At 47.9% G+C, this 134,275-nt stretch overlaps 6 protein-coding genes across 11 annotated transcripts in view; 3 read left to right on the top strand and 3 right to left on the bottom strand.

The window, feature by feature from the left end:
• The first annotated feature begins 12 nt into the window (after window positions 1-12).
• Window positions 13-10,308, top strand: CSDC2 (cold shock domain containing C2). Of its 2 annotated transcripts, none has more exons than XM_021687727.1 (4): window positions 13-168; window positions 7,862-8,160; window positions 9,283-9,405; window positions 9,998-10,308. In XM_021687727.1, the coding sequence occupies exons 2-4, from the start codon at window positions 7,985-7,987 to the stop codon at window positions 10,158-10,160; spliced, it is 462 nt and encodes a 153-aa protein (XP_021543402.1). In that variant the 5' UTR covers window positions 13-168; window positions 7,862-7,984; the 3' UTR covers window positions 10,161-10,308. The 2 variants fall into 2 exon arrangements, with proteins under 2 accessions (XP_021543402.1, XP_021543401.1); XM_021687726.1 differs by lacking the exon at window positions 13-168 and adding an exon at window positions 541-604.
• A 1,968-nt stretch (window positions 10,309-12,276) lies between these two features.
• PMM1 (phosphomannomutase 1) lies at window positions 12,277-21,786 on the bottom strand. Its single transcript, XM_021687447.1, has 9 exons — window positions 21,622-21,786; window positions 18,959-19,076; window positions 17,783-17,859; window positions 17,567-17,658; window positions 17,221-17,320; window positions 14,112-14,187; window positions 13,188-13,303; window positions 12,725-12,809; window positions 12,277-12,416 (listed from the first exon to the last, which is right to left on the bottom strand). The coding sequence occupies exons 1-9, from the start codon at window positions 21,706-21,708 to the stop codon at window positions 12,367-12,369; spliced, it is 801 nt and encodes a 266-aa protein (XP_021543122.1). The 5' UTR covers window positions 21,709-21,786; the 3' UTR covers window positions 12,277-12,366.
• Window positions 21,787-30,610: 8,824 nt separating this feature from the next.
• On the bottom strand, window positions 30,611-48,713 carry DESI1 (desumoylating isopeptidase 1). The gene is made up of 6 exons (XM_021687452.1): window positions 48,401-48,713; window positions 39,448-39,469; window positions 38,231-38,300; window positions 35,803-35,912; window positions 35,010-35,132; window positions 30,611-33,337 (listed from the first exon to the last, which is right to left on the bottom strand). Exons 1-6 carry the CDS (start codon window positions 48,486-48,488, stop codon window positions 33,244-33,246), a joined length of 507 nt encoding a protein of 168 aa, XP_021543127.1. The 5' UTR covers window positions 48,489-48,713; the 3' UTR covers window positions 30,611-33,243.
• Window positions 48,714-48,980: 267 nt separating this feature from the next.
• Window positions 48,981-72,763, top strand: XRCC6 (X-ray repair cross complementing 6). 4 transcript variants are annotated; one of them, XM_044915316.1, is made up of 13 exons: window positions 48,981-48,996; window positions 49,618-49,701; window positions 52,124-52,236; window positions 56,786-56,801; window positions 57,065-57,319; window positions 58,358-58,541; window positions 60,997-61,183; window positions 63,137-63,305; window positions 64,019-64,180; window positions 65,646-65,775; window positions 66,217-66,317; window positions 69,894-70,007; window positions 72,366-72,763. In XM_044915316.1, the coding sequence occupies exons 2-13, from the start codon at window positions 49,626-49,628 to the stop codon at window positions 72,557-72,559; spliced, it is 1,701 nt and encodes a 566-aa protein (XP_044771251.1). In that variant the 5' UTR covers window positions 48,981-48,996; window positions 49,618-49,625; the 3' UTR covers window positions 72,560-72,763. The 4 variants fall into 4 exon arrangements, with proteins under 4 accessions (XP_044771251.1, XP_021543125.1, XP_021543123.1 ...); XM_021687450.2 differs by having other exon boundaries at window positions 56,663-56,801; window positions 66,220-66,317; XM_021687448.2 differs by having other exon boundaries at window positions 56,663-56,801.
• Window positions 72,764-77,901: 5,138 nt separating this feature from the next.
• On the bottom strand, window positions 77,902-85,832 carry SNU13 (small nuclear ribonucleoprotein 13). 2 transcript variants are annotated; one of them, XM_021687729.2, is made up of 3 exons: window positions 85,746-85,832; window positions 79,958-80,078; window positions 77,902-79,150 (listed from the first exon to the last, which is right to left on the bottom strand). In XM_021687729.2, the coding sequence occupies exons 1-3, from the start codon at window positions 85,746-85,748 to the stop codon at window positions 78,888-78,890; spliced, it is 387 nt and encodes a 128-aa protein (XP_021543404.1). In that variant the 5' UTR covers window positions 85,749-85,832; the 3' UTR covers window positions 77,902-78,887. The 2 variants fall into 2 exon arrangements, with proteins under 2 accessions (XP_021543404.1, XP_021543405.1); XM_021687730.2 differs by lacking the exon at window positions 85,746-85,832 and adding an exon at window positions 81,728-81,815.
• A 14,598-nt stretch (window positions 85,833-100,430) lies between these two features.
• MEI1 (meiotic double-stranded break formation protein 1) overlaps window positions 100,431-134,275 on the top strand; it is a 73,460-nt gene continuing 39,615 nt past the window's right edge. Inside the window, exons 1-18 of the mRNA XM_021687732.1 lie at window positions 100,431-100,601; window positions 103,345-103,468; window positions 104,275-104,325; window positions 106,332-106,405; window positions 107,723-107,828; window positions 108,796-108,999; window positions 110,629-110,759; window positions 115,537-115,651; window positions 116,687-116,803; window positions 117,949-118,048; window positions 118,171-118,305; window positions 122,904-123,018; window positions 123,896-123,987; window positions 124,811-124,952; window positions 126,837-126,948; window positions 129,049-129,109; window positions 130,528-130,625; window positions 133,609-133,777. Of these exons, the coding sequence (XP_021543407.1) occupies window positions 100,431-100,601; window positions 103,345-103,468; window positions 104,275-104,325; window positions 106,332-106,405; window positions 107,723-107,828; window positions 108,796-108,999; window positions 110,629-110,759; window positions 115,537-115,651; window positions 116,687-116,803; window positions 117,949-118,048; window positions 118,171-118,305; window positions 122,904-123,018; window positions 123,896-123,987; window positions 124,811-124,952; window positions 126,837-126,948; window positions 129,049-129,109; window positions 130,528-130,625; window positions 133,609-133,777 (2,117 nt within the window). The remainder of the gene's footprint in view (window positions 100,602-103,344; window positions 103,469-104,274; window positions 104,326-106,331; window positions 106,406-107,722; window positions 107,829-108,795; window positions 109,000-110,628; window positions 110,760-115,536; window positions 115,652-116,686; window positions 116,804-117,948; window positions 118,049-118,170; window positions 118,306-122,903; window positions 123,019-123,895; window positions 123,988-124,810; window positions 124,953-126,836; window positions 126,949-129,048; window positions 129,110-130,527; window positions 130,626-133,608; window positions 133,778-134,275) is intronic.

Here is a 134,275-nt window from a genome sequence, read left to right as displayed (position 1 = left end):
CACACACACACACACACACACACACACACACACACACACACACACACGAGTCATACCCACAACACATCCTTCAGACCATCCCCTGCTGGCCAGCTCCGAGCAGGATAGAGGCGGAGTGCTGAAGGCGGCCGCAGGAGCCAGTGCCTGGACCTCGGCAGCCAGGGAGAGGTAAGGGTCAGGACGGGGCGGCGAGGGCACAGCAGCTGGGCAGGGGCAAAGCAGGGAGGTAGGACGCCGCGGGGCTGGGAAGGTGGGTCCCTCCCCTGGGGCTGGCCCAGCCCCGTTCAGTTTACAGAGGGGGGTGTAGGAGGGAATGTGGATGAGCCCACCCTGTCCTCCCTCCTCCCCTCCCTCCCTCCCTCCGTCCCTCCTCCTGGCCCCCAAGGGAAGCTGAGGCCGTGTGGCTCCCTGTGAGAGCGTGTGTGTATGTGTGTGTGTGTGTGTGTGTGTGTGTCTGGGACTTGTGTCTGGCTCAAGAGGCAGAGAATAGCAGACACCTGCCAAGCCCCAGCCTCCTGTCTGGGAACCAGGGGAAGAGAAATGACTGGGGAATGAATAATCGTGCTCCTACCAGATGCCAAAAGGAGAATGCAGCAGGGAGCATGTGGGTCTGTCCCCCTGGAATTTGGGGCTGGGGCTGGGGCTGGGGAGGGACCATCTAGGGCAGGCAGATAGTTGGACCTGGAGCAGCTGTCTTGTCCTGACTCTATTTCGTCCCCAACGCGATGGGGATAATTGTGTTAATTGGCTTGGAGTGGTGGCTCCATGTAATTATCTTCACCTCAGAGCCACCCCTACCCAGAGCTCTTGCCTCTCCTGAGGCCACTCCTCTCCCCTGCTTGCTGGTCTCGCTCTGACCTCCCCCCTTGCCAGGGTGCAGCCCCGGGGACAGGGGCGGGCTAGGCTGCTGGCCCCCAGCTGCAGGATGCAGGGATGCAGGGACTCGGGGCAGCCTGGGCTAGCCCCAAGTCCTTGAGGGGCCTTCCCCGGGCACAAGGAGTCCAGGCAGAGATAAGGGGTGATGCTGGCCCCCGAAAGGGAGACAGCAGGTTCCTGCCAAGCTGCCAGCCTGCAGCCTCTTCCCAGGGAGAGGGGAGGGACTCTGAGTGAGAACAATAATAAATACAGAGTGTGAACTGCTGCATCCGCTGGGGCTGGGGGAGGGGAGGAGGAAGTGCGCCCGGGTGGAGGGTGGGCAACCTCTCTGAGGGTCTGGCACCGTGCCCACCTGGATGTGCTCCAGAAGAGGCCTCTCGATGGGGAGGGGCAGTCTCCGGCCCCCTGGAGGATGGGGAGCCAGTTTTTGTCCCCAAAACTGACTCCATTCCAGAGGCCTCTGGGCCCTCCAAATTCTGGATATTTCCTTCACCCAGACTCCCTCCGCCTACCCTCACCATTTCCTTGAAGTCCTTTCTAACATCGATTTCCCATATCTGTCCCTCCCCCTGGGTCTGTCTGCCCTCCACTCCAAGAAAAAGGTCTAAGCAGGAACTGGCCGCACAGGGGCCTGGAAAAGGCCGAGGGACAGTATGGGCCACAGAGTCCCCTCTCAGGCCTGGCAATGTTCACAGATGCCCGCTGGCCATGGAGGGGCTCTCGAGGGAGGAATAGGGGGTCCTACACAGCTAGCCTGTGGGGAGGGGACACTCATAGGCTGGTTGTTCTGGAAGCAGGTCCCCAAGATTGGCACCAGCAGAGGGCGCTCCGGGCTTGGCTGAGCTGCTCACGTCTACTGGTCACAACCAGCACAGCCAAGTCCGGGGGCTTGGGGCAGTTGGGACCCGTGTCCACGCAGAGCAGCAAGGTAGGGAGCAGAAAGTAGTGGGGGGCTTCTCCCCTGCTCCAAAGCCGGTGGAATGATGGTCACTGGGGTGGCGGCTGGCACGCTGGAAAGCTCTGGGCTTTGGGGTCACACTGATTTGAGTTCAGCTACTCTAAGTGTGACTTTGACCAATCCTTTCCTCTCTCTGGGGGGACTCAGAGTGGGAAGTGACTTGCTCAGGGTCACACAGCCTGGCAGAGATGGGATGTGAGCCTGGCCCTTGAGGAGCCCATCCTGGCACCTTCACCCTCACTGATGCCAAGGAAGCCCAAAGGCCTTGTCACATGCCCCAGGGCAGTAGGAGCATGTGACAAGGAGAGTGAAAAGGTCTCCATGAAGCTCAAATATTGGCTGGGGCAGCCCCTCACCCCCATACACACGCACGTGCACACACACGCGCACGCTGCCGGAGGGGGAAGAACCAGGTTTAATTAGGTCACCTCCAGCTGCTGGAGCAGCTCTTGCACTGATGTATTTTAAGGACTGTCTAGGTGGCTGGGGGAGGAGAGGCACTGGGGAAGTGCCAGCTTCTGGCTGGTGGTCCTGAGGCTGTTTCCTCAGGCTCCCAGGGCCACCCACCGTAGATAAGACCCCAATGTTCAGAAAGCCCTCCCAGCACCATCCTGTGCCCCATGGCCTTCCCCTTTTTAAGTCACCATATCCTCTCCTCCCCCCGCTGTGCCTCCACACTGGGGGTTCGGGGCTGGGACATTTTTATTGGGGGAGTTGTTTTTAGGCTTGCCAGAGTTGGCAAGTGATTCACCCAAGGTCATAGTCTGAGTCAGCACAAAGCCAGAAATAGAACCCCAAGCCCTGACTCCCCAGTTCTTCCACGCCCCTGTTCTTCCTTCTCCAGGGGAGGGCAGGAGATATCAGGGAGCTTTCCTCCCGCCTCCCAGAGGCCTTTCTGTAACCTACCGCCCCCCACAACATCTCCGGTGCAGAAAGCACCGCTCCTGACCAGCTGTGTGAACCCAGGAAGCCTCTTTCCCTCTCTGGGCCTCAGTTTACTCTTCTGAAGAATGGGGATAATAACGATCATTGTCACGTAGGGGTGTTGTGGGGACCGCCTAAGGAAATGGGGCCAGGGACTTGGCAGAACACTGGCACGTGGCTAACAATCAATACACGATAGCTGTGTCTCTTGTCACTCTATGCTATGCTGTGCTCTGGTCAGTCTGGTCCTCCCACTGGAGGGTGGGGCTGTCTCCTCTCGGGCCTGTTGTCCCAATGCCTGGCATTCAGCTTCCTTTCAGTTACGTGTGTGCTTTTGACAACCTCAGAGGACAGTCGGACTGACCTTCAGTAGGCGTCTGGACCAGTGATGGTTCGAGGAGTGAGGCCCAAAGAGGGTTGAGGGCTTGCCCCAGATCACACAGCACTGGGGGCGTTGAGCCAGCTTGCTTTCCCTACTCTGCCCCGAACAAGACGGATTCGCATGGTCAAGAGAGGACTCTGACAGCCATTTCCTGCCCCATTCTTTTTGGGGTACCTGAGAATTGGAGGAGGCCCAGCACCAGGATGATGGTCACCTGCTGACAGGGCTGAGTCACGCTGTATCCCGGCCTCACCTCAGGTTACCTCTGAACAGTCCTGATGTTCTGGTTTTACCTCCCCTGGTCCTTCAGTCCGCAGAATTGCCAGGGTTTGGCCCTCACACAGGGAAATGAAGACAAACTTGGCCGGGAGGGTCAGAGCCAGACGGCGTGGGCAGGGAGATGCGCCCTCACAGGTGGACTGTCCATACAGCGGCTCCTCAGCGCCTCCCACACGCGGGACAGGTGCTATTAGCCCTATCTGACACATAAGGAAACTGAGGCTCAGAAAGGGAGGGTCACTGTCGAGTCAGGGTTCCAGCCCAAGCCAGAAATGGTCCCGGCCTGTCCTTGAACCCCCGGCGGCCAGCTCTGAAGGGCATCGTTCTGGGCAACAGGTGCTCCCTGACAGTCGGACCGAGTCCCTTGGAGGCTGGGCTTTACTCTGAATCGAAACAAACGTCCTACACACTCATCTGTTTCTCTGCTTTTGGAGGAGTTTATTTTCCCCTTTAGTCTCTCAGGGAAAGTTCTTTTGGTAAAAACTCCAGCCGTGTTTTGGCTGAACCAGGAGCAGAATTTATCCTCACGAGAAGAGCACCCACCATTTGCCTTCAGATGGATCTGGGCTCTTGTCACTCACCTGCTGTGTGACCTTGGGTGAGTCACTTCACCTCCCTGAGCCTCAGTTTCCTTATCTGTAAAATAGAAACCAGGGGAATTCCAAACTTTCAGGGCAACTGGGAGATTTCAAAATGGAGAGTAACCTCTGTAAAGACTTTTGCGCCGGGTACAGCATTCAGACAATAAAAGCCCATCTTTACTTGTCCCTTTCTGCAGCAACACTCTGGGAAGAGGGCCTGAACCAGAGGCTTGCCCTGCATCCCCTTGTTCTCTTCTCCCAGGGTTCTGGCAGGGCCCAGAGAGGGGAAGACTGTCCAAGTTCGCACAGCAAGTCAGTGGCAATGCAGGGCCTGAACCCAGGGCTCCAGAGTCAGATTATCTTGGTTCTTGAGTCCTGGATCAGACATTAATTGCTGTGTGGCCTTGAGTGAATGACTTAGTCTCTCTGAGCCTCAGTGTCCTCATCTGCAAAATGTAGGCATAACAGCAGCTGCTGAAGCGGGGGCTGCAGGAATTAAAAAGGGAGGGGGCTGGGCAGGGACCTAGTGGGTGGGCAAGTCCTTGGGGAAAGAGGAAAGAGGAGACTGGGGGTGGGCTTGGCTCGGGCCAGCTGGGGCTCTCCTTCCGCCCACTCCCTCTTCCCCCTCAGCCCAATTTAGCAGCCCGGTCCGGGAGGGCCAACCCCTCACCCAGCACCTGCTGTTCTTCCAGCATTCTGTCCCATTTCATCCTCCCAGGAGCTCTGGGGGACGCGCTCTTGCACTCCCCATTTTCCAGAAGAGGAGGGAGGTGGGGGAGATCCCAGAGCAGCGCTCTCTGCCCTGCGGAGGCTGCCTTGTCTGCGCCCCCAGCCCTAACTCCTGCTCTAAGGCTAACTGTGGGCTTCTCGAAGGAAGCTGGCGGGGTGGGTGGGGGTGAAGGAGCCCAGAGCAGCCAGTCCTGCGGGGCTGGAGGGCATGAAGGCCCATCACTGCCCTTATTCCATCCTCCTCCCTTCTGCTGCCTGGTCCGTTATGGGGAACTTATTTTGGGGAGGGGAAGGAAGGGGGCTGCTGCCCTCAACTCTAACCCTGGGTAATCAATCAATGCATCTGTCCGCCTTCCCCGCAAGAGGCCTTGGGTCGGGAGGCCAGGAGGCGAGGAGGCCGGGAGGCCAGAGCAGGGCCCGGCACAGCTGCGTCTCCCTGGTAACGGCTGTGGGCTGCCTCTGCCCCTCCTCCCCACGACCGCCCAGCACTGGCTGTCACCGCCAAGCACAATACCAGCTCTGGGAAAACTGTGCAGTGGGCAGGCCAGGACCGAAGGAAGCAGAGCCTCTGTCCACCTGCCACCCCTGCCCAGGTGGGGTGGGGACGCCCAGACACGCGCCGAGGGGCCTGACGTCTCTTGCTTTCCTGGCCCTGACATCTTGGGTAGCTTTGCTGCCTGTTTTCCTTTTTGATAACAGCTTTATGGCGATATAGCTCACACACCATATGATTCAACTGTTTAAGGTGGACGAGTCGGGGGTTTTCAGAATACTCACAGAATTGTGCGACAAGGCCACGGTCAACTTCAGGACCTTTTCATCACCCCGGAAAGAAACTCTGCACCCATTAGAATTTACTCCCCATCATCCCTTCCCCCCCCAACTCCTGGCAACCACGGATGTCCTTTTCGTCTCTGTGGACTTGTCCCTTCTGGACATTTCACGGGAATAGCATCACGCAGTGTGCTCTTTTGTGACTGGCTGGCTTCTTCCACTCGGCGTAATGGTCTCCAGGCTCATCTGTGCAGTGGCGATGTCAGGGCTCAGGACTGCATTCCTCTTTATGGCTGAGTCATATTCCACTCTGTGGCTAGACCGCGGTTTGTTGGTCCACTCCTCTGTTGATGGACATCTGGGTTGTTTCCACTTTGGGCCTATTGTGAATTACGCTGCTGTGAACGTTCAAGTCCAAGTTCTTGTGTGATCGCGTTTTCCTCTCTCTAAAAATGGGAATAAAAAGGCCAAACCGGCCTTGACTCCTGGAGCAGGCTCAGAAAGAAAACCTCACGTCAGCTTGCGGGGGCTGTGAGGAGCTGTGAAGGGCCATGAGAGGCCATTCTCACTCCCCGGCAGCTCTCCTGGATGGAGAGGGATGTTGAGGCACAGGATGCTGGGGAGGAGGAAGGCTGCCTCTCCGCCCCCAGGGATGGCAGAGCTGGCTCATCAGCCTGACCCAGAAAAATCCCACTTGCTGTGTGACCTTGAATGGCGGCCAGGAGACCTGCCCCACTGTTGGATGGTGTGACTCCGAGGCTCTCCCAGCCCTTGCCACACTGTGTTTCGGGGCAAGTCTGCCCTGAAAATTCTAGGCTGGGACTGGGGCACAAGATGGAGGCCAGAAATAGGGTTGAGGCTCAGGGATTTACCTCTGGCACTAGGGTCTTTGGATGAGGGGTTGAGGTGGTGAAACACGGGGGTGAGGAGGTGGAGAACCCTGTCATCCTCACTCCTACGTGACTGTGGATTATGAGAGCTTCTTTATCTCCCCAGGCTTAGCCAAGCCTCACCGTAGCCTGTGAGGGATCGAGGCAGGGTTTATCAGCTCCGTTATACAGATGAGGAGACCAAGGCCCGTGGAACTACTCCCCAAGGTTGGCAGCTAGTACAGGGCGGAGCTGGAGTGCTCCTGGTCCAGGTGTCCTGCCTGGCCCTACTGTGGGCCCAGGCTCCGTCCACAGCCTGGCTTAGTACTCTGAGCTGTCCTCCGCAGGGTTCCACGGCAGTGTCTCTTAGGGCCCGAGACTTCCCAACCCTTGTGGGGAGAGGACTATGTTCTCTTCCTCAGTAGAGGAAAACACAGGATGAATTTTTTCAAGGTCATCCAGGCACTGAGCAGGTGATGAGGGAATTTCTATCCATGAGCATAGATGATAGCAATTCATTGGGTATCTCTGAGTTGCCAGAAGCTATCACACACTCCATCAGTGACTCCTCAGCCACCTGGCATGGTAAGTATCCCCAACCCCATTTCAGAGCAGAGGAAAATAGGGCTAAGGCAAACTCACCAACGTTCCCAAGGGCTTACCACGCCCTGGCACGGAGAGGGTCATTGAATCCCGACAGCAACCTCTCCGTGAAGTGAGAACCAGCACTATCCCCATTTTACAGAGCAGGAAACTGAGTCAAAGGTTAAGAGCGTTGACCAAGGCTGCACAGCCAGTTAGGTGCAGGAGGCAGGATTGAAACCCAGGTCACCTGGGTCCAGAGGCTGCACTCCCACCCGCCATGTTGGAACTGTTGAAGTCCCCAAGGTACAGCGACAAAGCTGAGATTCGAGCCCAGGTGTGTGGTTGTGAAGCTGCTCACACTTGTGCCAAACTGTGTTCCAGACTGTCACTGGCCACTTGCCCCATCCCACCTCCCCGGCCCCTGGAGTTAGAGAATTGAGCTTCAAGCTGGAAGGACTTTGAAGTTAGTTTTAGCTTGGTCTGGTTCTAGTGAGAGCCCTCTTCCTATTTGGTAGACCACCCCCATTTCGCTGTGTCCCCAGATGGCAGAGAGGAAGCAAGCTCTCTGGGTCTCTTCTTCCGAGGGCACTAATCCCGCCATGGCCGCCCCCCCACCTCACCTACACCTAACGACTCCCCAGAGGCCCCATCTCCAAATACCACCACCTTGGGGGGTTAAGACTTCCAGATATGAATTTTGGGGGGAACAGTTCAGTCCAGAGCAAGGATATAGGACTGTTCTGTCTTTCTGGGGAGGACCCCGAGTCGGGGGGGGGGCCGTGAGCGGCCTGAAGTCACTCTGCGAGGACTGGCGAGCAGGCCCAGCCCTCCAGACTTGGGCCTGGTGTCCAGAAGCCGCTCAACCTGGCCCACACCCAACTGTGCCTCTTTCTTCCCATTCCAGACGGAGCCTGTGGCTGGCGCGGCTGCCGAGCAGGGCCAGGCCGGGCCCTGCCCGCAAGGACGCCCGAGCTCTTCGCCGGCCCCTGTGCCCGAGAGCCCACCGGGCTCTCTTGCTGGACCCGCCATGACTTCAGAGCCCACGTCGCCCCCAGTAGTTCCCCCGCTCCACTCCCCCAAGTCTCCCGTCTGGCCCACCTTCCCCTTCCACCGGGAGGGCAGCAGGGTGTGGGAGCGAGGCGGCGTCTCGTCCCGGGACCTGCCCAGTCCTCTGCCCACCAAACGGACCAGGACGTATTCAGCGTGAGTACCTGCCCCTCGCCCAGGCTCCAGCCCTGTCCCTGTCCTTGTCTAACCCCTGTTGTCCTCACTCAAGGACAGAGGAGCTGTGTATGGACCTTCCAGTAACTTCTGGGTTCATTCATTCATTCTTCACTCCACTAAGATTTATTGAGCACCTGACCGGGGGACCCAGTGATGAATAAGACAGTCGCCACCCATAAACTGCCTATAATCCAGGAGGAATTTGTCCACCATTCACCTCCACCCAGGGTTGGGGGAGAGGTCACAGCATCAGGCGTCAGGGAGGATGAGGTCCTAGTGGGTGTGGAAGATGTGGTAGATGAAGAAGGACGCTGGGTGTTCCAGGTACATGCGTCAGCCTGGACCAAAACGGAAGCAAAGGACTGACCTCTGGTGAGGGGTGGGCGGGCTAGACAGAGACCAGGCTTGGGCCTCTGGTGTAGGTCACTGGCTGGGGTCACATGGGGGGGACGACTTGGAGAAATCACAAGGGAGACTGACTTGCCTTGGCCAAAGGAGAGATTTTTGTTCTTGTTTTAAGTAAGCCCTATGCCCAACATGGGGCTTGAACTCACAACCCCAAGATCAAGAGTCGCACGCTCCACCGACTGAGCCAGCCCAGTGTCCCTAAAGGAGAGGTTTTGGATGGCAAGCACTAATTGTCCCCTGTGTCCAACCCAAGGCCAGGCACAGAGCAGATGCTTAATAAATGATGAATGAGTGGATAAGAGACACATAAGTGAATAGGATACTGTGACCTCGAGAGGTAGTGAGCTCCCCATTTTGAGAGATATTCGAGTTTAGGCTGAGCATTCTTCCCTCAGGAATCTTACAACAGGAGCCCATGTAAACCTGAATCGTCTCAGGAGGAAAGGGTCCTGTGCACAGAGAGGGGCACTGGCTGGGAGTTAGGAGGCCCGCTTGCTGTGCACCCTCGGGGAGCCAGTTCCCCTCTCTGGGCCTCAGTCTCCTTATTGTCCAGTGGGACCACAAGAGAGCATTACTGTGTGCAGTTTCAGCGCTGGGACAGGCTCTGCAGGCAGGCAGGGCCCAGGGGGGCTGTGGGAGTCCAGGGAGGGGAGGCCCCAGGTCACTGCTCTTATCCCCCTACTCTAACCTCAGGACAGCCCGTGCCTCGGCTGGCCCCGTGTTCAAGGGCGTCTGTAAGCAGTTCTCACGCTCACAGGGCCATGGCTTCATCACCCCTGAGAATGGATCCGAGGACATCTTTGTGCACGTGTCTGAGTGAGTCCCTCCCGACTCCCTATTCCTGGCTGGGCCCCTGCTGCGGGGTCCCTGCAGGGCCTCAAGAAATGCCTCTCCAGGCCTCTCCCCTGGCTGGCTGAAGTCTGGGTCCCTGGCATCTTTCTCCTCCTGTCGCAGGGGCTGCGGGTGCGTGGTGGGGGGGCATGAGGAGGAGAAGGGCTGGAGCCAGGTGGGGAGGGGACACCCAGGCCGTGGAAGCCCCGGGAACCACTGGCTGAGCCCTGGGATCCTGAATCACGGGAACTGAGAGGACTGGGCCAGCCCCTGGGTCTTTTGGCCTGGAGGGTAGGCAGACATGGGAGAGATGATCTAGGCCTGGCCCCCAACCCTGATGCCAGGCAAGACCTGAGGGGGGGTGGGCACTGAGCTTCTCTAGGCCTCCGGACCTCCCTTGCCTTTCATGGCTCAATCCCCAAACAGCACAGCCAGGGAGGGACCTTTTCGGGTTCCCGTTTTACAGATTCGAGCTGAAGCTCTGAGAAGGGAGGGGAGGCAGGCCTCAGGCCAGCCCGCAGTGGGTGTCTGGGAGTGGGGCCTGCTGCTGGGCTGACGCCCCTCTCCCGCCCACCAGCATCGAGGGGGAGTACGTGCCCGTGGAAGGCGACGAGGTGACCTACAAGATGTGCCCCATCCCACCCAAGAACCAGAAGTTCCAGGCTGTGGAGGTGGTGCTCACCCAGTTGGCCCCACATACTCCCCACGAGACGTGGTCCGGCCAGGTCGTGGGCTCCTAGGCTGGGGGGCTCACGTGTCAGCTGCTGGGCGGGTGGGGAGCCACACAGGGTGGATGGGCAGTGGCGGGCTCTAGGCCCCGCTGCACTGGCTGGCCGGGGCCCCTGGGCGGCCTCAGCGTGCACGTCTGTCTGTCTGTGCTTGTGGCCGTGAGCACGTGCCTCCATCCACCCCGCGTGACCCGTGACTGTTGTGTGAGCTGGACCAAAGGTGAGGCCCCCAGGCCTGCCTTCTGGTTGTCCGCTCTCTCCTTCCCCTCCCTGCCACATCCGCACAGGACCCTCCCGCCCTCCTGTCCACTGAGCCCCTGAGGGCCTGCGTCGGGCCTGGGACTGGGAGGCAGGGGGCACCAGTGGGCCCCTCCCCGTGCAAGCGGGTTCCCCTTGCCTCTGCCCCAGGCCCAGCCCAGGGCCAGATTCTGCTTGTGCTACTTACACCTCCCACCCTGGGCTGGGGTCTCCCACGGTGGCCTGGACCCCTTCCCACAGAAGCCTGGCCAGCGAGAGCTCTGGGGGAGCCTCCCAGCCTCTGGCAGGGGAAGAGGGCAACCCTCGGAGTAGGACAGACCCTTCCTCACTGCCACGGGCCCAGCTTCCCTTCCTTCCATCTGCTCTCTCCTCTCAGCATTCCCGAGAGGCAGGCAAGAAGGAACTGAGGGCAGAAGGTGGTTTTGGGGTCTCGGTCCCTCCTCCTCCTGGGCCTGGCAATGGCTCTGTGAGCTCAAGGCTGTGTCCCCTCCCCTGGGCTGCGCTGAGCCACGCTGCCACCACTCTCCGAGACGCAGATCTGTGGAGGGGTGGGGGCACATCTCCCCCCGCTTGGATGGGGCCATCCCCTTCACCCTGACCCACAAAGTCCGCTGACGCTCTGCCCATGCCCAGATAAGGCTGCCGAGGACCTGGCGAGGCAGACGCACGTCCCCTCAGGCAGGGCCAGGCCTGGGCACCCACAGGATGGCCCTCAGCCCGAGACCACGAGCCCTGTAGCCCCTTGCTGGACCCCCTCCCCAAAGCACTACTGCTGGCCCCCACTAGGCCAGTGGCTGAGGTGTGTGGTCCCTATCTCATGCGTTGAGTCCCTTAAGGTGTGTGTGTGTGTGTGTGTGTGTGTGTGTGTTTGTGTGCATTCACTCTCAGGTGGGGGGCTGGTCTGGCCTGGGAGGCCAGAAAGGAGAGGCTTTGCCTCAGTGCCCCCATCACCACCATACCCCTTCCTAGAAAACACATTTGATGCGACAAGAAATGGGGATCGAGGGAAAGCCTGCCAGGGACAGTGAGCCTTGTGAGATGGGGTCTGTGAGTAAAACAGGGGCTCAAATGCCCAGGATGAGGGTTATCTGTTTAGAAGGATCCCCAGTACTGCAAGTACCCCGAGGCCTGAGGAGTAGAGATCAGCTGGGGTACGTGCACCCCACCCCCAGGCTCTACCAGGCTGGGAGGGGGTCAGAGCTGCTGAGAAACAGAATGGCCCAGCCTGACACCCCAGTCTGAGCTGGAGCTGCCCCGACAAGGCCTGAGGACTTGCCCCAGAGGAACAAGGACTCCCTGGCTTCCTTGGTGGAAGGTTTATTGGTGCAGGTTAACTCCTGGGAGTCCCCCAAGACTCCCTCCTGTGAGCAGACCCCCCACCCCCCGTTTTTAGGCACTAGCCAGTAGACAGGATGTGGCATCAGCCCCAGGGCTGTCTGGGAGGCAGAGGGGCGGCAGTGCCCCTCCAAACCCATAGCCCCGCAGTGTCGAGTCAGAAATCCTCCCAAGACCCCCAGCCGCCTGGACTCCCCCTGCCCCCGCCCCGACCACCACCACCAACCCTCCATCCTTCCTAACACTGGCAATAAACCCTCAACTGTGACTCAGCCTGGCCCAGAGCCGCCTCTGTCTGTCTGGGTCCTGGGGGAGGCGCTTGGGGAGGGTACCCCCAACTTAACCCTTGTTTAGGGCTTCAGTGGCCCACTCTCCTCAAGTGGATCAAAGACGTCCTGTGTGACCAGGCAGGGGGTGAGGGGAGTCCCCGCCCACTCTGCCTCTAGGCTCCCTCACCTGCAAAGTGGTGGCTGTAATGTCATCTGTGATTGGGGCCAATTATCCAGTCAGAGCGGACACCATTCCTCGTTCCAGGAACTTTAATGTTTGTGAGAGAAAGTTCTGGCAAATACGCACCTTCCCTGGTGCTCTGCGCCCTGCCTGGGACAGGCAAGCAGAGCGGGCTCTATCTCGTACCAAGACTAGCACAGTCCTCCTCCCGGCGTAGACGGAAATCTGTTCTGTTTACAAGTACAAGCAGCAGCTGTAGCCAGGGCTGTCGGGGTGGAGGGCGGAGCCGGCCCCCCAGGAGCTGACCGGCTGGGGACGGTTGTCCACGCGGACCCTGGCCCCATCAAGGTGGGCCTTGCAGCAGGTAATAGGAGGTAGGCATCCTGAGCCGGAGGAGGAGGGGCCCTGGCATCCCACCCAACACCAGGGCCAGGGGCTCTCTTTAGGCCTGGGTGGAGCTCTCTAGAAGTCCCTAGGAGCGGGTGTGGGCCCTGGTCACGCCTCATGGGCTGTCTCTGGGAAAAAAATCTCACGGCATCGCTGTACTGTATCCTGCGGAGAGATCACGCTGTGGCCGACGGTCCGGGGGTCAGCGTAGATCTCGAAGTCATTCCCACCCTGCACACAAGGAAGGGCAGGAAGATGCACATACATGTGGTGCCTGGAGGAGGTTCCCTGGGCTAAGGCCCAGCACGTGCCCTGCCATGGGGCCCCCTCCCCACATTGGCCCCTGCAAAGCTGCCTCTCCTCCTGCCCCCTCAGAGCTACCCAGACCCCCACCTTCTCAGCCTTCACCAGGTCTGCCCTGACTTGCTGTGTGACATGGGACAAGCGTCCAGCCAGTTCTCAGCCCTAGCCTTCCAATCTGTGTAATGGGGCTGAGGAAGACTGGCTGGTCTCTGGGAGTCTCCCCGGGGACAGTTCTGTCGCCCTGTGTCCTGGCCTTGACCTGGGGGTGATATGGGGTGGAAAACACCTGGGCTGAGCCACACTCACGGGGCTGGTCTCGTTCCCAAAGAAGTGAATGGTGTCGAAGCTGTCCTGGTCCAGGCTGTCCAGGCAGTAACGCTTGTCCCAGCCCTCAGGGAAGACGTCAAAGCTGATCATGCCGCCTGCAGGGGGTGGCAGACAAGGCGAGCACAGGGGTGGCCCATGGGATGAACTTGGGCAAGATCCTGCATTTATTCATTCATTCAACGACCTTGAGTGCCTACGCAGAGCCAGGCACAGGGCATGGGAGCCTCAGGCTCCTCACTGAGAGCTATGGTCCCGGGGGGGGGGGGCGGGCAGAACAGGCAGTGGGCAAGCCAGGCCACCTCAGAGCCGTGGGGCGGAGGGAGGGAAGCTGCCCCAGCCAGCACCACCGGGGAGACCTCTCTGGGAGGGGACACTGAGCCAAGGCCCGAGCCAGAGCAGCAACTGCGGGAAGCAAGCATAGTCCCCAAGGCGGAGAAGGGCACAGAGTGTCCCAGCACCAGAGAAGGCAGGGCAGGGGCAAGGCCATGCAGGCCCTGGGGTCCGGCAGGGTCTGCTTTTCAGGGAGCATCCCTCTAGACACTAGGCGGTGGGAGGACGGCTGCGTTGCAGTCAGCCAGAGCCTGAGAAGAGGCTGCTGGTGGCAGAGGTGTGAGCCGTGGTCAGATTCCAGAAGGATTCTGGATGCAGGGCCCTGGGACTTGCTTGCTAGGAGACTGCCCTGGGGAAGGGGGTGAGGGAGAAACATCGAGGGCGATGCTTTGGTTTTTTGACCTGAACTACTGGGTGGGTGGCAGGGCATGGACTGGGTCTGGGTGGGGAGGACTACCGAGCAGGAAGGCTTTCTAAAGGCGCTGGGGAGGGCCGTGGCCTGGGCAGTGAGGCCCGGGGCTGGCTTCTGGGCCAGGCTCTCAGACCCTCCACGGGATGGGTGGATGCACGTACCTCGAGAGAACCTCAGCCCTTTGCCGGCAAACTCTGTTTTCAGGGCTTCCACAAACTTCTCCCGGATCTTCTCCTTCTGCAGGAGGGGAGGGAGCAGACTGAGGCTCAGAGGGCTGCCCTGTGCCAGGCCCTGTGCTGGGCACACAGCTGGTGGGAGCTCAGAGTCTTCCAGGTGGAGATCGTGACCCCCCATTTTACAGATGAGGAAACCAAGGCTCAGGGAATGGCTGTGTCCTGTTCAAGGTCATCCAGCCTCAGTGGCAGGATCCTGCCAATGGGGGTGTGGGTGAGGTATCTGAAGGAGGCCTTGGAGTGGAGGCATGAGGAGAAGTTGAGGGGATGGGCTCTCCCCAGCTCAACAAAGCAAACCAGACACCAGAAACGAGCATGAGGAGCCAAGAGCACGTGGAGACCTGTTACTACGTGGCAATGCGTGCTCGGAGGGAGGTCAGCAGGATGCCAGGCACAGCCAGCACCAACCACATGGTGCAGGGGGCTGGGGGCCTCAGCAGTGCCAGGAATCCCCTGCTGCACCCCAGCCCTCGGGCAGGATCTTCTAAGTCCGCAGCATATCTAGAGACTCGGACTAAGGAGACATTCACTTATTAGGCCAAGGACCCCCGGCCTGGCCCTGCTGGGGCCACAGGCAGAACAGCCATGCAGGGCCTAGAGGGGCAGCATCTTGGCTCCTGTGCGGAGGGCCAGCACCACGGGGATGGAAGGTTCGCGCAGTGCAGGCTCGCTGTGCCCAAAGCAGCAGTGAGAGCCTGGCGGGACAGTCAGCTCACAGACGGTCTGGAAAGGAGCTTGGACACATCCTAGGGGACCAAGAGCCACTGAGGATTTTGAAGCATGGGACTAGAGTGCCTAGGACTGCATTTTAGTCAGTCCACGTTGGGTAGGACTGGAACGGAGAGAGGCAGGCAGTGGCCAATGGTTTGGGGCCTGAAGTGGGCCAGGGAGGACATGAGCTATCAGGCCAGATATGACCCAATCTGAGAGATAAAGGCAGGCCTCCTGGGTTCCAGGCCTGGCTGTGTGACCATGGGCGAGTCACCTGACTTCTCTGAGCCTATTTCCTGGGCGAGAAGATGGAGAGGTAATGAATGAACCCTACCTCCCTCCTTCTCCTAGAAAAGCAGAGGTGGGAGGTGGGCCCCCAGGGAGGCCAGAGTCCCCACCAGAGGCTACTTTGTGGGCCCAGGGTTAGAGTTAAGGGTGCCCCAGGCTCAGAATAAATGTTCCCACACGGCCCAGGATGGCTGTACCTCCTGTCTCTGGAGAACCAGGCTGACCACTGGACAGCCCCATGTGTCAAGTCCAGCCTTAGCAAGCACCAGCACTGTGACCTTGAGCTAGTCAGTCTATGGCCTCAATGTCCTCTTCTAAGGAAGGGGACTACTGGCCCTTGGGATCTGAAGGACTAAAGCGGAATAAAATATTTATGTGGGATCCTGGCTGGTGTAGGTCACACAGATCAGGAAGCTTGTGCCCTCCCCTCATACCAGAAGGGGGCGAACAAGAGCCAGAAAGACAAGAGAAGACCCTGGGAGCTGCGGGGTCAGCGTGTGCCAGACTTACATCTTGCGCAGTCACACAGCCCACGAGATGGGAACTATGCTCACCCCCACTTTACAGACGTGCAAACGGAGGCACACAATAGTAAAGCCACTTTTCCAGGCTGCTCGGCAAGCAGGAGATGGAGCTGGGATTGGAAACTGGGTGGCCTAAGTAGGGGCCACCTCTCAGTATGTGTGTGGGAGGGGTTCTCTGCCAATGGTCAGTCTCCACCACCCCAAAAGAAAAGCCTCCATGCCCGTGGGCAGAGCCTACCCTAAGCCTTGGGACATGGAGTGGGAATGGGAGTGGGGGTTGGTGAGCATCCCTCAGAGTCCCACCCACTCAGGGAAACATCACCAATTCCCTATGTGACCTTGGCAAGTCATTTCCCCTCTCTGAGCCTCAGTTTCCTCATTCATGAAATGGGGATGACACCACCACCTATTTCATTCGTTCAGAAAGTATTTCTCGAGCACTTGCTGTGTGTTGGGCACGTGCCACGCACAGGGGATCCAGCAGTGAACAGCCACAGAAATCCTGGCCCTTAAGGAGCTTACAGCTTCAGTGCGGGAGACAGACAGTAACCAAGATTTGAAAAGTAGGTGACAAGAGTGTATTAGAGGGTGGTGATGGCTGCCTGGGGAGAAACAGGACAGGAGAGGAGCAGGAGGGGCAGGGGTGTCATGTTCAACGGAATGAGAAAGGGACACCTGAGCAGAGCTGGAGGGGAAGGGGGAGAGGATGAGTGGAGTCCGGGGTGGAAGGCATAGCCCTGAAGCTATCTTTATCTCCATCTGCTATCTCTAGAATCAGCAAGGAGGATGTGGTTGGAGCAGAGACAGCAAGGGGGAGAGAAGGCCAGAGACAGGCCAGTGGCAAGAGGCTTGGATGGATGGACTTACTCCATCCCTGAAAAAGCAGGGTGGGCGGTGGGGATGACAAGCAAAATGCAAGTCAAGGTTTAGTAGGGGCAGCATACCCAAAGGCAAGAGAAATGCTGGTATGTTCTAAGAACAGATGCACAGAGAGAAGGCTGAAGGGGTGGGTCTGAGCTGGGCAGACCCCTCAGGGCTCAGGGCACCAGCGGAGGGGCTGGGGCATTGCCCAGCTGGCAAGGGGAGCGATGGAAGGACTGTAAGCAGGGAGTGGAGGGGGCCGACATGCTTGAAAAGGTTCTCAGTGGCCCCGCTGGAGAACAGACTGGCAGGGGTTTTGGGGGGAGAGCACACAGGCGAACAGATCTGAGGCCACTCTGGAGGCTGAATCAAGTGTCCACTGCTGGACCCTACATGGGCGGGAAGGTCGAAATGATGCCCTTGGCTTAGGTAAGTGGTGGCTGCTGATGCTGGTCACCAAGGGAAGGGAACCAGCCATGGAGGGAAGATACGGGAGTGCCTAGACCATGGCACATGGTGGGTGACCCAGAGGGTATTCGTTGACTCAGAACCATTCCCCCCCGCCCCCATCCATCTCGCTGATGAGAAAGCAAAGGCCCAGAGGGGCTGAGGGACCAAGGTCCTAGAGCCTAAGGTTGCACAGATGGTGGCACCTTGTCCAGCTCGGAGAACTCGATTCGCTCCTCCAGGGTACAGCTCCGGCCGATGGGCGAGATGTTCAGCATGCCGTTCCGGAATTCGATGAAGGTTCCGCTGGTGGTAACGGGGGTAGGAGAGAGGGCAGGGAGCCAGAGAGAAGAACGGCCCTGAATTCAAATCCAGCCCCGTCTGGGACCACTGCCTCTCTGGACTTCACACGGGACAAGAATCCACACACTGAGAGGTCGGGGCCCCAGCCCCTGCCGGTTGCGCCCAGGAGACCCGCCCCTGTCCTCCCTCAGGCTTGCGATGGTGGTGGGGGGGCGGGGAGCCTGGATGCAAGGCTGGGAGGGCTCTCACCGCTTCTTGGGCAGTCTGAGCAGGGCCATGTAGCGGAGGCAGAAGTTGATCAAGTCCTGCAGTAGCTCCTCCCCCAGGTGGTTCTGGATGGTCTGGGCAAGGAACATGGGGCTCTGAGGGCGGGGGCACAGGGCCCTCCCCCAGCCCAGGGCAGAGGGACCACAGGCTGTGCCACTGTGGAAAAGTGTTGCAGGCTGAGGCCCTGGGGGCACTGACCTGCTTGGAGAGCAGCCGTCCATGCTTATACTGCACGGTCCCATTCTCGGCAAACACATAATCAAACTTCTCGATGACTTCAGGGGCCCATAGAAGCCAGGAAAAAAGAAAGAGTGTGAGACCAAGCACCCAGAGCCAAGTAGAGGGATAAAGCCCACACTCCTGGGTTTGGCATTCAAAGCCCATTTGTTCCATCCTAAACCTGCTTTTCTAGGCTCTTCACCTTCAGCTTTTTTTCCAAACAAGCCAGCAAGCCAGTCACACCTCTGGGCCTTTGCTTACATAGGTCCTTCTGCCTGGACCGCCCTCCCCTCACTTCCCCTCCCCCCTCCAAGATCCAGCTCCCTCCTCTGGAAGCCTCCCAGGACTCCCCAGCAGGGGAACATTTCTACTTGTTCCCACAGCCCCAGGGTCCAGGGGCTTCCGCTTTGTTTTATAGCTTCCCTCACTGTTCTTCAAGGGTGGCTGCATGGGGGAGTTTTCAGATCTGGCTGCCACAGTAAGTGGCTGGAGGGGGCATGAGGAGGAGGCTCAGGGAGCACAGCCAGGAGGGAACCTGGACAATGGAAGGGCGGTGGAGATGCCGACGTGGACCCAGAGGGAGATATTTCTAGACTTGCTGATGGAATGCACAAGGGGGTGAGGAAAAGGGAAAAGTCTGGTAAAGTTTCTGGTTTGCAAACTGGTGGGATCTGCCTCAACTGTGCTGAAACAGGGCACTCAGCTGAGAACAGATGCTCTGGGGCCCAAACAACTTCCCGGGTGACTTCAGAATCCTTCTCTGTTCAATGTGGTAACTGTGCCCACCCTAAAGCGTGGTTGTGAGGATGCACGAAAAGAAGTCAACACATGGTCATTTTCAATAATGGTAACCATTACTGACTGCGCGCATTTTAAAGAGAGCACCTGAGACTCAGCAGAGAGAGCTGAGAATGTCAACTTCTCCAGGGCAAGATTCTGCCTGCTTTGTTCCCTGCCCTTCCTCCAAAGCTGACACGGTGCCTGGCACATGGCCGGCGCTCACTATGAATCAGTGAGGGAGCGATCTGGCTGTTCCCTCTGCCTCCTCTGCCCCACAGACGCGGGGCTGGGTCTTTGAAGGCACATGGGTCCAGGGACCTCCCCAACTCCCCCCACCCCCATCCAGACTGTGGAACTGGCTCTGGGTGCTCCTACCTTCATCCCCCTCTCCCAGCTGCTCAGCAATCTTAGAGTAGTCGGAGCCACCGACCACACCGATCTGCACCCTACTCCGCAGCTTCTGCAGGAAGGCAGCCACCTCAGGATCAATTTTCTGCAGGGGGTGGGGGTGGGGAAAGCACAAGATTTCTGGCTGTCAGCATCTCTGGGACCTCACTCAACCCACACTCAGCGCTCAGAATCCAGGAAGTCATGTTCCATCTGAATCTGAGGTAGCTCAAGGTTTAGAACCCAGACCTCAAAATGAGATGTAATGGATTCAAACTCTGGCTCAAGTCCCTCAGTTGCAGGCTGATCCTGGGCAATTGACTTTGCTTTCTTTGCCTTAGTGATTGTCCCATTTATAAAATGGGGATCAAAGTAGCAACCAGTTGGAGGTGGTCAGTGCTAAGATTAAATGAGATAGGGGGACCAGAGTGCTTGGAAACGAACAAGCAATTAACTGGTGACTAATCACATGAAGATTCCCCAAGGAAATGAAAACTAATGAGTTACACTCCACGTTTTCAGGCCTTCAGCTATTTAAAGCTGACAATTCCTATAGGGAATGACCATGTCAAATTCTGCCAGTGAGAGTGTAAATTGGTGCAGCCACTTTGTAGGGTAATTTGGCAAGAAAACTTAAAATGCATGCACTCCGTCACCCAGAATTTCTACTTCCCTTGCCTGGGTGTATGTGGAGGTTCACTGAGGTATGGTTTATCACAGTGAACACCTGCAAACAACTCCTAGGCTTGTCACCCGGAGAATGGTAAATACGTGCTCTGAAATACTACACTGTGGTCACCCAGAGTAAGGCAGGCCTGTGCTTCCAACAGGGGAGAGCCCCTAAGACATGCTGTTAACTGTCAAAAGCAAGTTGCTCAGCACAGAGTCTGCTTGAGACTCTCTCTCCCTCTCACTGCCCCTCCAAAATAAATAAATCTTAAAAAAAAAAAAAAAAAGCAAGTTGCAGTATGATACTACTCATTAAAAAAAACAAAACAAAACAGGAGCACCTGGGTGGCTCAGTGGGTTAAAGCAGCTGCCTTTGGCTCAGGTCATGATCCCGGGGTCCTGGGATAGAACCCTGCTTCTCCCTCTTTCTCTCAAATAAATAAATAAAACCTTCAAAAAAAAAAAAAAGAAAAGAAAAGAAAAGCCTCACAAAAACCGCATAGTATTTGTTCTGAGCAAACAGATCTAGAGGAAGGTCTGGAGGGAAGTCACATGACAGGCAACCACCTGTCATGTGGGGTTGGACCTGGGATCCTGATGTAGTCAGAAGGCACTTTAGCATCTCTGTTTTCATTCTTCACAAGAGAATGTGTTCATGAATATGTGTATAATTAAAAATTAACTTTTATTTATTTATTTGTTTTAGTAATCTCTGTACCACGTGGGGCTAGAACTTAGGAACCCCAGATCGAGTCACATGCTCTTCCGACTGAGTCCGCCAGGGGCCCCCGAAATTAACCTTTAAAAGCACTAAGGATAGGGCTTGGCACTAAAATTGGCGGACAGCAATAACACTTGTACGGGCTGTTGGGTCAGTGGAGCAAAGGGTCAGAGGGAGGGGTTGGGGCTGTGCCTTAGACCTTGCCACCCTCCCTCCACTGTCATCTTTCTCCCATCCCTGGGGACCCTGGGAGCTGCTGGAGGCAGAGGAGCTTGATTCCTCCTTGTGCTCCCAGAGCCTACTTAATCCAGGGCCCTCAGATAGGGAAGGGGGGGTGCATTCAGGACCTAAGAGGGGAGGCTAAGACCTATCTTCCCATCAGCCTCTGCTCTGCAACCCAGCCCTATGGCTCCCTGCTCTAGGGGATCCCAGTTGTTCCTTATGGCCCGACTGGAGGGTGGAATACCCTCAAGGCTGGCAAGAAAGAGGCCTGCTTATTTATGTACCCAGCTGGTGAGGATCGGTCTAGGGGCTCATCTAGGGTGAGATCCAAAGCTAGAAAAACGAGTGTGGAGCAGAATTTGGAGGATCAACATGGTGACAAGTCTTTAGAAGAGTTGTACTCCCACCCTCCCTGGGCCACAATACCTTCACAGTGACCAGACTAGGCCCGGAGACTCTCACTTCCAGGTGGGCAGGGCCCAAAACTCATCCAAAAAGGTACAGAAGCCCTACCTCCGTCCATAACTGAGGGTGGGAGGTAAAGTGATTGAGGAGCTTGAGAAATTAGACCTAGGCCCAGGCCTGTAAAGTTCGGGTGGTATGGCTCCAAGACTCCCGGACTCTCACTAGATGGCGACTCTGGTGCCAGGGCGCGCGCCGAGCCCTGTCTAGAACCCTGGGCTCAGATGCCAGCTTCGGGCTACAGGTGCGTCCTAGGGGCGGGAGCCCGGGCTGGGGAGGCGGGGGCGTCCGGGGACCAGGCTTCGGCGAGAAGAAGCCTCAGTGGGGGTAGGGAAGCTAGGTCCCCGCTCGCAGCCTCCTCCCCCTCCAGAATCCCACCCGCCCCGACGCTCCGGGGCAGAAGGTGGGCGCAGACGCTCGGGGGCTGCGACACGGGGGACCGGGGCCCCATCACTCCCAGCGGGCGGCCCTGGGTGGGGTACCGCTGCATCCCACACTCGGTCCTGGGTCACCACTTTCGGCCTCTGAGCGTCCGCGTGACACTCCCGACGGGAGCTGCTGAACGTCGGGGCCTTACCTGGCGAGCCGGCGTGAGGGTCCCGTCCACATCAAACAGGCAGAGGACGCGCTCCTTCCTGCGGGCGCCCTCAGCGGAGACCGCCATACCTGCAGCTCCGCGCGCACCGCCGAGGCCAGGGATGCGGCCGCCGGAGCCGCTTCGGAAAGAGGCTTGACCGGGCGGGGCCTGGGGGGGGGCGGAGCCAGTCGGCCCGCCGACGGGTGCCAAACCAAGAAGGGGCGTGGTCAGGGCGTGATCTCGGCGGGAGAAGAACTGCCTGGACGGGTCAGGGGCGGGGCCTGAGCTGACTCAGGAAGGCTGATTCTGATTGCACCAGGAGGGGAGGGGGCGTGGCATAGGGCGCAGCAGAGCGCGGCGGGTTGGTCAGACTGTTCCAAACCGGACGCGGGCGGGGCCTGGGCCTGGGCCAGGCGGGAAGTGAGGGATAGAACCCGGAAGAGAGGAGCGGGGCCAGAGTCGCTCCTCGGCGGGAAGATTCTGATTGCATCTGGTCGAGAAGGGGCTGGACGGGGGCGGAGCCTCAAACCCCGCAGTGCAGTGCAGGGCGGGGCGGGGCGGGGGCGGGACTCAAAGAACCGGAGCTGTCCCCGACTCGCCCTGCCTGCCATCTATGACTCACCCGCTCGTTGCTAATGTCTTTGCCCTACAAATCTTAAGCTTTATAAGTAATCACCTGATGTCCTTTGCTCAGGCTCTAGACTTTGCCAGATGGCCTTCGCCGACCCTTACTCCTCCTGCTGTCATTCTGCCCACACCATGAGGCCCAGGTCATGGTCCACCTCCTTCAAGAAACCTTCCCGGGGGCGCCTGGGTGGCTCAGTTGGTTAAGCGACTGCCTTCGGCTCAGGTCATGATCCTGGAGTCTTGGGATGGAGTCCCACATGGGGGGGGGGGGGTCCCTGCTCAGCGGGGAGTCTGCCTCTCCCTCTGACACTCCCCCCTCTCGTGCTCTCTCTCTTTCATTCTCTCTCTCAAATAAATAAATAAAATCTTAAAAAAAAAAAAAGAAACCTTCCCGGATCCTTCTGTTCACAACTATTTAACCATCACATTGACTTTACGGACAGTTTTAGATTTTCTTCCCAGCTCCACCACTATGTGACTTTGCACAAGTCACTTCACTTCTCTGAAGCTTTGTGTCTCCATCTGTAAAATGGGAAGAACACCACCTACTTTGTACGGTTGCTGTGCACCTGCAAAGAAATAATAAATGAAAAAGCCCACATGGTACCTGGCACACAGCAGACCTCCTCCAAAGGAGAATTTATACAGATGTGTTTGATATTATTACTGGTTAAACAGCTATTGGCACATCAGAAGTCTTAAAAATGGGCAGACCTTTGAGCCAGCGATTTAACTTGTAGAAAATAAGGGAAAAAATTGGGGATTGGTTAAATTAATTATGATCCATTTATGAGATGAAGTGCCATGAAGCCGTAGAATCTGTGTTGTAGAATATTTAACATGGAGGGAGCATTGTAATGGAAAGTAGCAGGCTGTCTCCAGGTGGTGGTATTATGGTGAATTTTAACGTTTTTCTCCCCTTGGAAATGCATCGACTGCAGCTTCCTCTTCTCCAAGACTCTCTTTTTTGGTTTCCTTCCATACTGCCAGAGCCAAGCCCACCCCTGCTTCCCTCTGTGCTCCCAGGGGGAGCATTCAGCTTGAGAGTATGCCTGGGTGGGCATTTTTGCTGCACCCACCATTCTTGCCCTGATGCCTGTGATCAGCTCTGGCAGTTTTGGTCATGCAAAGACACACATCCACACACCCATGAGTGGCACTTCAGTGCACCATGCTTTTGATAGTTGGGCTTTGTTTGTTTATTTTTGTCTCGGTAGCTGCAGAGGCCTGGGAAGATCATGGGACGCAGAGTAAGGAAAACTGTAGTTTGGTCCCTGCTAACTGTAAGGACTTGAACAGGTCACCTTTCCTGACCTGTTTCTCCATCTATATAATGGGGATGTAATTCCCACCTGATATGACTATGAACAGTGAGATAGTAGTGATGAAGGAGCAGAAGGCAAGCTGAAGACAAAGCACAAGCTGACATCCCGGGACCCCCGCCCCCTTCCTGGGTGGGATATGTGTGACATTCCTCCAGGAAACTTCCAACTATCTTCATGTTAGTGCTTTACTAGAGGGAAAAACCACCTTAGCTTGATAATGTCAAGGCCTCCAGTATCCTGAACGTCCTCTTCAGCAGATGAAAGTCCTTTTGGACACCTCCCTTTTTCCTTAACCCCAACTCCCAAGTATATAATCAGCCACCCCTCACAACCCTAGTGCAGCAGCTCTTTCTGCCCATGGGTCCTGTCCCTGCGCTTTAATAAAATCACCTTTTTATAAAATCACTTTTTTGCATCAAAGACATCTCAAGAATTCTTTCTTGGCTGTTGGCTCCTGACCTCACCAACATTCCAAAACTACATCAGTAGTAACCGTTATTTATTGACCCCTGACTGTGTGCTAGCCCCCACACTGGGCACTTGACCGCATATCTTCATTCATTCTCAGGGCAATTCTAGAAGGTACTATTGTTGTTGCAAGATTTATTTTCCTTCTGTGCCCGCAGTCCTTGGTCAATGTCGCTTTGAAGGATGAAGAGGTAGACCAGACGAAGAGTAGTGGGCAGCAAAGCAAAGTTTATTGAGCGATAGTATAAAGTTTATTGAGTGATAGTACAAAGCTCCTGAAGAGGTAGGAGACCCAAGAGGGTTGTCACCGGAGTTTCTAAGTCTAGGGGTTTTTATGGGCTTGTTGGCGGGCTGTTTTAATCTGATTAATCCTCTCTGTGGGGTGCCTGGGTGGCTCATTCGGGTTCGGCGTCTGCCTTTGGCTCAGGTCATGATCCCGGGGTCCTGGGATCGAGTCCCGCATCAGGCTCCCTGCTCAGCGGGGAGCCTGCTTCTCCCCCTGCCCCTCCCCCTGCTCGTGCTTTCTCTCTCTCTCTCAAATAAATAAATAAAATCTTTTTAAAAATAAAAAGCCAGCTAAATTATATCCAACAGCATAGTTAAAAAAAAAAAAATCCTCTATGTGCCTGTCACCCAATCAGGTTTTTGTCATCTATCTATCATGTGGAAAAGGGTGGAGGGCTTCTTCCAGGTTGGGTGTAGAATCCTTTTAAGGGTGGTTTCCTCTTATGGTAGGGGAGTTTGGGGGGCCATGGGGAGGTAAAGTGAGTTATCCGCCACAGGCAAAAAACTTAGAGTACCAAAATAAATCTAAAAATAAATGGCATTTTAATTTAATTTTTTTTAAAGATTTATTTATTTATTTTGAGAGAGCGAGAATGAGAGAGAGTACATGAGAGGGGGAAGAGTCAGAGGGAGAAGCAGGCTCCTCGCTGAGCAGGGAGCCCGATGCGGGACTCGATCCCGGGACTCCAGGATCATGACCTGAGCCGAAGGCAGTTGCTCAACCAACCGAGCCACCCAGGCGCCCCTAATTTTTTTCTTTTTAACTTAATATTTAAAAAAAAAATCAAACTTAATGCAAAAGAATCCATGATGAGCAGAATATCAGAAAAAATTTAAAAGACAGGATCAATAGGGGCAGCGCCTGGGTGGCGTAGTCGGTTGAGCGTCTGACTCTTGGTTTCAGCTCAGGTGGTGATCTTGGATCCATGAGATCCAGCCCTGAGTTGGGCACCATGCTGAGCTCAGAGTCTGCCTGAGATTCTCTCTCCCTCTCCCTCCCACTTGTGCTTTCTCTCTCAAACAAATACACAAATCCTAAAAAAAAGGATCAATAATTGTGCCCTGCTGAGGAGCCATATTCAAGCTGGGCAAAAGAAAAAATCTGCCCTTTTTTTCCAGGCCCTGTGCCAGAGTCTGATTTATTCATTAAACAAATGCATTGTGCTACACACTGTTCTGGGTTCTGGGAAAACCATAGAGAACAAAACAAGGGCCCTGCCTTCAAAAAGCTTTTGTTTTCTGTTAGATGCAGACAGCCAACAGAATCATCTCTGTGGGAAGGAAAACCCAGCTCGTTCTCCTGCTCCTCCTGCTCCATCCAGATCTGGTCCCTGGGACTCTGGGCACTGGCAGGACCTGAAACCCCTCCCAGGGCTCAAGAGTGTAGAGCCGGCGGGTGGGGCTGGAATTGTGTAGATTCGCCTCTCATATCTCACAGCCAATATCTGTTCCATTGCCGAAGAATTCCTACGAATTGATTAAATGCAGATACCCAGGTCCCACCCCTGCTGCTAGGATCCAGAAGCTGTAGGATGGGGTTCACAGGGCAGGACAGGTTTTTGTCTCCTGTGGATTGGGTCCACAACAATAGCACACCTGGGCCTTAGACCTGGGGGGAACTAATTTCCTTACAAATACCTTTCACAGTCTCTTCCTGAATTCTCACCTCAACCAGAGGGAGTAGCCCTTGTGGCCACCAATGTGTCCCTTTAAGAGAGAGGCTCATCCCTGGCAACTGGTGCTCAGATGGGGCCCTGGAGCTGCCCTAGGGAGAGGGAGGAATAGGACTGGGGGAACTGGGACTAGAAAGACTGGCCAGAGGGCATTTCCAGAGCACCAGAGGAAGCCAGGCCTGAAGACAGGGGGCCTGAGACCCTAGCCTGGAAGGCTCCTGCTCAGAAAGGCTCTGGCCCTATGGGGCCAGGCATTTGCCTGAGGTTTGGAGGTTAGTGTGGCTTCCATATTTGGTTTGGACACTGTGGCTCCTACCCTGGGTGTTTCATTTACTTTTGCCAAGAACCCTTGGAGGTGAGTACCCTTCTATCAATTTCTAGAGGTCGGTACTGACACCAGAGAGGTGAAGTTGGCTTCCCAGGATCACAGTGTGGTCAGGATTCACATTCAGTTCTGTTCTTCCAAAGCTCATGCTTTTCCCTGCCCCCTTGGTGGAAGGCTAACTGTCAGCATGTGCTGAGCGAATATAGGGGCTTTGGACCCTCTTTTTCCCCACCTGGAGTGTGACTTTCTGAGGGTGGCAGTCCCAGCCTGAGGGGCAGTCTTGATGTAGTGTGTGGACAGTCAGACTGACAGCTCCTGGGCTGCCCCTCCTCCCCAGCTGGGTGATCATGGGCAGGCCCCTCCCAATGTCTGAGCCTGTTCCTTGTCTATAAATGGGGCCACCAGTGCCAGTTTCTCCCGGGCTGTCAGGAAGATGAGGGTGCAGGAAGGGAGACGTGCTAAAAGAGGCTTTGCAAAGAACAGTCAGGGCTGGTCGCTGGTTCTAATTCCCTCTGGGTTCAGCGGCAAGTGGGAGGTTGGGGGAGATTGTGGATGTTGGCTTTTTTTCTCCCTCTTTCAAAATGTCTGCAGGGCTTATGTTGTTTTCACAATAAACAAGTGCATGGATTTAAACAAGTGGAAGGGTGCATGCTCAGAGGTGTTTGTGGAGGGGGTGGAGGGCTGTTGCTGGGTTGTCAAGGCCCCCTTGGGGCCAAAGCCAGTGGGGACAGGGATGACACTGCCCCACCTGGAGGTGGGGGCAGGGGCGGCAGCCCTCCCTCCCCCTACACCTGGGGTTAGTGATCTCTGTGGATCAGAGCCAAGCCCCAGGACTGAGAACTTGGGCGATTCACTCCTCATCTCTGGAGCCAGAGGTCGGGAGAGGAGTCCCCGTGAGGAGGGGTGGTAGAGACCATCTGATCCATAGACTTCATTCTACAGATGCAGAAGCTGAGGCCCAGAGAGAGGGGGGCCTTGATCAGGGTTATTTGAGTCAGAGCCTTGATCCAGGTAGGTCTGTATCTAAGTCCAGGTTTTTTATGATCCGATCTCCCCTTCAGTGTTGGCCCCACAGGAGATGCTGGCTCTGTGCCAGGTCCTGTGCTGGACGCTGGGCACACAGGTGATCAGAGCCAGGTCCTACCCCTGGAGGGTGCCTCAGCTAGTAGGAGTGTGCCAGGAAGCACCCACAGGAGGAGGGGTCCACTCTGGGGTGGGGAGAAGCCAGGAAGGTTTTGTAGAGGAAATGCTGGAGCTAGGCCTTTAGCTCTGGGTAAGCAGTTGCTCTGAGGATAGGTGGGGAGAGGAGATCCAGGTCCTGCAACAGTAACTGAAGCTGGAGGTGGAAACGGCTTGCAGTGACAGGGGCCTGCGCTTGCAGCAGGATGTGGGGGTTGGAGAGGTCCAGGGACAAGTTTAAGAAGGGCCTTGATAGGGGCACCTGGGCGGCTCAGTTGGCTAAACATCAACTTTTGATTTTGGCTCAGGTCATGGTCTTAGGGTTGTGAGATCCAGTCCTGCCTGGCTCTCTGAGCTGGGTGTGGAGCCTGCTTGAGATTCTCTCCCTCTCCACAGCGCCACCTGGTGCCCATCTCTCTCCCTGCAGCACGACCTTGGCGGTGGGGGTGGGGTGGGGGGGTGGAGTCTGGAGCAGAGATCTCTGCAGGGGACTCTGGGCTCCCAGGCAACCCTTGAGACCAGGACCAGTCCCACAACCGCTGCCCCCTTCCGAAGCAGCCAGGCTCCGTGGTCAAGGGCTCACATTCAGAGATGTGCCAGGCCCCTCCTGGGTTCTCTGCTGCCCTCTCAGGCCAGAGCACCTCTGAGCTTGAGGAGACATGGGTCTCATGGTCCAACCTGCCAGCCTGGGCAGGTATCCTCCTACACCATCATCCCATACCAGAGCAGGTCCAGCCTCCACACACACAACTGTGATAAGCGGCCCACTCTTACCTAATGGTTCCCTCAAGCTTTGGGGAACTTTGCTGGAATGTTCTCTCCTTAGAGCTTCCTCTATCCAATGCCACCAGGCACCATCACTCCCTCCTTGATGGTTCTCCTTCCACCTTCCTGGGTCTTACAGATCTTCACTACATGCTGAGAGAACAAAGGCAAGTACCACACAGCATGTCTTCAAATCCCCAGAAATGTCTGCAGAGATGTTCACGAAATTCAGTATCTCTTAGGATGATGGAATTTCAGAATTTCATCTTTGTACTTTCATTGGTTGCTTACATTTTCTAAATATAGATTATCTTCTAACCAAAAAAAAAAAAAATCACTTTGGGCAAAACAAATTAAGAAATTTAAGCACACCCCAAATCAAAGCTGGAGTAGCTCCGTCAAAGCTCACGGACGCAGGGCGAGGCTGACAGTGGTTCTGCAGTCACCGCAGCTCTGGCCTTTCCTATTTCCCGGGAGCTGACCATCCCTCCCCGCACTCTGAACACCCAGGGAACAGGGAGCTTCTTCACAGCTCCGGGCACTTAGCAGATGCACAACACACCTCACCTCTTACCTGACTTCTGCACTACCCTCCTCCCTGGTTTTCTGCTGCTCTTCTTACGCCACCCCATCCCCCATCTGTTCTCAACATAGCAAATCGCTTGTGTCATTCTTTGACCTACAAGGCCCTGCACCGTCTGACCCACTGCCTCTCTGGCCTCCACGCCTTTTACCACCCCCTTGGCTCTCGTGCTCCAGCCACTCTGGTCTCCGTTCAGTCCTTCCAGTGTTGTTTTCACTTGCTGCTCCCTCTGCCTGGAATGTTCTTCTCTCACTTCCATCCTTCGTCAGATAGGCCTCAGATTAAACATCACCTTGTCACACGACTTGCCCAGCCTCCTCACACATATCCCCCACTCACATACTCTGCTGCCGCCTGGTTTTATTTCCTCCCCAGCACTATGCCACCTGAGATTACCAAACTTCTCTCCCCTTTTGTCTCCCAAACTCCCCAGAATAGAACCCCTGCCAGGCAGGGGCCTTGGGCCTGCTCAGCACTGCACCCCTAGCGCAGAGCCCAGTACTGCTTTATGTATAATAGACCCCCGGGGAAACCTTTGTGGGGATAAATGAACTCACCCGATTGACTTGCCGTGAGTCACAAAGTCTAAAGGTAAAACCATTTGCCATTTCCCCCACCAGTAGGCGGTACACATCTGCAGCATCTTGTAAACCATCTTCAGCAGAGAGGAACGGCTGCCTCTGCGCGGAGCTGGTTCACCGGAGTCCCCACAGTCAGTGGCTGTGGAATGCATTCTGCCCTCAGCCCGACATTCATTGAGTATTTCATCTGTGCCAGGCACTGAGCAGAGCACTTGGCATTTACTCTCTTGAAAAGCACCCTGTAGATACCATTTACCCCATTTTACAGATAAGGAGACTAACAGACTGGCCCCCAAGTGGCAAAGTTAGGACTTAAGGCCAGGCTGTGTCCATGTCCTGCCTCTGAACATGCCAGCTTTGGGGGAAAAAAACAATGTCAGCCAAAGCCACGTACCCTCTGTGTCCTCTGGAGGGACAGAACAGTCTTCTCTAGCTAGCACGCTGAAGACACACAGCGCCTCAACAGCGAGGTCTCATGGGTCTGGTGGTGAGAACACATGACCTAGATTCAAGGGCTCAGCCATGTGCCCCCTGGATAACTTCGTTTCTCTGCACCTGTCTCCCCATCTGTAATATGAGACCCTATCTACATCTCAAGTCCGTTGTGTGTGAAAGCACCCAGCAGAGGCTCAGCCTGTGGAAGGTGCTCACGCAAAGAGGGCCAACGGAACCTACAGACACCTGCAGCCACACTGCTGTGTCTGGTAGTACCAGGCGATGCTCAGAGAGCTAGCCCACCCATCCCCACGCTTGTTCAATGAGGTCACGGTAACAAGGTGGGGAGAGATCCATGGGGCCATAGACCCAGCCGATAGCCAAACTGAAACCAGAAGTGAACACGTTTTGGTGAGGTCAGATGTCCTCTGACGGCCAGCGTCCTCTGGAGGAAGATCTCGGAAGTTGGTGCCAGTAGATGAGGCTTTGAGTCTTACTCTACCACCAGTTGCAAGGTGACATGGGGCAAGTAATATTCTCTCTGGGCCTTTTCCCCATTTTTGTAAACCAGTGGTGAAAGTCACACATTATTCCCTGCTATCGTCACTTCTTTTTTTTTTTTTTTTAAAGATTTTATTTATTTATTTGACAGAGACACAGCGAGAGAGGGAACACAAGCAGGGGGAGTGGGAGGGGGGGAAGCAGGCTTCCCGCCGAGCAGGGAGCCCGATGCGGGGCTCGATCCCAGGACCGTGGGATCATGACCTGAGCCGAAGGCAGACGCTTAATGACTGAGCGACCCAGGCGCCCCGCTATCGTCACTTCTTATCCATAAGGCTTACAACTAAGCAAAGGCAGAATATCTAGACTCAGCAAAGTTAAGCTCAGACGGAGACAGAAGCCTGGCTATGTTGGACGCAAACCCAGCCCTTCAAGCACTACACAAATGCAGCAGGCAGAAATGAGTTTATTGCGTTAGAAAAAACACCAAAGAACACCAGCAAACACCTCCGTACTAGACAGTTTGACTTCAAGGGCACAAAGGAATCTCAAAGGTACAGCTTTGTTTTGGAGAGGGGGTGATGGTCTCATCCCTCCTCCTTCCCTGTCCCTTTAAGCCAATGGACCTCCATGGAGGTGTCCACAGTATGGTACGATTACACACATGGCTCATTTCCCACTCTGCTCACCTCGCACACCTGTGTGGAGCTAGCTGGTCACAATGAGCAGGCTCCTGGGGTTCTGCTCTTGACCGAGAAATGTCAGGATGGGGTTGGGGGTCGTAGCCTGAGCCCAAGCTTCCCAAATGAGTGACGGTGGGCCTGGGATGGGGAGAAAGAGTGTGCCTTCCTGGAGAGCTCTGACGAGACAGCTGGGCGATCCCTCCATCTCCCCCCACAATCCCTAGGGCACAGGCATTGGCACAGATGGCTGCTGGCATGAAGGGGGGCTTTCGATGAACCCAGTGACTCAGTCTCTCAGGGTAGCCACTTTGGCTAACTTCTCCTGGGTCTGGAGAGACTGCTATTAGGAGTGAAGCCAGCTGAGCCTGGATATGGGGGAGAAGGCGGGGAGGAGCCTGTGATGCCCAGTGCCTTCTGGATAGAGCTGAGAGTTCTGGGAGGAGAGGTCTGGTGCAGGAGCCTGGAAGAGAGGGCTAGGCGAGGCAAGCGGAAAAGGAGAGAAACTGGGTGGAAGGCGGGGCAAAGGCCTCCTCCAATGAGCTGCCCTCCTGGGAGAAATCCAGCCTGAAACCTATTCTCCATGAGCCCAATTCCGCCAGTAGGTCCACCGCATTAAATAACAGTCTCTGCTGGTTTCTGCTCTCCAAAATGTCCTTTGACATCACAGCTGGTCACTGTGGAGGTGCCCCTGGTCAGGTCACAGGCCAACACTAAGGCAGAAAACCGTCTTTTTCATCTAGCTGAGACCGCGATGGTGCCAACTGCTGTGACGAATGGCAGACAGGAGATGAGGCCAGAGGTGAGCAGCAGCTTTTTGGAAAGCAAAGGCACCTGCTACGGGCCAGACCCCGGAAAGAGAATGTAATTCAAGTCTGAGAAGTGGCAGGAGCTGTGGCAGGAGGGGCCTACAGATGCCAGGGCTGGGACTCAGGGACCCGGCAGTTCTAAGTCCCTTCACCACACTCACTCCCCAAAAACTAACTTAAGGGAGGCATGTGACGAAAAGGAATCTGAGAGCCTCTCCAGAGAAGAAAGGTCTGGATTGTTCCTTCCTATAAGCTCCAGCAGCAGCTCATTAGGAAAATGCCCAGGCAGGCTCTCAACAATGCATCCTTAAAGTCAGAACGACAACGGAAATAACGTGTGCCTTCAAAACACATTGAGGATAATGTAAAAAAATCTATATTGGAAACAACTCCAAATTTTCTTGCCACCTTGATTCTGCATTATTATTATTTCTACATCAGGGATATTTTCCCAGAGCAGGGAATCCCTTCCCCTTGGTCCCTAGCTGAATATTGCATACTGGTTTGGGGGGTGGGGGGGTACAGTGACTGATAAAAACCTACATTATTACTTGCAGACAAAAGGCCTGGGTCTCTGCCGCTCCAGCCCAAACCTTCATCAACTATGACAGGTCAGGAGGAAGGTCAGGCTGCTGAGGAAGAGCAGCCCACAGGCAGCAAGGCAGGTTCTCCAAAATTGATGTCAGAGGATTGGCAATCAGTAGGTGGAAGGAAGAATGGCTTTATCCTGTACTCTCTGGCCTGACACTTGCTGTCACTCTCCCTTGATCCTGAGGCTTCTGGTTGCTCCAGGCCTGGCCCCATGGCCTTGCTTGGGGTAGGGAGGGAAGGTGAGAGGTTGCGGCTACAGAATTCACTTAGGTTGGATTAGTCCTCCTGAAGCTGGTCCCAGGTGCACCAAGTCCTTTGGTTCATTTAAAAACCAGGGAGTAACTGCTTCCGGAATGTTGCAACTGCTGTTCCACGGATGTTGTAAAACTCACCCGGGTCCTACAGGTGGTGACAACCTGGGTAGAGCACGGGCGTTCTCTGGAAAGAGGTGCTAGGTCGGGGCTCCCCCAAACTGTGCCTCTTGCCTTCTGCTTAAACAAACCCCCTCCCTTTCTCCAGTGTGGAGGACGCTCAGGAAGCAGCGTCAAAAGTGAACTCACAGACAAGACAGCCTTAATAAATTAGTATAATACTATTAGAAGGGATGGCATTTTGTTCTGTTTCTTAGCAGCATTGTCCTACATGCAGCCTGATGATCTCCTTCCCTGGGAAATTTAAAAAGCCGTCCCCTGGTTGTTAGATCTGATGTAAAATTATAAAATAGAAATCTGGTAGGGTTTGTTTTGTTTAAAAAGGAAAAGCCCCTGTGAGGCAGGGCAGTCCCATGCAGTCCTGTTAGCTCTGGCCGTTGGGTCGGCCCACGGGGCTCCCTCCAGGAGGCTGGATCTGGACGGGGTCCAGGAAGGGCCGCAGGGCCTGTCCGAAGGGCCTGTGGAGAAAAGAGACCCAGGGCTGGGGTGGGCTGGGTGCAGACCATCACAACTGTGCCCAACACAGCCTCATTCAGTTCTCTCACATACCCCGCACATGACATTCCTCGAAGGGCTCTCGAGATAGCCTGCTCTGCCCTTCTACCCCTGGGGTCCCCTCCTCGGTAGGTGCTGCCATCTGCTAGATCCTGGTTAGCCGTGGCTTGAACAGGTTAGCGACACACAGGGAACTAGAGCTTTCTGACCTTTCTGTGCCTGAATCTTTAACTCTCACGGTACAAGAAGATAAAATAAGGTTTGAATGAGGAAGCTGAGGCAAAAGAATAAGGGTATGGAAATGAGATCTTCTAGGGAGTACAGGGAATATTCAGGAAAAATGACAAATGCAGGTTGCCAGAAGGCGTTAATGCCCCTTTCTAAAGGGCTCCCCGTTCACGCTCAGGATAGCTTGGCTGGAAAAAAACACGGCAAAAACTGGAGTCTTAGAGATTTTCCAAAATTCCTAGAACCTTAAATCAGGGGGCCCACAACACATCTCAGTTACTGGCCTTCTTTTTCTTTGGGGGATATTGCCATTTTTGAAAATCACATCCAGGTTTGAAGGGAATGAAGCATTCTCGAGCATAAACAGATGAAACCCTAATCCAGGCAAGTCCTAAAACTCCACCCATCAAATAACAGCAGCAAGAATGTTCCAGCTACTTCTACTTGCTTAGGGCCCCATAACCTAGATCCTTTAGTGAGGCTGTGGGGCTCAACACAGCCACTGAGGAATAGGCAGGGAGGGCCAGGGCCAGGAGATGGGGCTCTCCTCACCAGCTGGACACAGCTGTCCCATTTCCTCTGCAAGTTTTTCCTGAGGGTTTCTTACCCAGGTGTGAAAAACAGCTCATCTTACCGAGCCTGCTAAACCTGTCAGGATCTCTGGCGGACAGGGCCCCAGTTCAGGAGAAACTGAGTCAGAGTCAGCAGATGGACGTGGTCCTGGAGTGGGTAGAGGCTGCCTGAACATGATCAACAGCCACGGAGGGGAAAGGTAAAATGGGTTTGGGTGTGTGTGTCCTTTTAGGGGACATTGCCTGGATGATGGCCCACAAAGCTGGGACTACACCAGGGTGGGCGGGGCTACAGCGTGTACCTAAAGAAAACATTTACAGAGGGCTGACTTTGCCCTACAAGATATGAGGGCCAGTAGGATGTTGTCTTTGAGAGCATCAAAGAGCTCATGGTGCAGGGGAAGCAAGACCAACAAATGACATTTACAGAATAAGCCACACTATTAATTCTCTGATCTATCCACTGCTTGTCCATCTAAAAGTCCATTTTATGCAAGCACTTCTGGGAGCGGCCTTCTTCATGAGCAACGTGAAAGACAGATGCCAGGATTCTGTACAAATGCTGGAGCCAGATTCAAGTGGGTTTCTAAGTTCTGTGGTTGCACTCAGGCCAGGGTGGAGCGGGTCCAACTCCAAGGAGGGTGAAGGTCACACAGGTGGGCACCCGTGACTGGAGGGAATGGTGGCCCTCCCCATTGGCAGGTGCCATCACGACAGGGGCCACCTAGGATGGGAGGATTCTGCTGAGAGCAGGGAGGGCGGACGTGGGCCAGATGAGCCGCACTGACTGTGAATGGGGGTTTCAGGAGCAGGGCCAGAGATCGAGGCCACTTACGTGGATAGAATTTCAGAGGGAAGGTCAGTGATGTAAGAAGGGATCTTCCTTCCGGTCAGGAACTGTGCCACTTCGTTGGTAAAGGTGTTACAGTTGTTTTCAAAGACGTTGTAGGCCTCTCTCCTGTGCATTGTGGGAAAGGTTTGGAAAAGGGATCAGAGGGGCAGCAAGCACATTTGAGGGGATAACTCAAACCAAGTAATGGCATGGTGAGCACAGCTGAGTACGAGGACTAGGATTCTCCTTCTCTCTTATGCTCCAAAGGACTGCTGGATTTGCCACCTTGGACCATAAAACACCGATTTTTAAGGGAAGGATGAAATAAAAATATATGGCTCCTCTACAGTTTCAGGAGAATCTTTATATTCACAAAAGCAGAACTCGAGGGTTAGACTGAACACTTACTGCAAATGACTAAAGCTTCTTGAAGAGAAAACCTGCTCAAGGTCCCATGTCATCCCGACCCCTCCACAAGCCCCGTTTTTGATTTTTCAGGACGAGATACTTGCCCAGTGTGGGTTGAGAGCAGCAGCTGCTGATTTCAATCAGGAGGAATAAATAGCCCTTCCTTCCCTCAGCGTTTCAGCAGAAGGTTCGCTGGGACAGAGTATCTGCCTTGGAGCAATGCTGAGCTCTCTGTGGCACAACTGCTTTCTCTTCAAATTTATTCAGCAAATACTGGGCCAGACCTTGTGCTGAGTGCTCTAGGGGATGTGAGCTGGTGGCTGCCTCTGGGGCCGATGGTCTAGTGGGGGAACAGACACGACTAACCACCACCCATGTCTCCACTCACCGGAACAGAGACTCCCCCAGGGAGGACAGGTACTCCTGAAAGAGTTCTTCTGTGACTTCTGTGCTCCCCACATCAACCACAGAGTCTGGGGGCCCAAGCAATGTCCCTCCCTAAAAGAGCCAACCCAGAGAAAGTCATTAAGTCACCATCTCCACTGAATTTTTTTCATGTGGCCTCCCATGGAAGACCACCAAAGCTCTGTTCCAACAACATTTACCTTTCAGAGCACCCAGGGCAGATCAAGAGTGTTATTTCCTATTTGGATCAAGGCTGCAATGGCTTAGAGCTTCCTGTCAACTCTCCATTGCCACATGCTGGCAACGTGGCTAGGAAGCTGGGCTGCTGGTTTCTGGCAGGGCCCTGGGAAGCCGAGTCTCTGGCCGGTCAGATCCCTGATGCTGTCTACTCATCCGGTTGATTAAAAAAAAAAAAAAGAAAGAAACCCAGAACCTGAAGTCTCCCCTTGTCCCCAACATGCCTGATCCCAAGGGCACAGTAGGATAACCAGAAATGGCTAGCACTTGACAGGCCATCTTTCTATGCCTACATTTAAGTGTATGCAGCCAGTTTTTTCTTGTGACACACTTGATATCCCTTATAAGACTGGGAAAATGTGAAGGACCTCTGAGAAGTCTGGCGGGCTGGCAAATACTTCCACAACTCAGTTCTATTTTGATCTATGAGGCTAATCTAACAATGATGATAGGGTTCCCCAGGCAAGGGAGTTAATGGCCTATGGAAGGCCTACAGAAAACCCTCTGCCGTGGGTTAACAGACTGCCATAGCAGACCAAAGGAGAGACTGAGCCAAGGGGGAACCAGCCAAGGGTGAAGCAACAGATCACTGGGGAAGACAGAGCTGGGAATGGACTGGGGGCGTAAGGGAGCGCACTCCTGAGCAGAGCTTCCAGAAAAGACCATTCATTCATGCAATAGCTATTAAGCACCTACTGTGTGCCTGACATTGTTTGAGGCACTGGGGAAAGCATGGTGAGCAGGATAATTATGGTAGTCCAAGAAGAATGGTCTCAGAATTACAAGAGACTGAAAGGTCACTAGTTGAGCCCCTATTATTCACTCATATAACAAACATGCATTGAGAACTTACTAGGTGCTGGGCCTTATGCTAGGCACTGGGGGTACAATGTGGAAAAAACAGATGAGATTCTTGCCCTCATGGAGCTTATAGTCTAGCGGGGAAGGCAGACAAGAAAATCCCATAAACCAATGTACAATTATGAGCTGCGATAAGGGTCTTGCTGGAAAAGTACAGAATGCCGTCAGTACGTATGACAGGGGACCTTTCCAGGCTGAGGGGTTTGGGAAGACTTGCCTGAGAAACTGACACTGAGCTCAAATCTGAAGGATGGAGAGGCAGAACCAGGTGAAGGATCAGGGAGGTGGACTGAAGTGAGAGGGAAGGTTCCAATGTCCTCGGAATGTTCTAGGAATGAGAAGCGGGTGGGGGTGGAGAAAGGCACTACCTGAAAAGAGGTCATTCAGAGAGGGAGACCGAGACTAGATCAGATAGGGCCTGGAGGTCAGGCTGAGCTTGCTGGGTTTTATTCCAAGGGCAGTGGGGAGAGTTCTGACTGAAGCAGGGGAATGCCATGATCAGATTTTCATTTTGAAAAGATCACTTCACTTCCTGTGTGGAGTCCTGACTGAGGAGCAGACGTATTGTGGCAGTCCAGGCTAGTTGTGAGGGTGGCATGGAGGAAGGTGAGAGCTCTGGAAATATGGGAAGAGACGAAGAGAGAGAGACTGACTTAAGATACATTTACAAGGTAGGACTGACTGGGCTTCATGAAGGATTTGTTAGAGGAGGTGGGGAACAGTGAGCAGAAGAAATCAAGAACGACTTTCCGTTTATGAGTATCAAAATGAATGGTTGCTTGGTCTTTGCTTGAACACCTCCTATGAAATTCTTAGATAGCTCAGAGAGAAATTTCTTGGAAAGGTGCATGGCCTTCAGAGACAGAGAGTCCTGACTTTTAGCACCAGTGCCACTTACTGGCCCTATAACTTGGGGCAACTCACTTTACCTCTCAGAGCCCTAATCCTTCAGCTGAACATTGATTGGCTGAGTTCATGCTATGAGGTAGGCACTGAGCTGGTGACGGGAACAGGGAGGGAGACACAGTCTCAGCTCACAAGGAGCTTACACACAGCTCCCTGCAGAGACTCAGGAACAGCTCATCTACCATATCATGCTCGGTGTGACCCAGAGGGACCCACACATGCCGAGGGAGTAGAGAGGCCAGGGAAGGGTGCTCTTGAGCTGAGTCTTAAAGTAGTTACGAGGAACTACACCACAGGCTGACATCCACTGGGCTAGAAGCCAGGTATACAGAGTGGTAGCAAAGTTCCTGGTCTACGGGAACCCCACGAACCTGAGTCTGGGGAAGGGTGTGGGGGAAGCCACTCACTGGGGGACAGCTGGAGATACCGCCACTGCCGAAGTAGAACTCATCCTTGTGCACAACTATGGAGGTGTGCCTGCAATGCAGAGAAGAAATAGGATAAGCCAGAAAACTTAAAACTGGTCTGAGAAAAAGCAAATACCACACTGCGAGGAGAGTAATTTCTGCCCAAGGATAGGACTTACAAGGTCAACAGCCTTATGAAACTAACCAAAGGCACAAATAGCATAGATCAGAGTTTCTCAACTTTGGCACTAGTAACATTTGGGGCTGGAGAACTCTTTGCCGGGGGGCTGTCCTGTGCATTCTAGGAGGTTTAGCAGCATCCTGGCTTCTATCCACAAGATGCCAGTGGCACCCCCCCCCCCAATTGTGACAATCAAATCCGTCTCCAGACACTATGGAATGTCCTTGGGGGCAGAACTGTCCTCCTTGAGAACTACCGCTATAGATCATGTTAGCAGAGGGGAGGCCCTAGATTCACCCTGATACTGACAAACCGTTAGTGAAATAAAGGTCTGCAGACCAAGGTGCGTTCCCAGGCTTTTAAAACTAACAGGAGCAGTTAACCTGGACCACGCTGAGGGCAAGACTAGATGTGGATCTATTTCAGGGGAAGGTGCTCATATTACTTGGTTTGAATCAAACAAAGCAAAGGATCATTCTGGTCATCCCAAATGTCAGCAGGCTCTAGTAGTCCAGATGGAATATTGACCTATGGTTTCCTCATTAATGGAACTGAGAGCTCAGCTACCATCTTGTCTGACAGGGATGGATCCAGTACAGAGAGACCAAGGTAGACAGACATGGGGGGCCCTTGAGACTTCTGTAGTTAGAAAGCTTGGTCAGGGGTGGGCATGACATCATTCTGCCTGTCTTTAAGGCCGGGTGTCTCAACCTCAGCACCACTGCCATTTTTTGGCTGGATAATTCTTTGTTGTGAAGGACTGTCCTGTGCGTGGTAGGATGTGTATAGCAGTATCTCTGGCCTCCACCCACCCATCAGAAATGTCTCTAGACACTGCCAAATGTCCCTGGGGTGGGTGGGTGGTCGGAGCACAAAATCACCCCTGGTTGAGAACCACCACTGCTTTAGGAACTGGAAATTTTATGATACAGAGTACTGGGTTTAGAGCCGGAAGCCACGGACCAGGACCTGAAATGCACAGGTACTGCTTTGTTTCATAAACTAGCCAATCAATGTAGAGTCCCACCCAACTTACCAGATGCCTTCCAGTTGTTTCCCTGTGGAGAAAAGAAGAGATTTAGCCACTTGGGATCACACTAAATGGCCTCCCAGCCTGAGCAAATTCAGAACATCACTCAAACCCAGAGTAACCCGGGGTTGCCTGTGTGGTACAATCGGTCAGGTGTCCGACTCTTGGTTTCAGCTCAGGTCATGATCTCAGGGTCGTGGGACTGAGCTCCGTGCTGAGCGCAGGGTCTGCTTAAGACTCTCTCTCCCTTGAGGCAAAAAAAAAAAAAAAAAGACTCCCCCCCCCTCCCCCTCTGCCCACCGCCCCCCCCCCGAAATAATCTTAAAAAAAAAGAAAAGAAAAGAAAAACCCGGAGTAACCCATTATAAACCTCCTGGGGGACTCTCTAGGAACGCAGTTCTCCTCCAATAAGGTCCTTAGGTCCTGATACAGGTATGTTGTGTTAAGTAGGTTAAAAAGTGATTAGCATCCTTCATCAGAATGCAAGACAAAAAACACTGGTATAGATGTACCCCAATTTTGTGTCTGCTTTTCTTTCCCCTTCAGGGTCAATTCAACTTTGCCTTTTTCTTTGTCTCATATATAGAGACAACAGAACAATGGTATAAAAAAAGCTATTATCCAGGGTGCCTGGGTGGCTCAGTCGTTAAGCGGCTGCCTTCGGCTCAGGTCATGATCCCAGGGTCCTGGGATCGAGCCCCGCATCGGGCTCCCTGCTCGGTGGGAGGCCTGCTTCTCCCTCTCCCTCTGTCTGCTGCTCTGCCTACTTGTGCTCTCTCTCTCTGTGTTAAACAAATAAATAAAAAAAAATCTTAAAAAAAAAAAGAAAAAGCTATTATCCACTTCTTCATTGAGCATATGTGAGGTGAAATCCTTCAGGAAATGACTGGGCAAAACTTGACAAATTCCATCCATCTGAATAGTCAATGCAAATGTATTCTGTATCTCCATATGGCAGAAATGATGTTAGGTATGGAAATGAAAATATGAACAGATCACTGTCCTGCCTTTAAGGAGCCCAAAGTCAAATGGAAAGAGAGACACACACACAACTAAGTAAAAAATACAATGTTGATAGGCTCTAATTATAGAGTGGTATAATTACAGAGTGGTAAAAATGAGATGCTATATATAGGGGAACCTGGGTGGCTCAGTCGTTAAGCGTCTGCCTTCGGCTCAGGTCATGATCCCAGGGTCCTGGGATCGAGCCCCGCATCGGGCTCCCTGCTCTGCGGGAGGCCTGCTTCTCCCTCTCCCTTTCCCCCTGCTTGTGTTCCCTCTCTCTCTGTGTCTCTCTCTGTCAAATAAATAAAATCTTAAAAAAAAAAAAATGAGATGCTATATATAATAAAGATAAGGAACTACCTTTATAAGCTGCAATTCAACTGGGGAATGAGTAGGGGCAGGAATGGACATTTCTGCGGGGGTGAATAATATGTACAAATGCACAGTTGCGATAAAGACAGGTTAAAGAAAAGAGTGCAGTGACGGTGATAGGAGGGAAAGTGGCCAGCAGGGGCGCCAGCAAAATGGGGTAAGCCCAGACAGAAGGCTGCCCTGCACCACGCTGCATTCATGGTTGTTAGGCAGTGGAGTGCCTTGATCAGATCCATGTTTTTAAAAAGACACCTATGGGGGCGCCTGGGTGGCTCAGCCAGTTAAGCATCTGCCTTCAGCTCAGGTCATGATCTCAGGGTCCTGGGATCAAGCCCCGCATTGGGTTCCCTGCTCAGCGGGAAGCCTGCTTCTCCCTCTCCCTGCCGCTCCCCCTGCTTGTACTCTCTATTAAAAAAAATAAAAATAAATAAAAAATAAAAGACACCTATGTCTTTTAAGAGAACTGTAGGGGCGCCTGGGTGGCTCATTGGTTAAGCGTCCAACTCTTGATTTCGGCTCAGGAACATGATCTCAGGGTCATGAGATTGAGCCCTGCATTGGCTCCGTGCTCAGCGGAGAGTCTCCTTAAGATTCTCTCTTTCCCTCTACCCTTCCTCCCCTCTTAAAAAAATAAAATAAAATAAGGCATCACAGTGTGTAGTACCCAGAAGTTTGATAGAGACTACATTAGGTATAATGGCCTTGGGGAAAAGGGTAAAGACCTCCAAAAGATAAATTTTACCTCAGGATTGGTGGTAAGATCTACAAAGAGATTTCAGTATGTAAGGAATTAATATGAAATACTATGTCTATTTGACATATAAACATTTCATTTCCTGTTAGTGTTGCCAGGTTAATGAAATAACAAGGAAAATAAAATGTAGCAGAGTTCTGTCTCTCTTCCAGTTAGGAGACCAGTGTGCTTTTCACTAAAAGACCTGCTACTTTGGCCCACAAGGCCCAAATGGACAGTGATTCTGGACTGGGGTTTCTGAGGTAGTCCCCTAAAGACTGTGGGGCAGGCTCTGCCCTTGTCCAAACTGAGCTGAAATCTCACAGAGGTGGATGAGAAACAGACTGGATGCTGAAGGGCAGTGGTAACCCATTTAGGACAAGCATCTTCAAATGTGGATTGAGCAGACTTACATCCTTTCTTAATTTGAACTGCTTCACAGTTATCCTTATTCTCACAACATCCTTATGTGGTAGAGCAGGGCAAATATTTATTAACATCATTTTACAAATAGGTAAATAAAGATGCATGGTTTGCCAGGCATAAAAGCAAGAAGGAAAAACACGGTATGACAACATACTTGTTGGAGCAACTCAGGTAGAAATACTGCTCAGCAGCCTGTTCTTGGGAGGAAAAGAACAGGGCTATGGTCTCCTCCATTGGGTGACAGGCATTGGAAAGTGGAACTAAATTGATTTTTAAATTTTTTGGCCACACTGGGGTGGGAGTAGGTGAGTAGGAGGTGGTGATTTGAGATTGAATTAGGTCACAAGACCATTTTGGAACATGAATTAGGCTCAGTGGATATTAGCACACTACAGAAGCAGATTATTTTCCCACTAGGATTTCCTCAGCAGGTCAAAGAGTGGGTGGGTCAGATGCCTGCGTGTCTCCAAGCTTGTTGGCACATCCAGTGCATTGATTTCGAGGCCTATGAAGTATGTGCAAGAAAACAAATGGGAGACATGGATATCAGTCCTGTTTTCATCAAGAGTAACAAAGAATGCAGAGTGAGGTCTGCATTAGTCAGCATTCCACTGATTGTAAAGTTAAGTTAGTATATAAAAGCCAAGGAGAAAATACTCCATCCACCTCCTTATCAGTTAAAATGGATGGAGAGCACATAGACATACATGCTGGTTGTAGGACATGCTCAAGATCAGCACCTGGAATACTGCTGGTGTTCTACAAAGGTCTATTTGGTGATGGGCAGCACGGGCTCTGTGCGAGCAGCATTAGGTCACCGGTACAAATCAAGTGCAGCTCCAGCTACCTCCCAAATTTCTCTAATGATAGTGTTTTTATTTATTTTATTTTAATTCCAGGATAGTTAACATACAGTGTTATTGATAGTATATTTATTTATTTTTAAGATTTTATTTTATTTTATTTTATTTTTTTTTTAAAGATTTTATCTATGTATTTGACAGAGAGAGAGACACAGCGAGAGAGGGAACACAAGCAGGGGGAGTGGGAGAGGGAGAAGCAGACCTCCCGCGGAGCAGGGAGCCCGATGCGGGGCTCGATCCCAGGACCTGGAATCATGACCTGAGCCGAAGGCAGACGCTTAACGACTGAGCCACCCAGGCGCCCCAAGATTTTATTTTTAAGGAATCTCTACACCGAATGTGGGGCTTGAGCTCACAACCCTGAGATCAAGAGTCATATGCTCCACCTACCGAGCCAGCCAAACACCCCTTGACAGTGGTTTTAATTGGCATTGTTTTTTTTTTAATTAAAAATTTTTTAGGTTTATTTTTAGTAATCTCTGCACCCAATGTGGGGCTCAAACTCACAACCCCGAGATCGAACCACATGCTCCTCTGACTGAGCCAGCCAGGCGCCCCTAACTGGCAATGTTTTAATCTGCTGGTTGGCTCAGAATCTGCCAGGTTACCAGCAATGTGAAGGGGTTAATGTTAACTTACAAAATCAGCTTGCTCTTCTCTGGCCACTGGATAAATATTGAATGTAGGTGGGAAAAAGGTAAAAGGAAACATTTGCATAACATAAGTGGGCCTCTGTGCCAATATTGTAAAGAAAAAAAAAAAGCCTATTGGCAGGAGGACTTTCCCTTCCTCTAGGTAAAGAAAAGTTATCACAAAATCAAATGCAGTACATTGTTAAAAACTGAGAGGGTATTTTGATCTTCAAAAAAAGTAGGTTTAAAACTACTTGATATTCTAATGCTAGGATTTGTTGGAGCCAGTACAGGATTCTTTCCTCATATAAAATAACTGACGTATGAGTTCTTTTCCTCAGTACTGAGAGGGTTCCCTTTTCTTTCTTTTTTTTTTTTTTAGAGATTTTATTTATTTTTCAACAGAGAGAGAGACAGCGAGAGAGGGAACACAAGCAGGGGGAGTGGGAGAGGGAGAAGGAGGCTTCCCATTGAGCCGGGAGCCCGATGTGGGGCTCGATCCCAGGACCCTGGGATCATGACCTGAGCCGAAGGCAGACGCTTAACGACTGAGCCACCCAGGCGCCCGAGGGTTCCCTTTTCATCACTGCTTGTTTTCATTAGTCAGGCCTTGTAGCAATGCTTTGAGGTAGGTCTGCAACATTCCACCATTCAGCCAGGCTATATTTACTGAACACCAATCACTGTGCTAGACTCTGGATAAATCTAGAGTTCTTGTCCCTAGTGGAGCTTCCAGTCCAGTTCTGGGTGTGTGTGCACACTGATGAGAAAAATAAGCAATTACAGGGGTGCCTGGGTGGATCAGTTGGTTAAGTGTCTTTTTTTTTTTTAAGATTTTACTTATTTATTCGACAGAGAGAGAGCGAGAGCGCACACACAACCACAAACAGGGGGAGTGGCAGGCAGAGGGAGAGGGACAAGCAGGCTCCCTGCTGAGCAGGGAGCCCAATGGGGCTCGATCCCAGGACCCTGGGATCATGACCTGAGCCGAAGGCAGATGCTTAACCAACTGAGTCACCCAGGTGCCTCAGTGTCTGACTCGATTTCAGCTCACTTCATGATCTCAGGGTCATGAGACTGAACTCCACATTGGGCTTTGCGCGGAGCATGGAGCCTGCCTAAGATTCTCTTTCTCCTTCTCTTCCTCTGCCATCCTGCCCTGCTTGTGGGTGCTCGCTCTCTAATAAAGAAAACAAGCAATTATAAAATAGAATGATGAATGCTATGTACAGGATGTTATGAGCATACACTAGGGACACATGAACAAGATTTGTGGGGTGGGGGTCAGGGAAGGCTTCCTGGAGGAAGAGACATGTTAGTTGAGACCCTGAGGATGAGCAGAAGTTAGCCAGGCCAAGCGAAAGTATTCCGGGCAGATGGCATAGCCTTTGAAAAGCCAAGAGGTGAAAAAGCTGAACAGGTTCAGTCCTATTAGTGTATCTAGCCCCTTTCCACCGGGGTTCTGCCAGAGCATTAAGCCCTCATGCCCTAAGGTATCTATTGGCAGAACTGAGAAAATAGTCATTCAGATCATTTCCCCTAGAGCTTAACTCTTGTGGAATCCAGCGGAGAAAGGCTCCTGCTGATTGTGTTGAGCATGTGTAGACAGGTGAGGGTGGAGAGAAAAGCAGAAGGATCACAAAGGGCCTTGTAAGCTGCATTAGTTTTCATTTTGCCATAATGAAATTGCATGATTACTAAATTAATTCATTAGATGGATAAAAAGTAGTTCACACAATGAGCAATAAAAATCTAAATAGATGGCATTGAAATCTAATAGATGGCATTAAAAATCTAATAGATGGGCATTAAAACTTTAAAACCCCTTCAGATTCAAATAAATTCTATGTAATCTTCAAGCTTGAGTTCAAGTCTCAATTGTTCCTATAATCGATACTTATTGTGGGGCACCTGGCTGGCTCAGTCAGTACAGCATGCGACTCTTTTTTATGTATATGTGCTGCCGAAGCGAGCACCAGCATGCGACTCTTAATCTCGGGGTCGTGAGTTCAAGCGCCACATTGGGCGTAGAACTTACTTTAAAAAAAAATTATTGAGCACCAGCTCTCACTGGCCACTGGGGACATACAGAGAAATGAGACAGAGTCTCTGCCCTCCAGCAGCTCAAGGTTCTCACTGAAGTCTTTCTGACACATGCAGCCCACCATGGCTTTTCCCTTCTGTCAAGACCTAAAATAATTGCTTCACCACTTGCTCATTCTGGCATCTAGTTATAATCTCTTTTATGCTGTTCTCTAATGTCGCATGTGCACGTATGTTATTTTTAGTGAAATAAACCCCTGGAGGACAGAGTTCATGGTTTTCTTTTTTTTTTTAAGATTTTTTATTTATTCATTTGAGAGAGAGAGAGAGAGGGAGAGAGTGCACATGGACAAGTGAGAGCACGAGCAGGGGGGAAGGTCAGAGGGAGGGAGAAGCAGACTCCCCGTTGAGCAGGGAGCCCTACGACAGGGCTCCATCCCAGGACCCCAGGATTATGACCTGAGCTAAAGGCAGATGCTTAACCGACTGAGTTCATGTTTTTTATTTCATTACTATTTGTATTACAGAATTAAGCAAGGAACTGAGTATAAAGTAAAATCTCAAATATTCATTAGACTGCATTCTTCCCAGAAATAAATATCTATGTTCTATATCCTTATGTCTTTAAACCCAAGAACAATTTTGAGATAGGCTTGTGAAAAAAATAAAAAATAAATGTAACCCTGGGATACGTGCATGCACACAAAACTTTAGATTAGAAAACAATCAACAAGGGGTGCCTGGGTGGCTCCTTCGGCTCAGGTTATGATCCCAGGGTCCTGGGATCGAGCCCCGCATCAGGCTCCCTGCTCAGTGGGAAGACTGCTTCTCCCTCCCCCACTGCCCCCTGCTTGTGTTCCCTCTCTCGCTGTGTCTCTCTGTGTCAAATAAATAAATAAAATCTTAAAAAAAAAAGAAAAATGTGGCCATGATTTAAAAAATAAATAAATAAATAAAGTTAGGCTTCTCTTGTCACTTTTGATCTCAACACCCTGTTTGCTTCTTGCACAGTCTAACACTTATCACAATTAGTATTTGAAATAATTATTTTCTTTGCTTATATTTAATATTTTCCCCAGTTAGCAGCTCCATGATGGCAATGAACATCTTTGTTCAATATACTGTCCTCATTTAAGCTTAACACATGGACTAACACATAGGAGGCACCCAAAAAACAATCTGTTGAATGAATCATGAAGCAGTGATCCTTAAGGACACTTACAGCTATGATCAAACTAACCAAATAATGGCTCCATTCCAAGAAGTTTAGTTAGAACTTGACTGATGTAATCTGTTAGTGATTAGCACGTTCCCCTGTGACTTTGTAAGTTTTGCTTTCAGCTTTACCTTACTCATTTTAACAACTGGTGATCTAGGCCCAAACTTCTAGCCAACAGTGGACTGGCTACATAACAATTACCTGAAGAGCTTATTAAAAATACAGATTTTTGGATCAAAACTCCAGAAGATTCTTATTTAGTACCTGTGTAATGAGGCTCTAGAATCCATATATTTAAAACTTTGTTTATTTTGAATAGATAATATATGTGTGTAGTACACAATTCAAAAGGTACAGAAAGTTTATAGCGAAGTCTCCCTTCTATTCCTGTCCTCTGGCATCAAGTTCCCCTTTCCATAAGTTACCACTGTTTCAATTCCTTATGTATTCTTCCAGATAATTATTTGCCTACACGAGCATGTATAAATCCTTTGCTTTAAACACACCTGAATATTTAAAGAACTGTTCCAACTTTGTTTTCTCTATCTCCATTGAAAAAGACTTGTTCAAAGTGAAGTTATCTGTATTTTTAACAAGCATCCCAGGTGATTCTGATGTGAAGCCAAATATGAGTAACCATTCACTGGCCCAGGGTTAAAGTGCAACTCATTATGATATATCAGAAACTCAAGGACATTGAAAAGATGCCTTCCAAAGTAGCCTTGCTTACTTGACTTCAGCCCTCTTGTCTTACCAAGATGAACTAAAACACTCTCTAATGCGTCCATAAAAGCCAGGAAAAACTAGCCATTCAAATGGATGTTGCCAAAGCTGTTCAATTTTTCAATTCCTGGAATCCTTTCCTGCCCAATATCAACTGAAACCACAAACTCGACAATTTCTATGTTACATGAGACATTTTGGTATTTGGGTTATAATGAGGTTTGATGTACAGCGAACTAGGGCTGATTTTCTCTCCTGGTAGGTTAAGTAGTTTAATGGAGCACAACGGAAATACTTCCTTTACTAATCCTTACTGACACAACAGTATCCAGCCCTCTCCCAGAATTGCTTTCTAACCATCTGGGCAAAAGCAATTAACTTAGAAACTGTTGACAAGACCGCATTGTCAGGGCAGAACTTGAATTCTCGAGTTCGGGCTCCAGTAGACCTGACTTTACCTCTACCTGGGAGCAATGGCTGGGAACCCGTGCGGCTCTAGCTTCCTATTTCCATCTACCCCAGAGACTGCAGTTTCCTTTTGGCACGGAGGGAAGGCTAAGGGCCACCTGGGGATCTCTGCAGAGTCCCTTTCACCACGAGGGGCATCGCGCGGCAGGCATCCTCACCTCCCCTACACTGCGCCGAGGAAGAGGTGTAAAGGGCTCCCCAAGTGAGGCAGGGGAGCCGCCGGGCTGCAGCGCCCGCTCACCCTACGGCTCGGAGGGGGCAGGGGGAGGGCGTGACTCCTCCATCCCTTCCTCCTGGATTCAAACGTGAAGTCGGGAAAGTGGGGCTCCAGGCGCCCGAACCTCAGACCTTTCTCTTCTACGCTCGCGCTTTCCTCCATCCTCTGGGCCCCGCGTCTCCCCCTGAGCGGTGGTCCAGGCCTCCCTACCTCTGCCGGCCGGCCCGGCACCCTCTCGCCCGCCCCCAGCCCCCTCACCCAGCATGATGGGGCTGAGCCGCCGGGCCAGGCCCTTGGACAGGTCGTACACGTAGAGCTTCACCGGATAGAGATTCGGCGGCTCCATCGGGACCCGTGGCGGCGGCGGCCACGAAGTCCCTCAGGCACCCGGCAGCGGCTTGGACCTTCCCGTACCCGACGGGGGTGGGGAACGGAGGGAGCGGGGGGACCGAGCCCAGGCCCGGCCTGAGGGGCGGGGGAAAGGCGGCCCTGCGCTGCACGCGGCCCCGCACCCGCCACCGGCAACGACTACTGTGAGGTGACAGAGCCGGGACGGGCAGGGTCCGCGCGGAAGAGGGGGCGGGGGCGAGGACGCACTCTTGCGCATGTGCCTACCGTCCCGGCGGGCGGCGAGGGGCGGGGTTTCGCGGTAGGGGGCGGGGCTTTCGCGGACTGGGTCGGCTTAGTTCGGGACAGTTGCGGAAAGCGGGGGTGGAAGTGGGCGTGTCAACTTGAGGAGGAATGTGCGCACTATGCGTGATGACGTAAGGACGTTGATTGGGAGCGAGAATTGGAGCCCGTGCGTGCGCGGCGCCCCGCCTTCTGTCCAAATTGATCTCTTCCTTGTGCCTAAGGTAGGGAGGTTGGGGCTGTTCGCTGTGTCCCTTGCTTTCCGGCCGGGGCTGGCCTCGACCTGCTTCGTTCACTTAGTCTTGCGCGTCCCTCTAGCCTCCCCGCGGGGCAGAGTCAGCACGAAGTGTGCAGACCCGCGGGGTGCAGAGTTTCTGGTCCCCGTCCCCTCCGTGGGAGGTGGCACCTGGCCTTGAGGCCCGCCTGCAGTGAGACCCCTCGCTGGGCGTGGCTGGCGAGGAGTTGGGGGAGATTTGGGGGCGGGATGAGGTCCGCTAGAGGATTGAGTACTCTGGAGCAGGAATCCCGTAGGTTCAGATGGTGCCGGAGGCCAGACGGGACCTCCAGGTTGGGCTGCCCCAGCACCCGAGTCAGAGGGCCACCACCAGCCCTGAAGCGGCCCTAAGGGATAGACGAGGTGAGGCTGCTGCTGGAATGATGCCCATGACCATATACTAATGCATCTCAATTACTGAGAGCTCTGGAGGCAGCAGGATCCAGCATCCACATTCCTCATCAGTAACCTCGAGACTTTAGGGCGGATCTCAAAGGAGCCTAAGAGTCGGTATTTTTTAGGTTTAAATTTGCTTCTTCCTGATCATAACTTTCTTTCACCTGGTGAGCAGTAAACAATATGTCAGGTTGGGAGTCTTATTACAAAAACGAGGGCGATGAAGAAGAAGAACAAGAAGAGGGCCTTGAAGCAGGTGGTAAGTGTCTTTAATGTGTGCACTATTCTCTGTGTAAGAAAGACTTTCCCGACTGTCTCTGCTGTGTAATGGCCTACCCTTCTCTCCCTAGAGAATCTCAAATGCTTTTCTCCCTTTGAACTTTGCAGAGCTACCCAAGGCTCTTTTATTCAGGTCCTACTCTAGTCTGGGACATTCCTAGTCTTAAACTTTCACTGTTACTGGTAGCTTGACATCTGTTGAGCTCCAGTAAATGACCCTGAACATTGGTATCCTTTGTCACCTTAGGTGGCTCAGGTAAGACCCTTCCTCACCCAGGAGGGTTGTTTTACTCATTGTAGGACCTCAGTAAAAAATGCCTTCACCCTACAGAAACTGTAGCAACCAAAGCGAAAACATGAGGAGCACAGTTACAAGACTCATTCTATCACCATGGAGGCGGGGGCAGGGACGCACTCTCAATGTTTGGAGTGTTATGTTCAGGCAAGGTAGTAACACAATAAAGGAAGAGAAATAAGGGGTACATGTAATCTACATACTGGTGAATGTAAGTCCTGGGTAAGAAAATTTTAAAGTGTTTTTACTAAAAGTGAGAAACAGGAAATATATAACATAAAAAAAGAGAAAATTTACTGTGATCTATATAATCTACCATCCTAACGCTACCTGCCAGCATTTTGCATATTTCCTTCATCGAAGGAAATTTCCTTCATCTTTCATTCTGATATTTCTTAACTATGTATGTCTGTTTTTCTTTGTATCTGATTTTTTATAGTTAATCATAGTGAATATATATTTTTTCATTTTAATTTGCACCAGTCTTCTTCCGAAAAGAATTTTAAACATATATACATAATTTTGTGTTCTGCCTTTTTTCCTTAATGTGTTATAGATATATTTTCCCATGTAACTACATATATGTTGTCTTTATAACTCATTTTAAAGGTACCGTAATTTATTCAGTCTGCCTCCCATTGGACATTTTAGTTATTTTCAATTTCTTACTTTAATGAACAACATTGTGGAAAATTTTGTATAAGGAGTTTCCCATATCTTATGTTCTTTAGATTGCTAAAGAATTCACTGAATTCACTGGGATGCTAAAGAATTCACTGGGTCAAGGGGCACCTGGGTGGCTCAGTCGTTAAGCGTCTGCCTTCGGCTCAGGTCATGATCCCAGAGTCCTGGGATCGAGCCCCGCATCGGGCTCCCTGCTTGGCGGGAAGCCCCCTTCTCCCTCTGCCTGCCATTTCCCCTGCTTGTGCTCTTTCTCTCTGTCAAATAAATAAATAAAATATTTAAAAAAAATTCACTGGGTCAAGATAGAATTTTTTATTAGGACTCTTGACCCATAATTGACATATTGTTTTACAGATGGGTAATTACATTTATTGTATTAGAAAGCAGCAGTGTGAAAAAAGGAGACAACCAGACATTTTATGTGTTTCTTTTTTATTTTTTTTAAGATTTTATTTATTTGACAGAGAGAGACACAGCAAGAGAGGGAACACAAGCAGGGGGAGTGGGAGAGGGAGAAGCAGGCTTCCAGCTTCCAGGAGCCCGATGTGGGGCTCGATCCCAGGACCCTGGGATCATGACCTGAGCCGAAGGCAGACGCTTAACGACTGAGCCACCCAGGTGCCCCTGTGTGTTTCTTTTTTAAAGATTTTATTTATTTATTTGAGAGAGAATGGGAGAGAGAGAGAGAGAGAGCGTGTGCGCATGTGCATGGTGGGGGGGAGGGCAGAGGGGGAGGGACACAGGGCTTGATCCTAGGACCCTGAGATCATGACCTGAGCTGAAGGCAGATGCAACTGAGCCACCCAGGAGCCCCCATTTTATGTGTTTTTATAAAAAACTCAGCATTGCCTATGATGAGGAAAAAAGAACACCTGAATCTGATGAAGCCTCTCTAGGTCCTCAGTAGGAAAGACAGAGGATTGTGTCAATTTACACCAAAAGAATGCAGTCAGCAAAATCCAGAAGGTGGAAAACTACATAACACAACATTCTGGTTCTTCAACAAATAAGTTATAAGACACAAAGACAGAGGGGGTATCTATAGATTAAGAGGCTTCAAAAACTAATTATTTTTTCTAAGTAGGCTCCATGCCCAACGTGGAGCCCAACTTGGGGCTTGAACTCATGACCCTGAGATCAAGACCTGAGCTGAGATCAAGAGTTAGATGCTTAACTAACTGAGCCACCCAGGCGTCCCCAAAAACATTTTTTTAAGTCAAAACTAGTGTTTAGTAATGTTCACTTGAATGATAAAACTATAAAAGAAATAAGGAAATGATTATTAAAAGTCAGGATAGTGGTTACCCTTGGGAGGAGGGTGGGCATTGTAATGGGCTTTTTTCTGTTTGTTTTATATGAATAATAAGCATGATAAATATGAACAGAAGGGCAAACATTTTCTTCTATTTTTTTCCTCCCATAGGAGAATATACATATTCGGGAAGAGATAGTTTGATTTTTTTGGTTGATGGTTCTAGGGCCATGTTTGAATCTCAGGGTGAAGTTGAACTGACTCCTTTTGACATGAGCATCCAGGTAAGACTACCTTCTATTTAATTAAAAAAAAGAAGGAGAAAAAGAAAAAAGTATTAACACCACTCTAAAAATTATGGACTCTTTGAAAAATTTGTTTGTGAATGATCAATGTTGGTTGGCCTCCCAGGATTGCTGCCTATATTCTGAGCTGAAAAAAAGGTAGCAGTGCTGGAGAACAGGCCCATTTTATTCTGTGTTTGAACTTCAGACCCTAGGAATACATTGCTCCCACTTTCTGCGTTAGCCCGGATGGTACAGAAGGGCTTCTCCTTCCATAGAGATGTGCGTGTGAAGGAAGAAAGGAAGTTCCAGTAGTTATGGTGTCAAAATGAGTCCTCTTGTAATTGGTATTTAGAAGTTGAGTATTACCCGTGGTTGAAAAAAGGTTACAACAAAAAGCCTCATTTAAAAATGGGCATAGAATTTGAATGTACATTTCTCTAGAGATCTACAGATGGCCAAGAAGCCCACAAAAGGATGTACAACATCTGTAGTCATTGGAGAAAAGCAAATCAAAACCACAGTGAGGTATCACAACCCACTAGCATGGCTATATTTTAGAGGGGAAAAAAAAAAAAGGATACTAAGAAGCATTGGCAAGGATGCGGAGAAATTGGAAACCTACATTGCTGGTGGGAATGTGAGATGGATTGGCTACTGTGGAAAACAGAGTGGCAGTTCCTCAAAGAGTTAAACATAGAATGCCCATATGACCCAGCAATCCCTCTCCCAGCTAAATACTCAATAGAGTAAAAAACAGGGACTCAAGACCTGATTCTGTCACTTACAAACTATATGATGTCAGAAGAGTTGTTGAACCTTTTGGTATCTATTTCCTCATCTGTATAATGGAGAGAATAATAGTACCTGCCATATCAAGGAGTAAATATTTTGTTTTGTTCCGTTTTTTTTTAAAGATTTATTTATTTAAGGGGTGCCTGGTGGCTCAGTTGTTAAGCGTCTGCCTTCGGCTCAGGTCATGATCTCAGGGTCCTGGGATTGAGCCCCGCGTTGGGCTCCCTGCTCCGCGGGAAGCCTGCTTCTCCCTCTCCCATTCCCCCTGGTTGTGTTCCCTCTCTCACTGTGTCTCTCTCTGTCAAATAAATAAAATCTTAAAAAAAAAAAAAGGATTTATTTAAGAGAGAGAGTGTGAACAGGGGGAGGGGCAGGGAGGGGTAGAGAATCTCAAGCAGACTCCCCGCTGAGCGAGGAGCCCAATGTGGGGTTTGATTTCACGACTCTGCGATCACGACCTGAGCCAAAACCAAGAGTCTGACGCTCAACCAACTGTGCCACCCAGGCGCCCCAATATTTTGTTTTTTGAATTGAGGTATAGTTTACATAACATGAGATGAACCATTTCAAGGTAACAATTCAAAGGTTTTAGTCACTCATAATGTTGTGTACACCACCTCTATCTCATTCCTGAACATTTTGAATGGATAAACAAAAGGTATATACATGCAGTGGAATATTTCTCAGCCATAAAAAGGAATGACGTATTGATACCACAAGGTGAATGAACCTTGAAAACATTATGTTAAGTGAAAGAAGCCAGACAAAAGGTCACATGTTTTTTGGTTACATTTAAATGAAATAAAGAATACATAATCCATGGAGAATGTAAGTTAGTGGTTACCAGGAGTGGGGATGGGGACAGAAGAATGGGGGGAGCAGCTGCTTAATGGTAAGAGTGGTGTCTGCTTTGGGGGTGATGAAATTGTTTCAGAACTAGATAGTGGTGGTGGTTGCCCAGCATTGTGAATGTATTAAATACCACTGAATTACTCATTTTAAAATGGTTAATTTGGGGGGCGCCTGGGTGGCTCAGTCGTTAAGCGTCTGCCTTCGGCTCAGGTCTTGATCCCAGGGTCCTGGGATCGAGCCCCGCATCAGGCTCCCTGCTCCACGGGGAAGCCTGCTTCTCCCTCTCCCACTCCCCCTACTTGTGTTCCCTCTCTCGCTGTGTCTCTCTCTGTCAAATAAATAAATAAAATCTTTAAAAATAATAATAAATAAAATAAAATGGTTAATTTGGGGGCTCCAGGCTGGCTGTCAGTAGAGCATGAGACCCTTGATTTTGGGGTTGTGAATTCACGTCTTAACACTGGGTATGGAGCCTATTTAAAAATAAAATAAAAATGGTTAATTTTGTTATGTGAAGTCCACCTCCAGAAGATTACCATTTCTTTATAGAGAGGAATTATAAATTATGAAGACTTATCATATATATTATGTTTTATATTTTTAGTTTGGAACCAAACAGAAGCTTCTGATGTTCTGATTTGTATATAAATAGTTCTTGTGGTTGGCAAATCAGAATATCTTGCATCTAGAAAAAGAATTAGTGAGAATAGGCCTTAACTTTATTTTATTTATTTATTTATTTTTAAAGTTTTATTTATTTATTTGACAGAGAGAGAGACAGTGAGAGAGGGAACACAAGCAGGGGGAGTGGGAGAGGGAGAAGCAGGCTTTCCGCCGAGCAGGGAGCCTGATGCGGGGCTCGATCCCAGGACCCTGGGATCATGACCTGAGCCGAAGGCAGATACTTAACGACTGAGCCACCCAGGCGCCCCAGTCCTTAACTTTAAAGCAGTGGTTTTCAGAATCATCTGTAGGACTTGTTAGCACAGATGCAGAGCCTTACCCCAGAATCAGAATTTCTGGTTCTATAGGTCTAGAGCTGGGACCAAGAATTTGCATTTCCAGCAAGTTCCCAGGTGATGCTGCTGTTGCTAGTTTGGAGATCACTTTTTGAGGATCACTGCTTTAACCTTTTTCGGATTGTGACCCTCTTTGAGCATGTGAGAGCAGGAACACAGATGTTCCTGCTCTCACTCTCTCTCTCTGTCAAAAAAAAAAGAAGGATGTGGCGAAAGCTATGTACCCTATCTCCAAAAAGATACACTCACACTTCTACGTGTAATTTCAGAGGGTTCTTAGAACCCTCAATGCCTAAAGAACCCAGAAGAAAATGTAGTATTATGTAGCAACTAAGTGAGACATTCACAGATGAGTATAATGTATTTGATAAGCAATGAAAAAACATTTTCTCAAAAAAAAATTTTTTTTTTTTTGTATTTTTAATTCTTAGAACCTAAAAGAAGCCCTCACCAAATTTTTGTAAATGTTTAGAGACTACTCAAAGTAGATTAAAAGTTGGGATGAGGGGCGCCTGGGTGGCTCAGTCGCTGAGAGCCTGCCTTCAGCCCGGGGCATCATATCGAGCCTCGCATTGGGCTCCCTGCTCAGCGGGAAACCTGCTTCTCCCTCTCCCACTCCCCCTGCTTGTGTTCCTGCTCTCATTACCTCTCTCTCTGTCAAAAAAAGAGAAAGTTGTGGGAATGAAAAGTACAGCAGAAGGAATATAGTCAGTGGTATGGTAATAGCTTTATATGGTGACAGATGGGAGCTACACATGTGGCAAGCACAGCATAATGCATAGACTTGTGAGATCGCTGTGTTGTACACCGGCCACTAAGGTAACGTTGTGTTATAACTATACTTCAATAAAGGAAAAGGGTAGATTAAAATACTTGTAGAAATAACTACTTGCCATGCGGATTATTGTCGATGAGTAGACATACATGAAGTTCTGCATTTAAGGAGAGAATTACTGTTGAGGGAGGCTGGGTAGAGTCTCAGACCCGACATGGGGACAGGGTGGGAGGTGTCAACCATGGTTGCATTATTTCTCAGCTTTGTAGATTCAGAAACTGGATGTTGTCAGTGCCCTCCAGAATTAAGTAGGTCACAGGACTGAGCAGCTCTTATGAGACACTGATTTACCAGATGCTAACATTAGTTTAAATGGGTAGACAGGACTTTCCTGGAATACTGGCATCATTAATTGTGTAATTAAGCAAATTTTATTCTAAAAGATGCTGTTAGGAAAAAAAAAGATGCTGTTAGCAGTTATGGACTTATTGTTGGGTCACATCTACTTATTGTTAGCTAAAACCTTTCACATACATAATTATTTTACATATGTACGTTCTGTTTCTTGGTCTCAAGCTGCTTGAGGGAAGATCAAGTGGCCTCTACAAACTCAGTCAATTAAGTAAATGACATCAGTGGGATTCAATCCAGGTTTTCTGATTCCCATACTGGGCTGTTTTTCCCTCTTATAGCAGAATTTCCTCCCTGACTAATATGTGTTTTTAATTCTCTGTTTTCTTATCGTAGGAGCTACTTACACTTCTGTTATATACTTAACACACTCTGCCTTTTGTTATAGCATAATATATATGCCTGTCCCTCTCGCTGATTCATGACTTTCCTGAAGGTAGGGGTCATGCCTTAATCTAATGCCGTGTACAGATTCAGCAAATATATTAAGCACCTACTATGTGCCAGGCACTTATGGAGTTTAAATTTAATGGCAAGTTAAATATTAATTGCATTTTTGTTTTGATTTTGTCAGTGTATCCAGAGTGTGTATACCAATAAGATCATAAGCAGTGATCAAGATCTCTTGGCAGTGGTGTTCTATGGTACTGAGAAGGATAAAAATTCAGTGAATTTCAAAAATATTTACGTCTTACAGGAGTTGGATAATCCAGGTCAGTAGAGGTGTAAGATCAGCTTTTCCCTTACATTGGAAGGTCACTACCCTGAACAAAGAAGGATGTGGAGAAGGAAGTAGATGACATCTTGACTAAGAGTATGCTTTCCTGCACAGGAGGGTTCTTCCTGGGATGTGGACTTTATGGGTTGAATACTTTTGGGGTGAGAACGGGACCTCGGCTCTTCTGTTAGCCTGATAAATGCAGCACTGACTCTGTTCTGATTTTTCTGCCTGTTTGACTTCCCTGTCTCTGATCAGGTGCTAAACGAGTGCTTGAGCTTGACCAGTTTAAAGGGGAGCAGGGGAAAAAACATTTCCAAGACCTAATTGGCCATGGATCTGACTACTCACTAAGTGAAGTGCTATGGGTCTGTGCCAACCTGTTTAGCGATGTCCAGGTCAAGATGAGCCATAAGAGGATCATGCTGTTCACCAATGAAGATGACCCCCATGGCAATGACAGTGCCAAAGCCAGCCGGGCCAGGACCAAAGCTGGGGATCTCCGTGACACAGGTTGGCATTTTCCCTGTTCTTTTTTTTTTTTTTTTTTTAAAGATTTTTTTTTTTATTTGAGAGAGAGAGAATGAGAGACAGAGAGCATGAGAGGGAGGAGGGTCAGAGGGAGAAGCAGACTCCCCGCTGAGCAGGGAGCCCGATGCGGGACCCGATCCCCGGACTCCAGGATCATGACCTGAGCCGAAGGCAGTCGCTTAACCAACTGAGCCACCCAGGCGCCCTCCCTGTTCTTTTAAATTGGCACTTAATCTTACTGCTTCTTTATAGCGGATGTCAAACATTTGTTTTTCTCCACTGAGTGTGAAATGAAAGAATAAAATGAAGCCAGGGGGAGATACCTGTGTAATATTCCTACTGAAAATGATGAGGCCATTCACTTTCTCTCTTTTTTTTTTTTTTAAAGATTTTATTTATTTATTTGAGAGAGAGAGAATGAGAGACAGAGAACATGAGAGGGAGGAGGGTCAGAGGGAGAAGCAGCCTCCCCGCCGAGCAGGGAGCCCGATGTGGGACTCGATCCCAGGACTCCAGGATCGTGACCTGAGCCGAAGGCAGTCGTTTAACCAACTGAGCCACCCAGGCGCCCCTCTCTCTTTTTTAAGAAGATTTATTTATTTTAGAGAGAGGAGCGTGCGCATGAGCAGGGGGAGGGGCAGAGAGAAGGAGAGAGAGACGCACACTCCCTGCTGAGTGTGGAGCCTGCCTCGGGGCTCAGTCTCACGACCCTGAGATCATGACCCGAGCTGAAATCAAGAGTCGAACGTTTAACCAAAGGCCATTCGCTTTCTGAAGGGCTCTACCCTGCGTGGTGGCTGGCTTAGTCAGTAGAGCATTCAACTTTTGATCCTGGGGTTGGGAGTTTGAGCCCCACATTGGGTGCAGAGCCTATTGAATAAGTTGTCCTTATAGCAGCTCATTCCCTTAGCCATTCTATACATCCCGAAAATGTTAATAATCCATCTATTTCTTTGCATATTTGGGCTTAACTGAAAAAAATTCTCGCTTGCCGAAAATCGTTTGTTTTCCTTGCCCCAGGTATCTTCCTGGACTTGATGCACCTGAGGAAACGTGGGGGCTTTGACATATCCTTGTTTTACCGAGATATCATCAGCACAGCCGAGGATGAGGACCTAGGGGTTCACTTTGAGGAATCCAGCAAACTGGAAGACCTGTTGAGGAAGGTTCGTGCCAAGGAGACCAGGAAGCGCATGCTCTGCAGGTGTGCTCTGAACCTGGGTCAGCCTCCCACAAGTGCCCTACCTGATCGTAAGCACCGGGCTGCTTTGAGAGAGCTTCCCTGGCCACTTACCCTCAGTGCCTCACTGTGTGCCTCACTGAAAACTTGCTTTATTTCAGCCTAGCATATTTGCATATCTGCTTCTCTTCCTCTGGCAAGAGCTGGTAGGCTAGCTCTCCAGAATAACACGGGTCTCCACTTCATTGGGGTAAACAGCTGGGGCCTACTGCTGTCCTCAGATGCAGTCACTAGTATGTCATCTGCTTGCTCCTCCGTAAATTGTGGGTAACAGTAATACTGGTATGGAGCAAAAACTTAGTGGGTGCTAGTTATTGTCACTGGTGTTGAGTTACTCTGATTTCTTATAAACTTGAGACCAACAGGAACTACCTTCTTATAGGTAGTTTCTCTTATAGAGCTTTGCCCTTAGAGTCCCAAGGGCTCTCCCGTTTTGCTTTCTAAAGGTCACATCAGGCTTTCATTTTATTTTTTTAAATTTATTTTTATTTATTTATTTATTTAAAGATTTTATTTAACAGAGAGAGACACAGCGAGAGAGGGGACACAAGCAGAGGGAGTGGGAGAGGGAGAAGCAGGCTTCCCGCTGAGCAGGGAGCCTGATGCGGGGCTCGATCCCAGGACCCTGGGACCATGACCTGAGCTGAAGGCAGACGCTTAACACCTGAGTCACCCAGGCGCCCCTATTTTTATTTATTTTTTCAAAGATTTTATTTATTGGGGTGCCTGGGTGGCTCAGTTGGTTTAAGCATCTGTCTCCAGCTCAGGTCATGATCCCGGGGTCCTGGGATCGAGCCCCACGTCCGGCTCCCTGCTCGGCAGAGAGCCCAACACGGGACTGGATCCCAGGACCCCGGGACCATGACCCGAGCTGAAGGCAGACGCTTAACCAACTGAGCCACCTAGGCGTCCCAGGCTTTCATTTTAGACTAGGTTCCTCAACATAGGGAAATATGACCATTGGTAGTTTTTGAGCAGTTTTCAAGAGATTACTGACAATTCTACTAGAAAGCCCATGAAATGATTTTAGGGAAACCACACACCAGCCCATTGCTACAGCTGTAGTTTGGCTGTTGGCTCTCCTTTCCCCCTTAGGAATGATTTCTTTTTCTTCACACAAACACCCTGGCATCTCTCCTCCTTCCTGAAATAATGGAGTATTGTTACTACAGTTTGGAAATGTAGCACACATTTTGGTGGGGATGGCAGAGAGGGTAAAATAGTGGTTAAATGTAGGTCCTGGAGTCAGGTTAGCTTGGATTGTAGTCCTGGTCCTTCTGCTGGGCAACCTGGGGCAAGTCATGTAACTTCTCTGGACCTCAGTAAAATGGGGGTAAAAATGGTCCCTCCTCACAGGACGGCTGTATTGAGATAACCCAGGCATAGCGCATGGCGCATGGTAATTATTTACAAATGTTAGCTGCTAGTGTTATTCTGTGGAAGAGTTGTTACAGGATACTTGAGAGGAATAATAAATTGGAACTGTTTGAGAACTAATAATGCGTTAGCTTAAAAAATGATTAATGTTCCCACTATAATCAAATAATGGAATTATTTTATTGCATGGTTATTGTATGCCAGGCACTGTCCTAAGTTCTTTGTTAACATACTAATTTATATCTTTTTTAAGATTTTATTTATTTATTTGAGAGAGATGGAGCGAGAGAGAGAGAGAGAGTACCAGCAGGGGGAACAGCATGTAGAGGGAGAGGGAGAAGCAGGTTCCCCGCTAAGCAGGGGGAGCCCGACGTGGGGCTCGATCCCAGGACACTGAGATCATGAACTGAGCCGAAGGCAGACGCTTAATGACTGAGCCACCCAGGCGCCCTTTTTTTTTTTAAAGAGAGAAAGAGAACATGTGTGCACATGGCGGGGGAGGGACAGAGGAAGAGGGAGAGAGAATCTTTTTTTTTTTTCCCCCCCGATTTATTTGTTTTAGAGAGAGAGCGTGGCGGGGGCGGGGCAGAGGGAGAGGGAGAGAGAATCTTTTTGTTTGTTCTAGAGAGAGAGCATCGGGGTGGGGGGAGAGAGGGAGAGAAGCAGACTGCCCGCTGAGTGCAGAACCCAGTGTGGGGCTTGATCTCACATCCCCCAACCCTGAGATCGATGACCTGAGCTGAAATCAAAAGTTGGACGCTTAACCGACTGAGCTACCCAGGCACCCCAAAACAATCATTATTATTTTTATTACAGTACACTCTTCATCATTATTTTAAGTAGTTAACAGTATATTCTGAAACGAATTTTTGTGGTATAGACCCTGAGATAGTATTATAGCAAACTCTATTATTAAAACTGTTATATTTATATTCGAGAAATTTGGATTATGGAGAGAATAAAATAAGGCTTGGGTACCACAAAAGAATTTTAGCTAGGAAAGCATAATCTTTCCATGGTTTTTTGTTTTTCTCTCCCCCAGGTTGAAGCTTAAGCTCAGCAAAGATATAGCACTCACTGTCAGCATGTATAATATGGTCCAGAAGGCTGTCAAACCTCCTCCTGTGAGGCTTTATCGGGAAACCAATGAACCAGTGAAATCCAAGACCCGGACGTTTAATGTAAATACGGGCAGTTTGCTTCTGCCTAGCGACACCAAGAGGTCTCAGGTAGGCCTGCCTTCTTACTGAATTTTGTCCCATTGAAGAGTTAACAGGGAGGGAGACCTTGATTTAGCCTAACCAGTTAAATACCTTTCTGTGTGCATCTTTGTAGCTAAGCTGTTAAAACACAAAGCCATTCCTCTTTGGAACTCTGGCATCTAGATGTTTTGTTTTAAAGATTTTATTTATTTATTTGAGAGACAGAGAGAGAGACAGCAGGAGCAGGGGGAGGGGCAGAGGGAGAGGGAGAAGCAGACTCCCCGCTGAGCAGGGAGCCCAACAAAGGGCTTGATTCCAGGACCCTGGGATCATGACCTGAGCCAAAGGCAGATCCTTAACCGACTGAGCCACCCAAGCACCCCGATCATTTTTTTTTTTTTTTTAAAGATTTTATTTTTAAGTAATCTCTACAGGCAATGTAGAGCTTGAATTTACAACCCCGAGATTAAGAGTTGCATGCTTCTCCAGCTGAGCCAGCCAGGTGCCCCAGCATCTAGATTGTTGATACTTTGACAGCTAGAAAGTTGGAACCAGTGTTTGAAAAAAATGTCAGTGGAAACTTTAGCCCTTGATCACTCTTTGCATTCTGCTCTAACAGTCGAATTCCTTGCTTGGGTACAGTAGCAGAAAATGCTTTATAGTTTGTTTGTTTGTTTTTTAAAGATTTTATTTATTTATTTGACAGAGAGAGATACAGCGAGAGAGGGAACACAAGCAGGGGGAGTGGGAGAGGGAGAAGCAGGCTTCCCGCGGAGCCCGATGCGGGGCTCGATCCCATGACGCTGGGATCATGACCTGAGCCGAAGGCAGACATTTAACGACTGAGCCACTAAGGTGCCCTGAAAATGCTTTATAGTTAACTAGGGAGATGGGCTAGGGAAAGTGTGTTAGGTGTGAAGTGCACTTTATTTTAGGGAGAGTTTTTTTTTTTCCCGAACCAAATTTTTTCCTGTGCTTTGAAATGATACACATGTACCTTTCTTAATCTGAAGGACAGACTAAGAATGAAGAACATTATCTTTCTTTATTCTCTCACCTTTGTTCAATCTGTGGAAGGATTGGATATCTAAAATTAAAATCAAATGAGTCATCCTTTTAATTAATGCAAAATGTGGGAGAGAATCTGAGATTTTTTTGCGTAAGTTCAGGACCTAGAAGGATCAACTAAGTGACTAAAATTAAATATTATTTTGATTCAACCCATGAGATATTTTTTGGAGCACAAATCTCAAGCCAGAGTGTTTTGCCCTACTTTCTGAAGGAGAAGACAAGAAATTTCCTCTTCCATTTTGGAAGTAACTAGTTATCCATGTTGGTTTATTCATAGGTGGTAGCTCTTCTGGTCATGGAGTTTCTTTCTTGATCCAGTATGCCTTCGAAAAAACTTGAGGGCTCTGTTTTGTTGATTAAACTCAAATTGGACTCTTGCTAAGTTCTGTTACCAGTCGTATATCTATGACCACAGTGCAAAATTAAAGTTTGAAAGTAATACTTAATATGCGTGTTTTCTCAGACCTACCACAGTACCTGACATGTGTCCTCTTGATAAATAGGCATGTTTTGAGCTTCCTTTGTGGGTCAGGGATGATGCTGAGGGTTCGAATAAATGCCTGAAGAGAATGGCCTTCAGCACCAGAGAGCTGGTGGTTTAAAGCCCAATTCAATTATGTAACCTGGAGCAAGTTACCAACCATCAAGACTCAGTTCACTCATCTGTAAAACAGTTTTTAACATCTATCGCCTAGGCTGGACACAGAAGATAAATTGGATGACGAATATAAGGTGCCTGGCAAGCACTCAGTAAATGTTCATTCCCCACGGTAGGAGGAAGATGCCCTTGGTGAGCCATCTTCCTGTTCCTTAGAAGAAAGCTGATTTTAACTTGCTAGTGTCGTGTGGCAATCACTTTGCATCTCCACGTAGCCTGTGTACATGGCCCTCGTGTTCCCCTTCCTTTAGAACTATGGGAGTCGTCAGATTGTACTAGAGAAAGAGGAAACAGAAGAGCTGAAACGCTTTGATGAACCAGGTTTGATTCTCATCGGTTTCAAGCCCTTGATATTGCTGAAGAAGCACCATTACCTGAGGCCCTCCCTGTTCGTGTACCCCGAAGAGTCCCTGGTGAATGGTATGTGGTGTAGACTGAGGGTAAATGAATGAGTAACAGAAGGTAGTTCTGCTTGGAACCTGGATAGGATGTACGTATTAAGGGGGTATTTTGAAAGTTTTTCATGCTCAGATAAGTTTTGGAAATTCGGGACTAAACAAAATTAGAGATTTCTTTAGGACCTATAATACACTGATACGCATTGTAAACATCCAGGAGGGGATATGGAATTAGAATTTTTAAAACTTGCTTCCTCTGGAAGTCTTTCTTTGAGGCATCAGATAGAGAATTAAAAAGAAAAGAAAAACCCAGTTTGTTCCCTAGTGTTGGCAATTAAAGATGCTATGAACTAGGTCATTGTGTTTGTCCAGACCTATATTCCTCTGTGCTATAGCTAATGAATCCCTGGATTTGACCTGGTTGGCTTTTATGAGTAACTGGGGCTTATATCATTAGTCTAAAGATAGTAAAAGTGAACTAATATTAATAATTCACACTCTGAAATGGAGTGTTTGAGGCATCTGATCTCTCATCGCTTTCCTTTCTCTTCCTTTCTGCACCTCTGCTGTCCCCACTTTCCCTTCAGCTCTGGGCTCATCACACTTTACCTAATGAAGTATCATAAGCCCTTTTAAGAAAATGGAAGAGAAATCGTAAGCTTATAACATGGGCTAAGAGGGAAACGAGGAGGAGATATCTTTAGGATGCAGACTCCTGGGATGTTTGTTTTCTAGGGAGCTCAACCCTGTTCAGTGCTCTCCTCACCAAGTGTCTGGAAAAGGAGGTCATGGCAGTGTGCAGATACACCCCTCGTCGGAACATCCCTCCTTATTTTGTGGCCTTGTTGCCACAGGAAGAGGAGCTAGATGAGCAGAAAATTCAGGTGACTCCCCCAGGTATGTGGAAGAGATCTTTTCAGTGCTTCTGAACCTTGTTCAGACTTTGGAATCCCTCATAGGATCCCAACTGAGGCCTGCTGAACCAGAGTCTCCAGGAATGGGGTCTGGAAAAGGTGCATTTTTAGGGTTTCACAGGTGGATTTGATGCAGAGCCAGGTAAAGCTGCCAAATATGGTTGTGCAGTGCACAGCATGTGCAACTGTACCAGGCAGCTCTGCAGCCATGATTGAGCGTTGGCTGCTTAGGGACTGTTTGCAGGTTACTGACAAAGTTTATGGCTCAACTGCTGGCAGCTTTACTAAAAGCCATTGTTAGCACCTTTGCAATGTTTAACATTTGGTTTATCCTCTGTATACACCAAGGCAGTGAGATGTAGCAGAAAGACCATGGGTTTTGAAGTCAGACTTGACTTATTCTTATGTGTGGGAAAGTTTACTTTCTTTTGTTTCAGGCCCACCTCTGCCACTTATTACCTGGCCGACTTGGGCAAATAATTTAACCTGTCTACTTATATTCCTTATCTGTAAAGATGAGAATTCTGGAACACCTTACTCTTCAGGTTGTATAAGTGACTAGTACAAAGTAGCCAAGAGATGGTAGGTAGTCTTCTTTCTTCCTTAGCCATGCTAATAAAAATGAACTATAAAGTAACTCTTTGAAAATGTTATATTTGTAACTCTGGTGATCAGAAGGCTGAGGAATAGCTTTGTATGTCACTTAGTAAGCTCTTGTCTCTCAGCTCCAAATTCCTCCTATTACGCTCTGTGCTGCTGAGGCTGACACTCTCCAAACCCAGTTTCCTCCTTTGCCAGCCGACTGTCTGTAGGCTGTGTCAGTAGTGGGTGCTCGAGGGAGACCGTAGGGCAGAGGAGAGCAAAGGGACTTGCTCCTTCCACTTACTCAGCGCTGTTGGCTTTGCGAGCAAGGGCCCTTCACCTGGCAGCAGCCTTTGGTTCCAGTCTAGGTTTTTGACTCTCTTAGAACCTGGAACAAGAGCAGCCGGATAACCCTTCCTCTTTCCTTTGAGCGTGGGGTGGGGATGGGGGAACCGAGGGGAGAGGCTGAAGCTCGGAGGCCCCCATGGAGCTGGGACTCAGCCCTCCAGGGAGGGGCCGCTGCCCAGCTGGCTCTGGGTGAGTCAAGAAAGCTAGAGGCTGGAACCAAGTGTTCCAGGCAGGTGAAGGGCCCTGACAGAGAGCGATGGCTGGGGCAAGGCCGGCAGGGACGGGACGGCCCGGGAAGGAGTACTCCTGCCTCCCTCTCTGTTGCAGGCCCCAGAGGGAGTCGGTCAGGCAGATGCTCACAGGAATCAGCTGATAAAGGAGAAGCAGGGTTGGCAGGGTCCCAGCCCCAGCATCACAGGTCTAGAAGGGCGAATTTGGAGTTGAGAGGCAAATGACAACTCGGTAACTGAAACCTTTTGTGAAGTCAAATCTCAGAAAATTTTACCTCCCTTCTTCAGGCTTCCAGCTTGTCTTCTTACCCTACGCTGATGATAAACGGAAGGTGCCCTTTACCGAAAAAGTCATGGCGAACCCAGAGCAGATAGACAAGATGAAGGCTATTGTTCAGAAGCTCCGGTTCAACTACAGGTGAGTAGTGGGTCCACCTCAGGCTTTCTTCTGGAACTGTCTCCTGAGGTGAGAGGATTCTTTTACTCCCAGCTGCTGCTGAGCATGGGGAGAAAGAGTGGGTTCTTTCTCTCCCCATGTCGCACCTTTTCTTCTTCGTCGTGTTTTCGTACTTCACGGCCCTGCCTCCTCCATGTCTCTCTCTGCCCACTGCTTCTCGTGACAGACAGATGGGCAGGTGTTTGCTTCTAAATTAGCTTTTGGATTCCCAATAAATTGAAAATTGGAGAGAGAAAAGTTGACTCAAGAGACAAGATTCCCCACTGTTTGATTTGGGCTGTTTTCCTCAGCCGACCCCAGGCCTGTGCTGCCTCAGTCGGGTTTATTTAATAATTTTATTCATTTATTTTTTAAGTGTTCCGTTGTTTCAGTGTATTTATGCTATTATGATTGTTTTACTAGAAGTGACAGCTTCGAGAACCCAGTGCTGCAGCAACACTTCAGGAACCTGGAGGCGCTGGCTTTGGACCTCATGGAGCCCGAGCAAGCGGTGGATCTGACACGTAAGAAGGCTGTGGCGAAGCTCGGTGGTTCTTTCCGCGGGAGCTTTTCGTAACAACCCCACTCTGGACCAGAAAGGTGGATGCATGTCCTAGCACCCTCTAAAGATTTAACCTCCTTGTTCCAGCCATGTCCAAGAGATTTTCTAGTCCAGCATAGACCGCCTCGGAGCAGATTTGGCTGGTTCTGTCGTGAGAGGAGAGCAAAGTGCCAGGCTTCTGAGACCTGCCTTTGAATGAGGAGGCCACCTCATGACTACATGTTGGTAAAAGTAAAAAAAAATAATAATAATCTGTAACATTTATTGAGCGCTCACTGTGTGCCAGGCACTGTTGCCCTATATGTTGTTGACTCATTTAATTCTCGTAACTACGAGGTAGGCGCTGCTGTCGGCCTTGTTTTCTAGAGAAGGGAGTGATGTGCCGAGGCACGAAGTGGTGAGCGGTGGATCTAGGTTTAGAATCCAGGGAGTCTGGCCCGGAGCCCGTGCTCGGCACCACGGTGCAGACTGCGTGCTCTACCTGAGAAGATCCACCTCGTTACCCAGCATCGGGGAGATGCGCCTGGCCTCATCGGTCGAGCTCTGAGCTCGCTACCTGGCCCTTTCTTGACTGTGATTCTCTTACATATTTCACGAGAGCACATGCGCAGTTTAGTGATGTCAGTAAACACCCAGCAGGAAACAGATGGGACTTAATGAGAGCTCTTGACAGAGGTTGAAAAGATCCGAGCAATTAGTGTGGCCTGCTCAGCTCTGCAGTTATTAATGATCTCTCTTACGCTAGACCAAGCAGCCCCGCACGAGTGCTGTAAGAGCTGGTATACCTGTGCTGCGGATCTGGCGGGAGGGCAGGGCTGGGGTGACGCGGCCTGTCTTTCTTGGTGGCCTTTAGCGAATCAGGAAGTAAGTGGCCTGGTCTCCAGCAAGGTGGTGAAGGACTCGGGCTTCGGAAACAGCTGATACAGATTTGAATCCCAGCTTTGCCACATACTAACTTGATTAGCCTTGGAATCTCGTTAATCTCCCTGAAACGTAGTTTCTTTCTTTCTTTTTTTTTTTAAAGATTTTATTTATTTATTTGACAGAGAGAGAGAGAAAGAGAGAGCATGAGCAGGGGGAGAGGGAGGGGGATAGGCAGAGTCCCCGCTGAGCAGGGAGCCCGATGCGGGACTCGATCCCAGGACCCTGGGATCATGACCTGAGCTGAAGGCAGACGCTTCACCGACTGGGCCACCCAGGCATCCCTGAAACTCAGTTTCTTTATGGGTAAAATGGGGACAGTGAGATGTTCTTACAAAGGATTAACCACATCTCGGTCCTGATGCTCAGGAAGTGCTCAGGACACGGTGTTTCCCCGTTATTCCGCAGCGTCCTCTCTGTTCCTTACCATGGCCTTGGCATCTTGCATCCTGGCGCTTGTCCTGTAATTTTACTGCAAGTCGTGTTTTCTCTTCCTGCCTCTATTTTCAAAACACTTTTGGCTGCTGTGATGTTCCCTCTAACTCCTCAGCTCCTCTGCTCTCCCTTTCTGTTTGTTATCTTGTCCGCTCGTATGGCCTCCAGCGTCCTCTCTCATGTCCATGACTCCTGAGCCTGTGTCCCCAGCCCTGTCCTTTCTGCTCGGCTCTGGCTGGAACCGCAGCTGCCCTGCCGGTGGCCATCTGCTGCGCCACCCGGCTCTCCTACCGCTCAGACCTCGGACAGCTTTGACTCTTTGCCCTTTCATGTTCTTCACTCAGCTCTACTCCGACGTGTCTCTGCTTCCCTCCGACACAGTGATAATGGCTTTCTCTTCGTAAATCACTTACTGAAGACTCACGATTGCGGTCTTGGTTTTTCTCCTGGGCCCACAGCAGCCCAGGACTCCGTTGCTGGGCCTGCTTCCTTTTTTTCCTCCTCCAAACATGGGAGCGCTCTAGGTGACCTTGGGCCCCATCTTTCTCTGTCACCTCACTTGTCCCTCGGTGGCCTCCGCAGGCTACCCCAGTGGTTCTGCATGTGCTCCCCAGGCCAGCAGCACTGGCATGACCGGGAAACTTGTCAGAAAGGCCAATTTTGAGCCCTTTCCCAAGCCGACTAATTCTGAAACTCAGCTTGGGACCCAGCAATCTGTGTTTTACAACAAGCCTTCCAGGTGATTTTGAGACATGCCCCGACCTCTAGCACATTGGTTCTCAACTTGGGCCTACAACAGAATTGTCTGGGGGACTTAAAAAAAATCTGGCTGTTTAGGCCTCAGCCGCAGACCAGTTAAATCAGAATCTCTGGGGGAAGGGTTTGGGCATCAGTGTTTCTTAAAAGTCCTAGCTGGTTCCCAGGTGGAGAACCAGAGTTCTTGCATACGCTCATGTAGTCTGGGACAGGGGCTTCCGACTTGGCCGGAGCCCAGTTTGGCCGTGACATTGTGCGAGGAGCTCCCCTCAGTACTTTGCAAACGTGGCCATGTGAGGAGGTGATAAGACTCCTCTCCTCAGGCGTGCCCTCGATGTGACACGGCTCAGGTCACAGCTCCACAAACCATACACAGTGGTAAGGTAACACAAATACTGTCTTTCCCCCCGAGATATCTTGTTCCTGTTGTGTTGGTCTTGGCGAATGTTCCTGGCCTCCCAGCCAGCCACCACCTCCCCGCTGGCCGCCCCGACACCTCACATTCCGTCTGTACGTCCGTCAGTTCTGCCGCTTCTCGGGTTTATGGGCCCTTCTCCCCGGCTGCTGTCTCATCGTCCTTCAGGTCCTACTCCACACACAGCTCCAGGGGATCTTTCTAAAATGCAGCTGGGGTCATGTCCCCGTCCCCCCGCTCATAGCCCTTCAGTTTCCCCACTGTTCTCAGGATAATGTCTCAAGTCCCGCGCGGGCGTTCAAGGCTTCCATGACCTCGCCGTGACTGCCTGGAATTCCAGCCTCCTCGCTGGTCCTGCCCTCCTGACCTTCTACCTTCAAGCTGTATGTCACCTGCCCTTTCTTACTCCTGTGCCTTCTGCTGCTTGGAATAGTATCTGCCTGAGGAACAGAGCGCTCAGCTTCCCAGACCCGGCTGCGGAAAGTCTTTCCTGACCCCTCCCGTGTTCCCAGTGTGCCTTGTTCAGTCCCTTCATGGCATTGCCACCTACTGCATTTATGTTTTCACCACCTCCTTACCCTGACTAGACTGTAAGCCCACTGGGGGCACAGACTCTGGTTTGAAACCCCAGAATCTAGCCCAGTTCGTAACTCTATCACTCCCAGTTCGTTGGCCTCGAGCAAGTCATTTAACCTCTTGGCTTCCCTCTGTAAAACAGGGAGACAAATTTACCTACTCTCTAGAGGATTAAATTAAAAAATAAGTTTAAAGCATTTAGAAGGGTGCCTGGCTGTAGTAAGTGCTCATTAAATGCGATTGTTAGAAGGTACTTGATCAATATTACAGAGGCATTCATGGCCAGGTCAGTTGCCTCCTCCTGGACCCTCCCGGGACTTCCCCCAACCCCAGCAGTTAGGTGCTTTCTCCTCTGGTCCCCGTAGACTTGGAACTGGACAGGAAGCCAGGACTCGTGGCTCACCTGGCCACTCTTCTTGTGTTTTGATTTTCTAGTGCCTAAAATTGAAGCAATAGATAAAAGACTGGGCTCCCTGGTGAATGAGTTTAAGGAGCTTGTCTACCCACCGGATTATAATCCTGAAGGAAAAGTTCCCAAGCGGAAACAAGGTGAGGAACTGGGTTATTTTTTAAAGTTGACTTTATGGTCCTATCACAGGATCATGTCCCTTCAGAAATTTCTATACAAACCTACATATTTAATACAAACATACATATTTCAGCACAAATGGACTAGTATTCACTTTGTTTTCTAGTTTATTTTCTTACTTAGCTACATATGTTGAAGAGTTATGTCCATACAAAGCTACTACTGTATTTAAAAAACAAGGCTCCAGAGTACTTCACTGGATAGATGTAAACAGTTTGTTCAACCAGACCTTTCTTGATGAGTAGGTGAGTAGGCTGCAGTGAACATGAACCACCGTTGCGTTCTTGTGTGAGTGGATCCATAGTTTATTTAGGATAAATTCCTAGCAGTGGTATTGCTGGGTCAAGGTGTCGACATTTAAAATTCTGATCAGAATTGCCAGTTGGGGGCGCCTGGGTGGCTCAGTTGGTTGGGTGACTGCCTTCAGCTCAGGTCATGATCCTGCAGTCCCCGGATCGTCCCGGATTGAGTCCCGCATCAGGCTCCCTGCTCAGCGGGGAGTCTGCTTCTCCCTCTGACCCTCCTCTCTCTCATGCTCTCTCTCTCATTCCCTCTTTCAAATAAAATCTTTAAAGAAAAAAAAAAGAATTGCCAGGTGGCCTCTGAAAAAGTGATACAATTTATATCCTATTCAAGAAAGAGTGAGTGTATTTCCCTACATTCTTACCTGTACTGGACTTGATATACTATTTCGTTTTTTCACTAAGAATAATAGAGGAAGGGGCGCCTGGGTGGCTCAGCCATTAAGTGTCCGCCTTCAGTTCAGGTCATGATCCCAGGCTCCTGGGATCGAGCCCCACGTCGGGCTCTCTGCTCCGCGGGAAGCCTGCTTCTCCCTCTCCCACTCCCCCTGCTTGTGTTCCCTCTCTCGCTGTGTCTCTCTCTCTCAAATAAAGTCTTAAAAAAAAAAAAAGAAAAAGAATAATAGAGGGAAAACTATATCCTATGTTCATTTGCAATTTTCCAGTTATGAATGAGATGTATTTTGTTTTTTAATTTTAATTAAAAAAATTTTTTTTTATTTTAAGTAAGCTCCATGCCCAGCGTGGAGCTCAATGTGGGGCTTGAACTCACAACCCTGAGATCAAGACCTGTGCTAAGATCAAGAGTCGGACACTTAACTGACTGCCAGGCGTCCCAAATGAGATGTAGTTTTATTGGACTTTTTTTCTGTGAACTTCCAGTGATTGGCTTTAACCATTTTTTCTTTAACCATCTTTTTCTTTACTATCCTTTTTCTTACCATTAGACCCAAAATACTCTTTACCATGATTCTCATCTTTTTCAGGACGACATGTTGTGAGTTCCTTAGCATGGGGGAATAGTTCTGGCTTAGGTTGTACATTTTGGGGCTATTTTTGGTCTAGTCAAGCCAGATGTGGGCTTTGCTTGCTTAGCAGCCCTACAAGGAAGTAGAGCTGTGAGAGCCTGGGTTGGTGGCCATGGAGCTTTCTCTCTTTTGCATCTGAAGTGACTCTTATAGTGTCCTCTGGGAACTGCTGTCATAGCTCTTCACACCTGTGCACACTTTAGTGATTTTTTTTTTTTTTAAAGATTTTATGTATTTTCTATTAGAGCGAGAGAGACAGCAACAGAGGGAACACAAGCAGGGGGAGTGGGAGAGGGAGAAGCAGGCTTCCCGCGGAGCAGGGAGCCCGATGCGGGGCTCAATCCCAGGACCCGGGATCATGACCTGAGCCGAAGGCAGACGCTTCACCAACTGAGCCACCCGGGCGCCCCAGTGATTTGCTTGTTTATCCCCCTCTGCTTGCACTTTCTGACCACCGAGTATGGTGCCCTAGTACTTTACACAGCGCTCGGTAAGTGCTTTTTCAATGAAGGAAGGAATGAATGACTTACCCAGAGTGAGCACCCATTTTGGGTAAACTGGGACACTTACACTACTTTGAACTCCCTTCTCAGGGTGGTACAGTTTTGACTTTTGCTGATAAGCTGCCTTATCAAAACACCCTCCAGGGGCGACTCGGTGGTGCAGTCGGTTAACCGTCCAGCTCTTGGTTTCGGCTCAGGTCCTGATGTTGGGGTCGTGGGATCCAGCCCCATATTGGGCTCAGTATGGAGTCTGCTTCGGAGTCTCTCCCTCTGCCCCTCCCCGCCGCATTCTTTCTCCCTCTCAAATAAGTAAATCTTACAAAACCAAAAAACCAAAAGCCACCCTCCCGTGGGGTTCTAGGTGGGCATCACAGCCTTACGGAAGGTGGTTAACTGCAGCCCAGATCATAGGAGGGCCCCTGTGCAGTGTAGCTGGGTGCTACTGGTAGCATTTCCAGTCATTCCCTCCTGACCTTTTCCCCCAGATGATGAAGGTTCTGGCAGCAAAAGGCCCAAGATGGAGTTATCTGAAGAAGATCTGAAGGCCCATGTGAGCAAGGGCACGCTGGGTAAGCTCACTGTGCCCGTGCTGAAGGAAGCCTGCAGGGTGTATGGGCTGAGGGGTGGGTTGAAGAAGCAGGAGCTGCTGGACACGCTCACTAAGCACTTCCAGAACTGACCAGCCGGCCAGCGCCCCCTTCTGCACTCTAGCCAGGCTGCCTGCTTTTATTCTCATCAAGTTAAAACATGTTTTAACGGAGTCTGCCTGATAGAAGCCAAGGACTTTACATTTATGAGATGTTCTGTTGCCGTGCAGACAGCATAGCCCTCCCACTTTACTGTGCTTTACTGTCTGAATAAAGAGCCCTAACTTTGTACTGTATACTGTATACTGTTCTTTAGTGTGACGAAGAAAGACGTGTCTGCCTCACATCCGAAGACCACTTAACATTGGCTATTAGCTTAATTTTCTCTCCCATTAGGAACATATCCTCATCATAATGGAAACAAGTATCAGCGAATGTGGGGGAGAATGTGACAGTTAAGGACAGGTGGACATACTTCAGGAATGACAAGCCCTAGCAATAGTTAAGTCACCCATCCTCTGGCCTCCCACCTGTTTTCCCTTTCATTGCGTCTTAATATAGATCTAAAGATCAGATTTCCAGAGCAATAAGTATTTAACATTTCTAATCCTGGTACCATTTGCTTCATCAGTAAATAGCCCCCTTCATGCTGCGTTCATCTTGATGTGACATTCAGGTATATGAAGATATGTACATTTTCTGTTGCCCTGAGAATTTCAGTTCCAGCCTAAGTGAAATGAGTTATTCCTCCTACTTTTCAGGGGAGCTGTAGGAAGATGAGGAGAGGTATTAGGAAAGGAGGAGGAGGAGCAGGGTAGGGTGTCTTTCTCTTTGTGTCCCCTATCCCCTCCACATGCCATTCCTCTTCTATCCTCCCTGTCCCTTTCCTGCTCTTTCTGCTCTGCTACTTTTGAAGAATTAGCCTGAGAGAAGGAAGGAAAGCATCTGGAAGGGTTTGCATCCTCCAAGGATGGCTTGAGATTCAGAGTTTGTAGGTCCTGTGTCTTTCAGGACCAGAATGAGCATCTCATGAGACATAGAAAGGGTCAAATTACTCTTTTAAGAGATTTTTGGTTTTGGATTCTTTGTTCTTTGAGTATTATAAGGTTTTTTGTTTTGTTTTTACTTGGAAAGCAGATGTTATGTTCTTGTTTGGCTTTCTTTCTTTATCTGGGGGAGAGGGAAGTTAATTCCCCAGTTAGAAGAGATGCTTTTGAGGACACAGCAAGATAATGTGAAGTCATTTAATATAGTAAGTGCTCATTCTTGTTGAGAAATTAGACCATCCCTCTTAAATGCAGCATGCTTGGAAACCCTAGGTTCTAGGGGACGTTACTAATACTACAAAGATTCGAATCAGGCTAGTCATGAGTAGGAGAGTAAGAATGAGTATCATTGCTGGGCTTTTTTTTTTTTTTTTAAAGATTTTATTTATTTATTTGAGAGAGCGAGAATGAGAGAGAGTACATGAGAGGGGGGAGGGTCAGAGAGAGAAGCAGGCTCCTCGCCGAGCAGGGAGCCCGATGCGGGACTCGATCCCGGGACTCCAGGATCATGACCTGAGCCGAAGGCAGTCGCTTAACCAACTGAGCCACCCAGGCGCCCCGCTGGGCTTTTGTTTTAAACGCTGGATTTCCTGGCTAGTGATGAGGAGCCCTAGAGTGAGTTCCAGGCTTTTCTACGCACTCCTAAGGGGACCTTACCCAAGTCCAGGTTCCTTTCCCTCAGTTCTATTTACAAAGTGTTGAGAATGAAAGAGCTCAAGGTAGTGTGATGTTAGAAAAATAACCATCCGAGGTCTGTGATACACAGAAGTGGTATGATCTCTCTCTCTGAATTAAATGACCTTGCCTTGTCTGCTGTTGATCCTCCAGGAGAGAAGAAACAACCAAAGCGTAATTTGGTTGGGCTTTTGTAAGCTCCTAAGTCAGATTTAGTAAATGTGCATCTTGGCTCCCTCACATACATACAAGTGAGCGTGGGCAATTTACCTGGCATTTTCGAGCCACAGTTTCCTCATATTTATAATAAGAATGATAAGGGTGAGGTCAGCGCATCCTCCCGGAGTGGCCGGCAGCCTGGGCAGGTGGTGAGCAGCAACCTGGGAGCACGAATTCCTCCGGCCGAAGCTACAGCAAGCAGACGGATGCGCATATGCGTTTATACCCCCGGGCCAGATGCAGAGGGAACATCTCGTATGTCTTGTTTTAATGTCTTATTAAAATATTAGAAGAAAAGCAAGGCAGGACCACGAACTCAGGGGAGAGATTAGTCATCCTCTTTCTCTCCCTCCCCCTCATCCAGAAATTCCAGCCTCAAATCTGTACAGGGGGGAGAACGCGCACCTGATATACTCAGCTAGACGACTATCCAGCTTTCTAGTTTGAGCCCAAACTGTCCCTGAATGTGCGATAATCCTTATTGTAACTGACTGCATCACCTATGAAAGCCAGTCCCACGTGGGATTTACTTCTGGCCACTCCGAAGCAGCTGGGGACATTTCCCTTGTGGGCCCTGCCAGTGTCTCCGGTGTTCTGCATGACCCTACAGTTTTGACGTGGCCCTATTTATTGCTGTGTTGACCAGACAGCCCCCACAACCTTAGTTGTCTGTTGCTGTGTAACAAATCAGCCCAAAACTTGGCTTAAAAACAATGGACACTTACTGTTTCTCACCATTTCAGTGTGTAAGGAACTGGGGAGTGGATAGGCTGGCTTGAAGTCCATCATGAGGTTGCATTCAAGATGTTGGTCAGGACTGCAGTCCTCTGAAAGCTTGCCTGAGGCTGGAGGATCCACTTACAAGAAGGTTGATTGATCTTGTTTTTAATTTTCTGTATCTTGTTTTGACATCTGGGACGGGGGGTGCTTATAGGCCTGGGGAAAGACTGCCCCTCCCAAAGCTAGCTAGTTCCTGAACACAGTTAAGACTGTATTTGCCAGCATGCCTCTCATGCAAGCCAGAAACCTTACCAACATTGTCCCTGCCCTAAATCACTAGGCAACTCGAAACCACTCTTATAGCGCAGAGCCCACTGGAATTGTTCAGACTAGTGAATCCTAAGCTGTTTTACTCTGCCCTGCTTGCCTTTGCCACAGAAACCCCCGTAAAGACTGTGGCCTAAGCTTTCCCCTTGCTCTGGCTTCTACCACCTGACCAAATCCTGGGTGCTTCCCCTGTGGCCCTGTGTGGTGTGGCATGCCCCCTTCTCTTGGGAAATATAAGTAGTAAATTCTTCCGATGGCATCGACCTCTCCTCTCCTTCAATTTGTAGTCACCTACAAATTAAGATCCTGTGAGTACAGATGAGACAGGCTCACTGCCATGGCTGGCAGTTAATGCTAGCTGTTGGCTAGAAGCCTTCGGAACTCTTCACAGGTTGCCTAAAAGACTTCATGACACGGCTGTGACTTCCCTCGTAGCCAGGGATCCAAAGACATGAAGGCAGAAGCTGTAATGTCTTTTATGGAGCTTGGAAGTCACACATCATTCCACCATGTTGGTCATGCAGGCCAGCTCTGAGTTGGTGTGGGCTGAGACTGCGCAAGGGCATGAATTCCCGGAGGTGAGGATCCCTGGGGGCCATCTTGGAGGCTGGCTGCCTTAGGACATCATGGAAAATACTGACTTGCTACTTTCTTTTTCTTCCTTCAGAAGAGGACAAGCAGTTATACCCACCCACCCGACCCCCACCGTAGGCAGATATGTCTGCTCAAAGTCAGAGGCACATAACCTGATTTTTCAAAATGTAACTTAGCTGACATCGAGAGGGACTCGGGGATACTGAGTGTCTAGAACATGCTCCCCTTCCTTCCCCATCAGTTTTTGTTTAGTACTTAACATACTACAAATGACCTTTAGCAAGGTCATTATTGCAAATATAAGAACATTCCTTAATCATGGGTCCTCTCAGGAAACTTATTCTAAAACAGAAGTTCCTAACCAGTGTGTGGGGTCAGAGGACCCTTTCAGACCCGATGAAAGCCCCTGGACTCTCTCCAAAATGTTTTTATGCAAAATTCTGCAACCAACTTCATAGATGGCTGGATGGAAATTACTAGATGTCCTTGCTTGCGTGTCTAGGCTTTAGGAATTCTCATTCTCCACTTTCGGAGCATCCATGTTAGGGCAGCACCGCAGGTGCTAGGACATCACACAAGTTCCTGCTCTCTCATGAGGGCAATGATCAGAAAACCACCTCCGAGATTAGTTAAGGACAAGTTAAAAATCGAATGTCACAGCGCTGGGGGAAAGAGAGATGAGGTAGTTTGTACCTCAGGCCCTACAGAAGTGATACTTGAGTTGAGACTGGCATGAGGAGAAAGCCCCCAGTGCAGTAAAGGAACACCAAATATGAGAAGAAAGTAGGTTTGGAGTGTTCGAGAAACCAAATGTGAAACAGAGCAAAGACAGAACATGGTGGAGAGGCAGACACAGGACAGGCAATGGAGGCCACTAGGAGCAGGGAAAAGAGCCAGTTTTTTTTGGAGGATCATAGATGGACACCCTGCCCTTTGAAGGCTTACGATGGGGCCGTGGTGACTAGGCTAACACTCTAGAGGCAACTGGGCACTAGGGGTGAAGATCCCAGGAGCCCCTGCCCCACCGCACTTCTTAGGGCTCAAGTGGAGATGGCCCAGTTTCTACCTAGGTGGAGATTGGACCTCTTGATCTTTCTGCATCCCCTAAATTATGTCTTTTAAAGTATGATTATAAATATTCATACACAACAAAAGACAGTAAGCACCTGAAACTCCACCCTCCACAAATATAAAACTGCTTGGGGTGGGGTGGGGGTATATGAATACTGGAGTGAGCGGGAGAAAGGACTCGCCCAGCAGGTACAGAACGGCCTTAGCAGGACAGGCTGGTTTCCAGGTTTCCTGCATATGCTCCCAAACTGGCTGAAAGGACACTAAATAAAATCTCACTCATCCGACCATTATGGTATCCAGTTATCTGTACTTCGGCAGGAAACTTCTCTTGCTGAGGTACGTGGATCTCACGGCGCTTACCCTAAGATAACAGAAGAGGCAGGTGAGGTGGCAGTGGCTTCAGTCATCACCCCCCCAACTCTCTAGCATGTGCCAAAGGCTACTAGGAGCCCTAATTCTGCAACAGTTCTCAGCTAGGGGTGACTTTGCCACCAGGGAACATCTGGCAATGTCTTGGGGGTGGGGGATTGCTCCTCACATCTGGTGGCTAAAGGCCAGAGATGCTGCTGAACATTCAGCAGCAGACAGGGCTGCCCCAAAACATCAGCAGTGCTGTGGCTGAGAAACCCTTTGTAGCCTGAGAGCAACACCTCAGTGATCGAGTCTGTACAAGACACTGGGCGACTAGAAAGAAACGGAGGTAATGGCTTTTCCACATCTTCTCGGTAAAAAGTTTGTGTAACCATTCTAATAATGCTAAGCAGTTCTTCATTCAGGTATTAGCTGGATACATACCAAGACTCACACTTTCTTTAAATTGGAATATGAATATATTTCTTGATTAGGATGCTCACAAGAAATGACACACTAGCGCTGTCCTTCTGATGTGATAAATACACACATCTGACCCACATCGTGGCAGGAAACAGGAGTCAGGGCTCTCAGAGCTGGTACCAAGTGTCCACTGAAGACATCTCCATTCCTCGATTCCAACATCTCTGCTGTAGCTTCCAGTCAGGTCTTTGTGACTTGCCCAGACTTCTTCGTTCCAGCATCAGCTGACCCTCTTTTTTTCTAGCCACTGTGGACTCCTTCAAGACCTAGGTCAGCTGCCTCATGTCTAACTGGCCCAGGCAGCCTCTGGAATTCTGCAGCACATCTCTTTGGTATGCTGCTGCCCCGCCACCCTCGGGGCATGGCTGGGAGTTGGGGGAGAGGGGGAATAACATCACATGACCAAAGCAGACAGCAGGGGTGTACTGGCAAATGACCCTTGGACATACACCTAACAACCTCACAGAATACATGCTTTCTCCCCAAATGATACATAACCCCCTAGAGGGCAAACACATATGGAATGATTCTGTACTCCAGGCACAAGGGATACAAAGTGAATGGTGTTTACATCCATCAGGTCCTACACACAACAGGGAGTTAGCGCCTGAATGTTGGAACCACATCTCTATCCTGGCTCTTCCCTGCCTTTGAATGGTGTCACCACTCTGTTTCCGCCTGTTTTCGGCATTAGTTCATTTTTCAAAAGAGAGGATAGGACGGCAGAGAGAGTAGAATGGGAGCTTGGGGTGGGAGGTTAATATGTGGCTAACAACCTATACAACAAAACAAAAATAATACAAAAATGCAAAACCCAGATTTAGTACTAGAATCTAATGAGAAGGTAGCTGGAGAAACTACATGACGACACAGACAATATGATACACAACCCCAGGGGGAGGATTCGGGGGGACGGGCAGAGGCCACTGGTTTAGACTAAGAGCCTTTCAATGGACTGCTGAATAGACTGGATCTGCTGCTTCAGCTGTGAGCCTTCTTTGATGGTGACAGAACAGGCGATGACAGGCCTGGAAACCCCGCAGGCCCGCCCGAGGGCCTGCTTGGAGCGCACAAACACGTAGGGCACATTCTTATCCTCACATAGCAGTGGAAGGTGCAGGATGATCTCCAGGGGCTCAGCGTCTGCAGCCATCACGATGAACTCAGAGATGCCTCTGTTGAGGGTTTTGGTGGCTGAGGAGAGGACAGGAGGTCAGTAAATGATGGGGGGAGGGGGAGGTTGGGCATGGAAGCTACAACAAAGCAATTTCCAAGGAAAAGAAACACAGGTGCAAGAAAACTGGGCAAAAATCCCCAGGCACAAGCAATTCTGTGTGTCCTGTAGTGGCCCTGGGAAGTGATAAGGGATTTAAGCATCAATTAGCCATCCTCCATGCCGTTCGCAAACCCTACATAGAAACCATCAGTTCTGTGAAAAACACATCCTGAAACACCACTTCTTTCCTCTCCGCGGCTACCACACTTGTCCAAATCACCACCATCTCTTGCCTGGTCGACAGGAACAGCTTTCACACAAACTCTGCCAGCATGAAGCTCTGCGGTACAGCACTTCTCAAACTCCGTGATCGAGGAGGGATCTGGGTTTTACCATCCCAATTTGTCATGAGCAGTATTTCTAGAAAGCTCACACCACACGCAACTTACCAAGCAAAATCAGCACCCCAGAGCACTGTTTAACCACTGTGGCCCAGTGCTAGCGCACAGACACACTTTGTTAATGCCGGAGTACTGACGAGAGCACACACTCTGGAGCCACAATGCCCAAGTTCAAATCCAAGGTAAATGCTGCAAAATGTTAACAACTGGTGGATCTGAAATAATTCGTAGTCCATTAACCTTTAGCATCCACTGCCAAAATGCTGCTCTTAAGTCCTTCCACTGGTTCCAATCAAAGAGTATCCAGCCCTCTTTCCAAATTGGAAATCTAAGCCAGAGACAGTGCCTTTATCATTCTACTGAAACACTCTCTGGCTGCCTTACCTTCATTGGCTCCTTTTCGAAGCTGCTTGTAGTTACATGACTGCTGAACAAGGTCCAGTAGTTTCTTGGTGAGGTGGGCGTCTGCGAGGGGGTAGGCCTTTGGATTTACGTCAGCTTCAGTCTATGGGAATTGGAGGGGGGGGGTAGTCATTAAAGCATCAGTCAAACTGAACCAGAAGTTGTTCCAGACAAGTCATAAAATACTTCAATTAACAACTGAGAGAGATAATGATCAGCTTAAAAAGTTTTAGCAATTACCCAGTCCAATGATGTACACTAAAGCTTATATACTTTCATTTGCCTCTCTTTTGCTTGATAATATTATAGCAAATGGATTACAAATAGGTTCTCATGGCTCAGTATCCACTTGAGTCATACAAATTTACTGAATCAAAATTAAGGTATAATTTATACAAATGTAGCACAAAGTTTTCTCTCTCCATTCCCCATTCAAATCTTCCTCTGTCCTAAGAATCCTGGTTTCCAAAACATCATTTTCTCATTTATCTGACCTGCTAATACATACAAAATGGCTGGTACCTCTACGAACAAGCTCACCAAGGTCGAAATTTCTTTTTGTTCTTAGAATATATCTGACTAGGGCCATCTAGTCAGAGTACTATAGTCAAGTTATTCAAATCAATTTTTTCCTGTGGTTATCAATTTGATATACAATTTGGGTTCCTTTGTATTCAGCTTGCTTAAAAAAATTAAGATTTGGGGTGCCTGGGTGGCTCAGTTGGTTAAGCGGCTGCCTTCGGCTCAGGTCATGATCCCAGGGTCCTGGGATCAAACCCCACATCAGGCTCCCTGCTCAGCGGGGAGCCTGCTTCTCCCTCTCCCTCTGCCTGCCTCTCTGCCTACTTGTGCTCTTTATCTCTCTGTCAAATAAATAAATAAAATCTTAAAAAAAAAAAATTAAGATTTTACTTTTCAAATATATAAAATATCTACATGTTTTCAAAGTAAAAGCTATGTTAGTGAGCTAAAAGTGTTTTGAAAACTGGTAAATAGTAAAGCATTTATTCCCACCTTTCCTACACAGACTGTATCACTAGGTAATAAATAAATGACAACTTTCTCTTGTATCATTATTCCACCTAATAAAGAAGGAATGAGTGAATCAAATCCCACCATCCTGCTACCCACATTCATTAGGTAATGAATCCAGACATAAATTAATGGATGACAATGATTAGTAGCTACCGACATCACAAGATGCCCTGTGATCATCACCCCTCTTGAAGAACAAAATATCTATATTCAAGTAGTCTTGGGGGGGGGGGGATCAAAAGGAAAGAAAAAAATCTGATCAAGCCTTTGATTCTAATATTAGATATTTAATATTACGGAATTATTAAATTTTGGGGAATTAAAATGGCACTGCGGTTGCTAAAAAAACCCCTTATTTTATACATACTTTAGTACTTATGAATAAGACGCTACGTCATTGGCTTTGCTTCAAAATAACCCACGCAGGGAACGAACTGGATGGGGGCTGCTTATACCATTCCTTCCTCTTCATCCCTACCTCTCGAGCTTAACCATTTTCATTAATTTCTCATTTGTTTTCCCTATGATTCTTTTTACACCTATGTATCTTTGCATATAAAATTAGGCTGCACCCCACGTTATCATCGCAAGCAACGAGCGGTTCGCCGCGGTGGTCCGGTCTAACCCTGGTTTTGGAGGCTGGACCGCGGCATGCGGCACGCGGCACCGCAATTCTAGGTGGTGACCCGTGGGCGATGGCCCGGTGGGAACACTCACCATTGCGTCTGTCCCGGTGGTCTCCTGCCCGATACCGCAAGGACACAGAAATGACCCACCCGCAGGGAAGCAGGAAGTGACATAGGGTGACGTCAGCGGAAGTGACATCAAGCGTGAGATTGCACCAAAACGCCCGGTCCCTAAAACATTGCAGTGGTCCCAGGATGAAGTGGTATTAAGTGAGGGCTAGAGTTCCCTGAAGAAGTGGGGAAAAGGGTCTCCTTATTTTTGGTCTGCTGTTCTCCATACATTCTAGAATCTGCTTTTCAAGGCCCACAAAAATCTGCTGGGATAATCTGATTTGTAGATTTGATATAATCCCAATTGCAGCAAAAGACATTTAGGATGCAGAATCTGTCAATCACTTAAATATATACTATAAACCAGTACTTTTCAGTAAGGCTTTACAATTTTTCCAAAAGGCTTAATATCTTTTAGATTTACTCCTAGGTATTTCAGGCTAAGAAAATCCACTTTATTAAGAAAAAAATTCACTTTATTTCCTACTGTATTAAGGATTTTTCTGAAACTAATGATGTACTACCCATTGGCTAACTGAATTTAAATAAAAAATAAAAAAAGAATTTCTTCTTGTGCTTAGATGAAAAAGACTTTTTCCTTTAATTTTTTTTTACAGTTTTTCTAATGTTAAACCAATTTTGCATTCCTGAGATAAAACCAACTTAAATAGGCTTTCTTATTTTATATCCATTAGCTAATGGACATAAGGTTTCTTGGGGGGGGGGGAATGATAAAAATGTTCTAAAATTCTACAGCAATGGTTGCACAACTCTGTAAATATATGAAGAACCACTGAACTATACACTTCAAAACAGGTGATGAACTTTTTATAGTACATAAATTATCTCAATAAAGCTATTTTCAAAACTAGGTATAGGTTTTTTCTCATGAAAAAATTTTAATTTCGTTTCTTTACTCTTCAGTTTTTTTTTTAAGATTTTATTATTTATTTGACAGAGAGCACAAGCAGGGGGAGCAGCAGGCAGAGGGAGAGGGAGAAGCAGGCTCCCGCTGAGCAGGGAGCCAGATGTGGGGCTCTATCCCAGGACCCTGGGATCATGACCTGAGCGGAAGGCAGACACTTAACCAACTAAGCCACCCAGGCACCCCTTCAGTTTTATTTCTACTTAAATTGGTTTTGATACATTTTTTTCAGGCATTTATTCACTTCATCTCAGTCTCTATATTTATAGCTATCAAAATGTTCATAATACCCTTTTTAATATCTGCAGATTATGTCTCCTTCATGTTTGCTACCGCTTACCTATACCTCTTTTGATTATTTTCTTGATTAATCTCACTGGAGGGGACTTTTCAAAGAAAATCTTCTGATTCTGGCTTCCCTATACATTGGATCTATTTGCTTTTTCAAGAATTTCTGCTTTTGTTTGGTATTTAGCTGCTTCCTATGTGCTCTGGTGTGTGGTATTCTCATTATTGATCAGTTCTGTTTTCAAATTTCCATTATAATTTTATTCACTAGATTCACTATGACCACTAGATCAAGTTTATTGATGGTGTTGTTCAAATCCTCTATTACCATACTGATGTTCTGGCTTCACCATCTATCATTTATATACTTAAATGCTATATAATTGCATATTTGTCTATTTCTTCTTGTAATTATGTCATTTTTATTTTATTCATACCTTATTTTTTTAGCCACTGTTTATCTTCATGGATGCATTTCACCTTTTATTATTATTATTTTTTTAAGATTTTATTTATTTACTTGAGAGAGAGAGGGAGAGGGAGCAAGCAACCACCAGCAGGGGAAGGGAAAGGGAGAAGCAGACACCCCACCAATCCCAGAGCTCCGTGATCTTGACCTGAGTCACATAGGCATCCCTGCCTTTCACCTTAAAACCTATTTCTTTATGATGTTTATAGAGGCTACACCACACCTTTTAACTTGGCCTACATTTACCATTCTTTTTACTTTAATCTGTCTTAATTAGAGCACTTGGTCTCTTTTTATATTTATATAAGTACTGATGTATTAGGTTTAAATCCTTCTTTTGTACCTTCTATTTGTTCCAATTGATATGTTTCTTTTTCTTTCTTTCCTTCCTTTGGGTTTATTATTTTTTCACACTACTATTCCCTTTACTGGCTTGGATTTATATACTTAAATAAATGTCAGGTATTTTATTTTTTAAGATTTTATTTATTTGTCAGAGAAAGAAAGCACAAGCAGAGTGAGTGGCAGGCAGAGGTGAGCAAGGAGCGGTTGTGGGACTTGATCCTAGGACCCTGGAATCATGACTTGAGCCGAAGGCAGCTGCTTAACCAAATGAGCCACCCAGGCGTCCCTATCAGGTATTTCCAATGCAGTTCCAACAACCCATCTCTGGAATTTAGGATTCTCAACTCTTAACAAAACATTAAATGCATAAAAAGGGAAGACTTCAGGAGCCCAAAAAACCATCAAAGAGGCCTCACCTTATCACTTTAATTACAATCAACAATAAAAGGTCAGCCCATAAATAGTAACCGAAATTTGCTTAGTGTGTATTTGTTCACCTTTTCATTTTTTCGAGGGTTATTTAAATGAGTGAAGGAATGAAATCACACTGCTACCTAATTTTCATCCCTAGCCTGATCTGTTTGGTCTCCCTGTACACCAGGGAGCCAAAAAACACCCGGGCAAAGTTTTGATTTAACAATAAACACTATGAGCTCATTAACACCATACTAAGTATTAGGATTAGGTGTTTAACATGCATTATCTCATTTAATTTTTTTTAAGTTTTATTATTTGAGAGAGAGAGAGAGAGCCAGAGAGCGAGCGAGCAGGGTGGGGGGGGGGGGGGGGAGAGAGAGAGAGAGAATCCCAAGGAGACACCACGCTGAGCATGGAGCCAGACACAGTGGATCTCAGGATCCTGAGATCATGACCTGAGCGGAAATCAAGAGTCCGACGCTAAAACCACTGAGCCACCCAAGCGTCTCTGCGTTATCTCATTTAATTTAATCATCACAACATCCTCATGCATCTATCCCCATTTTACAGTTGAGGGAAATTTCTCTTAAGTGCAACTTGAGACCACCCCATTCCAAAACTTTTCATGGAATTATGGAAGATGAGCTAGTTTCAAGTTCTAGGCTCAGCCACGTACTAGCTTCAAAATAGGGGATGGGGGGGGGGGGGGAAGGAGTGGGGTAAGATGCCCAACGTGATCCAAGCTCCGTTGGAAGGATTAAACCTCACCATGGAAGTGGAACTCTTTGCAAACTCTTCCTTCCTTACCAAGTGCTAAACAGAACTATCTACCAAGCTACAGGAGTTGACTGAAAGTTGGGAGATCATCAACAGCTTAGAGAAGTTGCACGTGGTGCTACCAGGACCTCTGATTTGGAAGACTACCGCCGCGCGGGAGCCTTTCCTCAACCTGGCCGGGGTTTGGGGTCACTCCACATCTCCCACAGCTCCCAAACGTCAAAGGCTCCAGTAAGTCCCTGGCACGTGTAACCCGCAGCGGGCACTAAGGCGCAGACCCATGGAGATCTAGATCTCCCTCTCCTGAACACCAACAAATGGGGAAGTGGAGTAGGGGAGGTTGATTTGAATCCTGGGTTCCACACCCTTAGCGATCCCCAAAAAGAAAAATAAAAAAAATGGAGCCACGTTTTCTCATCCAACCTTCTACTCTCTCCCACGTGGGTTGTTGGTCTCTTTCTCCCATGCTGGGCCAAGACTCCTCCACTCCCCCGACGCTTTCGGCCACGCGCACAGAGTGCTGCAAAGTACCCCCGACACCACAGCAGCTGGGACCCTGAGGCTTCCGGAGTTCTAACCTCGAGCGGGACTGTTGTAGCCCCGTGGCTGCCCGAGTTCTAACTCGAGGCCGGGCGGCTGGGACTCCGCGGCCGCCGGAGGTCTAACCCCGGGCCGGGCTGTCTGGACAGCGTACGTTCTAAGCCCCGGCAGTCCAGTGAGTGAACCGAACCCGGAGTCTCACGCTTCCCAGCCCCCGCTCCAGGAGCACACACTCACCATATTTGCGATTCCGCAGTCCCGCCACCCCGCAGAGCGCAGGCGACGTCAGAACGGGAGCGCGCGCGCCTCAGGAAAGTCGCGCCGGAGAAGTGGAAATGGCCGCATGCGGCAGGAAGCGGAAGTGACGCCGCTACAAGTGGGCGGATCTCGTTCTCTAAGGGCCTCCCGGAACCGTGTAGGTTCTGGGAGAGGGACCGCAATTTGCTATTTTTGTTTTCGTTATGCTGTAAATCTTTGGCAGGAACAGTGAATTAAATATGCACACACACACACACACCAACAGGTTTCAATGGTGTCATCGTTCCGTTGCCTGTTTATCTTTGAGCACATTCTTGTGCTTTCAAAATCATCTTTTTGACCCTACACTGGTGAGGGAATGGTATGGAGATGATGATGGGTAATCCTAAATGTTTTCCTTCCTATTTAGATATCCTTTTTTTTTTTTTAAAGATTTTATTTATTTATTCGAGAGAGAGAGATAACGAGAGAGAGCACAAGCAGTGCGGAGAGGGAGAAGTAGGCTTCCTGCTCACGTGGGGCTGGATCCCAGAACCCTGGGATCGTGACCTGAGTGGAAGGCAGCTGCTTAACAAACTGAGCCACCCAGGTGTCCCCATATTTAGATATCCTTGTTAAAATACTGGTGGGAAATGTGGAGTCCACCAGAAATGGAATCCACTGAGTAGGGAATTCAGGAAGAAGAGCAGGTTTGGGGGCGAGGGTTGAGTTTCCGTCAGGTTGAGTTTGGAGATGTTATCAGACACCCATTTTCTTCTGCCCCGCATACTGCTCTTTTCTCTATGCTGCTCCAAATCTCCATTATTTAAAGCTAGACTCATGGCTCGCCACCTCCAAGAAGTCCTTCCTGATCCTTAGAGCCCTTACTCATTTCTCTCCAACATGATGCCAGGCACATCTTGGGACCATTTGGATCTAGCCAAAACTAGACCATTATAGGGTAATTCCAGTTAATTATTTTGGAAACCTAGAGGTAGAGACCTAGCAGGACCCTTAGGAATCAAGCAGCAATCTCTTCATTTTACAGATACTAAGGCCCAGAGAAGGGAAGCTCCTTGCCCACAGTCACAGAGTGAGTCAGTGGCTGAATCAGAACTGGGCCTTGGGATTTTGGCTACTGGCCTGGGTTACTTCCACCACATCTGGCTGCTATGCCTGAGAGGAGTTGCAGTATGTGGCAACAGGATGGGTTTGAACTGGCTCCAGGATGGAACATAAATTACCTCAAAAATTGCTCCATCAAACTTCACCTCATGCAAATCTTATACAACTTGTCAAAGAACAAAATTTGTCTCCAAATTAAGAAATGCCCACAGATGGTTCCTGTGTAAGAGTAGAACCTGTGGTTTGGATTCTGCTGCTCACTTTTTAGATCCTGTTTATGTTTCCATATTAATGGGACATATCGACCACCATTGTTGGGGAATTAAACATTATGCCAATTTATAGTCATAGATGTGTCCTTATCATTTGCTTTTTAGATATCCTTTATGACAATTTCCAGTTGTTATTTGGCTTACCTCGCATCTAGGACCATCATATCCCAGGTCTCCTCAGTAAAGACTGATGGGGACTTGATGTTTTTATTACTATGGGTAAGGACACAGTACATCTCACCTAATTCATTGTTTCCCAACTATATAATGACTCAATTTCCAAATTCTCTTAAAGGTGGGTCACCCTTTTGTATTTTGTTGTTTCCCTTTCTAGTAAGTTAATAAATGTTGACATATGCTCAAGATCAATCTGTCTTAGGGCGCCTGGGTGGCTCAGTTGGTTAAGCGACTGCCTTCGGCTCAGGTCATGGTCCCGGAGTCCTGGGATCGAGTCCCACATCGGGCTCCCGGCTCAGCAGGGAGGCTGCTTCTCCCTCTAACCCTCTCCCCTCTCGTGCTGTTTCTCTCTCTCTCTCTCAAATATATAAATAAATAAAATCTTAAAAAAAAAGTTAAGATCAATCTGTCTTATAAATTTGTCTTTTACCGCACTTCTGTGATTAAAACCCTAAGTCCTGGCCATGGCTTACTAGGCCCCTCTCCACCAGTCCCCACCTGCATTCCAGTGATAACAGCTTTACCCACCTTCTTTTTCTACCCTGAGCACACCCCAATTTCTCTAACCCCATCCATCACCCTTTCTTGGGAGTAATGTACTCCACTGTTTTGCTAAGCTAACTCCAATTCATCACCTCTTTAGGGAAGCCTCCCTGATCACCCAGACCAGGTAACTGCCCCTGCTGGATGGACCCACAGCCCTGTGTCCTTGCCCATCATAGCACCTGTCAACCTTGCCTTTATTTAATGTCCACCTTTCCAACCACACCGAGAGCTCTATAAGAGCAAGTCTTGTAGATGCCTTGGGTACTTTGGATACCTATCTGCTGGCACTATGCCTGGCCCAAAGGTAGTGCCTATTGAACTTAGGGATTTTTGGTGGGAAGCAACCAAAAAGGAGTTTGGGGAAAACTCTGTCGTGGAGCCCATAGATTTCACAAGAGTTGGTTGTGAGAGCTGAAGCAGCCCTACAGTCTCACTCCACTGTCAATGCCCTCCAGCCAAGACTAGCAGGAACACACCTTATAGTGTTGTTACTTATTGCATCAGGGAGAATGCACACCATGCAGAATGATAAGCCTTCTCAATAAGAGGGTGTTATAAAGGATTTACTGTAGGATTTGGGTTGTATCAGGTGATTTTAGGGAAGGTTCAAGGAATTGTGGGGTTTGCTCTGAATTAGATGCCATCAGGGAGTGTGAATAGTTCTGTGACTGGGCATCTTTTTTTTTTTAAAGATTGATTGATTGATTGATTGATTTAAGAGAAAGAGAGTGCTCAAGCAGGGGGAGGGGCAGAGAGAGAGGGAGAGAATCTCAAGCAGACTCCCTGCTGAGTGTGGAGCCCGATGCAGGGCTCAATCTCATGACCTTGAGATCATGATCTGAGCCAAAATCAAGAGTTGGCCACTTAACTGACTCAGCCACCCAGGTATCCCTATGATTGGGCATCTTAATAATCTTATCTACAAGGTGGAAGGAATGAAGTGGGGCTAAAGCTGTAATTGGTAAAGAAATAGCAGTCACTCTTTTTTTTTTTGTAAAGATTTTATTTATTTATTTGAGACAGAGAGAATGAGAGAGAGAGAGCACATGAGAGGGGGGAGGGTCAGAGGGAGAAGCAGGCTCCCTGCTGAGCAGGGAGCCCGATGCGGGACTCGATCCAGGGACTCCAGGATCATGACCTGAGCCGAAGGCAGTCGCTTAACCAACTGAGCCACCCAGGCGCCCAGCAGTCACTCTTATTAGCCAGGATAAGGGGAATTTGGTGAATTTTGTGGTTTCAATAATGGTCATGTTTTTGTCTGTGTTCAAATTGGATTAAAGAGTGGTCTTGTTTTTGTCTTGATTATCACAGAGTGGGTTTGTCTGATGTTGATAATCTATGAAATTGTTTTTGTTGAACAGGAGAATACCAAGGCCCAGCTGTGAGTGTTAGGCCAGCTCCTAGCAATACCAAGTCTTAACTGATAGAAATGGGCCAGTTCCTAGCTGTCATGAGCTGCTTTTCTTTTTCTTTTTCTTTTTCTTTTTCTCACCAACTTCCTATTCCCACCTTGAATCTCTGTTCTTGGTATTTAGAGCCCTGGCAGAGAAAGCCCAGTTGGCCAAGCTTAGGTCACACCTCCATTCCTTGACTGTCCTAGACCTATGAGAGAGTATCAGGTAATAAGCTGGGGTGACATTCAGCCAGGATACATCATGTGGGATACTGGGTTCTTAAAATAGAGAAATACATCCCAACTGGTTGGTAAATAGGTGATGCCCCTCTCCTGGGATGCTCAGGAACACTTGCAGTGCAGCTACTAAAGGGTTAAGGCCTGGCCCATCTGATTGGCTGATGCCCCTTCCTGCTCCACTATTCAATATTTTGAATATAACCTTTGGGTGAAAGACAACCTTCAGGGTAGCAATTATTCCTCTACCAACACTGATTTATTCCTCTAACAATCCTGAGATGGGAAAAGTAATTCCCAACAGGAAACCAGAATACCGTGAGCAAAGAGGAAGGAATGCTGGGTGGTCAGACAAGAATACACATGTTCAATACAGTGTTTATTATTAAATGTTTGGTATTGGATAGACAGATGGACACATGGATGAAAGTATCTAATAGGAAGAAAGAAATCATGCAGACTACAGGTTAATTACCCCATCACATAGGGAGAAATGTAATCTCTTCACTCCAGAGGACAGGATATCTAAAACAAATTCTTCTTCCTCTTAATTCCTTTTGGTCAGTTCCCCAATGTGTCTTACCTGCACTGAGGGCACATTAGCCAGCTCTGGTGCCAGGTTCAGGAGCTGGAACGGAGGCTGAGGCTCCTTTGTGAGGTAGCTTCAGTGAGAGGGGTACTATGAGGCAGGGGCTACTTCACCCCACACTGGCCGAGTCAACCATACCAGTCCTGCCCTCCAACTCCCTGACATCACCTGCTCGCCTAAGCTTTGTCATGTTGTTGCCACTGCTGGGGACCTGTGCTGTGGTGGGGCCATTCCAGGGCCCTGAGTGGGAGCCAGTGAGGGGCCTGCTTTCTGAGGATCGCAGCTGCAGGGACCCTCGGTGCTGGGGCAACCTGCTCGTGCTCTGCCTCTTTCTGATCTGGCAGGTCCAGCACTATTGGCAACAGGTCACCAGGACCCACCCCAGCATGAGGAAGGTCATCAAGGTGAGGGGGCCCCACACACCTCCTTCCCTCAGCACCAAGATTGTCTCATTCACTTGTTACGAAGACCCTGTTCCATGCCCTATGTACCAGAGATGAATCACATGGGGGAACTTAAGACTGGTCAAGGAGAGAGAGCATCACCAGGCCCCAAACCCATCAGCCACCCTGGTCTCTCTCCCTCACTCTACACATTCAATCCATCTGTAAGTCTTATGGGCTCTACTTGCAAACCAGATCTCAAATCTGATCACTTCTCGAAACCTTACCGCAGCCCCCTGGGCAAAGCATCCCTCATGTCTCCCCTACACTGTAGCCCTGCCTTCTGCCTGGTTCCTGTGGCTTCTCTCATTTAAGCACAGACAATGTTCCACTCAGCCGACAGGATGATCCTCTTTCTTTCTCTTTCTCCCTTAAAACTTTAATCCAAGGATAATACACATACACAGACTATATGTGTATAGATCAATGAATTTTCACAAACTGAATACATCCATGTGCACACCTAGATTAAGAAACACCATTGCTGCAGCACAAAAGTTTGCAGTCACAACTATGCTAATTCCTAATAACACAGACTAATTTTGCCTGTATGAAATCATATGGTAGGTATTCTTTCACACCTGGCTTAACATTATGCTTGTGAGCAAGAACCAACTTTTAAAAACAGGTCATCGCCCTTTGCCCCTCAAAACCCTGTAATGGCTCCGACAGATACACTCCCTGTCAAACTCAGAATAAAATCCAAACTCCTAACCATAAGTCCAAGGCCCAGCATGATCTGTCCTACATTTTTCTCTGACCTCATCTCCCAATACTCTCTTAGTCACCTGTTCCATTCTGGGCATAGGGACCCCTTGAGATTCTTATACACATGACCTTGTTCTGACCTCAGGGCCTTTGCACTAACATCTCCTCTGCCTTCAGTGCTTTCTCCAGATGTCACTTGGTTGCCTATCGTTTCATTCAGGTCTCCAGTCAAATGTCACCTCCTCTGAGAGGCCTTCTGTGACCAGCCTGTCTAAAGGAGCTAGCCCCATACCCACTCTACTTTTATTTCCATCAGAACACTTTTCAATATCTAACATGTTGTATACTTGGTTATTGTGTCTTCCGTGTCTGGAAGATAGCTGCCGACAAGGACTTTGTCTTGTTTATGCTGGTAACCCCAACATCTAGAACCCCAGCCTGGCCTGGAGTAAACTCTTTGTCTTTCTTAAATGAATGCCCTAAGGGAAGTGATTCCTTCTTTTCTGAGCCCAGCTTCCTCATCTGGATAATGGAGATTGTAATTCTGACCTGTGAGAATTAGAGACAATGTGTGAGCAAGGATTTTGCTTCTCCATTCTCAACTACAGGTGCCACCGCAGAAGTGGGCAGTGCCCTCCGCGAGACATGACACTTGTTTCAAGATGACCCCTGAATTCTTCTTCAGTCCTGGTGATTTCAGTGGCCTGGATTCTCATGTCCAACAATGGGTACAAAAGAAGAGACAGGAATACCGGAGGAGCCTCCAGGAATCATGGACCCAATTCCTGTTCTCTTGGCAGCACCCATGTCAGGGTCCACCTTGGGATTTCCACACTCCTTTTGAGTCCTTCTTCTGCACCACCTCCCTTTCAAGCACCTGTATGCTCCCGCAGGACCTGGAAGCATGGCAGGTACCCTGGTGTCTCAGTGATGAGCAGACTCACCTGATTTGCAAGTCACTATCCCCTGCCCTGGACAGGTACCAAAGGATGGAGCAGCTGCTGGTCCACTCCCAGGAAGAGTTGGTGCCACTGGAGCCTGTTGTCAGCATGAGGTCTCACCGCACACCCATGATTTTAGCCACCTGTCTCTCAAACCTCTCTTCATCTCAGAGGCTGCAGTCTGATCCTTCCAACCAACAAGTGGGAATGTCCACCTGGAAGTCCTGGGGATGCCCACAAGAGGCCTGGGTACCAGGGAAGGAAAACCAGATGCTAAGCAGAGAGGTTATAAGGTGGGTGAACCAGACAGAGAGCAGTGGGGAGGATGCTTGGGAGATTCAGGCAACTGGAAGGCAACTCCCAGGGAACTCTGAAATGGAGGATGATGCAGAGACTCAGGCCCTGGCGTGGAGAAGTCAGAGACTTGTAATAAGTAAAACTAATGGAGATATCCTGACACCAGGGTCAAAGAATCAGGACCAGATGGGAATTGAGAATAGAGCCAAAATTCAGGAACTAGGGAATGGAAACGACAGGGAGGCTGAAGGTGAGAATCCTCCTGGAACCCAGGCACATATAGTAGAGAACCAGGAACCATTAAGATGTAAAATTGATGCAGAGACTCAAACACCAGAGTGGGGGAACCAGGATAAAAGTAGAAATGAGGATGCTGTAGAGACCCAGGCACTTGAGAAGAAAAAGGAAGAGGCCAGAGGAGAGGATGAAGGAGAGACCAAGGCCCAAGAACTGGGGAAACAGGGCCAGACTGGAAGTGAGGATGATGAGAAAAGCCAGGTGCCAGGGTGGGGAAAACAAGATAAGATTAGAGATGATACTGGTATAGAAATTCAGGCACAGGAAAGGAGAGACAAGGCTCAGGTTGGAGGTGAGACTGATGTGCGAACCCAGGTATCTGGGAGGGAGAACCTGGGAGAAGTAACACAAATGGAAGGTATGGAGACCCAGGCCCTGGGGTGGGAAAAACAGGAATGCATTGGAAGTGAGAATGTTATAGGGATTCAGACCTTGGGGTGGGAAAAGCAGGATCAGGGTGGAAATAAGAAATCTGGGAGGATCCAAGCATCTAGGGAAGAGATCTGGAAACAACTAAGACATGAACTTCTAGTGAGCTGGAGAAACCAAGGCCTGAGAAGGGGGGAGGATGCTGGGGAAACCCAGATATCTAGAAGGAAGAACCTCAGGGAGATAAGAGAGGAGGACTGGGTAGTGATCCAGGCGCCATGGTGGAGAGACCAGAGACCAGTAGCAAGTGAAATTGACAGAGAATGCGAGATACCATGTTGGGGGAATCAGGATCAGATTGGAGGTGAACTTAGAGCAGAAACTCAGGCACCAGAGAAGAGAGAACAGAGAAAAGATGGAGATGAGGATGGTACAAATACCCTGGCTCCTGAGGCAGAGAACCAGGGACAATTAAGACATGAAACTCATGTAGACACCCATCCACCAGAGAGGAGGAACCAGGAGCAGTTTGGAGATGAAAATAGAATAGACATTCAGGCACTAGGGAAGAGAAATCTGAGAGGCGTTAAAGGTGAAGATGGTAAAGAGACCCAGGAACTTGGGGAAGAAAACCAGGGTCAGTTAAGCAGTAAACTTAATGGCGAGATTCATACACCTGAGTGTAAGAATCAGGAATACATTAGAGGCAAGGATGGTGCAAACAACCAGGCATCTGAGGCTGAAAACAGGGGAGAATTAACAAGTCACATTGATGGAGAAACTCATTCAGCAGAATGGAAGAAAGAGGAACAGGTTGGAGATGAGAATGGTGGAAACACCCAGGCTTCTGAGGCTGAAAGCAGGGGAGAATTAACAAGTCAAATTGATGGAGAAACTCATTCAGCAGAATGGAAGAAAGAAAAGCAGAATGGAGATGAGAATGGTGCAGAAATTCAAGCTCCAAAGAAGACAAGCCAGAGAGAAGGTGCAGGTGAAGATGATACAGAGACCTGGGAACCTGGAGAAGAAAACCAGAGCCAGTTAAAAGGTGTTATTGATAGAAAGACCCATTTATCAGAGTGGAAGAACCAGGAGCAGACAGGAGGTCAGAATGGAACAGAAAGTCAGGCTGGAAGTGAGGATGCTGTAGAGACCCAGAGGCCTAAGAGAGAGAACCAGGGACAGTTAGATAGTGAAACTGGAGAGAGCCACTCACCAGGGAGGACCAATTGGGAGCAGACTGGAGGAAAGGAGGAGGAAAATCAGACATTGGGGAAGAGAAGTCAGAGAGAGGCTAAAAGTGAGGATAATGGAAAGACCCAGGGACTTAGGGAAGGTCCCCAGAGACTGATAAAAAGCAAAGCTGATGAAAAGAGCTGTTCATCAGAGTGGATGAACCAGGAGCAGGTGGGAGGTGAGAATGGCGCAGAGATTGAAATACAAGGAAAGAGAAACCTGAGAAGGACCACAAGTGATGATGGTACAGAGACCCAGGCTCTAGGGGGAGATTACCCGGGACAGGTAAGAAGTGAAGTTGATGGAGAGATCCAGATACAAGGGCCGGGGAACCAGAACAAGGATGGAGATGAGGACGCTGCAGAAATCCAGGATGTCGGCAGCCAGAGAGAGTGCAGAGCTGAGGAGGCGGGAGGTCCTCACATTCTAAGGGGAGGAAATGAGGAGCAGGTCAGAGGAAAAGATGCTGCTAAAGGCAGTCTCTCAGTTGACACTTCTGGGGGTGAGGGGCCCGGATGTGGGGCTATGCAACAGGAAGAGGCAGTGGCCTCCGCTCCCTGTCCTGAGAAAAAGCCTCTCCTCAACTGGAGTGGGGAGGGAGAGCATTTGGTCAGCCAGAGCATGGCCTCTGCCAAGAAGTATAGAGCAAGGGTCAGTCTAGCCTCCCAGCAGGCCCCACCTGAAGCCCAGAGAGGCCGACAAAGTGATAAAAGGGTGGATCCAGGGAAGACTTCTGGCCTGACTCGGAAGCTCCAGAACTTACATTCTGGAGAACTTCTGGCTGCTCCCCTGGGCCTGCCCTCTGCCGGCCCCTCTGTCTCATGTGGCCAAGCCTCCCAAGCTGCCACAGCTCTAGTGGGTGCTCCCACTACCCACACTATCCTGCCCAAGTGGCCAGTCCTCAAAAAGAGCCAACTGCTCCTCCTGGAGTCCCTCATGCGACGGAAGATTGCACACCTGAAGTGGGGCCTCCCCCAGCGGATCCTGGAGTCCCATTTGCTCTTTAACATGTTAGGACCGTGCCCACTACCCCTTGCTGGGGTGAGGCTCCCCGGATTATACACAGCCTATGAGCTCCAACGACAGCAGGAAAGGCATTGTGAGGCCCAGGGCTTCAGGCCAGGCCTTAAGTCAACTGAGAGATCACAGAGAGTTCAGCCCCTAGAAAGAAAAAGCTCAGAACTTCCTACACGGGCCAGAGCTCTAGAGAAATGTGGGTCACATGGGTGCGAACCCATGGGCATCTCCATCCATTCTGAAAAGCCTGGGAGAGTCAGGCCACCAGGAGGCACCAGAGAACCACGGGACGTTCAGGCAGAGGCTCCTCCTAGAGCCAAGGCTGTTGCTGCTCCCAGGAACTCCAGGCCTGCAGCACAGTCTAGGAGCTGGTGTGGCCAAGAGCCTTCCAGTGAGAACATCATGGACAGGAAAATAGTCAGGCCAGGAGTCTCCCAGATGACAGAGATGGCTCCCTGCAGAATGAGGACCTCATACTCCAGGGCAGGCCATGACTACTGGAGGAAGGAGCGCACATCCCAGGAGGTCCCTAAGCCCCCCAGACTTAAATGTCAGCAGGCTACACATGGGAGAAGAGGAAGCCTGGAGGCTGCAGAGGGCAGAGGAGCTGGGCAGCAGCCTTCCTCCTGTTTCACAAACACCTCCAGCTTCAAAGATAGTCTCCACTCTGCTGCAGCAAGGTTGAGCATGACCCTTCTAAACAAGGTATCTTGGTCCCAACACCTGGCCAAGCCTCAGCACTCAGCCCCCAACCTGAGCCTGAGGGATCCTGATCCTACTCTGCTTCCCAAAGTAGATGACCAACATACAAGGGAGAATAGCATTGGAGTCTCTATTTCTCTGAAGAGAGACCTTCAGGCACCAGGTCACTGCTGTGCTGAGGCTGCTCTTCTCAAGACAGAGCGCTTCCAGGGTCAAGGGGAACCTGAGAACCTACATGGAGTCCTACAGAATCCATCAGCCCCCCAAAAGTTTGGTTTTATGAAGCATTTGAGATGTTTTCTGCTCCAGCATGGCTTTAGAAAGTAGGCCACCGGCCCAGGGTCCTCAGAACACGTAAGAGAAGGCATGAGTGGTCTGTTTACCCTCAAAGCTTCTAATAAAATTGGTTATTTGGGCCCTGTGGGGTTCTGATATTTCTGGCACATATTTTCTGAGTGTCCCCTTTGGGAGGTTGGGATACTTTGTGGGTGGGGTAGAAGCCATTCTACTCTATGGTATTGAAGGTTTTGGGAATGTGGGTCAACCCAATGTCATCATCTCCTAAATACATTCCTTTCCCTAGCTCCTCACAGTAGAGTTTACTGAGGTTTCAATCATGGCTCTGTCCTGCTCTGGTCCAAGCTAATTCTGATTGAGGTAGGATGCTCAAACTGAGCCTCAACTTTTCGGAGGGGGTTGGTGCTCTGCACTGGACACTGATATTCAAGTCTTTTGGTCACAAGGAAGGGAACTGATTACCGGGCATTCCCCCAGCTGGAACTCTGTTGCCCATGAACATACTTCATGGAAAAACCATCCCCCGCCTCCACTTCTCAAGCTCTGTCAACCATAATTACTTGTTGCCTTGTCTGTCTCACCAGTGGGACATCCTGGAGTCAATTATTTGTTTTAATTAAGCCTGAAACTTCTGAGCCAAAAGGCATTATGTCTTATGATACTTCTGTAGGCAGCTTCAGCATGTGGAAGTAGATTCACAGAGCCTAAATCCATGAGTGCTGGAGTTGGGAATTTAATTCAGGTTTTCTCCCTCCCTCTTCTTTATTTTCCCTTCCTCCTCTCCTTTCTCCCTTCTTTTCTTCCCTTTCATTTAGATTTCCTATTAATTGATTGTAAAACCCATCCATGCTCATTGAAGAAAGTTTATAAAATTCAGAAAAGGAAAAATAATCCATAATCTTATTACCCAGTTATTGTTTTGATGTTTTTCTTGCTATGCATTGCTACTTGCATGGTGTTTCCCATAGCAATTCATGCTTACCTTTACAACAGCATTTATACTATGATAGGAAAGCTCCCAATGCTCCCTACCTCCCAGTATCCTTGCCCTTGTATAGTCTCTCCTTGAGTGTGGATTGGATCTAGTGGCTCACTTCTGACAGGATACAGCAGACATGATGGAATGTAACTCCTGAGAATAGGTTATAAAGTCTGTAGCTCCATCTTGGGCATTTCTCTTGCTTCCTTGCTTGCTCCCTGAGGGAAGCCATCCTCCATGTTGTGAACTGCCCTATGGAAAGGCACATATGGCAAGGAACTGAGGAGATCACTTGAAAACAGTTGTCAAGAAAGTGAGGTCCTCACTTAGCCTTTGAAGAGCTGAATCCTGCCACCAATCATGTGAGCGAGCTTAGAAGCAGGTCCTTCAGCCCTAGTGAGTCTTGAGATAGCTACAACCTTGTGAGAGACTTTTAACTAAGCTGTGCATCAGGAATCCATATTTCTTGTTTTAAGTTGCTAAGTTTTGGGGGCATATTAGTTTTCTGTGGCTACCATAACAAGTCACCACAAACGTGATGGCCAAAAACAACTTCTGGAGGCCAGAAGTCTGAAATCAAGATGTCAGAAGGCCCTCCAAAGGCTCTAGAGGGCAATAAGTTCCTGGTTCTTTCCAGCTTCTGGTGGTTGCAGGTGTTGGTTGGCTTGTGGCACCACCACTCCACTCGCTGTCTCCATGGTCACACTGCCTCTTCCTTTTACTCTGTGTGTCTGTGTGTCTAAATCTTATTGGATTTAGGGCCCACTGTATATTCCAGGATGATCTCTAAAGATCCTTAACTTAATCACAACTGCAAAGATCCTTTTCCAAATAAGGTAACATTTACAAATTCTGGGGATTGGGATGTTTTATAAGTCTGCTCTGACTGCTATAACAAAATACTAGAGACTAGTGGCTTAAACAACAGAAATTTATTTTCTCACAGTTCTGGAGGCTAGAGTCCAAGATCAAGATTCTGGTTGATTCCGTTTCTGGTAAGAACTTTCTTCCTGGCTTGCAGATGGTTGTTTTCTCACTGTGTTCTCACATGGCCTTTCCTTGGTACATGTATATGGAGAGAGGTGAGAGAGCTTTCTCTCTCCCTCTTTTTTTAAAAAGTATTTTTTTTTTTAAAGTAATCTCTACACCCAACGAGGGGCTCGAACTCACAGCCCTGGGACCAAAAGTCACATGCTCTAAAGAGCCAGCCAGGTTCCCCCTCCCTCTTCTTATAAGGCCACCAATCCTATGGGATTAGAGCCCCACCCTTATGACCTCTTTTAACTTTAAATACCTCTTAAAGGCCCTATCTCCAAACACAGTCACATTAAGGGTTAGGGTTTCAACATTTGAATTTGGGGGACAAAATTCAGTCCATAGCAGACATGGAGATATATTTTCTGAAGTTCACCGTTCAACCCATCACATGGGGTCATTTGTTACACAGCAACAGATAACACTCTATTGCAATAATTTGCTCATTTGTCTCCTTGACTGACCTTGAGGACAAGAATGGTCTCTTGCTCACTTTTGAATCCTCTAGCTCCTAGCACAGTTTCTGGCTCAAAACTTTGTCAAAAGGAATACATACTTTGTTGACATTTTAAAAACATACAGGATAATATTTAATGATATGGAAGATGTACATGATATATTTTTCTCTGGGAGAAGCAGTTTACAAACTTTTGTATGTTACTGTTGTAAAAATTTATAGACTAAAAGAAAATATATCAAAATATTTTTCCTTTCATTGTCTTCATTGAATATGCACTACTGCTATAACGTACTTATGTTGAATAAACGTTTTTTGCTTATTGATTTTAATTCCTTTATATATAATTCTGCATCTTTTGTGCACAGAATTTTAACGAGAACTTGTCCATGTTAATACCTACTTCTCTCAAACATTATTTCATAATGCTGCATTGAACAATAAACCATTGTTTTCTAAACTATTTTGCTACGGAAATAATTTTTTTCCACTCAGTCACACTGCTTTCTCAATGTAGGAAACACCTCCTGAACTTAACCTCCTTCACCATTAGTTGCTGGACACTCAGGTGCTAAATAAATCCTTGTAGACTGATAGACTGTTATTTCAATTATATGCAACGATAAACGATTTTTTCTTCTGCAGTATTCCTTGAGCCCTCGCAAAGTCTCAAGTGCCGTGCAGTCGTTTGAGAGGGTATCTTAAGGGAAACGTCTTAGACTCTTTGAGAGAAAGGGGTCACGTAAATTTAAAATAATACTAAGCTTTTAGGTCACTGAAATCATTTAATTTTTTAAAAAAGATTTTATTTATTTATTTGACAGAGAGAGACAGTGAGAGAGAGAGAACACAAGCAGGGGGAGTGGGAGAGGGAGAAGCAGGCTTTCCACGGAGCAGGGAACCCGATGTGGGGTTCGATCCCAGGACTCTGGGATCATGACCTGAGCTGAAGGCAGACGCTTAACGACTGAGCCACCCAGGCGCCCCAAAATCATTTAATTTTTTAATGGTAGAAAGAGATTACTTCCAGGACGCCTGGGTGGCTCAGTCGTTAAGCGTCTGCCTTCAGCTCAGATCATAATCCCAGGTTCCCGGGATGGAGTGTCCCATCGGGCTCCCTGCTCAGCGGGAAGCCTGCTTCTCCCTCTCCCACTCCCCCTGCTTGTGTTCCTTCTCTTGCTGTCTCTGTCAAAAAATAAATAAAAATCTTAAAAAATAAATAAAATTTAAAAAATAAATAAAAAAGAGATTACTTCCTTCCCTTCCTTTCTCAAGGCTAATGATAGCTTGTTTATAAATATTTTTCAACCTATAGTGTGGTGAAGGCAAACTCCTACGGACTCAAAGAGCAAACTGCTTTGTCCTTCGCGGGTCACTCGCGGGTCCTCGCACCTATCACACGCTCTCAACGGCGTCGGCTCCCACGACATTGCGTAGCTCTCGGTTTGCGCAGGCGCGTTACCCCGCTCCCCACTTTTCCCTTAGGCGCGCGGCGGAAGGGCGCTCTTTCAAGTGCGCTTGCGCACACGCTGCGCGGGAAAGGTGGTGGAGTACATGCGCGGGGAGACATGGCTGTGAGGGACGCGGCGGCAGGCCCTCCCGGGCCTGGGAGGGACGAGGAGACGGCGCTGTTCTTCGAGAGGGCCCATTACAGGCATGACCCGTGCTGGCTACTGCCCGTGCCCCCACGCCTCTGTCTGGCTTGCATGCTGGAGCTGCTGCCGGAGCCCTGCGTATCGGTGCGAACGGGGCCCCGGCATTTCCCTCACCAAGCTGGGCCTTCCCTCGCCAGACCAACTCCCTCAAACCGGACGCGCCTTCCCCAAACAGGGCCGCTTCGTTAAATCTACCCTCTAAACAGGCCTGCTCCCTCACCAGGCTGGAGCGGGCTTCTCTGCTATACTACTTCAGCCTCAGTTTGCCCCACAGGCCGTCCTGCTCTGAGCAGAGTACCCTTTTCCAGACTCACCCCTGCGCCTGGCTCTGGGCCTCACCTGGGCCTGTTCCTGTCCGCACTAACCGCCCCCGCCCCAGGACTCGCCGGCACGCATGCCTGCCTTCCCTTCCCTTCTTTGTAGCTGCCCTGCCGTTTGTTGCCCTCGCCATCTCTCCAGGATTTAGCCTTGGCTTGGCCCACGGGCCAGGGCACGCGTGGTGGAGGCTCCTCATTCCCTTCAGGTTTCTTAGGGTGTAAATGTGGAGGAGGGGGCTGCCTCGGTCTCTGTGATGGCAGGGGTGACAGGCAGAAGGTACAACCAGGCAGAGTGGGAAAACCTTTCTAACAAGCAGAGCTGGCTGAAAAATGGGCTGCCTACCCACCTCTGTAGTGTTTTTGTCCATGGAGGCATCCAAGAAAAGTTTGGGGGATCACTTTTCTCTCAAAGTCATGAGAGGGGAATTCATGCCTTGGAGGGAAGGGGGTGGGCTAGATCAGTGGTTCTCAAGTTGTCTTTTTTTTTATTCTCAGGTTGCCTTTACACTTCTAAAATATGTTGAGGACCCCAAAGAGCTTTTATTTATGTGGGTTATATCCACTGATATTTACTGTATTAGAAGTAAAAACAATTTTAAAATACTAATTTAAAAATAATAGTAGGTCCATTACGTATTAGCATAATTGGTTTTATTGTGGCAAAATACACATGACATAAAATCTACCATTTTAAGTGTACAGTTCTGTGGCATAAGTAATTTAAGTAAAAATAATGATATTTTCCAAAACAAAAAAGATAGTGAAAGGAATGGTTTTGTCTTACATTTTTGCAAGTCTCTTTAATGTCTAGCTTAAGAGAAGATAGCTGGGTTCTCATATATTTCTGCGTTTAATCTGTTGTATATTACTTGTCATGTAATCTTTGAAAGATTTCACTGTACGCTTGTGAGAGAATAAGAGTGAAAAGAACAAATTGCATCTTAGTATTATATGAAAATAATTTTGATCTTTTGGATTATCTGTAAGGGTTTTGGGCACCCTCTGGGGTTCCCAGGCTACCCTCTGAGAACTGCTGGCTAGCTGATATTTGAGATTTCATTGAGGCCAGAAGTTCTGAGGCTGCCATTCCTGGATAGTGAGTCAGAGATAAAGAGATGAATAAGACGGTTACATGGAGAAGAAGAGAAGGCTAAAAGTTACTGGGAATTTAGTAGATAGATATATTTGCGGTCAAGTGCTGTTGGGATGAGGGAAATTGGGAAAAGGTTTTTTAGAGGAGGAACCATTTGAATTAGGCTTGAGAAGATGAGTGAGATTTGGACCAGAGGAGATGGGGGAGCTTATCCCAAGAGGTAGGTATTAGCAAGGATGAGTTTGGGGAGGTAATCAGAGTGTTTGAAAGGAAGTTGAGGGAAGTGAGATTGAAAAGCCAGGTTAAGATGAGTTCCTCCAAGAGTTTGAATCAAGCTAGAGTTTTGACTTAATCCCATAGGTAAAAGAGAGTCATCGAGTTTTTTTGAGTAACTTATTTAATCACTAGCTTAATGTATTATGTAGGAGGAACGGGTGAAGGAATACATGAGATTTGCAATAGCACAGGTTAGAGGCAGCGAAATGCACCTTTACTCTTTATTGAATGCACTTTTTTTTTAGCTTCAGCTCTCACCAATTGAAAGGGGGATGTAGGGGCACCTGGGTGGCTCAGTCGTTAAGCGTCTGCCTTCGGCTCAGGTCATCATCCCAGGGTCCTGGGATCGAGCCCCACATCGGGCTCCCTGCTCTGCGGGAAGCCTGCTTCTCCCTCTCCCACTCCCCCTGCTTGTGTTCCCTCTCTCACTGTGTCTCTCTCTGTCAAATAAATAAAATCTTAAAAAAAAAAAAAATGAAAGGGGGATGTAGTTAGTTGTACCCATGTTCCTGTTCTATCCTCAGTGCGTACGCCCTTTCTTTACCTAACTTTTGCTACTGTCTTGAGCACTTTACACAGCCACTACCCAGTTCCCTGTACAGGGAGGTGAACTGAGTGTGAGGATTTATGTCCATGTCGAATGGAAGGATGCATTTCTCTACCGACCTCTTTGAGGCTCATGCAGGGTCTCCAGAATCACTCTCCTGGACTTTTGAAGTGGAAAGGGCGCTGACCTTGGACAAGACCTGGTTGGAGACAGATTTGAGTCCTTGGGAATGTCTCTGGGCTTCTGTTTTCTCATCTATAAAATGGTGACAATAATACCTATTTTTGCTTGCTTCACCAATTTGCTAGGCTTAAATGAACTAGTAGACAAAAGAGTGATTTGTGAATAGTAAAGTGCTCTGTAAATATAGGGTAGTGGGAACCTTAGCTCATGTATAATCCTCTGTATGAACACATGGATTCCTTTGTGTAAATGATGCCCTTTTTCATGCTCCCTTTAGGGATATATGATCTTACTCTAATTTAGGTAAACACTCCAGTATCATCTTGCAAATATATTTAGAAATTATAATTGTTTGGGTTCAGAATGGCTGAGACTTGGTTGTTACGGAATGTTTTTTTCATCTGCCCCAAGTTGGTGCGCAAGAAGCATGTGCTGTCCTGCTTCCGAGATGCTCTCTTGAGGCATGCCTCCCTGGTCATGCAGTTGGTGGCTCAGGATCAGAGAATCTGTATCCACTTCATAAGCATGATTTTCGGTGAGAGTAAAAGGGAAACTTGGCATGAATTTTGTATGTATAGCATGTATATTTGTTTTTGGATTTGGAGAAATGGTCTTGGGAAGACAATTTAGGTTTTTTGCCATGTAACAGTTTATTAGTAAATTGTTTTGTCATATGATGAAGAAATGATCCCCTTTCTAAGACACATGATGCATTGGGTGGTAACTGGCTTTGCTACAGCTAAGAGGTTAGTAAAAGTGTGAATATGAATATGGGAAATGTGTGATCTTTCAAAAAGTCCACTCTGACCCTTGAATAGGATCAGAAGGTCCAGACTAGACTCCATTGACCTGGTGTGACCCTGATTGAATTACTTTCCCTCTTCTGTGTCTGAGATGGATTAAAAGGTCCCTTCTTTTAATATAATTATAACGTCCTATGGAAAGAGCCCTTTCAGGGAGGAGGGGAGCTAACTCATATTGGGTACTTTTCTCTGCTAGAGGCTTTTCAGGCTTTTAACTGCCAAGACAGTTCTTTAAGGGAGAGAAGATGGTCCCCAAGGCTAAGGGAAGTCATGGTTAATAACTGGCAGAACTGGAATTTTACCCCAGGTCTATTACAGACTCCAGAGCACTCAGTTTTTATGCTGTGCCACATTGACTGTTTTTATCCTTTTAAAGCCAGAGTGGGTCACTGAAAGTCTAGGTGTTTGGTGTCGAGGATAGCATTTATCTGGGACATTGCTTAAAGCTGCTATTAGTCTAGAATTTATAGTGTACCTTTGTGGTTTTGTTTCTCTTTTAACTATTAACCATCCCCCTCTCTTCTCCCTCGGCTCCAAGGGCTGTTATGCAATGTGGAAGGTGGGAGTGTAACAGACCTCTGTATTGAAGGTAAGGTGAAATTGTGTGTACCTAGCATTTGAAGCTGAGGATATTAGCCTGAATTGCAGCTCTGGTTATTTGAGATCTTGATGAAATAAATGTTTTATTTTAGAGACATATCAAGAAAACTCGGTTGTCAGTCACTAAGTCTGCACTTCTTTCTCAGGCACCTACTCTGTGCCAAGTACTGTATCAGATACTAGGGATATATAGATGGGTAAGACATGGTTCCTGCCCTCTAAGAGTTTACAATCTGGAGGAGAGTTTGGCTGGCAAATAATGAGAGCTGATGAATACTGTTAGAAAGACATGTACAAACTCTGTTTTCATTCCATCCACGTTGGTTGGTTGGAAGTTGTCTGCACATAGGTGATGGTAAAAGCTGAGGAAATGTGGGAAGGGTGCCTGGCTGGCTCAGTCAGAAGAGCATTATGACTCTTGATCTTGGGGTTGTGAGTTCTAGCTTCATGTTGGGTGTAGAAATTACTAAAATAAATAAACTTCAAAGGGCTCAAGCGGAAAGAAGAGGAGAGTTGGGATAGGAAGATTCTTGCAGAAAGAGTAATTGTATCAGTTATGGTCTAGTCAGGAAACAGAAACCACACAAGTTATTTAAACAGGGAAAATTTTAATATAAAGAATTATTAACTGGGTAACTGAAGGCAAAAAGAGAACACCAAGTTTTCACAGAGGTAGCAATTTCAGAAAGCAGCTTCCACCCTTAGAGCTGGGGAAACAAAAGGAGGTTGGAATTATTAAAACATAAGTTTTCTCTGTGGAGAGGATGCTGCTTGACTGTTCCTGGGTCCATGACCATCTAGGCATGCAGTTAGCAGCTGTAACAGATCATAAGTTAATAGTATCTGTATAGGGCGCCTGGGTGGCTCAGTTGGTTAAGCGACTGCCTTCGGCTCAGGTTATGATCCTGGAGTCCTGGGATCGAGTCCCATATCGGGCTCCCTGCTCAGCGGGGGGTCTGCTTCTCCCTCTGACTCTCTTCCCTCTCGTGCTCTCTGTCTCTCATTCTCTCTCTCAAATAAATAAACCGTAAAAAAAAAAAAAAAGGATCTGTATATCCCTCTGACCATCTCTCGGTCTAGATAATGTGGACAAACAAATATACCACTTGAAGTTCTGACCACTGGCAGGAATGGGGAGATTTCCCTTCACCATTCAGCCACTCTTGAGTGGGGCTATAATCCTAAAGCCATCCACTTCTGGTTGGTGCCAGCATAACTTGCAAATCTTCATCAGACCCCAGGAACTTTACGGAGGCAGTAGGCTCTAGATAGAGACTGCAAAGCCAGAGAGAGAAGAAGGACTTGCTCCTTCCTCATTGTTTCCAGTTTGCTGCCTGCCTTCTTCCTGTTTCTATTATCCTAGAACGCTTCCTTACCTTGGAAGTGGCACAGCCTTTCTGCAGCAGCTGCTAAATCTAATTTGTAGCTTTTCCCAGACTTGCAGAGCCAGCCTCTTCTTCACCGCTCCTCAAACATACTAGCAGAAACATCACAAATGATTATATAGAAGGACGGGTTTGGGGTTGAAAGATAATATTGTAGGCAATTATTGGCATGGGAACTCACCCATAATTCTGTTTTCTAGTATATGAAGGAGCAAATTGTGAGGAGGAAAAAAGTAGAGATAATATAAAATAGTAGTTTTCAACCTTAGCTTCACAATAGACTTACCTGGGTAACTTAAAAAATATCCAAATGCTTAGGCTCTTTCTCTAGAGATTCTGATTTAATTGGTCTAGAGTGGGAGTTGGGCATTAATATATTTTTTTAACTTCCTAGGTGATTCTAATGTGCAGCCTCATTGTGAACCACTGATATAAAACAATGAAGAAGCCAGAAATCCTTTGGTTTGGATATGTACACACAGTTTAATTGGGGAGATAGAAAAGACTATACTGGTAACACAAGCAAATGACTTTGAGTAGAAGGGCTATGAAAGGTGAAGTGTGGGCCAGGGGTTGACTTCTGGTTAGTAATGCTACTGTGTCTGCTTAGTCCTCATCCAGCTTACAACTCAGCTGAAGTTAGAGCACATCATACATTGCCTGCTGGATGAGTGCCACAAAGAGGTCAGTAAATAGATGTGGGTTCTTAAGTACCCCTCAGAATCTTCAGATATCAGAGCTGGGCCCACCCTTCTTTGGATAGATAGATGGGGAGATTGAAATACAGAGAGAAAGGGACCTGCGTGAGGTCACTGAGTCAGTGGCAGAGCCAGAGCTAAGGCTTGGGTCTTCTGATCCTGCTCCACTACTGTTTGTAGCCTCCCTCCTTCCCCTTTCAACCTTCCAAATGCTATCTCGGTGTGGTGGAGTCCCATCTTTCTGACAGAATCATCCCATGGTTATTCTCTATGTCCTTCTAAGTACAACATGGATTTTCTTGATCAATTTATCAAGGAAATATGTTTTACTATGTCTTGGCTTGGTCTTTTTATTTGGTTTAGATTGTATACAGTATTTTATACTGAAGTCATTTGCTTTTATCTAAGCATCTAAGGCAGGCACTGAGTAGGTATATTTAACCTGCCTTCTTCAAGGTAGTCGAAGATACCAATTCAATAAGTAGCTTTTACATTGTGTTTAAGATTTAGGAATAATATCAGAATCACTTTTTATTTTTTGCAAAAGGAAGACAGATGTTTATCTTAACACCAAGAGCAACATGTAATTATAAATTATACTAAATTATCATTTCATTATAATTACTCTGCATATGATTAATATATCAGCTTGAATTTATAATTATATGTATCAATACTTATCATTATGATGGTGCCACTTAACCCTTTTGAGTACTTTCAAATGCTAGGCACTGTGTTAGGTGGTTTACGTGCAGTATCTCATTTAGTCCTAACAACCCTATGAAGTTGATACTATTATTATTTCCCACCAGAGGAATTAAGAGTCTTGCTTAAGATGCTATAGTTAGTTGCTAGAGAAGGGAAATATATACTACCGACTCTCCCTGTAAACCATCAATCATAGGGCCTGGCAAATAGTATTCAATAATGGCTATGATAATGATAATAATAATAATACCTTTTTTTTTTTTTGTACTGATCCAGAATTCTGTCTTTATGATGTTCCCAACTTTCACCCCCCAGTTTCTGGCTCTATAGAAGACACAATATGCTAATTTTAATTCAGTTTAACAGTCATGTCCTGAGCTAGTACTGAGCACTCTGAGAGGAATCTAATCAGAGCTTTTCCCCAGGGTCTTCCCAGTCCAATAGGGGAGATAGACACTTAGTTAAAGAGGCTGATTACTGATTGTGTTGAGAGACACATACAAAATAGGCTTTGGTCTGGATAGAGCAAGTTACATTTTGGTGGGAGATCTGTCCTGATCCTAATAACAGAGCGGAATGTGTTCACTCTCTATAGCTGTGTAACATGCCCTCCATGAGAGGCAGCCTGGCCACCCTGACCCTTCTCGGCAAGTTGGTGGATGCCATCCCTCCCCTGGCAGACAAACTTGTAATGGAGCACGGTGAGTGACCTCTGGGAAAGAGCTGCCACTACCCTTTTACCTGCTTTGATCACACTTCCATCTGGGTGGTCCATTCAATATATACACCTGGGAAGTCATTACTTCTCTAGGTTTTAGTTTTCTCATCTGCAAAATGTACTCTATGTTGGCTAAGTTGAAAAAAGTATTTAATTGGGGCATTATTTATTCAGCGGGCACCTGAGTGAGCAGCCCCCGCAAGAATGCCCCTCCACAGGTGGCCTGGGCAGCAACCACAGCCCAGCTCTGCACCCCCCTTCTCCAAGCCCAACCTTCTGGGTCAAGATCTTCATATCCCTTTTTTTAAAAACACTTTTAAACTTTTTAAAAACTTTAAACTTTTTTTCAGCAGAGAGGGAGGGAGCTGTGTTTTTGTTTTTTGGTTTTTTGGGTCTTTTTTGGAAGGCATTATAAGTTAAATTGACCATCTATGCAGCTCTGCGTCCCCTCATGGAGCTCCACAGATCCATTTCTAGGGAAGGGGTTTTATGCTCAAAACTGTCTGATCAACTCTTTGCCCTTTCTACCAAGATAAGTGATACCTAGGACCCAGGAAATAAATGCTGATGATTTGTGTGAAAAAAAAAAAAAAAAGTATTTATTGACTCTGGTCTTGAGCTATTTTGATTCTTTATGTTAACACAAACTAATTAAATACCTACTTTTGAACCTTCCTTTGGGTGAAAGGAGGAATTAATTTTGGAATATAGAGGTACTTTTTTCTATCAGTAAAATGCAAATAAATATCTCACAGAGTATTTACCTCAGAGTAAGTCACTGCACTTCTCTAAGCCTTGGTTTTCCCTTTTGATTAAGTACCCAGAAATCATTTATTATGGGGGATTATAGGGGATTACCATTACTACCCTACTGGGCACAATAGTTTGGAGTTTCATACAGCACTTGACATTGTGAGGTTTCCCTGGCTCCTTGGCTGTTTTATGGACAGGTGACCTGATGGAGCATCTGTTGAGAGGTTTAGTGTACCCCAATGAGGGGGTGCAAGCTTCTGTCTGTTACCTCTATGGGAAGCTGTACTCCTCACCAGTGGCCGCTGAGACGCTTTCAGGCCATTTCCGGGAGAAGCTGTGTCCTCTCTTCCTTTCCACCCTGGATGGTGCCCAGACAAAGGAGCTACAGATCAACTGTTTGGGTAAGATGTAGGACTGGAGAGAAAAGAGAGAAAGCTTTTGAGGTTTTGCTTGAGGACTTGAGATGTTGGCTCTTTAGTGGTGGGGAAGTTTGCTGCTTTGCAAAGGGTAGAAGTCATGGGTTTGGGAGCTAAAATGCACAGACTGTGATAGATGACTAGAGTTGATGTGGCATCTTAAGAATGTTGCCTTTGGGCACGTGGGTGACTCAGTTGATTAACCATCTGCCTTCTGCTCAGGTCATGATCTCAGGGTCCTGGGATTGGCCCCATGTTGGCTTCCTGCTCAATGGGGAGTCTGCTTCTTCCTCTCCCTCTGCCCCTCCCCCTCACTCATTCTCTCTCCCTCACACTTTCTCTCTCAAATGCATAAGTAGAATTTAAAAAGAAAAAGAATGTTGCCTTTGGAAGGAAAAGAAGAAAGAAAGTGGCACCAACAATTTTCTATCTCTGGTTTTTACTGCCTGTCCTAGTGTATCCTGTTTTTGCTGTCAAGTTAATCTTCACACTGCACAGCTCGTGTTCTCTCCTTTTCCTATTTGAAAAATCATCTATCGTCCCTCTGGCCTCCAGGGTGATGTGCAGGTGTTTCTACTTGTTATTTGAGGCTCCTTGGGAGCCCCAGTGTACCCTTTCAGCCTCTTCTCCTGCTGCTTCTTTACATAGGTACACAAGATCTATCAAATGCTTCTGAGTAGGGAGCTTTCACATTTTGGATGGAGCACATGGGCACTATGATTGGTGACTGGGTGAGGGCCTGTTCCAAAGCAGGAGCAACAGGGAAAAGCATAGTCTAAGTGACAACAGCTTCTTTTCACAGTTTAGGCCAAGAGTTCTGTTATGAACAGTCCAGTCACACATAGTGTGTGTTCATTTTGGGCCAGGCCCTGTGCCAGGCTCTGGGGTCATAAAGATGAGCAAACCCAAGCTCTATTCTGAAGGAGCTCATAGTCTAGTATGGAAAACAGATGTGGACAATTAGAGCCCTGTGTAGTAAGTGTTGCCATGGAGGTTGCACAGAAAAGTGTGGGATTCTATTCAACATTGTGTTAGAGGTCCTTGCCAGAACAATAAGGCAAGAAAAAGAAATAAAAGGTATCAAAATTAGGAAGGAAGAAGTAAAACTGTCTCTGCAGATGCCATCATTTTATATATAGAAAACCTTAAGAACGTCACAAAAAACTGTTAAAACTAATAATGAATTTAGTAAAGTTATAGGATATAAAATCAGTTGTTTTCTATGCACTAACAGTGAATTATCTGAAAAAGAAATTAAAACAATCCCATTTATAACAGCATTAAAAATAACAAAGTACTGGAGCACCTGGTTGGCTCAGTAGGTTAAGCGTCTGACTTTGGCTCAGGTCATGATCTCGGGGTCCTAGGATTGAGCCCCACTACAGGCTCTGCTCAGTGGGGAGTCTGCTTGTCCCTCTCCCTCTGCCCCCACCACCCCGCTCATGCTCTCTCAAATAAATAAAATCTTAAAAAAAAAAAAACAACCCTACAAAATACTTAGGAATGTTTAAGGAGACATGAAGAAGTTTCCAGAGGATGTTTGAGGGGCTACCTGGGGTGTACTCTGGTACCTATACTCCTCTTGCCTCACCTCCTACCCCTTTCATTTTCTAGGTTTGCTGAGGCAGCTGCTGAAGTATGATCTCTTTGTGTCCGTGATCATGAACAAGTCTGCAATGGCGGAAAGTACTGAGGGTATTGAGGGGCCACCAGAAAAGACCTCATTGCCTTTGGTGCTCAAAAAGGTGATTGTCTTGTGATTCCTGGTCTCTAGGTTCAATAACAAGGGAACCTGAATGGCTCCTGGCCCTTGTATCACTACTATCTAAGATTTTCAAGGTGTTTTCTTCCTGACCCAAATAATATGCTGTTAGAGTACTGAAAGTACAGTTGAACCTTAAACAACACAGGGGTTGGGGCACTGACCCCCCCCCCCCCCTGCCGTTTAAAAACCCCCAAAAAACTTTCAATTCCCCCAAAACTTAACTACTGATAGCCTGCTGTTGACTGGAACCCTTACTGATAACAATCAATCAATTAACACATATTTTGTATGTTATATGTATTATATACTTTGTTCTTACAATAAAGTAAGAAGAAAGAAAATGTTATTAAGAAATTCATAAGGAGGAGGGCGCCTGGGTGGCTCAGTTGGTTAAGCGACTGCCTTCGGCTCAGGTCATGATCCTGGAGTCCCTGGATCAAGTCCCGCATCGGGCTCCCTGCTCGGCAGGGAGTCTGCTTCTCCCTCTGACCCTCCCGACCCTACCCCCTCTTATGTGCTCTCTCTCTCAGTCTCTCTCTCTCAAATAAATAAATAAAAATCTTTAAAAAAAAAAATTCATAAGGAGAAAATATTTGTAGTACTGTACTGTATTTATTGAAAAAAAATCCATGTGTAAGTGGGCCTGTGCAGTTCAAACCCATATTGCTCAGGGGTCAACTGTAGGTTTTATTTCAGTTGTGAATCCTTATATGCATATCTTCTCCTTAACATCTAGGCTGGCTGATAATGCAGAATACAGGCAGCAACAGAAGCAAAACTATCTCGGTTGTTTTAGGGATAAAACTCAAGCTTCTTAGCTTGGTACCTAGAGCCCTCTTTCTCTGGATCCTGCTTATCCCTTCAGCCTTATTAACCTGTCTCTTCCACCCCACAACCCAGTGCTCCAGCCATATGTAACTTCTCCCTGGCCTTGCATGTGCTAGGACATCCTGTCTCTGTGCCTGTGTAGATGCTCTTCCCCTTTGCCTTTCCCCTCTCCTTTGTCTATTGATCCTTCAAGGCCTATAGGGTTCCCTTTTCCTCTTGGTTCCTTTAGGTAGAATGTACCTTATGTCACAGCACTTACTTCACCATATTGTGGTTGATCTACTGGGAGTTTCTTTAGGGCAGTACCTGAATTTGGCTATACCTCTCTGTAGTGCTCAGCACAGGGCTTGGCAGAGCTACTTATCCTCATCTGGTAGTGGAGATAATCATTGATTGACTAGACTGTGGGACTCCTGCAGGAAGGAGGAGGAGCCCTGATCAAAAGTGGGAAAGGGCAATTGGAGATAGATAAGGTAAATATTAAAAACCAGCTTAAACTGCTCCTCCTTGTTTCCCTGGGATGCCTCTAAAAAGGTCCAGTCAGGGCCTGTGAACTCTGAAGAGCAAGTCCTGTGTCTCTGAACCAGAAAATCTCATACTGAATTCTTTTCTGTGCTCATTTTGTTGCTGCCATCCTGGAGTCCATGGTAACATCTAGTTAGAACATTTGATCTCAGGCTCAGCAGGGCACAAGGTCTTGTGTCCTCACAGTGCGCCAAGGAAGCATAATGGTGGCAGGGACAGAGATTAGAGAGCACCTCCCTTGGGGGACAGGACATTGCAGAGATAGGAATCTTGGTTTAGGGGTCCTATCCTCCATTCATATATGGAGACTGTTATTCTCTTGACAATTTTGGATGATTAATATATTATTTTACTACATTAACCAGCAAGGTTGCAGCTACGGTGAGATGAGTGAGGCACTTGCCTTAGGTGCAAAATTTAGGGGATGCTAAAAAACTCAGCAATCAAGATAGATAGTATTTTAATGCAATATTTTTTTAAAAAATCAATTTGATTTTTTAAAAAATCAGTGCACAAAATTCATAATGAACAAAATACCAAAATTTTAAATAAAGAGAAGACTGACATGTATCCTTTTACCTCTGTTCTGGCATTTTTGTCAGATTCTAATGCTATTCCTTCCCGCTTTTGGCTGATAATCAACTTATTCTTCCAAAATTTAGGTCCCTGGGAATATATTGTCAATGTTTGTGTCCCTGCTGTTTCAATGTTTATTCATTCATTTAGTCAGATACATACTGAGCACTAATGTGATATATCAGTCACTGTGTTAGTCACTGGGAATATCATGGTATGTAAATAGATGAATTCCTTGCCCTTGCATGGTCTAGTGGGGAAGGCAGGTTATGAACAAGTAAATGGACAAGCAAAGGAATTCTTGTTTTGCTACAAAGGAAATAAAGAGGAAATGAGATAGTGAGGAAGGCCAGCTATAGGCTGGGTGGTCAGGCAGGGCCTCTCTGAAGGGTTGATGATTGAGCTGATACTTGAAGAATTAAAGTAAGCCAGTGATCAATTATACCTCAGTGAAGCTGTAAATAAATAAATTAATTAAATAAGTAAGTAAGCCAGTGATATGAAGAATGGAAAAGCATTTCAGGCAGAGAGAATAACAAAGGCTAGAGGAAGGGGGATGCTTGATATGTTCCAGAAGCAGATGGAGGCCAGTGGGATGGATGGTGGGTAGAATGTGAAGTGGCCAGAGATGAGTCTAGAGATTAAGCAGGGAAAATTGTGCAAGTCCTGATGGGTCATGGTAAATAATTAAGACATTTTTAAAAAGATTTTATTTATTTATTTGACTGGGTGGGGAGCACAAGCAGGGGGAGCGAGAGAGGGAGAAGCAGGCTCTCTGCTGAGCAGGGAGCCCGATGTGGAGCTCAATCCCAGGACCCTGGGATTATGACCTGAGCTGAAGGCAGATGCTTAATCAATGGAGCCACCCAGGTACCCCAATTAGGACTTTTTTAAAGATAAATTTTCATAGTTAATTTTGTTTATGATGGAAAAGTAGGATTGGAGTGTTTCTTTCTCACACAATAAGGAATATACACTTTAAACCAAGAATCATTGTTTTGCATAAGAGTTGAATATCATTTTTCTAAGATATATTCTATTTCACATTTTAGCAGCTCTGAAATTGGGAGACTCTTTACCATCAATAGTGTGTCATAGTTTAATTATAGCTCCTTTTCTCTTAGTGGCATATAAAATAATAATTTGCCTTACATCAATAGCATCTTGAAATACATGTCATTTCCTATATGAAAGAGAACAAAATAAAGATTAAGACTATCTAGAAACTCCTTTACAAACTAACAGAAAGGCTGGTCAATCATGTGTCCATTTTTAAGTCTGACATGACTGATGCGTTTAAGCTTGCAGTCCTCAGATGTGTCTCTACCAGATATGAGTGTGACTTTGTCCTTTTCCTCTGAAGCTCTAAAACCAGACACACTCTCTTTTGTCTCATGATATATGTTCTACTTGCCATTTTCCCATAGGAGGCCAGTTTCTCCTACACTTGTCTGCAGTTGCAGTTAACCCTTTCCTTGATTTTTTTTAAAAGAAGTTTTAATTTTTTTTAAAAGATTTTATTTATTTATTAGAGAGCAAGCAACTGGGAAGGAGAGGGAGAGACAATCTGAAGCAGACTCTACATTGAGCGCAGAGCCCAATGTGGGGCTCGATCCCGTGACCTGAGATCATGACTTGAGCCAAAACCATGCTTAAGTGACTGAGCCACCCAGGTGCCCCCCCTTTCCTTGATTTCTGAAAGTGTCATGGGACTCCTAATAGGTATGGTGTCCAGTAGGAGTTTGGATGTTATTCAGAGTATAATGGAAATTCATTAAAATGTTTTGAGTAGAGGAATAACCTGATCTGAAACTTTGGTGGAGGAGGCATCTCTGCTGTAGGAAGACTCCTAGATTTGGACTTGGCTGACCTGGGTTTCTGCCTTAGCTTTGCCACTTATTAGCTGTGTGGCCTGGAGTAAGTGACTTAACCTCCATGAGCTTTAATTCCTTCCTCTGTATGTTGGGAGTCTCCAAGATCACCCCCAGCTTCAATGATTCGCTAGGAGGACTCACAGGACTCAATAGATAATCATACTCACGGCTATTATTTATTAGTGAATGAATACAAAGCAAAATCAGCAAAGGGAAAACGCATATGGGGTAAAGTTCAGGGGAAAACTAGGCACAAGATTTTGAGTCCTCTCCCAGTGGAGTCAGACAAGGATGCAGTTTATTCCTCCAGCAATGAATTGTAGCAACACATGTGAGATGGTGCCTGGCAGGGAAGCTCATTAGAGTCTTGGTGCCCAAAATTTTTATTGGGGGCTGACTGGTCACGTTGGCACCCTCTGCCTAGCACATACCAAAATTCCAAACTCCCAGAAAGATGACAGGTATTCAGCATAGACTACATTGTTTTACAAATAACTTGGTCACAGAGAGTCACTCTTATTGGTTCTGTGAGTGGTGGGAGCCCTCCTGAAATCCAACTTCCCAAATCCAGTCATTGACCAAGTTTACAGATGGGCCTTTCTAAGGATAACAGCCTCATGCCTGCATTGTTAGTTCTTTTCAGCACATTCTGTAAAGTGAAACTCACAGTAGAACCTTCCCGTGTTATCCTTCAGGCTTGTTGCAAGCATCAAAACCAGATGAGGGCTGTGAAAGTACTTTTGCCAATGAAGGCCCAAACCTTTCTTGGTGGCGGTTTTAGTGTTCTTTGATGCCATTGTGTTCTTTTGTTCTGTTTCCCACCTGCTGTTCTTCATAGAAACCCCTTTCCATAATCCATAACTGCTCTCCCTGAGCACCATCCTTGTGCCTGACGCTGGGTAGGCCCTCCGTCAGTGTTGTGACTGCAGTACTTCTTGTTGCCTATTTCTCCAGCTTCTCCTCTCTAGAGACGAGACTCTGCAGGTGGCCAGTACCCACTGTATAACTGCAGTGCTGGTCCACTCCCCAGTGAAGCATGCCCCGGCCTTCATCCATGCCGACATCCCAGGTAGAGAACTCCTTCTAATCTTCTCCTCTGAAGACCCCAGAGTTCTGACTGGAGACCCTGGAGTCCCAGTAGCAGCAGCTGTCCTGTTGGGGTTCTTTGATAATGTGTACTAGAGAGACAGGTTGATGGCAGGCTCAGCTGTACAGGACAGACTGTAAGAAGTAAGCCTCATAAAGTGAATCCTCTTGCTACAGATCTCTTAGATGACCTTGAGCAAACTGTTACTCATTTTTTTTTTTTTAAAGATTTTATTTATTTATTTATTTGATAGAAACACAGCGAGAGAGGGAACACAAGCAGGGGGAGTGGGAGAGGGAGAAGCAGGCTCCCCACAGAGCAGGGAGCCTGATGCGGGACTCGATCCCAGGACCCTGGGATCATGACCTGAGCTGAAGGCAGTCGCTTAACCAACTGAGCCACCCAGGCGCCCTAACTGTTACTGATCTTTGTCATTTACTTGACCATCTAGGAATAACACCTAGTGTAGGGTGATGGAAAGACCTGTGGACCAGGAAGGCAAAGGGAACTAAGGTTTCTCAAGGGCTTGTTATGACCAGGAAATATGCCCTGAGGTGCACTGTAAGTGTTGCCACATTTAGGTCCTCAACTTGGCTGTTTTATGGATAAGGAAATTGAGGATCAGAGAAGGGAAACAACTGGTGTAAATTTACAAGGCTAGTCACTGGCAGAGAAGGGTATGCAGTCAAGCCTCTCTGGCTCTAAAATCTTCTCTCTGCATCATGCTGTTACCCATCCTGGGAAATAAGAGACCCGAGTTCCAGTCCCACCTCTACCATTAACAATAGCTCTTTCTGGGTCTCAGTTTCCTCACCTGTTAAAAAGGTGAGGTTAGACCAAACCCTGAGGTTATTTTTCAGGTTTATCTGTGAATTCATGATCATGTCTCATGGAGAGAGTGTGTGAACAGATGAAGTAACAGGTGTTAGATGCTGAATAAATCCAAGGCCCTAGATTTAGTGAGGGGACTATGATCACATGACTGTCACTTATTGTTTTCTCCCCTCTCCTGGCCAGAGTTCCTCTTTGAGCACCTTTCCTCTTCCAGCGAAGTGCTTGTCTGGTCCAGCTACAGCTGCTTGATACTCCTGGCAGAAGAGCCACTCTTTTTTTCCAAGTGCCACACGGTGTACGGTTGGTAGTGGGAGTCCTACACTAGTTCTGGGTAGGGTGGTGGTCAGCACTTTTTTTTGTTGTTGTTAAGTAGGCTCCATGCCCAGCATGGAGCCCAATGTGGGACTTGAGCTCATGACCCTAAGATCAAGACCTGAGCTGAGATCAAGAGTCAGATGCTTAACTGACTGAGCCACCCACACACCCTTAGGGTGGTCAGTACTTTGAAGTTGGGTAGAAGTAGGAATGATGGGGGGCTAGCCTACACCTTGGAGGGGAGTCCTGGGTCTGGTCATTTCCATCAGCCCAAAGTCATTACCAGATTCCATATGCAAGCCATGATATCCAGACAGTTCCCTTCACTGATTAGCAGAAGTCTGTATGCTTGGCAAGAGAAAGGTACTCCTATTAGCCCCTGAATGCATTCTTCCTGTACCTTAAGAACAACTTTACTCAGCCTTGGATTCAGTCTTTTCCTGTCCCCCAGATAAGTGTCCGTCTAGTTAGTCCCTAAGTTTAGCTGATTCGTTCTTTCCTGGTTTCTCTTCCTTCCTGGTGATACTTTTTTTGTCTGGGACTTTTTATATCATGTCTGGATTTTTAGACTGGGCACATTTAGTCATTCATTTTATATACTATGTTCCTGTTCTGTGCCAGGCACTAGGCTGGGACCTAGAGATTTAGCGATACATATAATGTGGTCCCTGTCCTCTGGAAGGGGAGAGAGGTACAAACGAGCCAATTAGGGCTCTGCCAGAGGGGAGTATAGGAGGTGTGGGAGCTCAGTGGAGGCGCATAGCTCTGCGTGAGTGGATTAGGGAAGGCTTCCGGAAGGAGTGGAGGTCTGACCTGATTCTTTGAGAAGGAATATGAGTATGTCTAGTGGAAAAGGCACAACTCAGTCAATAGGCATTTACTAAATACCTCGAGTACCAGGGCCTGTGCTATGGCTTGTCCTGAGTTTCAGGGAGACAGAGATGAATCAGATAAGGACCTGCCCTCAAAGATCTCACAGTCCCATTCAATCAGTTCAATCTTGTTAGGGCCCCTCCATGAGGGGCCACCAGCAAATAGGTGCTGTCCAGAGCCTCTCACTTCTCCTGGGCAGGCAGTGAAGGAACTACCAAGCACTGATCCCTGGCCTCTGCCGTGTCATTTTGAGATAGGGATCGAGTCAGTTGTGAGGAGCCTACAGGGAAGCCTGAGGATGAACAACACAGAACTCCACAAGCAGGGCCTGCTGCTTTTTGCTGAGATCCTGACTCGGTGAGCAAAGTGATGGGGTGTCAGGCCTGTAGGGGCCAGACTGGAGAAAGAAAGAAGTGTTTATTCCTGGTGGTGTCAGTGATAGGCATTCACTTATTCATTGCTCATTTACCATTTCTCAGGCAGCCAGAGGAGATCAAGCTGTTCACAAGCTCAGACATGTGTAGAGATGCTGGCCGTGCTCTCCAAGAAGCAGTAAGCAGCCCTGTGCTGGAAGTGGCTGCTGAGGCAGTGAAGGCCATTTCTGCCTTTCTGAGGTGAGAGACCCAGGCAGGCTGAACTTTCTACCTCTCTATGCCCTGTGGGCCAGGTCAAGCCAGGGAAGCTTCCAGGCAGTACTTATCCTTTAGGTCAGGGAAATTTTCTTGAATTTTTTTCCAATACTCTATTTACTCTGTTCGCTCTTTTTGGAACTGCTGTTCAAATGTTGGACCTGGATTGGTCCTCTAATTTTCTTTGTTTTCTGACCATTTTTCATCTTTTTGTCATTATGCAGTAGTTTCTGGGAAATTTTCTTGACTTTATCTTTCAACCCTTCTACTGTGTATTTTATTTTTACTTTCACATTTTTTTTAAAGATTTTATTTATTTATTTGACAGAGACAGCGAGAGAGGGAACACAAGCAGGGGGAGTGGGAGAAGGAGAAGCAGGCTTCCCACCGAGCAGAGAACATGACCCGAGCTGTAGGCAGACACTTAATGACTGAGCCACCCACGCGCCCTACTTTCATATTTTTAATTTGGAAGAGTTCTTTCCAATTCTCTGCATGTTTTTTTTTTTTTATTATTTTTTTTTTAAGGTAAGCTTTATACCCAATGTGGTGCTGGAACTCATGACCCTGAGATCAAGAGTTGCATATTCCCCTGACTGAGCCAGCCAGGTGCCCCATCTGCATGTTTTTGTTTTTTTTTTTTTTAAGATTTTATTTATTTATTTGACAGAGAGAGACAGCAAGAGAGGGAACACAGGCAGGGGGAGTGGGAGAGGGAGAAGCAGGCTTCCTGCTGAGCAGGGAGCCCGATGTGGGGCTCAATCCCAGGACCCTGGGATCATGACCTGAGCCAAAGGCAGACGCTTAACAACTGAGCCACCCAGGTGCCCCACGCATGCTTTATTTATTTATTTATTTTATTTATTTTATTTTTTAAATTTTATTTTATTATGTTAGTCACCATACATTACATCATTAGTTTTTGATGTGATGATCCATGATCCGTTGTTTTTGTGTAACACCCAGTGCTCCATGCAGTACGTGCCCTCCTTAATACCCATCACCCAGCTAACCCGTCCCCCCATCCCCCTCCGCTCTAAAACCCTCAGTTTGTTTCTCAGAGTCCATAGTCTCTCGTGGTTCATCCTCCCCTCCGATTTCCCCCCTTTCATTTTTCCCTTCCTACTATCTTTTTTTTTTTTTTTTTTTTTTTAACATATAATGTAGTATTTGTTTCAGAGGTACAGGTCTGTGATTCATCAGTCTTACACATTTCACAGCACTCACCATAGCACATACCTCCCCAATGTCCATCACCCAGCCACCCCATTCCTCCCAGCCCCCACCACTCCAGCAACCCTCAGTTTGTTTCCTGAGATTAAGAGTCTCTTATGGTTTGTCTCCCTCTCTGGTTTCATCTTGTTTCATTTTTTCCTCCCTTCCCCTATGCTCCTCTGTCTTGTGTCTTAAATTCCTTATATCAGTGAGATCATATGGTACTTGTCTTTCTCTGATTGACTTATTTCGCTTAGCATAATACCCTCTAGTTCCATCCACGTCGTCGCAAATGGCAAGATTTAGGGTTTTTTATGGCTCCCATGCAGGTCTTAAAATAGTATTTTATTCTATTTATTTCATGGATGTAATTTTTTAAACATCTCAGTCTTTTGTTTTAGTCCAGACTTTCCCCTTTCTACAAATTGTTTTTTCTGCCTGAAATGCTCTTCCCTATAATCTTTGCACAACTGGCTTCTTCCCATCATTCAGGTTGCATTCAGAGCATCTTTCCCTAACCGACCCATTAGGCTGTGATAGCACCTACCAAACACTTGATAGTTCCTTGTTTATTCATTTGTTTTGTGTCTCTCCCCACTATGATACAATCTCCGAGAGATCAGGGACCATGTCAGTTTGTTCACTACTCTACACCTCACTCCTGAAATCGTATGAATGAAGGATGTCAAAATGGATGGTAAGACTAAGAGATCCTAAGATCAGGATGGGAAATTATTCCTTAGCAAGATGCTTGATATCTTGAAAAAAAGTAATGGAGAAAACTTATATTTACTTATAAAATAACTTTTATTTTATTTACATGTTTTCCCTTCTAAAAATCTAACAAAGTAATATATTCAAATAATAAAAAATAAAATATACAGGTTTATAATGAAACAGAACAGTTCCCTGTCCCCACTTCCTAAAGGAAACTAACTGTAACTCATTTTGGTTTCAGTTCTGGTGATTATCTCCCTACATCTAAACAATATGCTTATAATGCTGTCACTTTATTTATGAATTTAGGACATTATTCATTGAGTCACTGGTAAGAGACAAAGATTTAGATCATATTATTTTGTCTTCTCTACATTCCCTTAGCATCTTTGCTAGTTAATATTTTATGTCTAAAAATCTTTAAATAGTATACTTAAGACTTGTATTTCTTGTTCCCTCAACTTCAAGGAGTATCTCTTGACTCCCTACTTGGTTAGCTAGGTATATTAGCATCTAACTTTTCCTTTCTCCTCCCCGCCATCTACTTCTCAATGTCAGTCAGCTGTACCTTTAATTTGATTTAATTTAAATTTTTTAAAGATTTTATTTGTTTATTTGAGAGAGAGAGAAAGCACATAAGAGGAGGGAGGGTCCGAGGGAGAAGCAGACCCCGCCGAGCAGGGAGCCCAAAGCGGAACTCGATCCTGGGACTCGATCCCGGGACTCTAGGATCATGACCTGAGCCAAAGGCAGTCGCTTAACCAACTGAGCCACCCAGGCGCCCCAGAAGGCCTAACAGATTACTCTCAGTGTTCAAAAAAGGCCCAGGGATGAGGGTTGACATAGATTTTTCTTTAGTTACTGCACTGGGTTGAATAGCATCCCTCTAAAATTCATGCCCACCCATAACCTGTGAATATGACCTTATTTGTAAATAGGGCCTTTCTAGATACAGTTGAATTAAAATGAGGTCATACAGTGCAGGATCGTAAATCCAAAGACTAGTGCCCTTATAAGGAGAGGGGGATTTGGACATACAGTAACACAGACACACACACACAGGGCAGATGGCCATGTGAAGAGGCAGAAAGTGGAATGATGCAGCTATGAGGCAAGGAATGACAAGGATTGCTGGCAACCACCAGTGGTGAAAAGGCAAGACAGGATTCTTCCCTAGATCCTTTAGAGGGAGCCAACAACACCTTGATTTCAGACTTCTAGCCCCCGGAACTATGAGAGGATAAATTTCTGTTGTTTTAAGCCATGCGGTTTATGGTAATTCGTTGCAGCATCCCTAGGAAACAAATACAACTACCTAATACCCTGCCAAGTAGTCATTCATTCATTTAACATCTTTTCAAATTTATCATCTGTTTATAATGCATCTAGCTCTGTTTAGGTAAAATGAAAAGACTGAGCTGGTCTCTGGCCTCTTGGAGCTCACTATTAGACTAGTCTATGACTCTTGCCTCCCTGAATCTGTGGAATATGAAAGTTCAGATGAACCCTAAGTATTACTTTCCACATTTACCCCACACTCAGAATGATTGAATCTCTAAAACTAGTTTCTAGTCTTTGCTTATAATTTCTAAGAATGAGGAGCTCACTCTGCCTAGAATTTCCCCTTTACCTCTATAGAGTTTAACTCTTAGGAAGTTCTTCTCTATTCTGAAATAAAGTCTGAGTCCTGATAACATTTCCCTATTAATCGTGGTTTTCCTTACCAAGGTAACAGAGAGCAAATTTGATCTTTCTTCCCCAAGAGAGCTTATTACTAATTTGAGGACAGTGGTCATATACATGTCTTGATGCACCTTAAGTTCTAGATAATACTTCTTTCACCAGGAGGTCCTTCTCTGTGAGAAAGCCCTCTCTCTCCTTAATAACAGCAATAATAGTCCTAGCTGTCATTTAAAAGGGTTACTATCTATTAAGCGTCATGCTAAGTGCTTGGCATACATTATCTAATTTGATCCTTAAAAGATTTTTTTTTTTTTAAGGTGAATGCAGCTTTTTTTTTTTTTTTTTTTTTTGAGAGAGAATGAGAGACAGAGAGCACGAGAGGGAAGAGGGCAGAGGGAGAAGCAGAACCCCTGCTGAGCAGGGAGCCCGATATGGGACTCGATCCCGGGACTCCAGGATCATGACCTGAGCCGAAGGCAGTCGCTTAACCAACTGAGCCACCCAGGCGCCCTCTTTTTTTTTTTTTTTTTAAAGATTTTATTTATTTATTTGAGAGTGAGAGAATGAGAGAGAGCACATGAGAGGGGGGAGGGTCAGAGGGAGAAGCAGACTCCCTGCCGAGCAGGGAGCCCGATGCGGGACTCGATCCAGGGACTCCAGGATCATGACCTGAGCCAAAGGCAGTCGCTTAACCAACTGAGCCACCCAGGCGCCCATCCTTAAAAGATTTTTATGAGGAAATTACTATTACCTCTTATTTAACAGATGAGGAAACTGAGGGTAAGGGAGGATGAGGAATGTGCACAAAGTCACGCAGCTAGACAAGTGTTGGAGCAAGGATTTTTATCAGATCAGATCCTGGACCCATGTTCTGATCCATCACACTGTGCCCCATTGCCTGAGAACCTGAGGGTATCTTGGAAAACCCTTACCTTACCCTAAGCCTGCCTTTGTCTGTCTGGCTGCAGGAAGGACCATCAGAATGTTCCACCTGTGCAGTACAGGGAACTGCGGGCCTTGCTTGAAGCAATGCTGAGCCGCTGTGCAGATTTTTCCCAGACCCCGCTGAACAGGAAGCCCCTGGTCAGTACACTGCATGCAGCCTGTTTCTTCTGGAGATGATGCTATAATATGTTTTAAGAAGATAATTGTCTTACCTTTGTATGCCTCTTTATAGCTTTTTCTCATGCACACACATCTATAATGAGATGTGATTTTTCTCCCCTAATGGCAGAGCTGTGAAGCTTAATAATTGTTGTCCTCATCTTTGCAGATTTGGAAACTGAAGCCACAGGCTTAAATACTTTTTCTCTAAGGTTCCAAACTAGCAAGTATCTGAGTTTGTATAGTAAATCCCAGGGTGTTTGTACCCAAACCTACTATACTATACCACTTTGTCTTTTATATCATCCAAGCAGTTATGGTAAACATGCTCACAAAATTATTTAAGGCTGGATTCATTAGAATCCTCGAAAGAATCTGACCAATGTGCAGTGTGTTGTAATTGTTGGCTTTTAATGGTCCATGGACTTAAAATATCAGAAAGGATATGGGTAATGTGAATGCTGGTTATATCTTTCAAAATTAACTTTGGAAACTAAGCTTACCACACCTGATGGGGTGGGATTTTCATGTGTTTTGGAGCAACTGATATGGGCATTAGAGCCAGTTAGGCTAATGTCCATCAGCCTGTGACAGCTTTCGGCATATAATAGAACAAGAGCCAGTCCTGTGGTTCAGAGGGAGACAGGTAGTTAATGTTCCCCCTTCTGCCATTTTTAAAAGAGTTATTAGATGACTAGATTTTTGAGGATATAACCAAGATCTCCTGAAAAGTGTTAGGTTTATGTGAACGCCAGACTCCAGTGGGAGAGGAAGAGGCCTGTGGTCCTCCAAGCACAGATTGGGACACAGAATAGGTACTTGACTAGTAGATGCCCCTCTCTCCTTCTTACTGCAGGGTCATGCCTCCAGTAGAGATTCAGAGAAGGCCATTCTTCGAAGGGGAAATTTCCTCCTGAGCACTCTGGAGGGATTTAGAAATGCCTGCAGGTGAGGGACCAACCCTCTGTGGTCTGAGGCAGTATTATGGAGGGTTGGGGTGGGAAAGAATCAGACTAAGGATGGAGTTCTAGAAGCAATAGTTGATTTCTGATGCTTTGCTGCATAGTGAGAGCACTTTGGCTGGGGCAGAGGTTGGGGATGTGTGTGTGTGGAGGGGTGTGTAGAGAAGGTTTGAAGAAGAGGAGCTAGAGTAGGAGGTTTCCAAAGATTCCCTCCTGGTGAAGTTTTGTTACCATACAATGAGTTTCTGTCTCATTCAGCTTTGTTCCTCTTCCCAAATAATGAACCCCTATAGGTGTTTGCTGAATGCTTGTTGGACTAATTTAGTTCACGGTAACAAATGTTTTTTGAATCTACTCTGTGTCAGGCCTGTGGCTAGACAGTGGGAGTAGAAAGATAAGATCAGATTGACTCCTGCCCACAGGAGCCCACAGTCTCTGGGGAAGAGGCAGTTTTGTATATATATGTGGAATTCATTAGTTGTCACAAATCTGGGAAAGGCATTCCTGGTAGAGAGAGCAGCATCTGTAAAGGCAAAGAGACGTGAAACAGCAAGTAGCATGGTATGTTCAGGGAAGTACATGTAGTAGGGTAGAACAGTCATTATTATGGGAGAAGGGGTGGGGAGCACACAGCTGAAGGGGTAGCCAAGGACCAGGTCCTCCATCATTGAGGCCTCTTGAATTTTCTCCAGATCTGCTGATGGGGATGCTTTCCCTGAACCCTGAGCACAGGCGTCCCTCTGGGAGGATGCTTCTAACCTTTATGATGTATAGGTAGTAGTGGATATACTTACACATTGATTTCTTAGGTTGGCTGTGGAATTCCAGAGTGAGCCTTCAGCCCAGGAGAACCCATTTACAGCTCCCAGTGCCGAGAAGGAAGACACTTTGGAGGCCTTCTCAGAATTTCTTCTCAGTGCCTGTGACTCCCTTTGTATCCCCCTGGTGATGGTAGGTTCCCCTGAGCTACAGATAGCGTGAAGTTTGGGCAGAAGAATGTGAGACTGAGCCAGGCCGAGAGACACAAGGCAGCGAGTACTCAACTGGACCTTCTGAGGGTCTCAGTGGTATTGTTCTTCAGACACTTTTCCTTTGGTTTTAAAAACAAAGTGTGGGGGCGCCTGCCTGGCTTAGTCGGTGGAGTGTGTGACTCTTGGCCTTGGGGTTGTGGGTTCGAGCCCCATGTTGGATGTAGAAATTACTTAAAAATTTTTTTAAAATCTTAAAAAAAAAAAACAAAAAACCCCAAAACTCTAAAGTGTGGTGTTTCATTGTACACTAACAGATGCCTCTCAAGAAAAAGGAGAAAGCAGTAATAATAAAACAATAAGTAGGTAGTGTTTATGGAGTGATAAATGCTTCGTAGTCATTACCTAATTTATCATCCCAGTGACTGTGTGAGATGGGTGCTATAATTATCCCAATTTAAAGATGAGGTTGTCGTGTTCTAATAGTTGTAAAGCAAGTGCATGACAGTGCTGAGATTTGAACCCATGTGTCTTTATGATTAGTAAAGAACAGTGGGAATGTCTGTGATTCAGGCTTCACTAAGGAACACACATGTATTTTGTAAAATGAGATTTGGCCACTCTGAAGAGACACCTGGTCCGAAAGAGCTTCATTTTGAGTTGACTTGAGATGGAGGTGGTAGGAAGAGCTGGGTCCAGAACGGCTGATTGCTTGGCTGATTTTGGGTGAGCCCTGTCCTCTTTGAGGTTTGGACATCTTGAGTGCCTTTTAGTCAGGGCACCTCCAAACACCTACTGGGAATAGTAGGTGGCAGCAGGCATAGAACCAGGCATCCTCTGGTTCTGGAGGCATAGACCTCTAGGAAGAAGCCTTTGAGCCAGCATGCCAGGGTCTTCAGGTGGGTAACAGTCAGGAGCCATGGGCTGCATGCATGCTCTGATTGGCACTCACTAGCAGTAACACTTGGGCAGTTCACGTTGGTTTCCTCATCTGCTCTGCCCTCTTCCTAGACTTACAAATTGTTAGAGTCAGATCTAGAACTGGGTGATAGAATTATATTATTCTTGCTTTCTACTTTTCTGTATTTTATACATTTTCTTTAATGAGCATGTATTATCTTTCTAAATAAAAACATTTTTTTTTTTTGTTTAAAAACCAAAGGAAAGGTATCTATAAGAACTATGTCTCTGAGACCCCAGCTTTTACAGGTAGGGAACTGAGACACTGAGAGGGGAGGGGGTAATGGAAGGGCACACAGTGACTTTGTGCAGAGCTTGATCTGGAACCCAGGTTTGTCTACTCTTAATCCAGAGCTCTGTCTGGTACAGCAGGCCACCTCATGACTGGGGTGTTCAGAGGTCACATGAAAAATAAATGTGAAAATAGTTTGTAAACTATATGATTATTACTGATGGCTATAGTCACAGAAACTTGAGTATCGGGGAGGGATGCCTGGCTGGTAGAGCATGTGACTCTTGATTTTAGGGTCATGAGTTCAAGCCCTATGTTGGGTGTGGAGCCTACTTAAAAAAAAAAACAAAACTTGAGTGTCACTCTGCATTATAGTTTAGAAAGTACTTTTTACACATCAGATTTCGTTTGTTTCTGGGAGCTCGGTCTTGTTGTTATTACTGTTTTATTCTTTTTGGTACAGAGATCCAGAGAGGTAGTGTGTCTTATACAACTTATTAAGTGGCAGATATAAGCCTTGGATGCAGGCTTGTGACTTCAGGTTCTCTAGCTTTTCTTGTGTCCTTCAAGTGAAAGGGGTTAGTCTGTTGTAGATTTGATGCCAATTTTGCTGATGCTTTCTTCTTTGGAGGCTCAGTCCTGGTGGGCTGTGTTCTCCCTCCTGGTTCTTTGCAGAGGCACTCAGAGCAGGCCACCCACCCAAACTTGATGGAAGTTTTCCTCTCGATTCTACACAACCTCTTTGTCATCGTTCCCCACATGAAGGAGAAGTTCTCCAAGAAGCTCGGTAAGCAGCAGGCAAGTGTGGAAGTGGGAGGGAGGCAGGTGCTCAGAGTATTCAAAGAGAGCATAACCTGTGGGCAGGAGGTTTATGTAATCACTCAGAGTCAATATCCATATTCTGCCCAGTGTTGAGTAGTAGGGAATACTATCTAACAACCAAAGGTACTTAAAGTAAGTTCTCAAATTTATTGATACTTCCCTAAGAATGTCAAGGAGTTCCAGTTCAGAGCCCACAACACATGTCTTTCCACATTGCTCTCCATACTTGATATTCCCTCAGACCTCACAAGATGTTTAGCATCTCTGACTCCTGAGTGCTGAATGTCAGAAGTACCCCCAGTCATTGTGACACCTGAAAAACGTCCCACATACTTCCAGATGCCTTCCGGGGTGGGGGGGGGAATGGCACTCCGTGTGAAAGCTGCTGTTTAGCTGTACACTGAACTGCCTTCTTAAAATTGAACCCCAGTGGCTCTCGACTCCCTCAGCCTTTTCCAGGCCTTCTTGCATCTATTTATTTTCTTTTCTCACTAATCATTTTTTCCTTTCAGGGGTAGACCTTCCTTTCTCACTTCTCCAGTTGTCACCCTGTAAATACTTCAATCTGCAGAATTAGCCCAGGAGTCAGAGTTAGAGTCTCTTTTATTTTCCTTAGAAAGTATTAGTGGGGCGCCTGGGTGGCTCAGTCGTTAAGCGTCTGCCTTCGGCTCAGGTCATGATCCCAGGGTCCTGGGATCGAGTCCCACATCGGGCTCCCTGTTCGGCGGGAGGCCTGCTTCTCCCTCTCCCGCTCCCCCTGCTTGTGTTCCTGCTCTCGCTGTCTCTCTCTCTGTCAAATAAATAAATAAATAAAATCTTTAAAGAAAAAAGAAAGTATTAGTGATGGTGAGAATGGGAAGGGGAAACAGCCAAAAACAGAAAGGGAGGAGAGAGAAAGGTAGTAATAATTAATAACTAATGGCAACTAACATTTATTACACTCTTACTATTGTCAGATACTGTTTGTTTGTGAGAGATAGAGAGTGAGAGCACAAGCTAGGAGGAGAGGCAGAGGGAGAAGCTGACTCCCCGCTGATCAGGGAGCCTGGTGAAGGGCTCGATCCTAGGACCCTGGGATCATGACCTGAGCCAAAGACAGACACTTCACCAACTGAGCCACCCAGGTGCCCCTAGATACTGTTTTTTAAAAAGATTTATTTATTTATTTTAGAGTACGCGCAAATAGGAGGAAGGGTAGAGGGAGAGGGAGACAAGCAGACTTCTCACTGAGCAGGGAGCCTGCAGGTCTTGATCCCAGGACCCTGAGATCATGACCTGAGCTGAAATCAAGAGTCAGATGCTCAACCGACTGAGCCACTCAGGAACCCCTGTCAGATACTGTTTTAAGTGCTTTATATGTACTAATTCATTTAGTTCTCAGAAAATCTCTAGGAAGTATGTACTATGATTATCTTCATTCTATGGAGGAGCATACTGAAACTCAGAGAGGTTGAATAACTTGTCCAAGATTGCACTGGAAGTGGTGTACCCAGGATTCAAACTCAGGGAATCTGGCTCTGGAGCCTGCTTCTGCTTTCTGAATCTCTTTGCAATGCTTGCCTCTTATCATTATCATTTAAAGCCTTGCCTTTTATTCCTCTCACATAGCTTATAGTGGAAGGTCTACCACAGAGGAGTAGCCCCAGGGCTCAGTCATGCAGGGCTTTGTTGGTCATGTGAGGAATTTGGACTTTATCCTAGGAGCTTTGAGTCTTAAAGAAGAGGAGTGATAGGCTCAGATTTCTGTTTTAGAAATATCCTTTTTGGTTTGGTGTGAAAATAGTTCAAACTCTTGCATTAGCTCAGGTTGGTGATAGGAACTAAGGCAGTGTCAGGGGGTGTGCAACAGTGGATGGGGGGCAGGAAGAAGAGGGAAGAGCTCAGGGTAATGCCTTGGGTTGTGGCCGCCATCTGGGTGGATGGTGGTGATTTTTATTGAGAGGAGTCTCACTAGAAGAGGATTTGATTTGGGAAGGCAGGGGAGGAGGCAATCAGTATGTGCCAGGATGAGTATGTAATAAGTCTGGTTTAAACTGCTCTCTGCTTTCTTCCCACTTCTCCCAAGCTTCATCATCTTTCATACGACTAACCCTGGAACTGAAGGCCAGGTTCTGCAGCAACCTGAGGTATGTATGGTCTCAGGCAAAATCAGTGGCCAAGGGGTCAGTGTCCTTGACTGGACAAGTGGAAATTTCTGACTGGTATGGTTTAGTCAGAGGACCATGAGGGGATTGACACAGTGTCGGAATTGCTCAGCAGCTGGTGGTATGAACTGGACGTGCTTCTGTAGCTTTTATTTAATCTGGTTCTGCTGAGACATTTATTCCATGTGATACTTGGATGGGCACCTGTTACGTCAAAACTGGAAAGGCTCTTGGTGATCATTTGTCTAAAGCCTCATTTTACAAATGGGGAAATGGAAGCCCTAGAGGGTAATGAAAGAAGTGTCCACAGAGAGTCATGTTCTAGTTGCTGCCAGCCCAGCATTTCCAGAGGAGAAACTCTCTCTTTTTTTTAAGATTTTATTTATTTATTTGACAGAGAGAGACACAGCGAGAGAGGGAACACAAGCAGGGGGAGTGGGAGAGGGAGAAGCAGGCCTCCCGCGGAGCAGGGAGCCCGATGCGGGGCTCGATCCCAGGACCCTGGGATCATGACCTGAGCCGAAGGCAGACGCTTAATGACTGAGCCACCCAGGCGCCCCGGGGAGAAACTCTCTTGTTCAAAGTACATCCTTCAGTCTCTGTCTTGTTACGTTTCTAGAGTAGTCTTCTCTTCCTTCCCATTTATGATTTGCCACCTGTCTCTGCATTTTTTTTTTAAAGATTTTATTTATTTATTTGAGAGAGAGAGAGAATGAGAGACAGAGAGCATGAGAGGGAGGAGGGTCAGAGGGAGAAGCAGACTCCCTGCCGAGCAGGGAGCCTGATGCGAGACTCGATCCCGGGACTCCAGGATCATGACCTGAGCCGAAGGCAGTCGCTTAACCAACTGAGCTACCCAGGCGCCCCTGTCTCTGCATTTACTTGACAGATCCTGTTTGTTACTGCCTACAGCCTGCAAGGTGACCACAATGCAGTATCTAGGTCTCCTTGCATATCGTTGAATAGAACACCCAATCTTCAGGAGGGGATACAAATACAGGGATCCATCTGGATTCAAAGTCACAATTTTGGATGTTTGTAGTTCTCCTTGACTACCTGTCTTGGGTTCAATAGCTTCCCTTTTTTTTCTAGTACTTCCAAGCCCTTTCCTGGCCTAGGAGCACTTGTATTTGTTTGTATGTTTTGTTAAGTTGGAGTTCAGTAGCCCTCCTTGATTTATTTTTTCAGTTTTAGTGAATGCTTATGTGCTAAGTTATAGCTATGGCAACAGGTTCCATATTAATTATTCACAGCTACCTCCAGAACTCTTCTTCCAGGGCCATGGTTAGAATTTCACTGGGCTCTGGCATAAGGCAGTGGTGCCCCAGCAGGGATAATGCTGTCCCAGCCAAAGTCGCAATGTCCTCTCTCTTGTTCTCTCTTCCTTTCCACCCTCTAAGTCACTCAGCCCTAAATCAGGTATGTTCCAGTTTCCTCTTCTACATGAGCCTCAACCTCCTCTCAGCTCCAGAGAAGACAGGACCACCTTCTCAGGAAGGTAAGATGCTGCAGCTTGACCACTCATCAGGTCCGTGGTGATCTTTTTACAGTCTGGATGCCTTTGTTGATTGGCTGGGTAGTGAGTTAATATCACAATAATTATGACCTCTTTGCTAGAAGCTGCCCAGAGGAACCATGGAATCATGGAATAGTGGGACTAGAGGTTAACACCTAGGGAGATGAGATAATAGAATCAGAAAACAATAGAATCCAAGGTTCCTGGACCCTTAGACTCTAAGGGTTGAGAAAGACCCCAAAGCTTATCAAGCCCAGTTCCTCATCCTGGCCATCTCCTCTGTAACATCCCTTACGCCAGACCTTTCACTCTCTGCTTGTTACTTCCAGAGACTTATGCTCAAAATACTTGGAATGGCCTGTTCCATTTCTTTGTTTCTTCAAGAAATATTTCTTGAGCATCCATCTACTGTGTGCCAGACTCTTTCCAGGTGCTGGTGATAGAGTTCCAAAGTCCTGAACTCATGGAATGAGAGCGGGAGACAAGAAACACATAGATACAATGTCAGAAATGAATAGGTGCTATGAAAACAATAAAACTGGGCAAAGGGATAGAGGATGATGGAGGGAGAAGATGCATGTTGGATAGGTGGTCAGGGAAGGCCTCTGTGAGGAGGTGGCGTGTTAGCAGAGGTCTGAGTAAGATAAAGGAAGCACATACAGAGTCTAGGCAGGGGGAACAGCAGATGGAGGGCCAAGAGCTGAAGTTATTCCCTCTGTTGAATAGTCATTGAGCTCCTGCTACATGCCAGGGAGGCCTCAGTGCTGCTGTGGATACGGTGGTAATTATGACATGTTCTCTGCCCCCCGGAGTTCCTCTATCCTAGACCTCTTTTGGTATAACATAAAACAATTTAATCATTGTTTTATTCATTCATTCAGCAAATATGATACCTTCTTTGTAGTGCTGGCCATGTTTCCTCTTTTTACATTTATGAAGACATGCCATGCCCCCCCATTTCCTAAACCTCACTGCTTCTTTTCTTTTTTCTCCAACACTGTGCCAAGAGAGGCAGAAGCCCAGGTGAACATTTTCATTCCTTCCACCGTGGCTTGGCTCCTAGTTCTCTCACTATAGCAGCCACTCCTCTCTGCATGGTGTCCTGCTCTCTGCATGGATACAATCCTTCATTCATTCATGGGCAAATGTTCACTGAGTGGCTACTCTAGGCCAGGCTGTGACACACAGGCCCTATCTCTGGGAGCTGGTGGCTGAGAAAAGACAGATGAGACAAAAATTTACAGGACACGCAATCAAGTGCCCCATTCAAGTGTGGACAAGGGTGTGACTCATACCACCTAGGGTGGGGAGGACAAGCTCAAAAAGAAGGGAATTGTGGAAGGTAAGCAGAAAACAGGCAGAAAAGCGAGGGGAGAGAATCCTAGGCACAGGAAGCAAGGTGTTCAGAGGCCCAGAGGTATAAGAGGACATGTTTAGGGTGCAGCAAGGAATTCTGTCTGACCAAACCAGCAATGAATTGATGTGGAGTGTCAGGAGTTGCAAACCTATGTGACATAATTTGTAGTATAAGAGGTATAAGTGGTCTGTGGTCTGGTCCGTGGTCTGGCCTGCGGAGAGACTAGCACAACTACTTCTGCCGTGGTTGGTGCTGCTGCACAGCATCTCCTGGGCTCACTCTGCTAGCCCCGCTGCTGCTGACAGCACCCTCTGTTTTGGGAATGGGAGGAGCCCCACATATCTGCCTCCTCAGACACTGAGGCCTTGTCAAATCTCAGAGCGCCAGGAAGAACAGCAGACCTTATTTACATGCAGACTGCTTCTTTCTTTTATATATCAGGAGAAAGGGCGGGTAGATGTGTGAAACTCAAGGATATTAGTTTCATTTTTACGATAATAATCATAGTGTGCTTTGATGGAAAAATCACTAAACTTAGAATTAGGAGACCTGGCCTGGCTCCGCTATCAAATTGCTGTGTGCATTCTCCATCCTCACCCTCCACTTGGCCCTAAGTCCACTGCCCTGGCAGGACAGACTTTTCACTTGACCTCTAACTTGGCCCCCTGCTTTCAGTTTCTCATCCTCAAACCAGTCTCTATCCATGCTGGAAAGATCTGAAAACCAAGTCTTACCCTCTTAACACCCTAGCCTTCAGCTGTGGTCCCCAAACAGTCTGTGGGGCACTGTCAGACAGTGATGAAGTTTCCTCTGATCTATGGTGAAATGTGGAAAAGAAGGGTAATATAGTGAATTTTCTATAAAGTTGACTTTATTCAAAGTTTAAGCTCTGAAGTCTTTTCCTTTTATACTCTTTTGGTATTAAAATACCCTTTCTCTTCTGAAACAGAGGTTTCATAGGAAATCTGTTCTCAGGATAAAATCCAAATTCTTTACTAAGCATTCAAACTACAAATTATGTCACATAGGTTTGCAACTCCTGACACTCCACATCAATTCATTGCTGGTTTGGTCAGACAGAATTCCTTGCTGCACCCTAAACATGTCCTCTTATACCTCTGGGCCTCTGAACACCTTGCTTCCTGTGCCTAGGATTCTCTCCCCTTGCTTTTCTGCCTGTTTTCTGCTTACCTTCCACAGTTCCCTTCTTTTTGTCCTCCCCACCCCAGGTGGTATGAGTCACACCCTTGTCCACACTTGAACGGGGCACTTGATTGCGTGTCCTGTAACTTTCTGTCTCATCTGTCTTTTCTCGGCCACCAGCTCCCAGAGATAGGGCCTGTGTGTCACAGCCTGGCCTAGAGTAGCCACTCAGTGAATGTTTGCCCATGAATGAATGAAGGATTGTATCCATGTTCTTCCACATGTTACCTTTAGTCTCTCCTGGCAGGCTGAAAGCTTTATAAGGCAATAGGAAACTGATTTCCTTTTATCCCACATGTACCCTGCTACTCTGTGCAGTACTCTTCATATAGTAGGTACTCATGTGCTGATTAGCTGCTTTCCTGTGTTCTCTATGTGGCTTTCTCCTGCTTGTTTCCTCCCCAGAACTCTCTGCAGTATCTGCATTCCTGCAGCATGGGCTGCCCCAGATAAGCAGCAGGAGCCCCGAAAGCCTTGCCTTCCTGTCAGATCGCCAGTATGTGGAGGGAACTGCTCGCCAGAGACAGTACTGCATCCTGCTCCTCTTCTACCTGGCCTACATCCACGAAGATAGGTCAGTGTTCAATGCCAGTGGCTGGCAGTGCATCCTGGGACCCACATCTGTAGCCCAGTTTAGTTCAGTAAATATTCACAGAGGCATCTGCTCCAAGCCTGGTGCTGGGCACTGGGGACACAGAGATAAGTGAGAAATGGGTTGTATTCCTGAGGGGTTCACATATTGGAGGAGGGTTAAGGCAGGGGGGTAGTCACAGTGTTGAGAGCAGAGGCCTAGAGTGCTAATGAGAATTTTTCAGTATCTTTAAAAAGTATTGTTTGTGCATAGAAAAAAATTTTTAATGGTTTACTTTGGTTTTAAGAATTACTATACAGGAGCACCTGGGTGGCTCAGTTGGTTAAGTGTCTGCCTTCGGCTCAGGTCATGATCCCGGGTCTTGGGATTGAGCCCTGAGCCCTGGGGCAGACTCCCCTCTCAGTGGGGAACCTGCTTCTCGGCTCTCTCTCTGCCCCTCCCCTCTCTCTGCCCCTCCCCTCTCTCTGCCCCTCCCCTCTC

The sequence above is a fragment of the Neomonachus schauinslandi genome, chromosome 5 (genome assembly GCF_002201575.2).
Source record: "Neomonachus schauinslandi chromosome 5, ASM220157v2, whole genome shotgun sequence".
In the NCBI taxonomy this organism is placed as follows: Eukaryota; Metazoa; Chordata; class Mammalia; order Carnivora; family Phocidae; genus Neomonachus; species Neomonachus schauinslandi.
This window is presented reverse-complemented; position numbering and strand designations above follow the sequence as displayed.

Excerpts from the sequence above, each read along its gene's own strand:
- PMM1 (XM_021687447.1), bottom strand. The coding sequence starts at position 21,708 with ATGGCGGTCTCCGCTGAGGGCGCCCGCAGGAAGGAGCGCGTCCTCTGC. Across the intron at positions 19,077-21,621 it reads CCCTCACGCCGGCTCGCCAG|AAAATTGATCCTGAGGTGGC; the intron begins GTAAGGCCCCGA and ends CACCCCCTGCAG. Across the intron at positions 17,659-17,782 it reads GACGGCTGCTCTCCAAGCAG|ACCATCCAGAACCACCTGGG; the intron begins GTCAGTGCCCCC and ends TTCCTTGCCCAG.
- SNU13 (XM_021687729.2), bottom strand. Across the intron at positions 79,151-79,957 it reads TCGAAAAGGAGCCAATGAAG|CCACCAAAACCCTCAACAGA; the intron begins GTAAGGCAGCCA and ends TCCTCTCCTCAG.
- DESI1 (XM_021687452.1), bottom strand. The coding sequence starts at position 48,488 with ATGGAGCCGCCGAATCTCTATCCGGTGAAGCTCTACGTGTACGACCTG. Across the intron at positions 39,470-48,400 it reads GCTCAGCCCCATCATGCTGG|GGAAACAACTGGAAGGCATC; the intron begins GTGAGGGGGCTG and ends TTTTCTCCACAG. Across the intron at positions 35,133-35,802 it reads CTGGGGGAGTCTCTGTTCCG|GAGAGAGGCCTACAACGTCT; the intron begins GTGAGTGGAGAC and ends CACAATGCACAG.
- CSDC2 (XM_021687726.1), top strand. The coding sequence starts at position 575 with ATGCCAAAAGGAGAATGCAGCAGGGAGCAT. Across the intron at positions 8,161-9,282 it reads CGGACCAGGACGTATTCAGC|GACAGCCCGTGCCTCGGCTG; the intron begins GTGAGTACCTGC and ends CTCTAACCTCAG. Across the intron at positions 9,406-9,997 it reads ATCTTTGTGCACGTGTCTGA|CATCGAGGGGGAGTACGTGC; the intron begins GTGAGTCCCTCC and ends CCCGCCCACCAG.
- XRCC6 (XM_021687448.2), top strand. The coding sequence starts at position 49,626 with ATGTCAGGTTGGGAGTCTTATTACAAAAACGAGGGCGATGAAGAAGAA. Across the intron at positions 56,802-57,064 it reads ACAGGAGTTGGATAATCCAG|GTGCTAAACGAGTGCTTGAG; the intron begins GTCAGTAGAGGT and ends GTCTCTGATCAG. Across the intron at positions 61,184-63,136 it reads GCGACACCAAGAGGTCTCAG|AACTATGGGAGTCGTCAGAT; the intron begins GTAGGCCTGCCT and ends CCCTTCCTTTAG.